This window comes from Chiloscyllium plagiosum, unplaced genomic scaffold (genome assembly GCF_037043375.1).
Source record: "Chiloscyllium plagiosum isolate Xiang-an unplaced genomic scaffold, Cpla_swu_hap1 HiC_scaffold_7, whole genome shotgun sequence".
Taxonomy (NCBI): Eukaryota; Metazoa; Chordata; class Chondrichthyes; order Orectolobiformes; family Hemiscylliidae; genus Chiloscyllium; species Chiloscyllium plagiosum.
This window is the reverse complement of record NW_028270145.1, coordinates 97,746,456-97,868,351: the sequence shown is the minus strand read 5'-3', so window position 1 is coordinate 97,868,351 and position 121,896 is coordinate 97,746,456. Positions and strand designations below refer to the sequence as shown.

At 44.8% G+C, this 121,896-nt stretch overlaps 1 protein-coding gene and 1 long non-coding RNA gene across 2 annotated transcripts; one reads left to right on the top strand and one right to left on the bottom strand.

The window, feature by feature from the left end:
• Nucleotides 1-5,828: 5,828 nt before the first annotated feature.
• On the bottom strand, nucleotides 5,829-22,770 carry LOC122551764 (uncharacterized). Its single transcript, XR_015757554.1, has 3 exons — nucleotides 22,674-22,770; nucleotides 17,472-17,741; nucleotides 5,829-6,511 (listed from the first exon to the last, which is right to left on the bottom strand). It is a non-coding gene; the product is annotated as an uncharacterized LOC122551764 (long non-coding RNA).
• Nucleotides 22,440-68,941, top strand: LOC122551763 (inhibin beta B chain-like). Its single transcript, XM_043694212.2, has 2 exons — nucleotides 22,440-22,839; nucleotides 66,230-68,941. Exons 1-2 carry the CDS (start codon nucleotides 22,440-22,442, stop codon nucleotides 67,006-67,008), a joined length of 1,179 nt encoding a protein of 392 aa, XP_043550147.1. The 3' UTR covers nucleotides 67,009-68,941.
• The last annotated feature ends 52,955 nt before the right edge of the window (nucleotides 68,942-121,896 follow it).

Sequence of the window (121,896 nt, the reverse complement as noted above, 5' to 3'; positions counted from 1 at the left end):
CCCTCCCCCCCATCCCTACCTTTTTAGTGTTTCATCTCTCGCCAATGTATCTTCAAACTAGGTGGCATGACATGTACAGAAATGAGCCTGCCCTGAGCTGTCAATGTACCACCCACATCATGGTTTCCCGGGTTGAGTTGCAGAGGCCAAGGAACATGCTACTACAGTTTACTCTAATAATTGGTAGCAGGATATGATAACAGGAAGGAGTAGTTGTCTAAAACCTCTTCAGTACCAGTTATCACTGGAAGCATTTCACTTCTTTCCCTTATTACATGACGAATGAGTATTTCACATCGCCATCAGATGATGTTGCCAATTTTATTTTTAATGCAAATTGCAGTTAAAACTTTTGATAACTAACTGAGGTGAGCATTTTCTACATTCCCCACTATGAAAATGCATGTACTAGCTTATTTTGGTATAACTTAATGCAGTGCATAACGATGTACCCCGAATATTAACTTCACTGTAATTCCGAGCAATGTTTGCCAGAAGGAAGTAGATGCTATGCAATTTGGTAACATGGTATGATATTTCCTACATTATAATGGTGGCTACATTTCAAATACTACTTCATTACTTCTATAACACCTCATCACATCCTGAGGTTGTAAAGAATGCTACCTAAATACATGGTCTTTCTTTTACCTTTAACAATTCTCTCTGTTGAGCATTTTAAGAGTAGAAAGGAGAGAAAGAATGATAAATAGATGTTTCAGCCCTTTATATGTTAAGCAGTCTGTAGGTAGCACAGAACTTGACTATTGCTGGGAAAGGAGCCATGTCACCCAAGCTTTTCATCACCCACTTCTCAGAACAATTGCAAGGATGCCAGTATTTTGGCAAGAGATGCCTTGAAAGCTTTGGCAAGTGTCTCAGCATTATTTCATATCTTATTGGCAGCAACAGCCAATTAAATCACCAAGGTGCAGCAGTGCTCCTTTGGCTCCATATCAATGCCACAGCCCATGATTATCTCGTATCTGAACCCCTCTGCCATCAGTTCCTTATCTCTGTTTCCCATTCCCAGCCTGACCTGCCAGCCAGGGCACCGTGGAATCCAGCTGATTTTTTGCCCTCTCACAATCGTGCTCACAGCATTCAGAGGACAACTGAACTAAAAAGTGACATGAACCACTCAGATCAACGTGGTTGGCACACCCACTGCACTGAGCATGCAGGGATTCTGAAGTAGAATTAGGTTTTATTGTAACATGTACTCAAGTATAGGAATACAGGACTATCGTGAAAACAAGTCTGAAATTCCCACATATTGCCTTGGTGTGCATTAGTCTGTCTTCAGGGTTTGATGGACAGTAAATTGATATATAAAACTCTGGATAGATCCTCTCAGAAGTATTACATTCATTTTCAGCCTCACACCTCGAGAGCAGATTAATTGTCTTTGGAGGATGTGTAATGAACAGTCTCTTGAATTAGGTCTAAAAGAGTGAACACTGGCACCTCAAATCAGAATTTATAGGAATAAGTTTGACATTATAGGTCTGTATCCCTTTTAATATTGAATACTTGAAAGTGATCTCATTGAAATGTTAAAGATGATTGAAATCTTAAAAAGGATGGGTTTCAGAACAAAGAGCATAGCATTTAAGCTAGAAAGAGGTCATTCAAAGATGTTGTTAGGAAGCAATATCTCACACAAGTGATCATGGAAATATGGCACTTTCACCCCCTAAAAAACTGGGGTAGGCTGGGGTAGTGCTTGTGGAAGGTCAGTTTAAAATTCTCAAAGTTGTGATTGATAGTTTGATTGGAGTAGTGAGGTTGATATTGGTTGTGCATGGCACTTCTCTGCCTGCCATTGAAATCCATTTTGTCGAAGTGGATATACCATAACACACTTGGTTTACTAGGCTCCAAGGAAATATCAGATCCCAAATTAGTCAGGATAGTGAGAACTTTGAAGTGGCAAAGCACTTAAGACCAATGCCCTTCACAGATGTGACATGTGTTTAATATAAGTAGGTATCTGTCATTTTCTGAGGGAATTCTAGTGGTCTTTGCTGGAGCCAAATGGACTTTCAGGCTAATGAACTCTGTATATAATGGCACCATTTTTTTATCAATCATTTATTCTTGATGCTTGTTATTATTACTTAGTAAAATCAAAGTCAATAAAAAGCAGAGGGAGCATAAAATGGGCTGCTTCCTTGGTAACCATATTACACTGCCACACACTTAAGACCTACTCTGGTCCAAAATCAAATTACTGAGGATGGTGGAAATCTGAAACAAAGAACAGAAAGTCCTGTAAAATGCTCAGTAGGTCAGGCAGCATCTGTGGAGTGAGAAACAATGTATATTTCATCCTTGTTAAAAAAGTTTTCTGAAATATGAATTCTGTTCCTCGCTTGACAGTAACTGTTAATCCTGCTGGCATATTTCCAGCATTTTCCTTTTTCATTTTATGATTTACCCTTGTCTAACAGCTCACTGCACTTAGTCTACTCAGTGCTTTTGATATTACAAGCCTTAATCAAATTATACACCATTAATGATTTACATGCCAAGATGAGACTCTGAGCAATATCCCAGGTATAATCTCTATTTATTACCTGACAGAGCTATGTTAGGCTAAATCTCCTCCCACTGCTGACTTCAGCATTTCTGTCACCCCGATAGGCAGTACAGAGAAACAAAACGTGTGTTTAACTGAACGTTTGAAATTATGAAGAAGCTTTTGGAAAAAAGTGAAATCCAAATTTGTTAAGATTAGCATGAAGAATGCCTGGGGCACAAGTTAATAGCGCATCACAGGTTACTCAATCAAGTCTTACTTCATTGTCACAAACTCTATGATGACTGTGAGAAAGGTATTGATTTGCATTTTTGTTTGCTCGTGGGGCATGAGCCGATGAGTCAGCATTCGTTACCCATTGCTTTACTTTCCCTCAGGGCTTGAAGAGTCAGCCACACATTATGGGACTGGAGTCACATATAGGGCAGACTGGATGGCGACAGAAGGCATTTTCCCTGAAGATCATTAGTTAATCTGTTTCCCAGCAGCTTTCATGTTCCCTCTCTGGTGCCAGCCTACAAATTAACAGATTTGTTGAGTTAAGTTCTACACCCAGAGAATGGTTAGAACGTGAAACCTGGTACCACAAGGAATGGTTGAGGTGAATTGCATAAATGTAGCCAAGGGGAAGGAAAATCTGCACATCAGAGAAAAATGGATGTTCAGGTTATGTAAGATTGGATGAGAACGAGTGGAAGGACACATATAGAGTCATAGTCATAGAGATGTACAGCACGGAAACAGATGGTTTGGTCCAACCCGTCCATGCCGACCAGATACCCCAACCTAATCTAGTCCCACCTGCCTGCAACCGGCCCATATCCCTCCAATCCCTTCATATTCATATACCTATCCAGATGCCTTTTAAATGTTGCAATTGTACCAGCCTCCACCACTTCCTCTGGCAGCTCATTCCATACACATACCACCCTCTGTGTGAAAATGTTGCCCTTTAGGTCTCTTTTACATCTTTTTCCTCACCCTAAACCAATGCCCTCTAGTTCTGGACTACCCCACCCCAGGGAGGAGACTTTGTCTATTTATCCTATCCATGTCCCTCGTGATTTTATAAATCCCTATAAGGTCACCCCTCAACCTCCAATGCTGTAGGGAAAAGAGCCCCAACCTATTCAACCTCTCCCTATAGTTCAAATCCTCCAACCCTAGCAACATCCTTGTAAACCTTTCCTGAAGCCTTTCAAGTTTCAGAACATCTTTTTGATAGGAAGACCAGAATTGCACGCAATATTCCAAAAATGGCCTAATCAATGTCCTGTATAGCCAAGAAAGGAAAGCATACCAAACGCCACCCTCACTATCCACTATACTTTATCTGTAATTCCACTTTCAAGGAGCTATGAACCTGCACTCCAATGTCTCTTTGTTCAGCAACACTCCCGAGGACCTTACCATTAAGTGTATAAGTCCTGCTCAGGTTTGCTTTCCCAAAATGCAGCACCTCACATTTATCCAAATTAAACTCCACCTGCCACTTCTTAGCCCATTGGCCCATCTGATCAAGATCCCATTGTAATCTGAGGTAACCTTCTATGCTGTCCACTACACCTCCAATTTTGGTGTCATCTGCAAACTTACTAACTGTACCTCTTACGCTCACATCCAAAGCATTTATGTAAATGATCAAAAGTAGTGGACCCAGCACCGATCCTTGTGGCACTCCACTGGTCACAGGCCTCCAGTCTGAAAAATAACCCTCCACCACCACCCTCTGTCTTCTAGTTCTCCCTGTATTCCGTGAGATCTAACCTTGCTGACCAGTCTCTCATGGACAACCTTGTCAAACACCTTACTGAAAATCATGTCTGCCACTCTGCCCTCATCAATCATCTTTGTTACTTCTTCAAAAAACTCAATCAAGTTTGTGAGACATGATTTCCCACGCATAAAGCCATGTTGACTATCCCTAATCAGTACTTGTCTTTCCAAATACATGTCCATCCTGTCCTTCAGGATTCCATCCAACAACTTGCCCACCACTGACATCAGGCTCACTGGTCTATAGTTCCCTGGCTTGTCCTTACCACCCTTCTTCAAGGAACATAATCTAATCGATTGAGTAGCCTCTTTCTGTGCTTCACATTCTTTGTAAATTTCTTAGCTTGGATCATTAGTTAAACTTTAGTGGGCAATGGTGACGTAGGGGTAATGTCATTAGACTAGTAATCCAGAGGTGCAGGCTCAATCCATTGTGGTTAAAATTGGACCATGGAAATTGGTGGAGTTTAAATTCAGTGTACAAGTCTGTAATCTAAAGTCTGTTGATGACTGACTTTGATTGTTGTAAAATCCCATCTGATTCACTTTTTATTCCCCCTCCTTTTCTGCCATCATTGACTGATCTGGTACAAATATGACTCCAGACCCCCAGAAAAGTGGTTGACTCTTAATCAAACGGCTGAGCAGCTGTTCAGTTCAATGAAAACTAGGATGGACAACAAATCCTGGCCTCACCATCAATATTTACATCCCATGAAAAGATAATAATTAAATAAATTCCCCTTTAAGGGAAAGCAATGGCCTAATGGTATTATCACTGGACTGTTAATCCAGAGGTACTGATTTGCATTTTTGCTTGTTCTTGGGTACATAAGCTAGGGACCTGGTTCAAATCCTAACATTGTAGATGGTGGAATTTGAATTCCATAAAATCTGAAATTAAGAAGCTAATAATGACCACAAAATCACTGTTGATTGTTGGAAAAAAACCCATCCACTGTCCTCGAGGAAAGGAAACTGTCATCCTTACATGTGATTCCAGAACAACAGCAATGTAATTGACTCCTAACTGCCCTCTGGGCAAATTAGGGATAGGCAATAAATGTGGATTAGCCAGTGATGCCCACATCCTGTGAATGAATTAAAAGAACATAACTACTTGATGTTTAAATGGAGGATATATATTAAGGGCAACATTTCTCTTGGATCAAAGAGGGTCATGAGAAAGAAATTATGTGATGAGGTGAGCTGGGTGGCTGGATAGTGTTTCCTCAAACTTACTCTTTTATGCTATCAAGTATTAAATGATTTAAATAATGCCACAAGTCCAGGCCTCTAGGGGTTTAGAAAATTTACGACTATAATGGTACTATGATAAGTGCTCACTTTCTTTGAAGAACACAGTAGTTGTAGTACTATGAGCTTTCATAAAGTGAACTAACACAGGATTTGAAATATGCTTTTCATGTATGCTACCTTTATAATACTTTGATCTTGAAACAGATTTCAAAATGCTTTAGACAAGATTCTAAAGTGCATGTCCAACCACAAGACGATCAGCTAACAACATATATTTTGACCACACTAATATTTCTTTTTCAAAGCTGCACTTTTAAATGGCGCATGAAGAGTGTAATTAAATGGGGCCACAGATTTTATTCAGTTTTGCTATATATTCCTATATAGGCTGGAATAAATGCATAAACTAAATTGTTATTTATCATTGTGGAACACACCTGAAATTTGCCAGTTATCATTTTAAATAAGCAAAAGTTGTGCTAGCATGCAAGAAAGAGCATAATTAAAGTTTGAAAAATCTTACGGCAGTTATAAATCAAATTATAAATGAATCCATTTCAACAGATGACACACGAGATAAAGATTAAGATGAAGAAGAAACGTATTTATGACTAATGTCAAGTAGATAATACAACTGAGAACCCAAGTGAACATGGAATATCTCAGTGGGTCCCGGCCTGGTCTCTTGGCTCGTAGTGGGTCCCAGCTTGGTCTCTCAGTGGCTCATGGTGGGGGGCCCTATAGCGTGTTCTCTGGGTGGCTCTCAGCCTGGTCTCTTGGCAGTATGTTGGCTGGTCTCTCGGTGGCTCACGGCGGTGTCTCCGATCAGTGTGCAAGTGGATCCTACTCGAGGCATGTTCCTGAGGCTCCAGAGAGTTCAGAGAAGCAGCAGTGCAGCAGCAGCAATGGTACTTGTTGTGGCAAAGTTGAGAACTGAAGGCAGAGCAAGATAAGCAGAGGACTCATCAAAGACTGTTGAACTTTAACTTATTCCTTTATTTTCCTAGTTTAAACTACAAAAGATTTTAATGTAAACTATTATCTATTTCTTTATTTTTCTAATATTCTTTGAAGGAATACTTAAATTCTTAATGATCGTTTCTCTTATACCTAAGCGTTTTGTACCTAAGCGTTTTTTAAAATCTAGATACCTTGGTTCCTAAGATGGCACCACCTCTGGTGAGATTATACACCTTTCACTGTACTTGAGTACATGTGACAATAAATAAAATCTAAAACCTTAGTGGGGTGGGGGGGGAGAAGTTAATAAAGGAAGCAAAGAGAGAATATGAAAAAAGACTTGCAACTAACATAAAAGGGAATCCAAAAGTCTCTGATGAGCATATAAATAGAGGATTGTAAAAGGATGAGTGAGGGCAAAGACTGACAAAAAAGGAGATTTATGCGTGGAGACAGAATACGGCTGAGGTTTTAAATGTATAATTTACATCTGTCTTTCCAAAAAAAGATGATGCTGCATGGGTCATGGTGAAACAGGAGATAATTCAAACGTGAAGAATTTTGAATTAATAAAAAGGAGATATACATTCTTAGTCCTTGAAATAACAAGGGATCAAGGTGAATTGGGATGCATTCAAGGGTACACAGGGAATGAGAACGGACATTGCAGAAGCATCAGCCATTATGTTTGCAGTTTTCCTTGGACTCAAAGATGGTGCCAACATATTAGAGAATTGAAATTGTTACACACTTCTTCAATAGTGGGTGCAAAGATAAACCCAACAAATACAGAACAGTCAGTTTAACTTCAATGATAGGGAAGTTTCTAGATCTGAACATTTGGGACCAATTATATTTACTTGTGCAAGTGTGGTTCATTAAGAAAAGCCATAATGGATTAGTTATAGGCAAATCATGTTTAACTAACTTGCTGGACATTTTGATAACAGAGAAGGATGATAAATGTAATGTTGTCGATGTAGTATGCATGGATTTCCAAAATGCATTTAACAAAGACTTATGAACAAAGTTACTGCTCATGGATTAAAAGGGACAGTAACAACATAAAAATAAAAGTGGCTGAGAGACAGGAGACAGAGAGGTGCCTACTGGATGTTTTTATTCTGACAGAAGGAACATTTATGTTGAAGGGATTGGTATTAAGATCCCCTCTCTTCCTGAAATAGATTCATAATTTAGACTTAATGTAAAGTCAGTTCTGCTATAGTGGTCGTTCCATCCTCGAGCAATCCTGTGTTATAAGAAAAATCATGTAATAGCAGCACTGTTTAAAGTAATGGGGCCGGAATCATGTTACAACCAATACACACTTTAAAAGTTTGCCCCTTTAGCAGCAATGTCCCCAATTCATCAATCATAACATAGCGAATTCGCACAAATGAAACACACGTTATAGCAGAATGACCTGTGCATGGCAACATTGCAAAAGTTTAGAAGTTGACTGTAGTATTGCCAAGTTTTCAGATAACACAAAAATAGGTGGGAAGAGAAATGTTGAGGTTACAAAACAGGAAAGGAGAGGTCACCCTTTTGGGAGTTTTCTACAGGTCTCCAAATAGTTCCAGAGATGTAGAGGATAGGATAGCAAAGATGGTCCTCAATAGGTGTGAGAGTGACAGGGTAATTGTTATGGGGGACTTTAACTTTCCAAATATTGACTGGGAATACTATAGTTCAAGAACTTTAGATGGGTCAGTTCTTGTCTAATATGTGCAGGAGGGTTTTCTGACACAGTATGTAGGCAGGCCAACAAGGGGCGAGGCCACATTAGATTTGGTACTGGGTAATGAATCCAGCCAGGTATTAGATTTGGAGATAGGTGAGCACGTTGGTGACAGTGACCACAATTCCGTTAGGGTTACTTTAGTAATGGAAAGGGATAGATATATACTGTAGTGCGAGAGTTATAGCTGGGGGGAAGGCAATTCTGATGCGATTAGGCAAGATTTAGAATGCATAGGATGTGGAAGGAAACTGCAGGAGATGGGCATAGTTAAAATGTGGAGCTTATTCAAGGAACAGTTACTGCGGGGGACATGAAAAGTAATTGGCAGATAGGATCAAGGAAAACCCTAAGGCTTTCTAAAGGTATGTCAGGAATAAAGGAATGACTAGAGTAAGAGTATGGCAAATCAAGGATAGTTGTGTGTGGAGTCAGAGGAGATGGGGAAGAACTAAATGAATAGGTTTCATCAATATTCACACAGGAAAAAGACAATGATGTCGAGAAGAATATTGAAATACAGGCTACTAGACTAGATGGGATTGAAGTTCACAAGGATGAGGTATTAGCAATTTTGGAAAGTGTAGAAATAGTTAAGTCCAATGGGCCGGATGGGATTTATCCTAGGATTCTCTGGGAAGCCAGGAAGGAGACTGCTGAGCCTTTGGCTTTGATCTTTATGTTGTCATTGTCTACAGGAATAGTGCCAGAAAACTGAAAGATAGCTAATGTTGTCTCCTTGTTCAGGAAGGGGAGTAGAGATAACCCTGGTAATTATAGACCAGTTAGCCTTACTTCGGTTGTGGGTAAAGTATTGGAAAGGGTTCTAAGAGATAGGATTTATAATCATCTAGAAAGGAATAAGTTGATTAGGGATAGTCAACACGGTTTTGTGAAGGGTAGGTCGTGCCTCACAAACCTTATTGAGTTCTTTGAGAAGGTGACCAAACAGATGGATGAGGGTAAAGCGGTTGATGTGGTGTATATGGATTTCCCCATGGTAGGCTATTGCACAAAATACAGAGGCATGGGATTGAGGGTGATTTAGTGGTTTGGATCAGAAATTAGCTAGCTAAAAGAATACAGAGGGTGGTGGTTGATGGGAAATATTCATCCTGGAGTTCAGTTCCTAGTGGTGTACCACAAGGATCTGCTTTGGGTCCACTGCTGTTTGTCTTTTTTATAAATGACCTAGATGAGGGCATAGAAGGATGGGTTAGTAAATTTTCAGATGATACTAAGGTTGGTAGAGTTATGGATAGTGACAAAGGATGTTGTAGGTTACAGAGGGACATAGATAAGCTGCAAAGCTTGGCTGAGAGGTAGCAAATGGAGTTTAATGCGGAAAAGTGTGAGGTGATTCACTTTGGAAGGAGTAACATGACTAAAGAGTACTGGGCTAATGGTAAGATTCTTGATAGTGTAGATGAGCAAAGAGATCTCGGTCTCCATGTACATAGATCCTTGAAAGTTGCCACCCAGGTTGATAGGGTTGTTAAGAAAGCATACAGTGTGTTAGCTATTATTGGTAGAGGGATTGAATTTCGGAACCATGAGGTCATGCTGCAACTGTACAAACCTCTGGTGCGGCCGCACTTGGAGTATTGCATACCTCATGGTTCTGAAATTCAAACCCTGTACCAATAAAAACTTAACACACTGTATGCCTTCTTAACAACCCCATCAGCCTGGGTGGCAACTTTCAAGGACCTATGTACATGGACACCGAGATCTCTCTGCTCATCTCCACTACCAAGAATCTTACCATTAGCCCAGTACTCTTTATTCATGTTACTCACTGCATTATAGGAATGATGTGGAAGCTTTGGAAAGGGGTCAGAGGAGATTTACCAGGATGTTTCCTGGTATGGAGGGAAGGTCTTATCAGGAAAGACTGAGGGACTTGAGGCTGTTTTCATTAGAGAGAAGAAGGTTGAGAGGTGACTTAATTGAGACATATAAGATAATCAGAGGGTTAAATATGGTGGACATTGGAAGCCTTTCTCCTTGGATGGTGATGGCTAGCAAGAGGGGACATAGCTTTAAATTAAGGGGTGATAGATATAGGACAGATGTCAGAGGTAGTTTCTTTACTCAGAGAGTAGTCCGGGCCTGCAACAGTAGTACACTCACCAACTTTAAGAGCATTTAAATGGTTATTGGATAGACATATGGATGAAAATGGAATAGTGTAGGCTAGATCGGCTTCAGATTGGTTGCATATGTCAGCGCAACATCGAGGGCCGAAGGGCCTTTACTCTGCTGTAATGTTCTATGTTCTATTTAGGGCAATATGATATTTAGAAACATTGTGAACTGTGAGGAGGACTGTGTAGAACTTCAAGAGTTCATACACAAGGTTATAGAATGGGTGGACAAATTGTAGATACAATTTAAAGCAGAGAATGGAGAATGAATTCATTTTGTAGGAGGACAATAGAAGACAGCATAAAATAAAGGGTATGATTCCAAAGGGGATGCAGGTCCAGAGGGACCTGTATGTACATGTGCATAAGTCATTAAAAGTGACAGGACATGTTGAGAGAATGGTTAATAAAGCATAATTATCCTAGACTTTATTAATAGCTACCTGTAGCCTCAGTTGATGCATTGCATCTAGTTCAGGACATTTTAGAAAGGATACAAAGGCATTAGAGAGTTTTTCCTCTTATGGCAGAGACTCGAGCTAGAGGTTTAGTTTAAGAATAAGGGGTCTCCCTTTTAAGCGTTTCTTTTGCTTTTAGTAGTTCATTATTATGTGGAATCTCTTCCACAGACAGCAGTGGAGGTGAGGTCACTGAATTTATTCATGGAAAAATTGATTTTTGATTGACTGGTGAGCCAAGCATTATGAGGGTAGACAGGAAAGTGGAGTCAGGGCCACAACCAGATTAAGGATGATCTTATTAATTGGTGAAGTAGGCTTGAAGGGCAAAATAGCCTACTTCTGCTTCTAAGTCCTGTGTTCCTAGAGTGCAGGAAAGCTTCATGAGAATGGTTCCAGGGATAAGGAACTTCAGTTGCATAGACAGACTGAAAACGTTGTGACTGTTTTCCTTGAGAAGTGGAGGTTAAGAGGAGAGCTGATAAAGGTGGTCAAATTCATAAGGCGTTGAGGCAAAATAGATAGATCTGTTCTGCAGAATAGATCTGTTCCCATTGGTGGATCTGTAGCTGGTGGAGTACTACAGGGATCAGTGCTGGGGCCACAATTATTTATAACATATATTAATGACTTGGACAAGAAATTGATTGTATTATAGCCAAGTTTACAGATAACACAAAAATAGGTGAGAAGAGAAATGTTGAGGATGACACAAAGAGTCTGCAGTGGGATATAGACAGGTTAAATGATGGGACAAACATTTGGCAGATGGAATACAATGTAGGAAAATGTGAGGTCATGTACTTTGGAAGAATAGAGGAACTAAGTATTATTTAAGAGAAAGCTGCAGGGCAGCGGGATTCAGGGGTCTTTATGCCAGAATCACATAAAGCTCATATCTAGTTTCAGTGGGTAATAAGGATGGCAAATGGAAAGTTGGCCTATATTTCAAAGGAAATTGTGTATGCAAGTAGGGAGGGTTTTGCAAAATTTGTAAGGCACTGGAATACTGTGAACAGGTTTCCCATTTTTCTAAGGGAAGATACACTGACATTTGAGGCAGTCCAGAGAAGGTTGTAAAGGGATCTTTGGACTTCCTTGTCCCAGAGGGTTGTGGTCTCTGAGGGAAGCAAACGACAGAGAGAATAGATGGGAAAGTGAAATTGTGATCAGCCAGAAGCATACTGAATGGTTGGAGAGACCCAATGTTCTATTTCTGAAATGTTTATGTCTCAGAGGTGATTGTGCCCACTGGGTCAGTGTTGACACTGACCATTAAATAAACTGAATAAGCCGAATAGTCTTTTTTCAATCTTAATTATTAATTTGGCTTTAATGAATATTTCAATGTGTTTTACACTGGTTTGGAGACAGTGGAATAGTTGAAATATTGTGCTGTGATTACTGGCTTGAAGTAACTCAGTAATCAGTGTTGTTGCTGACTCAATAGCTCGAAAGGAGGTAAGACATGACAGGAAGGAAAGGTGACTCGAATGGTTAAAAAAAAGTAATTTTCCACTGGGTGCAGGGCTATATTTTCCGTATCAATAGTGACTAAATATTATAATTTACATCTTTAAATGTACGTTTATACTGCAGCTACCAATCTGCATGAAGTTCTTCCAGTGTAAATATTTGAAGAGTGCAGCCACCATGGTAACACCTTTAAATAACGTCACGCAAGTTTGTCGGGTTTTAAACCCAGTTTGATCCGGCACTGGTTGAGAGATAACAAATTGATACAATGTCAGATTAGCCTTCTCCAAGGAGTCTCTGACTGAATCTTTCTAGAGTTTGAACTCTGGAACTATCCTACAGTTTCAGCATGATGGCAACATGACACAAAATGTTCAGTGTAAATACAGCTTAAGCTACCAAGGCAGGCAGAGCAAACTGCTTATCAATGCTTGTCAGAGCAAGACCACCTCAGGCACCTGTTGTGTCACAATTTTGCCTTTGTAGGATTTCTGTGGTTTTTTTCAGATAATCTTAAAGGTTGGAGCGCATTGACTATTATCAAGAATTCAATCAAAACTTTCTATAATGTGGCAGGTAACTCATAAATTTAATAAATGACTTATGAAAATACTTAAATCTGAAATATCATTCCCTCAAAATATATTTTTGTATTCTTCTGTGAAAAGGTTAAAAATTAGATGGCATAGTGGCACAGTGGTTAGGACTGCTGCCTCAAAGCACCAGGGACCTGGGTTTGATTCCTGCCTTGGGCAACTGTCCATGTGGAGTTTGCACATTATCTGCATGGGTTTCCTCCCACAGTCCAAAGATATGCAGGTTAGGTGGCTTAGCCATGGTTTTTAACAAAAACATAACCATGAGGGGTTATGGGGGTGGGTTTGGGTGGGATGCTCTTTGGAAGTTGGTGCAGACTCAGTTGGCCAAATGACCTCTTTCTGCACTGTAGGGATTCTATGAAATTATGGAAACACTTCCATTCATGAGTGTGTCACGAGCTTGAATTAAATACTATGAAGGGAAAGTCTATTGAGTTGAACTGTAGTGCTTTGTATTTATTTACATGTTAAAGCACAACAATACACTTCACAACAATAAGCATACTCTGGATATTATTTGGCAGTGGTGTGCTATTCAACACAAATGAAATGGAGAACAGACTGTAGGGAAGTGAAATATGCAGTAAGCTCCATAAATCAAGAAGACAGTTCACGGTATTTATCTGGCTTATGTAATGTTACCAACTCTGGTTGGATGTATTCCATGAAGTTTCATCACATAATTGCTCATAATCAGCCTCCATGCCATTGGTTGCTTAGCACATTGAAACTCACATTGTATCTGTGGCACTTAAATAGAAAACAAATCATTAACGAATTGGATAATTCCGAACTATTAGTCAAACAGCCATTATACCCATCATCAGTATTTTCATAATTAATAAACAATAAAAAACAAACAAAAAAGTTTTAAAACACTGTTCATTTTGATGCCAATGTGCATTTTCTGTTGGAGTATTTATTGTAATGATTTGGAGAGTCATATTTAATTCCTGGAGTCTGCTCAGAAATGTCAATGTCCTTAGTTTTATGCATTACCTTTAGCTTAGTAGCAGAAGGGAGTCACTTTATGAAGAATATAGCAGCAGAACTTTTTAAAAAAATTTGTTCAAGAGAATATGAACTTTTCTGGCGAGGCTAGCATTTATTTTCCATCTTGAAATGCCCCAGAGAAGGTGGTGGTAAGCTGTCTTCTTAAACTGCAGTAGTATTTATTAGATTAGATTAGATTACATTCCAGTGTGGAAACAGGCCCTTCGGCCCAACAAGTCCACACCGACCCGCCGAAGCGCAACCCACCCATACCCCTACATTTACCCCTTACCTAACACTACGGGCAATTTAGTATGGCCAATTCACCTGACCCGCACATCTTTGGACTGTGGGAGGAAACCGGAGCACCCGGAGGAAACCCACGCAGACACGGGGAGAACATGCAAACTCCACACAGTCAGTCGCCTGAGGCGGGAATTGAACCCGGGTCTCTGGTGCTGTGAGGCAGCAGTGCTAACCACTGGGCCACACTACTTATGGTGTAGGTATATCCAAGGTGCTGTTAGGAAGCGAGTTCCAGAGTTTTTGTTTTACTCAGCAACAATGAAAGGATTGTAGTATAGCTCCAAGTCAGGATGGTGTGTGACTTGGGAACATGTAGATGGTGTACTGTCATGAATCTGCTGCTATTGTTCAGTTAGGTGATAGAAGTCATCAGTACAGAAGAAATTATAAATGGAGCTATGATGATTTGCTGCAGTGCATTATGTAGATAGTACATCATGCTACCACTGTGCATTAGTGATGGAAGGAGTGAATGTTGAATGTAGCAGATAGGTTGCCAGTCAAGTGAGCTGATTTGTCTTGTCTGGTGCCAAGATTCTTGAGTGTTGTTGAAGCTGCACCTATCCAGCCAAGTGGCGAGTACTCCACTGCACTCCTGACTTGTGTCTAATAGATAGTGGACACACTTCGGGGTGGTTGAAGATGAGATATTTATGATTATTTAAATGGCTAGTCCAATTCAGTTTCTGGTCAACAGTTAACTCCTAGGAAGATGATAGGGCAGGATTTAGTGATGGTATTTTTTAAAAAATCATTCATATGATGTCAGTATTGCTGGCCAGGCCAACATTTATTGCCCATCCCTAATTGCCCAGAGTACATTTGAGTCATAGTCATAGAGATGTACAGCATGGAAACAGACCCTTCGGTCCAATCTGTCCATGCCGACTAGATATCCCAACCTAATCTCGTCCCACCTGCCAGCACCCGGCCCATATCCCTCCAAACCCTTCCTATTCATATACCCATCTAAATGCCTCTTAAATGTTGCAATTGTACCAGCCTCCACCACATCCTCTGGCAGCTCATTCCATACACGTAACACCCGCTGTGTGAAAAAGTTGCCCCTTTGATCTCTTTTATATCTTTCCCCTCTCACCCTAAACCTATGCCCTCTAGTTCTGAACTCCCCAAAGCCAGGGAAAAGACTTTGTCTATTTATCCTATCCATGCCCCTCATAATTTTGTAAACCTCCATAAGGTCACCCCTCAGCCTCCGACGCTCCAGGGAAAACAGCCCCAGCCTGTTCTGCCTCTCCCTGTAGCTCAGATCCTCCAAACCTGGCAACATCCTTCTTAATCTTTTCTGAACCCTTTCAAGTTTCACAACATCTTTCTGATAGGAAGGAGACCAGAATTGCACGCAATATTCCAACAGTGGCCTAACCAATGTCCTGTACAGCCGCAACATGACCTCCCAACTCCTGTACTCAATACTCTGACCAATAAAGGAAAGCATACCAAATGCCTTCTTCACTATCCTATCTACCTGCGACTCCACTTTCAAGGAGCTATGAACCTGCACTCCAAGGTCTCTTTGTTCAGCAACACTCCATAGGACCTTACCATTAAGTGTATAAGTCTGCTAAGATTTGCTTTCCCAAAATGCAGCACCTCGCATTTATCGCAATTAAACTCTATCTGCCACTTCTCAGCCCATTGGCCCATCTGGTCCAGATCCTGTTGTAATCTCGGGTAACCCTCTTCGCTGTCCACTACACCTCCAATTTTGGTGTCATCTGCAAACTTACTAACTGTACCTCTTATGCTTGCATCCAAATCATTTATGTAAATGACAAAAAGTAGAGGGCCCAGCACCGATCCTTGTGGCATTCCACTGGTCACAGGCCTCCACCACCACCCTGTCTTCTACCTTTGAGCCAGTTGTGTATCCAAATGACTAGTTCTCCCTGTATTCCATGAGATCTAACCCCGCTAATCAGTCTCCCATGGAGAACCTTGTTGAATGCCTTACTGAAGTCCATATAGATCACATCTACTGCTCTGCCCTCATCAATCTTCTTTGTTACTTCTTCAAAAAACTCAATCAAGTTTGTGAGACATGACTTTCCACGCACAAAGCCATGTTGACTATCCCGAATCAGTCCTTGCCTTTCCGAATACATATACATCCTGTCCCTCAGGATTCCCTCCAACAACTTGCCCACCACTGAGGTCAGGCTCACCAGTCTATAGTTCCCTGGCTTGTCTTGTCTTTACCGCCCTTCTTAACAACATTGCTGTGAGTCTGAAGTTGAGAGTGTGGTGCTGGAAAAGCATAGCTGGTCAGGCAGTATCCAAGGAGCAGGGGAATCAACATTTCGGGCATAAGCCCTTCAGCAGGAATGAGGCTTGTGGGCTGGGGGAGCTGAGAGATAAATGGGAGGGTGGGGTGGGTTGCGGGGAAGGTAGCTGAGAATACGATAGGTAGATGAAGCTGAGGGAAAAGGTGATAGTTCAGAGAGGAGGGTGGAGCGGATAGATGGGATGGACAGGTCAGGAGGGTGGTGCCACTTTGGGGGCGTGGGTCTGGAATAATGTAGGGGAAGGGAAAATGAGGAAACTGGTGAGTCTGGAGTCACATATAGACCAGACCAGGTAAAGACAGTTTCCTTCCCTAAATTGCATCAGCAACCCAGAAGTCTTTTCTTTTTCTGTGACAATTGATTATCCAAGAGGGATGGTTGGGTTCTCCTTTGTTGGGAATGGTTATTGCCTGGCACTTTCTGGTTACTTGCTACATGTCAATCTTGGATGTTGTACAGGTCTAATGACTATCTGAAGGGTACCTGAAGGGTCATGAATGGTGCTGAACAAAGTGCAGTCATCAATGAATATCCCCACCTCTGACCTTACAATACTAAGAAGATAATTGATTAAATGGTGGAAGATGGCTGGGTCAAGGATACTACCCCAAGGAACTCTTGCAGTGATTAGCCAAGTTGAATATAATGGGGCATATCCATCATGATTCAGAATACTTGGAAGAGGATTACCTCAATCAATAAGATGTTGAATCTGCAACAATGTACACTGCTTTGGCTTATATATATGAATTCACTGTGTACAAGAGCAAATGTAAATTAATATCTTGCCACCTTTGAATTGCACAGAAAAAAAAGTGAATTTCTCCTACTATTTAAATATTGTACCATATTGTGGTACAGATGGGCACTTGTAGATTCTCCATAGTACCCAAGCTTTGCTTACCTTTAGGCACCAATGCCAAGTGGACGATCCATCTCAGCCTCCTCCAATGATTTCCAGCGTCACACAAACAAGCCAATTCAATTCACTTCACATGATATCAAGAAATGGATGGAGGCACTGGATACTGTGATGACTAGGGGCCATAAGAACATTCCAAAATAGTACTGAAGGTTTGTGCTCCAAAACTTGCTGCTTCCCTAGCCAAGCTCTTCCAGTCCAGTTACAATGCTGGCATCTATCCAGCAGTGTTGAGAATTGCTCAGGTATGTCCTGTACACAAAAAGGAAAAATCCAACTCAGCTAAATACCACGCCATCATCTCTAAAGCAATGAAATGTGTCATCAGCATTGTTAACAAGCAGTGCTTGCTCAGCAATAACCTGTTCACTAATGCCTGGCTTAGATTCCACCAGGGCCACTCAGCTCCTGACCTCATTACAGCCTTGGTTCAAACATGGACACAGTCAAAAAGTGTGGCACTGTAAATACACAGCAGCTCAGGCAGCATCCAAGGAGCAGCATGCCCAAAGTGTCGACTTTCTTGCTCCTTGGATGCTGCCTTGAGCTGCTGTGCTTTTCCAGTGCCACACGTCTCGACTCTGACTTTCCAGCATCTACAGTCCTCACTTTCTCCTGGACAAAAGAGCTGAATTCCACTGGTGAAGTGAGAGTGACAGCCTTTGACATCAAGGCTGCATTTGGCCAAGTGTGGCTTCAAGGAGTCCTAGAAAAACTGGAATCAATGGCTATCAGAGGCAAAACTTTCACTGGTTATACTCATATCTGACACATAGGAAGATGGTCATGGTTGTTGGAGGTCAAACATCTCAGTTTTAGGACATCTCAGCAGGAGTTCTTCAAGGTAGTGTCCTAGACCCAACCACCATCAACTGTTTCATCAATGACCTTTCCTCCAACATAAAATCTGAAATAGGGATGTTCAACAATGATTGCACAATGTTCAGCACCATTCACAACTCCTCAGATACTGAAGCAGTTCATGTTCAAAAGCAATAAGATCTGGACAATATCCAGGCTTGGACTGACAAGTGGCAAGGCAGAAGTGGGCACTGCAGATGCTGGAGTTTAAAGTCTAGATTAGAGCGGTGCTGGAAAAGCATAGCAGGTCAGGCAGCATCCGAGGAGCAGGAAAATCGACGTTTTGGGCAAAAGGCCTTCATCAGAAATCATTCCTGATGAAGGCCCTTTGCCCAAAACGTCGATTTTCCTGCTCCTCGGATGCTGCCTGACCTGCTGTGTTTTTCCAGCATCACTCTAATCCTGACAAGTGGCAAGTAACATTCACACTGCACAAATGCCAGGCAATAACCATCACCAATAATAGACAATTTAACCACTGTCCCTTGACATTCAATGGTGATACCATCACTGAATCCCCTGCTATCAACATCCTGGGGATTACCATTGACCAGAAATTTAACTGGACTTGCCATAAACGCAGTGCCTACAAAAGCAGGTCAGAGGCAAGGAATACTGCAGTGAGTAACTCACCTCCTGACTCACCATCCACAAGGCACAAGTCAGGAGTGTGATGGAATACTCCCCACTTGCCTGGATGTACAGCTCCAACAACTCTCAGGAAGTTTGAATCCAACCAGGATGAAGCTGTCCACTTAATTGGCACCACATTCACAAGCATCCACACCCTCCACCACTGATGCCCAGTCGCAGCAGTGTGTACCATCTCCAAGATGCCCTACAGAAATTTACCAAAAACAGCAACTTCCAAACCATGATTACAAGGGTAGCAGACACATGGGATCACCATGACCTGTAAGTTCCCCTCGAAGTCAATCACCATCCTAACTTGGAAATGTATTGCTATTCCCACAGTGTCCCTGGATCAGAATCCCAGAATTCCCTGCCTAAGGCCGTTGTGGGTCAACCAGGGATTGCAGCGGTTCCGGAAGGCAGCTCACCATCTCCTCAAAGGCAACGCCGGACAGGCAATAAATGCTGGCCAGCCAGCAACACCCAAGTCCCACGAGTGAATAAAAACGTCTTGATTTTAAAAGCTTTGTTGTTCCCTCATTAACGGACAAAACCCAGCAAGTACAGCATTCGCCTTCATTAACCCGCACTGACCGGGTGACTATTCATTCTGCAGGCGACAATTTAAGGAGGCTGAAATCAAATTATCTCCACAGATGCTCTCGCAATTTCTGTTTTAATTTGAGGAAGCTGTTTTAAGAGTAAGAGGATTCACACATTTATCCCACCTCCCACTTGTCGTTGACCGAACCTGTATTACATGGCCGCAACAAGAACACGCAATCCAATAAAACCAACCAGTAACCCCTCTCCCGGATTTATTCAGCAAGTGGCGACCCTGGCTTCCAGAGTAACACGTTACATTGACCGGCGTCAGTGCGCGGCGAGGACAGGACCTTTGCTGCTCACACGCTTGTGAAGGTGGGTGGCGCTCTATTTACTTGATAAGGTTTTGAGCAGAATTCCTTTTTCCACCGTGCAGTTATCAGCACCGACCCCCAAAGCCAGAAACCAGTCTCCATATTTCGCAATGTCCCCTCATCCTGTTTGACTCCACGTCACCCCCCCCCCCCCCCGTACTTCGAGGAAATTGGAAAGATTTTCTTGTAAGCGAAAGATCAAGGAAAGCGAATTGCTACAGAAATGATAGACAGCCAATTCCCGCGATGAAAGAGAGAGAGAGCTAAAAACGCGAGCCAATGCCATCAGGACCTAAGTACACCATGGTCACTATCGATGGCAATCAGTCCATTATTGACACTCATTGAGCAGGCGAAAGTGGGTACTGCAGATGCTGGGACTCATTGAGCGGGGACGAGAGGTGTTGTTCAGCTTGAAACATCATTCAGTTTGTCAGTCTTCATGAACCGAGGCAGGAGGAGCTAAAACCCCTTGACATTTACGTTCAGAGCTGCCCAAGGCGATCACCACCAGGTCACCTGTGTGGGGAAATAGTATCGATCGCATCCTGCTTGTAAAAATCTCAATGTTGGCCCACGTGTGCATTGTCTTTTCCCGAAAAATGCCTGGATTAAGTAGCTCTGATTTGATTTCCCTTTGCTGTCGCCTCTCTAGACCGCTGCAGGGCATGTTGGAGGCTCGTTTGCATTTTGCATACTTGACCAGGATTGACTTTATGGGAGATCGTGGCTGGAATCAAAGGGCATGTCATCCCATGCAATAGTGCGTGGTGATTCTAAACTGCACTGCACTCAGCGTTACACAAATACAAACCACGACCAAAACGTTATCGATTTTCAATCAGAAACTGTTTATTCGATATCGACCGAGACATTAGCTCTATTTCTGAGCAAAATACGACAATCTAAAACATCTGACTAGGCAAGGTCCCAGGGACTGCAGAGGTTCCGGAGTATATTTTGCACACACAACCCCACAAGCAAGTTTCAACTGAAGCTTCTAAGTTTTGCAAGACACATTCTGGAATAGAAACAGTTAGGAAAGCTGGCGTCGTCCTCCAACAATGCTACCTTAGGTAACCCAAATCCTTTATTTTATTTTGGAGCGTGAGCATTTGAATAACATCCCCAAACGTCGAAAGGAGACAAACACCACACAAAATAAAACCAATTTCTCGTGAAATCTCGCATACCATCCGCTCCCCTCGTCCGTCAAGGTTGGAGCTAACCTAAACAGAAATTGCTAGAGAAATTCAGCAAAAAAGGCATCTGGATGGGTACGGAAAGGATTTAGAGGGATATGGGCCAAATGCTGGGAAATTGGACTAGATTTATATTGGATATCTGGTCGGCACGGACGAGATTAGACCGAAGGGTCTGTTTCCATGCTATATATCCCAATGACTCTAAGCCTGTGGAGAGAGGGACAGAATTAACTTTTTGGGTTAATTTGAAAGATTTGGACATGCTGAATTTCTCCAGCGAATTTTCTTTTAGATTTCCAGCCTCTGCAGTTCTTTGTTTTATTTCAGATTGCTGTTTTTTTTTTAAATCCCTGTGAGTTGTTGGGGCTATTTTTGTTTAATTGATGTTTTGGAAGACCGAATTCCCTTTCTTTGGGTTTGGTTTCGGGCGTTATGGGGGCGGAGGGGAACCCGATTGGAAATACTCTTCCAGGGAGTAACTGTGCCCAGGAGTGTTCGGTTGATCCCTCGCTTGTCGCTGGAGCGAGTCAGTTCATAGGTGGAACTGCCCACGTGGTGCTGCCGTTTGTATAAAAGTTTGCTGCTAGTGACTCGAATGTCGTTATCGCTGGCAGCGCCGCCTGGGAGTGGGGAGTGTTCCTGCTGCTGAATTTAGGGAAATACAGTCAGCGCCACGGTCACTTGAACTGCCTTAACGCCGGTGGAGGCCCAGGATCATAACGCAAAGTGACCCATGCTGGAGCACTACTTTAAAGACAAGGGGAACTCCTGTCCTGGCGAACCATAGCTATTTTTTTTACAAACAAAATCCTCTCTTCCCCACTCTTTTTGTCCACCCCCTTGCTCTTCCAACTGGATACTTGGCATCTCTCTTATAAATGTCTATATACTGGGCCGCTAGAATGGCTTAAAGTTTGGACTGGCAGAGGTGGAATGTTAAACCGTGCAGATTAACTTCAAGCAAGCCTGAAACGGCGTTCAAAAGTGCAATAAAAGAGTTAGAGCTTTTCAGTGTGGATGCTAATTTTTTTTTTGGTATCCCAGTGGCCCTTCAGTTTTGTTTCTGGGGTGGGGTGGGGTGGGGGTAGAAAGCGAAACGTTATTTATCGCAAGGAGCCTGATGCTATCTAGACACCTTCCCAGTCGAAAACAGGTTCCTGTCTGCTGATATAATGCTCACCGAGGCGCTACCGCAACACAGTGGCGACCCCAGAACGAATATTCAGCCACTTCTAAGTCACATTTGATAGGGGACTTTTTTTCCCTCTCTGTTGGAGGGGGCCGGGTGGGTGGGGGGAGGGAGGGGGAGAGATCTCGTTGGCCCTGAAAAGATGAGCGTCTTTTGCCTGAGCGGAGCGTGGCTGCTGGCGATCGTGGTGTGTGGCGGCTGCACGCCAGCCCCAGCCGCCGAGGGCTCCCTCCCGATCACCGGCGCCAGCTCCTGCGCGACCTGCGGGCTGGCCCAGCCGGACGAGCCCGGCCAGACCGACGCCCTGCTCCTGGAAGCCGTCAAGAAGCACATCCTGAGCCGCCTGCAGATGCGGGAGAGGCCCAACATCACTCACCCGGTGCCCAAAGCGGCGATGGTGACCGCCCTGAGGAAGTTGCACTCCGGCAAGATGAGAGAAGACGGCAGACTGGAGATCCCACAGCTGGATGGCCATGCGACCAGCTACACCAGGAAGGAACTGCAGGAGCAGACCTCGGAGATCATCAGTTTCGCTGAGAGAGGTCGGTAAACTTTCACGGATACCAAAGTCCCAACAATGAGAGTAAAATCATTGGAATAAATTGGAAAGGACCCCCCCCCCTTTTTTTTAGTAATACTGTCAGTGACTTTACTCCAGTCCACTAGGTACCTAATGCCTGGGTTTAAAAGGCTTCCCCAAATTTCGCGTTTGACTGAAGAATGGGAACAGCTCCCGGTCAGAGCGTTCGATAATACACGAGTTAGAATCTCCCTTTCGCCAGTATACAAAGTTAACTGTAACGCAGCTCAGACACCACTAGAGCTGAAACCTAGTCCCAAAGCATATGACAGTCTGGGAAGGGGTGTTTAGATTGCATTCCGTGAATCTCACCTCCGATGTGAGAGCAGTTTACCAGGCACTACAGCCGCCGCTGAAGGTGAACACTGTAGCTGTTGTATGACTGTGTAACATGTGCAGAATCAAACCCAAAAACAGAATTGCGGGGGGAAAAGAGCGTGGAAAGGGTTACGGTCAAAAGGGACGTGGGAGAGAATTATATTGGGCTCAGTTATGTGGCGACCAACGTTATTCAGCAGTGTGTGTGTCTGAGAGAGAGCAGTTCCAGTTTATAACCATAACCCGAGAAAAGTAGTTTGATGTCACGTTTGATCACAAAAAGTAGCTGGCAAAAGCCCTCGCTGCTTTCTCGCAGCGGTTTCATGGTGTGTAGATGCCAACCCGTACACACACCAGCAATAAACAAAGCGTGAACTGATTGGACAGCTCAACTGAGGTGTTCAAAGTGTGATCTAACAGAAAACCAAACCAGGGAACTTCTGGATAAAGAAGGATTCCTGATTTTGGTTATGCGATTGGTTAAGAGAGATGTGTAACAAATCGATAAAGGAATAGCAGTTATTCAAGATAGTTGTACCGTAGTGTGAGGGAAATCTGAGTATGGTGGCTCAATGGTTAGCACCGGGGACCCGGGTTCGATCCCAACTTCGGGCGACTGTGTAGTGTTTGCTCATTCTCCCCGTGTGTCTGCGTGGGCTTCCCTTCGGTGATCTGGTTTCCTCCCACAGTCCGAAGACGCGCAGGTTAGATGCTAGAGCCATGGGAAATGTAGGGTCACAGGGATTGGTTGGGATGCTCTTCAGAAGGTCGGTGTGGACTCGATGGGGCGAATGGCCTGCTTCCACACTGTAGGGATTCAATGAAATCGTTAGATCTATTCGGAGGAGATACTTGATACAGTATTAAAGTTAAATTGCCCTCTCCATAACCATAATAAACGCACGATTCCTGATACGTGTATGGGGGGGGGGGGGGGGGCGGTCTGATTTCAAAGGAAGCAAGCTCTCGGGATTAAACCTAAAATGGTGTTTTCCTGCCGGGTTCCAGCGTGGCTATAACTTTCCTTTTCGAATAAGACCCATTGGTTTGGCAGCGTCATGAGGAAAGTAAGCATCAGAGAGTGTTCCAGCGTTTCATAGTTTGTATCGTGCGCACACTTTGCTGATTACTTTCCTTGCAAGTTAGGTGAAGAACCTCCCTCCCAGAGAGCTCCCGGCAGCCGGTAGGTCTTTGAAAAGAGGATGCTGGATCCCAGTCTGCAGTCACCTCCACAGTAGCGGCGCGGACATGGTTTCCGGGGCCTTGGAATAACGCGCTGCCACTTTTCACAGAAGCCTTTATGCGGCTGCTGTGTGGCAAAGTCCCAGTTGCTTCTCCTGTCGTGACAACACCAAGTATTTGAAACCTGTCGGCCTAAACCATACCACCTTTACATCAGCGGACTGTCTTTTCTGCTCGGAAACGTATCGGTAACCAAAAAAAAAATGCTTCAGCCACCCGAGGCAAGAATCTTCTCAACAAGTTAGAATCCAAACATTCAATTCTAACTTCAACCGAGTCTGTGCACAAAGTGCATTTGGGGATTGATGATCTGGGCAGGGTCAGCTTGTAAAAATGAAAGGTTTTGATCACCAGCAATCTGTTGCATACAGTTGGATTCACTTGCACATGCACATGGCTTTTGCCAGTGTGTAAGCGTGCCTGTATTATAGGGGGTAAACTGTAAAGCCGTGCTTGAATGAGCCAGTTACATTGAAGTGTACTGAACCCTGCAGTATTTCTGGCATGTCGTGGTAATGATGCGCGAGAATGCATATCAAAGTGTGCCCCGAAGTCCCAGCGTAGAAGAGGGAAGTTCTTTTTTTATTCTCATGTTCAGTCCAAATGCGCGTAAAACAAATATCCCGCCAGGAGTTTGCCATTGACCTGACCATTGACCCTGTACCGGAGGGAAAGTCGCGAATTTCCCTGGATTAACCTGAACAAGCCCTCTCTGGCCACCGCGATTCCCAGAAATAGAGAGGCAGAGAGTGGTCTTTTCAAGTGAGGACCACAGATGCTGGCGATCAGAGTCGAAAAGTGTGGCGCTGGAAAAAACACAGCAGGTTAGACATTATCCGAGGGGCAGGAGAATCGACGTTTAGGGCACAGGCCCTTCAGTTAGGAATGTGTGGAGGATGGGGTGGGGGGCTGAGAGATAAATAGGAGCTTGGCGGTGAGGTAGCTGGGAAGGTGATGGGGGGGTGATGGTGATAGGTCAGAGGGGAGGGAGGGGAAGAAAATGGACAGGTAGGACAGTTCAAGAGGGCGGTGCTGAGTTGGAGAGTTGGATCTGGGATAAAGTGGGGAAGGGGAGATGAGGAAACTGGTGACGTCTATGTTGATGCCCTGTGTTTGGAGGGTCCCAAGGTGGAAGATGAGGCATTCTTCCTACAGGCCTCAGATGGCTTGGATTTGGTGGAAGAGGAGGCCCAGGACTTGCATGTCCTTGGCGGAGTGGGAGAGGGAGTGATCAGCCACAGGGTGATGGAGTTGTTAGGTGTGCGTGTCCCAGAGATGTTCTCTGACATGCTTGAGTTGGTGTCCTGTCTTCCCAATGCAGAGGAGGCCACTTTGAGAGCAATGGATGCACAACCTCAACTCCCCCACCCACTCTGCCAAGGACATGCAAATCCTGGGCCTCCTCCACTGTCAAATCCAAGCCACCTGACGCCTGGGAGTAGAATGTCTCATCTTCCACCTTGGGACCCTCCAAACATACAGCATCAACATCAACTTTCCTAGTTTCCTCATCTCCCCTCCCCCCACCCCATCACAGATCCAACACTCCAACTCGGCGCAGCCCTCTTGACCATCCTGTCCATCCTCCTTCCCACTTATCCACTCCACCGTCCCCTCAGACCGACCACCATCACCCCACACCTGCATCTACCTATTCCCTTCCCAGCTACCTCACCCCCACCCCCACACTCCTATTTATCTCTCAGATCCACCCCCACCCCCCAACATTCCTGATGAAGGATTTATGCCCAAAACATCGATTTTCCTGTTCCTCAGATGCTGCCTGACCTGTTGTGCTTCCAGCACCACACTTTTTGACACTTTTCAATATCAGCCTGATTAGGTAGCCCATCCCTGATGGCATGTTGTGGATGTCTCTGAATGTGACACAGTGTGATTTCCAGCCTGCAGCACCAATGTGTGAAGCTGATGAGGAGGCTTTTGAGCCATTTCTTTCATCTGTTTATTTGGAAGAGGTGTTTTCTGTTTTAATGGGAGGTGCTTGTTAACAAAGTTCCCAAGGCTTAGTGGTGTGAAGTTACAGAGAGACATGTTCCGAAAGCCCCCACACCCGTTAATCCTGAGTTAGTGTGTCCCCCAGTGTTAATCCCGAATTAGTGTGCACCTCCCCCGTGTTAAACCTGAGTTAGTATGCCCCCTGGTGTTAATCCTGAATTAGTATGCCACTCCATGTTAAATTTAGTGACCCCCGTGTTAATTCTCAGTTAGTGTGCACTCCGTGTTACACCTGAGTTAGTGTGCACCCCATCTGTGTTAATCCTGCGTTAGTGTGCCTCCCACTCTGTGTTAATCGTGATTGAGTTATTGTGTCCCTCCTTGTTAATCCTGAGTTAGTGTGCCCCTCTCGGTGTTAAACCTGAGTTAGTGTGGCCCCCTGTCCGTGTTACGCCTGAGTTAGTGTGACCCTTTCTGCGTTAAACCTGAGTTAGATTACTTACTTACAGTGTGGAAACAGGTCCTTCGGCCCAACAAGTCCACAACAACCCGCCGAAGCGCAACCCACCCAGTCCCATTACCTATCATTTACTTCTTCACCTATCACTACGGGCAATTTAGCATGGCCAATTCATCTAACCTGCACATTTTTTTTGGATTGTGGGAGGGAACCGGAGTACCCGGAGGAAACCCACGCAGACACGGGGAGAATGTGCAAACTCCACACAGAGAATCCGGGTCTCTGGCGCTGTGAGGCAGCAGTGCTATCCACTGTGCCACTGTGCCACCCTAAAGTTAGTGTGCCCCTTCTCTGTATTAAACCTGAGTTAGTGTGCCTCCTCTCTGTGTTAAATCTGAGTTAATGTACCCCCTCTCTGTGTTAAATCTGAGTTAGTGTACACCCCTCTCTTTGTTAGACCTGAGTTAGTGTGCCCCCCTCTCTGTGTTAAACCTGAGTTAGTGTACCTCCCTTTCTGTGTTGGACCTGAGTTAGTGTATCCCCCTCTCTGTGTTAATCTTGAGTTAGTGTGGTCCCTTCTCTGTGTTAAACCTGAATTAGTGGGCCCCTTCTCTGTGTTAAGCCTGAGCTAGTGTGCCCCCCTCTCCGTGTTCGACCTGTGTTAGTGTGCCCCCCTCTCCGTGTTAAACCTGAGTTAGTGTATCCCAGTGTCCTTGTTAATCCTAAATTAGTGTGCACCCTCCCATGTTAGACCTGAGTTAGTGTGTGCCCCCATGTCAGACCTGTGTTAGTGTACCCCCCGTGTTAAACCTGTGTTAGTGTGACCCCTCCTCCGTGTTAAACCTGTTAGTGTGTCCCCCTCTCTGTGTTAAACCTGAGTTAGTATGTCCCTACTCCCTGTAAAACCTGAGTTAGTGTGCCCCCTCACTATGTTAAACCTGAGTCAGTGTGCCACCTCCCCTGTGTTAAACCTGAGTTAGTGCATCCCCTCTGGAATAACTCCACAGAGGTTGGTAAACCCCATCACCAAATCACCCTTTATTTCCACATGCATAGTAGTTGACACAGGTCCGACTTCCTCACAGCCAGCTCTCAGAGTGAATAGGATGTCCAACACTCCTGTTTATATCTGTCAGCCAGCACTCCCTGTTTGGATCAGTTTAACTTCCCCAATCAGAAAACTCATATTCTATAAAGTCCACCTGGTTGACCTCATTACAATCACTACACTTCTCCCACTGTAAGCGCTGCTGCTTCTCCTGGGGCATTTTTGTACCAGGTTCGGCTCTTTTGACTCGGCCTTGGATACGGGCAGTGTTTGCCAGATTGTAGCCTCCCTCTTGTGCCTGGAGCATCTCGCAAAAAATTCATCCTCTTCTTCAGGTGGAAAAAGTATTGAGGTTCTAACATCCGATCTGTTTACCTCAGTCTCCAAGCTTTCTTTGACACAAGACAGGGGGGAAGCAGCCATGGATTTTGACAGCCTTCTGGCTGTTCTGTGGGACTGAGTAAGATTTGCTCGTGACCTGGTTGAGAATTTGCAGCTTTCATGTAGTCCTCGTGCTTGTTCAGTCTCGCCTTACCTACCTGAATTTTGTACATCATAGGACCTGACCACAAGTCAACCATGCCTCTTAGTTATGCAGGGTCATTTCTGTGGTTTTGGCACTAAATTTCTGTCTCCTGAGATAAACTGTCTCTCTTGTGTAGAGGAGTCTTGTGTCCAGCATTCCTGATGCCATTTCAATGCCCTTCACCTGCCCAGGTCTGGGGAGGTCAGATTTAACCTGGAGTCTTCTCCCCATTAGCAGCTCTGCTGGAGCGATCCCTGGAGCTGCATGAGGGGTGGTCCAAAAATTAAATCGGAACCGGAACAGTTGTTGTCTAGTGTAGCTGCAGGCTGTTTCTTTAAGCTTGCCTTCAAAGTTTGGACTGCGCTCTCCACCAGACCATTGTACGATTGATGGTTGGAGCTGTCCTTATTCTGAATGCTAATTCAACTTTAAGAAATATTTGAATTCCCTGCTGGTAAACGATGGCCCCTTGTCTGCAGGCTGCTGCATTTTGGTAAGGCAAATCAGGGAAGGATTTATACACTTAATGGTAAGGTCGTGGGGTGTGTTGCTTAAAAAGAGACCTTGGGATGCAGGTTCATAGTTCCTTGAAAGTGGAATCACAGGTGGACAGGGTAGTGAAGACAATATTTGGTAGCCATGTCTTTGTTAGTCAGTGCATTGAGTGTAGGAATTGGGAGGTCATGTTGCAGCTGTACAGGGCATTTTCAGTGGTTAGGCCACATTTGGAATACTGCATTCATTTCGGGTCTTCCTGTTATAGGAATGATGTTGTGAAATTTGAAATGCTTAGAAAAGATTTCCAAGGATAATGCCAGGGTTGGAGGGTTTGAGCTATGGGGTGGGTGGCTGAATAGGCTGAGGCTGTTTTCTCTGGAGTGTCAGACACTGAGCAGTGACTTATATGAGGTTTATAAATTCATGAGGGTCATGGATAGGATAAATAGTGAATAGCCAACGTCTTTTCCCCACGGTAGGGGAGTCCAAAACTAGAGGGCATAGATTTAAGACAAGAGGAGAAGGATTTAAAAGGGACCTAAGTGGCAACATTTTCACACAGAGTGTGGTGCTTGAATGGAATGAGCTTCCAGAGGAAGTGGAGGTGCTGGAGGCTGGTACAATTACAACAGTTGAAAAAGCATTGGAATGGGTACATGGATAGAAAGGGTTTAGAGGGATATGGGCCAAATGCTAGCAAATTGGGGTAGATTAATTTAGAATATCTGGTGAGCATGGATGAGATGGACTGTTCCCGTGCTGTACATCTCCATGACTCTATAATATTTCTGGGAGCCCATGTATCGCAAAAGATGCTTGCAGCTTTTCTATTGTCATCCCCTATTTAATGAATGAACTCAATGCATGCCCAACCATTTTGACTGGGTACCCACAATGACGAAGAATGTTGAGTGCATAAAAGGGCTGGCATAGTTGATGTGTAACCAAGTCCAGGATGTACCCAATCATTTCCACGAATGAGGGGGAAGCTGGTGGTGGTAATTTTTGTCATTGTTGGCACTCTGCACACTGCCCCACAAACATGGCTATGTCCAATCCTGGTCACTAGAGATAACTTATTACCATCTTCATTTTGGAAACCCATGGATGATTCTAGATGGAGTTAAGTAGGCAAAAGTGTGGACTGTAGATGCTGGAGATCAGAGTCTAGATTAGAGTGGTGCTGGAAAAGCACAGCAGGTCTGGCAGTATCTGAGGAGCAGGAAAATCGACGTTTCGGGCAGGAGCCTCCTGATGATGGGCTTTTGCCCGAAACGTCGATTTTCCTGCTCCTTGGATGCTGCCTAATCTGCTGTGCTTTTCCAGCACCACTCTAACACTCTAAGAGTCTAGTGGAGTTAAGTCAGCATTTGATGGCAATCTTTGCTTGGGACAATCACTCTTCTCCCTGTAATAAAACATTGTCCTCCATGGTGATCTGGTCTCTCCAGGTCCAAAAATGTTTCAGTTCTGGTTGTGATGGACCTTTTGTTTCCCCCATCATCACCAGCTGTTTTAGTTTTGCCAGGACCAGATCTTTTTGTGTCCACAGTTTCATATTGTCAGCAGTGACAGGAAGGGTGTTCAGAAAGTTTAAAAGCAGAATGGACTCTCCCAGTGTCGGCATCACTGGTGGTGTATCTGCCAGCAGGAGGCAACTCAAGGCATCCTCATTTGCTACTTAGCCTCCTGGACAATGTTCCAACTTGCAATTGTAAGCACTTAGAATGAGTGCCCACTGTTGAACTTGACCTGAAACTATGGGTTGCATGATCTTGTCCTCTCTGAGCAGCCCTAGCAGGGGTTTGTGGTCTGTTACTATTACAAATTTACATCTATATAGGTATTGGTGGAACTTTTCCACACCAAAGATTACCGCCAAACCTTCCTTCTCTACCTGGGCGTATTTGCGCTGTGCATCAGCCAAAGACCAGGAAGCATAAGCTATTGGTCATTCCTGCCCATTGGGCCATCTGTGAGCCAACACTATCCCGATACCTTACAGGGAGACATCGCATGTCAGCACCAGATCTTGCACGGGATCATGGTGTTTCAACACCTTAGATGATGAAAGATGTTTCATTGCTGCCCTAAAGGCTATGCCTTGACTTTGAGACAATTTCCAAGGCTGAGCCTTTTTCAATAGCAGATGGAAGGGTTCCAGGATAAAGGCCAGGTTACTTATGAACTTTCTGCAATAATTCACCAATCCAAAGAAAATCCTAAGCTCCAGTTCAGACATGAGAGCCATAGCACTTTGATCACCCTCACTTTATCTTCCAATAAGTGTAAACTGGTCTTGTCGAATCTGTAGCCCAAGTAGGTCACTGGGGATGCCTGGAACACACACTTTTCCCTTCTAAGGCATAGATCTGCCTTCAGGAAATATCTAAGGACAATGTCCAAGTTCTCTAAGTGCTCTTTATTGGTCTTCCCTGTTATTTGCACACCAACCAGGTAAATGATGACCTGGGGTTGATCTTATAAAATGTTCTCCATTGTTTGCTGAAAAATCACAGGCTCATGATGTCCCAAAAGGCAGTCTCATATATTGTTACAAATCCTTATGGGTATTAATTGAAGCATACTCCTGGGAATTCTCATCAAGTGCATGTCCAGCTTCATAAAGGACAGCTCCCCATCCCCCCACCCTCACCAGCTTTGTGTATAAGTTTTCTATGCAAGGGATTGGGTATTTTTCCAGCTGCAAGAAGTGGTTTACTGTTCATTTGAAATCCCCACAAATGCGAACTGATCCGTCAGACTTCACAATTGGTACAGCAGGTGCTGCCCATTCCTCAAACTGGGCTGGTTTGATGATTCATTCGCTTTCCAGCCTCCTGATTTCTGCCTTTGCTTTTGTACAATAGGCAAATGGTACTGAGCAGCCTTGCAGAATCATGGAATGGCTTCCTGGTCAACAGGTAAAGTGGCCTTGGCTCCTTTGAAAGTTCCCAGAGCTTCTTGAAAAACCTCCTGATATTTAATTAGTACTTTACTCAGGCACCCAGTTTCTAATCAAAGGATGTTGAGCCAATTAAGGTGAATCTTTCTCAACCAATTTCACCCCATCAGGCTTGAGCTCGAGCCTTTTATTACAATCAGTGGTAAATGAATCAGTGCTGCTTCTCATGAAGCAGGAGCCGAAGTTGTACCCTTAATCAGTAGAGCTTTCCTGGTATAGGTTCTCAGTTTAGCTGAGGTCTTACACAAACCTAAGGGTTGGGAGTCCAAAGCTAATTTGTTGAAGATTGATTCTGCAATGACTGATTTAGCTTGTTGGTATCAACCTACATTAAAATCAAGCAACTGTTTAACCAGACGTTTATTTTGATTGGTTCTGATTTGGGTGTTGCTGAGCAATTTAACTGACCCAAATCAAATGTAGGTGGGCTCTCCTGGTTATTGGCTTATGAGTTTGCTTGCTCAACTCAGGCTGAGTGGGATTCTTTTCCTACTTGGAGTCTGCATACCAGCAGCAAGTACAATGGCTTGCTGGCTGGACACTGAAAATGTTAACTGTTCGGCCAAGGCTTGGCTTCATTTTGGAGTTTTGTGGTGGGCTGATCTAGAGTCTGTCTGTTTAGGATATGTCATGTGAGACTATGCACTTGCTTTAGCCTAAGTAGTAATCTCCAAGCTTAGTTGGCTTGGTGAGGGTGTCCACTTCCATTGTTATACCCTCTAACTCATATTTTCTCTTTGCTAAACTTCTAATGATAAGGCCTTTTGTAGTGCGTGTTTGAAGTCCAGTTGATTCAGGTAGTAGGCATTCTGCATGGTCATGTCATTAAATCCACATACCAAATGGTCTCAGCACCTCAAGGTTTAAACCAAAGTCACATGCCTCCGCCAGTCATCTTGACATTGTCAAAAATCCCAACACAAACTCCCCTGGTTCTCAAACTGCCAAGTAAACCGTGGGGTCAGCTACACATTTACTACGCTGGTTGCTCCATAGATTCAAGATTTTAGTCATTGTGGATGCCCATTCAAAGTGGCTAGACATGCATTGACTTCATTTGTCAAACAGGAGGACGATGATAGAAATGCTGCGAACAACGTTTGCAACACACATACTCCCAGAAGTGTCAGTCACAGATCACGGGCCATCATTTACCAGCAGGGAATTCAAAAGTCAAATGGCATTCAACATTTTGGGGTAATTCCATATTATCCATGGTCTGGTGGCAAGCAGTCCAAACTTTGATGTCAGGCTTAAACAGCTTGCAGCTCACGTGATACCAAATTGTCCTGATTCTTATTTGATTTTCAGACCACCTCTCATGTAACTACAGGGATAGCTCCAGTTGCTAATAGAGAGAAGAACCCACACCAGCTTAAATCTGATCTTCCAGGGTGTGTGTGTGTGTGTGTGTGGATGGAGGGTGGGTACTGCATCAGGAACTCCAAAGCAGACACAAGATCCTCAAAATGAGAGAGGCAGTTTACTTCAGGGTGTATTTTTTTCCTCTCATCACCACTGAAATAACTCCACAGATGCCAGTATACTGTCACCAAGTCACCTTTTATTTTCACGTGAAAAGTAGTTCACACTGATCTAGCTTCCTGAGCTAACTGTCAGAGTGAACAGGACTTCTGACCCTCCTGTTTATTATCCAGCGTTGACTCAGTCCCCTGAAGTGAGGAGATTCTGAATCCTGTTTTTTTCTGTCTTGGTATCTTGTTGCTACACAGTAGTGTTGCTTACTTTTCCCCACAGCTCCCATGTTATGTACGCTAATTGCAGGGACTCCATGAAGACAGCATCATGCAAATAATTTTATTCAATATTTCCACCACCAGGAAAAACAGTTGTCTCCAGGGAACCAGCAATGCTTACTTGAAAAACGTGAAGGGTAGGGTAGTGATTAAATCAAAATAGAATTGGGACGGTGGGGGGGGGGCAAAATGAAGCACACCACCCTCCCGTGGTTCGCATCTCTCCTTAAAGGGTGTCAAAAGCATTGGTGGATGCCACATGCTCTCTCTCACCCACATTTATATATCTGTCAGCTAGGGTTCCCAGATGGACCAGATTAACAGCCCCAATTAGGGAATTAATATTAAATGAGAACCAAAAAACAGAAGTTGCTGGAAAAGCTCAGTAGGTCTGGCATCATCTGTGAAGAGAAATCAAAGTTAACGTTTCAGGTCTGGTAATCCTCAGAGGCCTGTAAGGTCCACCTGGCTGACCCTGTGACATTCACTACATCCCTGCATGAGTGAAACCTGAGATAGTGCGCCCACCTCTGCATTAGACCTGAGTTAGTATGCCTCCCTCAGTGTTTGACCTGAGTTAGTGTGCTCCCCCCATGTTAAACCTGAGTGCTTTTCTCTCCATGTTAAAGCTGAGTTAGTGTGCCTTACTCTGTGTTAAACCTAAGTTAGCATTCGCCAGTGTTAAACCTGAGTTAGTGTGCCCCTTCTCTGTTCAGCCCGAGTAGGTGTGTGCCCCCACTGCGTTAGACCCGAGTTAGTGAGAACCCCATCCATGTTAAAGCTGACCCGAGTTAGTCTGCCCCCTTCTGTGGGTTAGATCTGAGTAAGCGTGCACCCCCTCTGCATTAAATCTGAGTTAGGGGGCACCCCTCTCTGTTCAACCCAAGTTAGTATGCACCCCCTCTGCATTAAACCCAAGTTAGTCTGCTCCCCTTCTCCGTGTTAAACCTGAGTTAATGTGCACACCGTCTCCATTACACCAGTTAGTGTCCACCCCCTCTCTGCTAAACCAGAGTTAGTGTGGCCCCCTCTCGGTGTTAAACCTGAGTTAGTGTGGCTCCGTCGCAGTGTTAAACCTGAGTTAGTATGGCCCCCTCTCGATGTTAAACCTGAGTTAGTGTGGCCCCCTCTCTGTGTTAAACTTGAGTTAGTGTGGCTCCCTCTCGGTGTTAAACCTGAGTTAGTGTGGCCCCCTCTCGATGTTAAACCAGAGTTAATGTGGCCCCCTCTCGGTGTAGTGTGGCTCCATCTCGGTGTTAAACCTGAGTTAGTGTGGCCCCCTCGATGTTAAACCTGAGTTAGTGTGGCCCCCTCTCGGTGTTAAACCTGAGTTAGTGTGGCTCCTTCTCGGTGTTAAACCTGAGTTAGTGTGGCCCCCCCCTCGGTGTTAAACCTGAGTTAGTGTGGCCCCCTCCATGTTAAACCGGAGTTAGTGTGGCTCTCCCTCGGTGTTAAACCTGAGTTAGTGTGGCCCCCTCCATGTTAAACCTGAGTTAGTGTGGCCCCCTCTCGGTGTTAAACCTGAGTTCATGTGGCCCCCTATCGGTGTTAAACCAGAGTTAGTGTGGCCCCCTCTCGGTGTTAAACCTGAGTTAGTGTGGCTCCGTCTCAGTGTTAAACCTGAGTTAGTATGGCCCCCTCTCGATGTTAAACCTGAGTTAGTGTGGCCCCCTCTCTGTGTTAAACTTGAGTTAGTGTGGCTCCCTCTCGGTGTTAAACCTGAGTTAGTGTGGCCCCCTCTCGATGTTAAACCAGAGTTAATGTGGCCCCCTCTCGGTGTAGTGTGGCTCCATCTCGGTGTTAAACCTGAGTTAGTGTGGCCCCCTCGATGTTAAACCTGAGTTAGTGTGGCCCCCTCTCTGTGTTAAACTTGAGTTAGTGTGGCTCCCTCTCGGTGTTAAACCTGAGTTAGTGTGGCCCCCTCTCGATGTTAAACCAGAGTTAATGTGGCCCCCTCTCGGTGTAGTGTGGCTCCATCTCGGTGTTAAACCTGAGTTAGTGTGGCCCCCTCTCTGTGTTAAACTTGAGTTAGTGTGGCTCCCTCTCGGTGTTAAACCTGAGTTAGTGTGGCCCCCTCTCGATGTTAAACCAGAGTTAATGTGGCCCCCTCTCGGTGTAGTGTGGCTCCATCTCGGTGTTAAACCTGAGTTAGTGTGGCCCCCTCAATGTTAAACCTGAGTTAGTGTGGCCCCCTCTCGGTGTTAAACATGAGTTAGTGTGGCTCCTTCTCGGTGTTAAACCTGAGTTAGTGTGGCCCCCCCCTCGGTGTTAAACCTGAGTTAGTGTGGCCCCCTCCATGTTAAACCGGAGTTAGTGTGGCTCTCCCTCGGTGTTAAACCTGAGTTAGTGTGGCCCCCTCTCCGTGTTAAACCTGAGTTAGTGTGGCCCCCTCCATGTTAAACCTGAGTTAGTGTGGCCCCCTCTCGGTGTTAAACCTGAGTTCATGTGGCCCCATCTCGGTGTTAAACCTGAGTTAGTGTGGCCCCCTCTCGGTGTTAAACCAGAGTTAGTGTGGCCCCCTCTAGATGTTAAACCTGAGTTAGTGTGGCCCCCTCTCGGTGTTAAACCTGAGTTAGTGTGGCCCCCTCTCTGTGTTAAACCTGAGTTAGTGTGGCCCCCTCTCGGTGTTAAACCAGAGTTAGTGTGGCCCCCTCTCGGTGTTAAACCAGAGTTAGTGTGGCCCCCTCTAGATGTTAAACCTGAGTTAGTGTGGCCCCCTCTCGGTGTTAAACCTGAGTTAGTGTGGCCCCCTCTCGGTGTTAAACCTGAGTTAGTGTGGCCCCCTCTCCGTGTTAAACCAGAGTTAATGTGGCCCCCTCTCGGTGTAGTGTGGCTCCATCTCGGTGTTAAACCTGAGTTAGTGTGGCCCCCTCTCGGTGTTAAACCAGAGTTAGTGCGGCCCCATCTCGGTGTTAAACCTGAGTTAGTGCGGCCCCATCTCGGTGTTAAACCTGAGTTAGTGTGGCCCCCTCTCGGTGTTAAACCAGAGTTAGTGTGGCCCCCTCTAGATGTTAAACCTGAGTTAGTGTGGCCCCCTCTCGGTGTTAAACCTGAGTTAGTGTGGCCCCCTCTCTGTGTTAAACCTGAGTTAGTGTGGCCCCCTCTCGGTGTTAAACCAGAGTTAGTGTGGCCCCATCTCGGTGTTAAACCTGAGTTAGTGTGGCCCCCTCTCGGTGTTAAACCAGAGTTAGTGTGGCCCCCTCTAGATGTTAAATCTGAGTTAGTGTGGCCCCCTCTCGGTGTTAAACCTGAGTTAGTGTGGCCCCCTCTCGGTGTTAAACCTGAGTTAGTGTGGCCCCCTCTCCGTGTTAAACCAGAGTTAGTGTGGCTCCCTCTCTGTGTTAAACCAGAGTTAGTGTGGCTCCCTCTCCGTGTTAATCCTGAGTTAGTGTGGCTCCCTCTCGGTGTTAATCCTGAGTTAGTGTGGCCCGCTCGATGTTAAACCTGAGTTAGTGTGGCCCCCTCTCGGTGTTAAACCTGAGTTAGTGTGGCCCCCTCTCCGTGTTAATCCTGAGTTAGTGTGGCTCCCTCTCGGTGTTAAACCTGAGTTAGTGTGGCCCGCTCGATGTTAAACCTGAGTTAGTGTGGCCCCCTCTCGGTGTTAAACCTGAGTTAGTGTGGCTCCCTCTTGGTGTTAAACCTGAGTTAGTGCGGCCCCCCCCTCGGTGTTAAACCTGAGTTAGCGTGGCCCCCTCTTGGTGTTAAACCAGAGTTAGTGTGGCCCCCTCTCGGTGTTAAACCAGAGTTAGTGTGGCCCCCTCTCGGTGTTAAACCTGAGTTAGTGCGGCCCCATCTCGGTGTTAAACCTGAGTTAGTGCGGCCCCATCTCGGTGTTAAACCTGAGTTAGTGTGGCCCCCTCTCGGTGTTAAACCAGAGTTAGTGTGGCCCCCTCTAGATGTTAAACCTGAGTTAGTGTGGCCCCCTCTCGGTGTTAAACCTGAGTTAGTGTGGCCCCCTCTCTGTGTTAAACCTGAGTTAGTGTGGCCCCCTCTCGGTGTTAAACCAGAGTTAGTGTGGCCCCATCTCGGTGTTAAACCTGAGTTAGTGTGGCCCCCTCTCGGTGTTAAACCAGAGTTAGTGTGGCCCCCTCTAGATGTTAAATCTGAGTTAGTGTGGCCCCCTCTCGGTGTTAAACCTGAGTTAGTGTGGCCCCCTCTCGGTGTTAAACCTGAGTTAGTGTGGCCCCCTCTCCGTGTTAAACCAGAGTTAGTGTGGCTCCCTCTCTGTGTTAAACCAGAGTTAGTGTGGCTCCCTCTCCGTGTTAATCCTGAGTTAGTGTGGCTCCCTCTCGGTGTTAATCCTGAGTTAGTGTGGCCCGCTCGATGTTAAACCTGAGTTAGTGTGGCCCCCTCTCGGTGTTAAACCTGAGTTAGTGTGGCCCCCTCTCCGTGTTAATCCTGAGTTAGTGTGGCTCCCTCTCGGTGTTAAACCTGAGTTAGTGTGGCCCGCTCGATGTTAAACCTGAGTTAGTGTGGCCCCCTCTCGGTGTTAAACCTGAGTTAGTGTGGCTCCCTCTTGGTGTTAAACCTGAGTTAGTGCGGCCCCCCCCTCGGTGTTAAACCTGAGTTAGCGTGGCCCCCTCTTGGTGTTAAACCAGAGTTAGTGTGGCCCCCTCTCGGTGTTAAACCAGAGTTAGTGTGGCCCCCTCTCGGTGTTAAACCTGAGTTAGTGCGGCCCCATCTCGGTGTTAAACCTGAGTTAGTGTGGCCCCCTCTCGGTGTTAAACCAGAGTTAGTGTGGCCCCCTCGATGTTAAACCTGAGTTAGTGTGGCCCCATCTCGATGTTAAACCTGAGTTAGTGTGGCTCCCTCGATGTTAAACCTGAGTTAGTGTGGCTCCCTCTCCGTGTTAAACCAGAGTTAGTGTGGCCCCCTCTCGGTGTTAAACCAGAGTTAGTGTGGCCCCCTCTCGGTGTTAAACCAGAGCTGGTGTGGCTCCCTCTCGGTGTTAAACCTGAGTTAATGTGGCCCCCTCTCGGTGTTAAACCAGAGTTAGTGTGGGCCCCTCTCGATGTTAAACCTGAGTTAGTGTGGCTCCCTCTCGGTGTTAAACCAGAGGAAGTGTGGCCCCCTCTCGGTGTTAAACCTGAGTTAGTGTGGCCCCCTCGATGTTAAACCTGAGTTAGTGTGGCCCCCTCTCGGTGTTAAACCTTAGTTAGTGTGGCCCCCCCTCGGTGTTAAACCTGAGTTAGTGTGGCCCCCCCCTCGGTGTTAAACCTGAGTTAGTGTGGCCCCCCTCTCGGTGTTAAACCTGAGTTAGTGTGGCCCCCTCTCGATGTTAAACCTGAGTTAGTGTGGACCCCTCTCGATGTTAAACCTGAGTTAGTGTGGCCCCCTCTCGATGTTAAACCTGAGTTAGTGTGGCCCCCTCTCCGAGTTAAACCTGAGTTAGTGTGGCTCCCTCTCGGTTTTCAACCTGAGTTAGTGTGGCCCCTCGATGTTAAACCTGAGTTATTGTGGCCCCCTCTCGGTGTTAAACCGAGGTTAGTGTGGCCCCCACCTCGGTGTTAAATATGAGTTAGTGTGGCCCCCTCTCGATGTTAAACCTGAGTTAGTGTGGCCCCCTCTCGGTGTTAATCCTGAGTTAGTGTAGCCCCCTCGATGTTAAACCTGAGTTAGTGTGGCTCCCTCGATGTTAAACCTGAGTTAGTGTGGCCCCCCCCTCGGTGTTAAACCTAAGTTAGTGTGGCCCCCTCTCTGTGTTAAACCTGAGTTAGTGTGGCTGCCTCTCCGTGTTAAACCAGAGTTAGTGTGGCTCCCTCTCTGTGTTAAACCTGAGTTAGAGTGGCTCCCTCTCGGTGTTAAACCAGAGTTAGTGTGGCTCCCTCTCTGTGTTAAACCTGAGTTAGTGTGGCTCCCTCTCGGTGTTAAACCTGAGTTAGTGTGGCTCCCTCTCGGTGTTAAACCTGAGTTCAAGTGGCTCCCTCTCTGTGTTAAACCTGAGTTAGTGTGGCTCCCTCTCGGTGTTAAACCTGAGTTAGTGTGGCTCCCTCTCCGTGTTAAACCAGAGTTAGTGTGGCCCCCTCGATGTTAAACCTGAGTTAGTGTGGCCCCCTCAGTGTTAAACCTGAGTTAGTGTGGCTCCTTCTCGGTGTTAAACCTGAGTTAGTGTGGCCCCCCCGTCGGTGTTAAACCTGAGTTGGTGTGGCCCCCTCCATGTTAAACCTGAGTTAGTTTGGCTCTCTCTCTCGGTGTTAAACCTGAGTTAGTGTGGCCCCCTCTCCGTGTTAAACCTGAGTTAGTGTGGCCCCCTCTCGGTGTTAAACCAGAGTTAGTGTGCCCCCCTCGATGTTAAACCTGAATTAGTGTGGCCCCCTCTCGGTTTTAAACCTAAGTTAGTGTGGCCCCCTCTCGGTGTTAAACCTGAGTTAGTGTGGCCCCCCCCTCGGTGTTAAACCTGAGTTAGTGTGGCTCCCTCCCGGTGTTAAACCAGAGTTAGTGTGGCCTCCTCTCGGTGTTAAATCTGAGTTAGTGTGGCCCCTTCGATGTTAAACCTGAGTTAGTGTGGCCCCCTCTCGGTGTTAAACCTGAGTTAGTGTAGCTCCCTCTCCGTGTTAAACCTGAGTTAGTGTGGCCCCCTCTCGGTGTTAAACCTGAGTTAGTGTGGCCCCCTCTCGGTGTTAAACCAGAGCTGGTGTGGCCCCCTCTCGGTGTTAAACCTGAGTTAGTGTGGCCCCCTCTCGGTGTTAAACCTGAGTTAGTGCGGCTCCCTCTCGGTGTTAAACCTGAGTTAGTGTGGCCCCCTCTCGGTGTTAAACCAGAGTTAGTGTGGCGCCCTCGATGTTAAACCTTAGTTAGTGTGGCCCCCTCTCCGTGTTAAACCTGAGTTAGTGTGGCCCCCTCGATGTTAAACTTGAGTTAGTGTGGCCCCCTCTCGGTGTTAAACCTGAGTTAGTGTGCCCCCCCCCCCGGTGTTAAACCTGAGTTAGTGCAGCCCCCTCTCGGTGTTAAACCTGAGTTAGTCTGGCCCCCTCTCGGTGTTAAACCAGAGTTAGTGTGGCCGCCTCAATGTTAAACGTGGGTTAGTGTGGCTCTCTCTCGGTGTTAAACCTGAGTTATTGTGGCCCCCTCTCCGTGTTAAACCTAAGTTAGTGTGGCTCCCTCTCGGTGTTAGACCAGAGTTAGTGTGCCCCCTCTCCGTGTTAAACCTGACGTAGTGTGGCCCCCTCAATGTTAAACCTGAGTTAGTGTGGCCCACTCTCGATGTTAAACCCTAGTTCGTGTGGCCCCCTCTCCGTGTTAAATCTGAGTTAGTGTGCCTCCCTCTCGGTGTTAAACCTGAGTTAGTGTGGCCCCCTCTCGATGTTAAACCTGAGTTAGTGTGGCCTCCTCGATGTTAAACCTGGGTTAGATTGGCCCCCTCTCGGTGTTAAACCTGAGTTAATGTGGCCCCCCCGTCGGTGTTAAACCTGAGTTGGTGTGGACCTCTCCATGTTAAACCTGAGTTAGTTTGGCTCTCTCTCTCGGTGTTAAACCTGAGTTAGTGTGGCCCCCTCTCCGTGTTAAACCTGAGTTAGTGTGGCCCCCCCGTCGGTGTTAAACCTGAGTTAGTGTGGCCCCCTCTCCGTGTTAAACCTGAGTTAGTGAGGCCCCCTCCATGTTAAACCTGAGTTAGTGTGGCCCCCTCTTGGTGTTAAACCTGAGTTCATGTGGCCCCCTCTCGGTGTTAAACCAGAGTTAGTGTGGCCCCCTCTCGGTGTTAAACCAGAGTTAGTGTGGCCCCCTCTCGGTGTTAAACCTGAGTTAGTGCGGCCCCATCTCGATGTTAAACCTGAGTTAGTGTGGCCCCCTCTCGGTGTTAAACCAGAGTTAGTGTGGCCCCCTCTCGATGTTAAACCTGAGTTAGTGTGGTCCCCTCTCCGTGTTAAACCTGAGTTAGCGTGGCTCCCTCTCGGTGTTAAACCTGAGTTAGTGTGGCTCCCCTTCGGTCTTAAACCTGAGTTAGTGTGGCCCCCTCTCGGTGTTAAACCAGAGTTAGTGTGGCCCCCTCGATGTTAAACCTGAGTTAGTGTGGCGCCCTCTCGGTGTTAAACCAGAGGAAGTGTGGCCCCCTCTCGGTGTTAAACCTGAGTTAGTGTGGCCCCCTCGATGTTAAACCTGAGTTAGTGTGGCCCCCTCTCGGTGTTAAACCTTAGTTAGTGTGGCCCCCCCTCGGTGTTAAACCTGAGTTAGTGTGGCCCCCCCCTCGGTGTTAAACCTGAGTTAGTGTGGCCCCCCTCTCGGTGTTAAACCTGAGTTAGTGTGGCCCCCTCTCGATGTTAAACCTGAGTTAGTGTGGACCCCTCTCGATGTTAAACCTGAGTTAGTGTGGCCCCCTCTCGATGTTAAACCTGAGTTAGTGTGGCCCCCTCTCCGAGTTAAACCTGAGTTAGTGTGGCTCCCTCTCGGTTTTCAACCTGAGTTAGTGTGGCCCCTCGATGTTAAACCTGAGTTATTGTGGCCCCCTCTCGGTGTTAAACCGAGGTTAGTGTGGCCCCCACCTCGGTGTTAAATATGAGTTAGTGTGGCCCCCTCTCGATGTTAAACCTGAGTTAGTGTGGCCCCCTCTCGGTGTTAATCCTGAGTTAGTGTAGCCCCCTCGATGTTAAACCTGAGTTAGTGTGGCTCCCTCGATGTTAAACCTGAGTTAGTGTGGCCCCCCCCTCGGTGTTAAACCTAAGTTAGTGTGGCCCCCTCTCTGTGTTAAACCTGAGTTAGTGTGGCTGCCTCTCCGTGTTAAACCAGAGTTAGTGTGGCTCCCTCTCTGTGTTAAACCTGAGTTAGAGTGGCTCCCTCTCGGTGTTAAACCAGAGTTAGTGTGGCTCCCTCTCTGTGTTAAACCTGAGTTAGTGTGGCTCCCTCTCTGTGTTAAACCTGAGTTAGTGTGGCTCCCTCTCGGTGTTAAACCTGAGTTAGTGTGGCTCCCTCTCGGTGTTAAACCTGAGTTCAAGTGGCTCCCTCTCTGTGTTAAACCTGAGTTAGTGTGGCTCCCTCTCGGTGTTAAACCTGAGTTAGTGTGGCTCCCTCTCCGTGTTAAACCAGAGTTAGTGTGGCCCCCTCGATGTTAAACCTGAGTTAGTGTGGCCCCCTCAGTGTTAAACCTGAGTTAGTGTGGCTCCTTCTCGGTGTTAAACCTGAGTTAGTGTGGCCCCCCCGTCGGTGTTAAACCTGAGTTGGTGTGGCCCCCTCCATGTTAAACCTGAGTTAGTTTGGCTCTCTCTCTCGGTGTTAAACCTGAGTTAGTGTGGCCCCCTCTCCGTGTTAAACCTGAGTTAGTGTGGCCCCCTCTCGGTGTTAAACCAGAGTTAGTGTGCCCCCCTCGATGTTAAACCTGAATTAGTGTGGCCCCCTCTCGGTTTTAAACCTAAGTTAGTGTGGCCCCCTCTCGGTGTTAAACCTGAGTTAGTGTGGCCCCCCCCTCGGTGTTAAACCTGAGTTAGTGTGGCTCCCTCCCGGTGTTAAACCAGAGTTAGTGTGGCCTCCTCTCGGTGTTAAATCTGAGTTAGTGTGGCCCCTTCGATGTTAAACCTGAGTTAGTGTGGCCCCCTCTCGGTGTTAAACCTGAGTTAGTGTAGCTCCCTCTCCGTGTTAAACCTGAGTTAGTGTGGCCCCCTCTCGGTGTTAAACCTGAGTTAGTGTGGCCCCCTCTCGGTGTTAAACCAGAGCTGGTGTGGCCCCCTCTCGGTGTTAAACCTGAGTTAGTGTGGCCCCCTCTCGGTGTTAAACCTGAGTTAGTGCGGCTCCCTCTCGGTGTTAAACCTGAGTTAGTGTGGCCCCCTCTCGGTGTTAAACCAGAGTTAGTGTGGCGCCCTCGATGTTAAACCTTAGTTAGTGTGGCCCTCTCTTGGTGTTAAACCTGAGTTAGTGTGGCCCCCTCGATGTTAAACTTGAGTTAGTGTGGCCCCCTCTCGGTGTTAAACCTGAGTTAGTGTGCCCCCCCCCCGGTGTTAAACCTGAGTTAGTGTGGCCCCCTCTTGGTATTAAACCTGAGTTAGTGCAGCCCCCTCTCGGTGTTAAACCTGAGTTAGTCTGGCCCCCTCTCGGTGTTAAACCAGAGTTAGTGTGGCCGCCTCAATGTTAAACGTGGGTTAGTGTGGCTCTCTCTCGGTGTTAAACCTGAGTTATTGTGGCCCCCTCTCCGTGTTAAACCTAAGTTAGTGTGGCTCCCTCTCGGTGTTAGACCAGAGTTAGTGTGCCCCCTCTCCGTGTTAAACCTGACGTAGTGTGGCCCCCTCAATGTTAAACCTGAGTTAGTGTGGCCCACTCTCGATGTTAAACCCTAGTTCGTGTGGCCCCCTCTCCGTGTTAAATCTGAGTTAGTGTGCCTCCCTCTCGGTGTTAAACCTGAGTTAGTGTGGCCCCCTCTCGATGTTAAACCTGAGTTAGTGTGGCCTCCTCGATGTTAAACCTGGGTTAGATTGGCCCCCTCTCGGTGTTAAACCTGAGTTAATGTGGCCCCCCCGTCGGTGTTAAACCTGAGTTGGTGTGGACCTCTCCATGTTAAACCTGAGTTAGTTTGGCTCTCTCTCTCGGTGTTAAACCTGAGTTAGTGTGGCCCCCTCTCCGTGTTAAACCTGAGTTAGTGTGGCCCCCCCGTCGGTGTTAAACCTGAGTTAGTGTGGCCCCCTCTCCGTGTTAAACCTGAGTTAGTGAGGCCCCCTCCATGTTAAACCTGAGTTAGTGTGGCCCCCTCTTGGTGTTAAACCTGAGTTCATGTGGCCCCCTCTCGGTGTTAAACCAGAGTTAGTGTGGCCCCCTCTCGGTGTTAAACCAGAGTTAGTGTGGCCCCCTCTCGGTGTTAAACCTGAGTTAGTGCGGCCCCATCTCGATGTTAAACCTGAGTTAGTGTGGCCCCCTCTCGGTGTTAAACCAGAGTTAGTGTGGCCCCCTCTCGATGTTAAACCTGAGTTAGTGTGGTCCCCTCTCCGTGTTAAACCTGAGTTAGCGTGGCTCCCTCTCGGTGTTAAACCTGAGTTAGTGTGGCTCCCCTTCGGTCTTAAACCTGAGTTAGTGTGGCCCCCTCTCGGTGTTAAACCAGAGTTAGTGTGGCCCCCTCGATGTTAAACCTGAGTTAGTGTGGCCCCCTCTCGGTGTTAAACCTGAGTTAGTGTGGCCCCCTCTCCGTGTTAAACCTGAGTTAGTGTGGCTCCCTCTCCGTGTTAAACCTGAGTTAGTGTGGCCCCCTCTCGGTGTTAAACCTGAGTTAGTGTGGCCCCCTCTCGGTGTTAAACCAGAGCTGGTGTGGCCCCCTCTCGGTGTTAAACCTGAGTTAGTGTGGCCCCCTCTCGGTGTTAAACCTGAGTTAGTGCGGCCCCCTCTCGGTGTTAAACCTGAGTTAGTGTGGCCCCCTCTCGGTATTAAACCAGAGTTAGTGTGGCGCCCTCGATGTTAAACCTGAGTTAGTGTGGCCCTCTCTTGGTGTTAAACCTGAGTTAGTGTGACCCCCTCTCGGTGTTAATCCTGAGTTAGTGTGGCTGCCTCTTGGTGTTAAACCTGAGTTAGTGTGGCCCCCTCGATGTTAAACTTGAGTTAGTGTGGCCCCCTCTCGGTGTTAAACCTGAGTTAGTGTGCCCCCCCCCCTCGGTGTTAAACCTGAGTTAGTGTGGCCCCCTCTTGGTATTAAACCTGAGTTAGTGCAGCCCCCTCTCGGTGTTAAACCTGAGTTAGTGTGGCCCCCTCTCGGTGTTAAACCTGAGTTAGTGTGGCCCCCTCTCCGTGTTAAACCAGAGTTAGTGTGGCTCCCTCTCTGTGTTAAACCTGAGTTAGTGTGGCTCCCTCTCGGTGTTAAACCAGAGGTAGTGTGGCCCCCTCTCGGTGTTAAACCTGAGTTAGTGTGGCCCCCTCGATGTTAAACCTGAGTTAGTGTGGCCCCCTCTCGGTGTTAAACCTTAGTTAGTGTGGCCCCCCCTCGGTGTTAAACCTGAGTTATTGTGGCCCCCCCCTCGGTGTTAAACCTGAGTTAGTGTGGCCCCCCTCTCGGTGTTAAACCTGAGTTAGTGTGGCCCCCTCTCGATGTTAAACCTGAGTTAGTGTGGACCCCTCTCGATGTTAAACCTGAGTTAGTGTGGCCCCCTCTCGATGTTAAACCTGAGTAAGTGTGGCCCCCTCTCCGAGTTAAACCTGAGTTAGTGTGGCTCCCTCTCGGTTTTCAACCTGAGTTAGTGAGGCCCCTCGATGTTAAACCTGAGTTATTGTGGCCCCCTCTCGGTGTTAAACCGAGGTTAGTGTGGCCCCCACCTCGGTGTTAAATATGAGTTAGTGTGGCCCCCTCTCGATGTTAAACCTGAGTTAGTGTGGCCCCCTCTCGGTGTTAATCCTGAGTTAGTGTAGCCCCCTCGATGTTAAACCTGAGTTAGTGTGGCTCCCTCGATGTTAAACCTGAGTTAGTGTGGCCCCCCCCTCGGTGTTAAACCTGAGTTAGTGTGGCCCCCTCTCTGTGTTAAACCTGAGTTAGTGTGGCTGCCTCTCCGTGTTAAACCTGAGTTAGAGTGGCTCCCTCTCGGTGTTAAACCTGAGTTAGTGTGGCTCCTTCTCGGTGTTAAACCTGAGTTAGTGTGGCCCCCCCGTCGGTGTTAAACCTGAGTTGGTGTGGCCCCCTCTCCGTGTTAAACCTGAGTTAGTGTGGCCCCCCCGTCGGTGTTAAACCTGAGTTAGTGTGGCCCCCTCTCCGTGTTAAACCTGAGTTAGTGAGGCCCCCTCCATGTTAAACCTGAGTTAGTGTGGCCCCCTCTTGGTGTTAAACCTGAGTTCATGTGGCCCCCTCTCGGTGTTAAACCAGAGTTAGTGTGGCCCCCTCTCGGTGTTAAACCAGAGTTAGTGTGGCCCCCTCTCGGTGTTAAACCTGAGTTAGTGTGGTCCCCTCTCCGTGTTAAACCTGAGTTAGCGTGGCTCCCTCTCGGTGTTAAACCTGAGTTAGTGTGGCTCCCCTTCGGTCTTAAACCTGAGTTAGTGTGGCCCCCTCTCGGTGTTAAACCAGAGTTAGTGTGGCCCCCTCGATGTTAAACCTGCGTTAGAGTGGCCCCCTCTCCGTGTTAAACCTGAGTTAGTGTGGCCCCCTCTCCGTGTTAAACCTGAGCTAGTGTGGCCCCCTCTCGGTGTTAAACCTGAGTTAGTGTGGCTCCCTCTCGGTGTTTAACCAGAGCTGGTGTGGCCCCCTCTCGGTTTTAAACCTGAGTTAGTGTGGCCCCCTTTCGGTGTTAAACCTGAGTTAGTGTGGCCCCCTCGATGTTAAACCTGAGTTAGTGTGGCCCCCCCTCCGTGTTAAACTTGAGTTAGTGTGGCTCCCTCTCCGTGTTAAACCTGAGTTAGTGTGGCCCACTCTCGATGTTAAACCTGAGTTAGTGTGGCCCCCTCTCCGTATTAAACCTGAGTTAGTGTGGCTCCCTCTCGGTGTTAAACCTGAGTTAGTGTGGCCCGCTCTCGGTGTTAAACCAGAGTTAGTGTGCCCCCTTCGATGTTAAACCTGAATTAGTGTGGCCCCCTCTCGGTTTTAAACCTTAGTTAGTGTGGCCCCCTCTCGGTGTTAAACCTGAGTTAGTGTGGGCCCCCCCTCGGTGTTAAACCTGAGTTAGTGTGGCTCCCTCCCGGTGTTAAACCAGAGTTAGTGTGGCCTCCTCTCGGTGTTAAATCTGAGTTAGTGTGGCCCCCTCGGTGTTAAACCTGAGTTAGTGTGGCCCCCTCTCGGTGTTAAACCTGAGTTAGTGTGGCCTCCTCTCCGTGTTACACCTGAGTTAGTGTGGCCCCCTCTCGGTGTTAAACCTGAGTTAGTGTGGCCTCCTCTCGTTGTTAAACCAGAGTTAGTGTGGCTCCCTCGATGTTAAACCTGAGTTAGTGTGGCTCCCTCTCCGTGTTAAACCAGAGTTCGTGTGGCCCCCTCTCGGTGTTAAACCAGATTTAGTGTGGCCCCCTCTCGGTGTTAAACCTGAGTTAGTGTGGCTCCCTCTCGGTGTTAATCCTGAGTTTGTGGCCCCCTCTCGGTGTTAAACCAGAGTTAGTGTGGCCCCCTCGATGTTAAACCTGAGTTAGTGTGGCCCCCTCCCGGTGTTAAACCAGAGTTAGTGTGGCCTCCTCTCGGTGTTAAATCTGAGTTAGTGTGGCCCCCTCGGTGTTAAACCTGAGTTAGTGTGGCCCCCTCTCGGTGTTAAACCTGAGTTAGTGTGGCCCCCTCTTGGTATTAAACCTGAGTTAGTGTGGCCCCCTCTCGGTGTTAAACCTGAGTTAGTGTGGCCCCCTCTCGGTGTTAAACCAGAGCTGGTGTGGCCCCCTCTCGGTGTTAAACCTGAGTTAGTGTGGCCCCCTCTCGGTGTTAAACCTGAGTTAGTGCGGCCCCCTCTCGGTGTTAAACCTGAGTTAGTGTGGCCCCCTCTTGGTGTTAAACCAGAGTTAGTGTCGCCCCCTCGATGTTAAACCTGAGTTAGTGTGGCCCTCTCTTGGTGTTAAACCTGAGTTAGTGTGGCCCCCTCTCGGTGTTAATCCTGAGTTAGTGTGGCTGCCTCTTGGTGTTAAACCTGAGTTAGTGTGGCCCCCTCGATGTTAAACTTGAGTTAGTGTGGCCCCCTCTCGGTGTTAAACCTGAGTTAGTGTGCCCCCCCCCTCGGTGTTAAACCTGAGTTAGTGTGGCCCCCTCTTGGTATTAAACCTGAGTTAGTGCAGCCCCCTCTCGGTGTTAAACCTGAGTTAGTGTGGCCCTCTCTCGGTGTTAAACCTGAGTTAGTGTGGCCCCCACGATGTTAAACCTGAGTTAGTGTGGCTCCCTCTCGGTGTTAAACCTGAGTTAGTGTGGCCCCCTCTCGGTGTTAAACCAGAGTTAGTGTGGCCGCCTCAATGTTAAACGTGGGTTAGTGTGGCTCTCTCTCGGTGTTAAACCTGAGTTATTGTGGCCCCCTCTCCGTGTTAAACCTAAGTTCGTGTGGCTCCCTCTCGGTGTTAGACCAGAGTTAGTGTGCCCCCTCTCCGTGTTAAACCTGACGTAGTGTGGCCCCCTCAATGTTAAACCTGAGTTAGTGTGGCCCACTCTCGATGTTAAACCCTAGTTCGTGTGGCTCGCTCTCCGTGTTAAACCTGAGTTAGTGTGGCTCCCTCTCGGTGTTAAACCTGAGTTAGTGTGGCCCCCTCTCGATGTTAAACCTGAGTTAGTGTGGCCCCCTCGATGTTAAACCTGGGTTAGATTGGCCCCCTCTCGGTGTTCAACCTGAGTTAGTGTGGCTCCCTTTCGGTGTTAAACCAGAGTTAGTGTGCCCCCTCTCCGTGTTAAACCTGACGTAGTGTGGCCCCCTCGATGTTAAACCTGAGTTAGTGTGGCCCCCTCTCGGTGTTAAACCTGAGTTATTGTGGCTCCCCCCTCGGTGTTAAATCTGAGTTAATGTGGCCCCCTCTCTGTGTTAAACCTGAGTTCGTGTGGCCCCCTCTTGATGTTAAACCTGAGTTAGAGTGGCTCCCTCTTGATGTTAAACCTGAGTTAGTGTGGCTCCCTCTCGATGTTAAACCTGAGTTAATGTGGCCCCCACTCCATGTTAAACCTGAGTTAGTGTGGCCCCGTCGGTGTTAAATCAGAGTTAGTGTGGCTCCCTCTCGGTGTTAAACCTGAGTTAGTGCGGCCCCCTCTCGGTGTTAAACCTGAGTTAGTGTGGCCCCCTCCATGTTAAACCTGAGTTAGTGTGGCCCACTCTCGGTGTTAAACCTGAGTTAATATGTCTCCCTCTCGGGGTTAAACCAGAGTTAGTGTGGCCCCCTCTCGATGTTCAACATGAGTTAGTGTGGCCCCCTCTCGGTGTTAAACCTGAGTTAGTGTGGCCCCCTCTCGGTGTTAAACCAGATTTAGTGTGGCCCCCTCCTCGGTGTTAAACCTGAGTTAGTGTGGCCCCCTCTCGGTGTTAATCCTGAGTTAGTGTGGCCCCCTCTCGGTGTTAATCCTGAGTTAGTGTGGCTCCCTCTCGGTGTTAATCCTGAGTTAGTGTGGCTCCCTCTCGGTGTTAAACCTGAGTTAGTGTGGCCCCCTCGATGTTAAACCTGAGTTAGTGTGACCCTTCTCGGTGTTAAACCTGAGTTAGTGTGCCCCCCCCCCTCGGTGTTAAACCTGAGTTCGTGTGGCCCCCTCTTGGTGTTAAACCTGAGTTAGTGCAGCCCCCACTCGGTGTTAAACCTGAGTTAGTGTGGCCTCCTCTCGGTGTTAAACCAGAGTTAGTGTGGCCCCCTCGATGTTAAACCTGAGTTAGTGTGGCCCTCTCTCGGTGTTAAACCTGAGTTAGTGTGGCTCCCTCGATGTTAAACCTGAGTTAGTGTGGCTCCCTCTCCGTGTTAAACCAGAGTTCGTGTGGCCCCCTCTCGGTGTTAAACCAGATTTAGTGTGGCCCCCTCTCGGTGTTAGACCTGAGTTAGTGTGGCTCCCTCTCGGTGTTAATCCTGAGTTTGTGGCCCCCTCTCGGTGTTAAACCAGAGTTCGTGTGGCCCCCTCGATGTTAAACCTGAGTTAGTGTGGCCCCCTCTCCGTGTTAAACCTGAGTTAGTGTGGCCCCCTCTCCGTGTTAAACCTGAGTTAGTGTGGCCCCCTCTCCGTGTTAAACCTGAGTTAGTGTGGCTCCCTCTCGGTGTTAAACCTGAGTTAGTGTGGCCCCCTCTCGGTGTTAAACCAGAGATGGTGTGCCCCCCTCGATGTTAAACCTGAATTAGTGTGGCCCCCTCTCGGTTTTAAACCTTAGTTAGTGTGGCCCCCTCTCGGTGTTAAACCTGAGTTAGTGTGGCCCCCCCCTCGGTGTTAAACCTGAGTTAGTGTGGCTCCCTCCCGGTGTTAAACCAGAGTTAGTGAGGCCTCCTCTCGGTGTTAAATCTGAGTTAGTGTGGCCCCCTCGATGTTAAACCTGAGTTAGTGTGGCCCCCTCTCGGTGTTAAACCTGAGTTAGTGTGGCCCCCTCTCCGTGTTAAACCTGAGTTAGTGTGGCTCCCTCTCCGTGTTAAACCTGAGTTAGTGTGGCCCCCTCTCGGTGTTAAACCAGAGCTGGTGTGGCCCCCTCTCGGTGTTAAACCTGAGTTAGTGTGGCCCCCTCTCGGTGTTAAACCTGAGTTAGTGCGGCCCCCTCTCGGTGTTAAACCTGAGTTAGTGTGGCCCCCTCTCGGTGTTAAACCAGAGTTAGTGTGGCGCCCTCGATGTTAAACCTGAGTTAGTGTGGCCCTCTCTTGGTGTTAAACCTGAGTTAGTGTGGCCCCCTCTCGGTGTTAATCCTGAGTTAGTGTGGCTGCCTCTTGGTGTTAAACCTGAGTTAGTGTGGCCCCCTCGATGTTAAACTTGAGTTAGTGTGGCCCCCTCTCGGTGTTAAACCTGAGTTAGTGTGCCCCCCCCCTCGGTGTTAAACCTGAGTTCGTGTGGCCCCCTCTTGGTAATAAACCTGAATTAGTGCAGCCCCCTCTCGGTGTTAAACCTGAGTTAGTGTGGCCCCCTCTCGGTGTTAAACCTGAGTTAGTGTGGCCCTCTCTCGGTGTTAAACCTGAGTTAGTGTGGCCCCCACGATGTTAAACCTGAGTTAGTGTGGCTCCTCTCGGTGTTAAACCTGAGTTAGTGTGGCCCCCTCTCGGTGTTCAACCAGAGTTAATGTGGCCGCCTCAATGTTAAACGTGGGTTAGTGTGGCTCTCTCTCGGTGTTAAACCTGAGTTATTGTGGCCCCCTCTCCGTGTTAAACCTAAGTTAGTGTGGCTCCCTCTCGGTGTTAGACCAGAGTTAGTGTGCCCCCTCTCCGTGTTAAACCTGACGTGGTGTGGCCCCCTCAATGTTAAACCTGTGTGGCCCCCTCTCGATGTTAAACCCTAGTTCGTGTGGCCCCCTCTCCGTGTTAAACCTGAGTTAGTGTGGCTCCCTCTTGGTGTTAAACCTGAGTTAGTGTGGCCCCCTCTCGGTGTTAAACCTGAGTTAGTGTGGCCCCCTCTCGGTGTTAAACCAGAGTTAGTGCAGCCCCCACTCGGTGTTAAACCTGAGTTAGTGTGGCCTCCTCTCGGTGTTAAACCAGAGTTAGTGTGGCCCCCTCGATGTTAAACCTGAGTTAGTGTGGCCCTCTCTCGGTGTTAAACCTGAGTTAGTGTGGCTCCCTCGATGTTAAACCTGAGTTAGTGTGGCTCCCTCTCCGTGTTAAACCAGAGTTCGTGTGGCCCCCTCTCGGTGTTAAACCAGATTTAGTGTGGCCCCCTCTCGGTGTTAGACCTGAGTTAGTGTGGCTCCCTCTCGGTGTTAATCCTGAGTTTGTGGCCCCCTCTCGGTGTTAAACCAGAGTTCGTGTGGCCCCCTCGATGTTAAACCTGAGTTAGTGTGGCCCCCTCTCCGTGTTAAACCTGAGTTAGTGTGGCCCCCTCTCCGTGTTAAACCTGAGTTAGTGTGGCCCCCTCTCCGTGTTAAACCTGAGTTAGTGTGGCTCCCTCTCGGTGTTAAACCTGAGTTAGTGTGGCCCCCTCTCGGTGTTAAACCAGAGATGGTGTGCCCCCCTCGATGTTAAACCTGAATTAGTGTGGCCCCCTCTCGGTTTTAAACCTTAGTTAGTGTGGCCCCCTCTCGGTGTTAAACCTGAGTTAGTGTGGCCCCCCCCTCGGTGTTAAACCTGAGTTAGTGTGGCTCCCTCCCGGTGTTAAACCAGAGTTAGTGAGGCCTCCTCTCGGTGTTAAATCTGAGTTAGTGTGGCCCCCTCGATGTTAAACCTGAGTTAGTGTGGCCCCCTCTCGGTGTTAAACCTGAGTTAGTGTGGCCCCCTCTCCGTGTTAAACCTGAGTTAGTGTGGCCCCCTCTCCGTGTTAAACCTGAGTTAGTGTGGCCCCCTCTCGGTGTTAAACCAGAGCTGGTGTGGCCCCCTCTCGGTGTTAAACCTGAGTTAGTGTGGCCCCCTCTCGATGTTAAACCTGAGTTAGTGCGGCCCCCTCTCGGTGTTAAACCTGAGTTAGTGTAGCCCCCTCTCGGTGTTAAACCAGAGTTAGTGTGGCGCCCTCGATGTTAAACCTGAGTTAGTGTGGCCCTCTCTTGGTGTTAAACCTGAGTTAGTGTGGCCCCCTCTCGGTGTTAATCCTGAGTTAGTGTGGCTGCCTCTTGGTGTTAAACCTGAGTTAGTGTGGCCCCCTCGATGTTAAACTTGAGTTAGTGTGGCCCCCTCTCGGTGTTAAACCTGAGTTAGTGTGCCCCCCCCCTCGGTGTTAAACCTGAGTTCGTGTGGCCCCCTCTTGGTAATAAACCTGAATTAGTGCAGCCCCCTCTCGGTGTTAAACCTGAGTAGGTGTGGCCCCCTCTCGGTGTTAAACCTGAGTTAGTGTGGCCCTCTCTCGGTGTTAAACCTGAGTTAGTGTGGCCCCCACGATGTTAAACCTGAGTTAGTGTGGCTCCTCTCGGTGTTAAACCTGAGTTAGTGTGGCCCCCTCTCGGTGTTCAACCAGAGTTAATGTGGCCGCCTCAATGTTAAACGTGGGTTAGTGTGGCTCTCTCTCGGTGTTAAACCTGAGTTATTGTGGCCCCCTCTCCGTGTTAAACCTAAGTTAGTGTGGCTCCCTCTCGGTGTTAGACCAGAGTTAGTGTGCCCCCTCTCCGTGTTAAACCTGACGTGGTGTGGCCCCCTCAATGTTAAACCTGTGTGGCCCCCTCTCGATGTTAAACCCTAGTTCGTGTGGCCCCCTCTCCGTGTTAAACCTGAGTTAGTGTGGCTCCCTCTTGGTGTTAAACCTGAGTTAGTGTGGCCCCCTCTCGGTGTTAAACCTGAGTTAGTGTGGCCCCCTCTCGGTGTTAAACCAGAGTTAGTGTGGCCCCCTCGATGTTAAACCTGAGTTAGTGTGGCCCTCTCTTGGTGTTAAACCTGAGTTAGTGTGGCCCCCTCTCGGTGTTAAACCTGAGTTAGTGTGGCTCCCTCTCGGTGTTAAACCTGAGTTAGTGTGGCCCCCTCTCGGTGTTAAACCAGAGTTAATGTGGCCGCCTCAATGTTAAACGTGGGTTAGTGTGGCTCTCTCTCGGTGTTAAACCTGAGTTATTGTGGCCCCCTCTCCGTGTTAAACCTAAGTTAGTGTGGCTCCCTCTCGGTGTTAGACCAGAGTTAGTGTGCCCCCTCTTCGTGTTAAACCTGACGTAGTGTGGCCCCCTCAATGTTAAACCTGAGTTAGTGTGGCCCCCTCTCGATGTTAAACCCTAGTACGTGTGGCCCCCTTTCCGTGTTAAACCTGAGTTAGTGTGGCTCCCTCTCGGTGTTAAACCTGAGTTAGTGTGGCCCCCTCTCGATGTTAAACCTGAGTTAGTGTGGCCCCCTCGATGTTAAACCTGGGTTAGATTGGCCCCCTCTCGGTGTTAAACCTGAGTTAGTGTGGCTCCCTTTCGGTGTTAAACCAGAGTTAGTGTGCCCCCTCTCCGTGTTAAACCTGACGTAGTGTGGCCCCCTCGATGTTAAACCTGAGTTAGTGTGGCCCCCTCTCGTTGTTAAACCTGAGTTATTGTGGCTCCCCCCTTGGTGTTAAATCTGAGTTAATGTGGCCCCCTCTCTGTGTTAAACCTGAGTTCGTGTGGCCCCCTCTTGATGTTAAACCTGAGTTAGAGTGGCTCCCTCTTGATGTTAAACCTGAGTTGGTGTGGCTCCCTCTCGATGTTAAACCTGAGTTAATGTGGCCCCCACTCCATGTTAAACCTGAGTTAGTGTGGCCCCGTCGGTGTTAAATCAGAGTTAGTGTGGCTCCCTCTCGGTGTTAAACCTGAGTTAGTGCGGCCCCCTCTCGGTGTTAAACCTGAGTTAGTGTGGCCCCCTCCATGTTAAACCTGAGTTAGTGTGGCCCACTCTCGGTGTTAAACCTGAGTTAATATGTCTCCCTCTCGGGGTTAAACCAGAGTTAGTGTGGCCCCCTCTCGATGTTCAACATGAGTTAGTGTGGCCCCCTCTCGGTGTTAAACCTGAGTTAGTGTGGCCCCCTCTCGGTGTTAAACCTGAGTGAGTGTGGCCCCCACCTCGGTGTTAAACCTGAGTTAGTGTGGCCCCCTCTCGGTGTTCATCCTGAGTTAGTGTGGCTCCCTCTCGGTGTTAATCCTGAGTTAGTGTGGCTCCCTCTCGGTGTTAAACCTGAGTTAGTGTGGCCCCCTCGATGTTAAACCTGAGTTAGTGTGACCCCTCTCGGTGTTAAACCTGAGTTAGTGTGCCCCCCCCCCCCCCTCGATGTTAAACCTGAGTTCGTTTGGCCCCCTCTTGGTGTTAAACCTGAGTTAGTGCAGCCCCCACTCGGTGTTAAACCTGAGTTAGTGTGGCCTCCTCTCGGTGTTAAACCAGAGTTAGTGTGGCCCCCTCGATGTTAAACCTGAGTTAGTGTGGCCCTCTCTCGGTGTTAAACCTGAGTTAGTGTGGCTCCCTCGATGTTAAACCTGAGTTAGTGTGGCTCCCTCTCCGTGTTAAACCAGAGTTAATGTGGCCCCCTCTCGGTGTTAAACCAGAGTTAGTGTGGCCCCCTCTCGGTGTTAAACCTGAGTTAGTGTGGCTCCCTCTCGGTGTTAATCCTGAGTTTGTGGCCCCCTCTCGGTGTTAAACCAGAGTTAGTGTGGCCCCCTCGATGTTAAACCTGAGTTAGTGTGGCCCCGTCTCCGTGTTAAACCAGAGTTAGTGTGGCCCCCTCTCCGTGTTAAACCTGAGTTAGTGTGGCCCTCTCTCCGAGTTAAACCTGAGTAAGTGTGGCTCCCTCGGTGTTAAACCTGAGTTAGTGTGACCCCCTCTCGGTGTTAAACCTGAGTTAGTGTGGCCCCCTTGATGTTAAACCTGAGTTAGTGTGGCCCCCTCTCTGTTTTAAACCTGAGTTAGTGTGGCTCCCTCTCGGTGTTAAACCTGAGTTAGTGTGGCCCCCTCTCGATGTTAAACCTGAGTTAGTGCGGCCTCCTCTCGGTGTTAAACCTGAGTTAGTATGGCTCCCTATCGGTGTTAAACCAGAGTTAGTGTGGCCCCCTCTCGGTGTAGTGTGGCTCCCTCTCGGTGTTAAACCTGAGTTAGTGTGGCCCCCTCGATGTTAAACCTGAGTTAGTGTGGCCCCCTCTCGGTGTTAAACCTGAGTTACTGTGGCTCCTTCTCGGTGTTAAACCTGGTTAGTGTGGCCCCCTCCATGTTAAACCTGAGTTAGTGTGGCTCTCCCTCGGTGTTAAACCTGAGTTAGTGTGGCCCCCTCTCCGTGTTAAACCTGAGTTAGTGTGGCCCCCTCCATGTTAAACCTGAGATAGTGTGGCCCCCTCTCGGTGTTAAACCTGAGTTCATGTGGCCCCCTCTCGGTGTTAAACCAGAGTTAGTGTGGCCCCCTCTCGGTGTTAAACCTGAGTTAGTGTGGCCCCATCTCGGTGTTAAACCTGTGTTAGTGTGGCCCCCTCTCGGTATTAAACCAGAGTTAGTGTGGCCCCCCCTCCGTGTTAAACCTGAGTTAGTGTGGCTCCTTCTCCGTGTTAAACCTGAGTTAGTGTGGCCCCCTCTCGGTGTTAAACCTGAGTTAGTGTGGCCTCCTCTCGGTGTTAAACCAGAGTTAGTGTGGCCCCCTCCCGATGTTAAACCTGAGTTCGTGTGGCCCCCTCTTGATGTTATACCTGAGTTAGTGTGGCTCCCTCTCGGTGTTAAACCTGAGTTAGTGAGGCTCCCCTTCGGTCTTAAACCTGAATTAGTGTGGCCCCCTCTCCGTGTTAAACCAGAGTTAGTGTGGCCCCCTCTCCGTGTTAAACCTGAGTTAGTGTGGCCCCCTCGATGTTAAACCTGAGTTAGTGTGGCCCCCTCTCCGTGTTAAACCAGAGTTAGTGTGGCCCCCTCTCCGTGTTAAACCTGAGTTAGTGTGGCCCCCTCGGTGTTAAACCTGAGTTAGTGTGGCCCCCTCGATGTTAAACCTGAGTTCGTGTGGCCCCCTCTCCGTGTTAAACCAGAGTTAGTGTGGCCCCCTCTCCGTGTTAAACCTGAGTTAGTGTGGCCCCCTCGATGTTAAACCTGAGTTAGTGTGGCCCCCTCGATGTTAAACCTGAGTTAGTGTGGCACTCTCGATGTTAAACTTGAGTTAGTGTGGCCCCCTCTCGGTGTTAAACCTGAGTTAGTGTGCCCCACCCCCCTCGGTGTTAAACCTGAGTTAGTGTGGCCCCCTCTTGGTATTAAACCTGAGTTAGTGCAGCCCCCTCTCAGTGTTAAACCTGAGTTAGTGTGGCCCCCTCTCGGTTTTAAACCAGAGTTAGTGTGGCCCCCTCGATGTTAAACCTGAGTTAGTGTGGCCCTCTCTCGGTGTTAAACCTGAGTTAGTGTGGCCCCCTCTCGGTGTTAAACCAGAGTTAGTGTGGCCGCCTCAATGTTAAACGTGGTTTAGTGTGGCTCTCTCTCGGTGTTATACCTGAGTTAGTGTGGCCACCTCTCCGTGTTAAACCTGAGTTAGTGTGGCTCCCTCTCGGTGTTAGACCAGAGTTAGTGTGCCCCCTCTCCGTGTTAAACCTGACGTAGTGTGGCCCCCTCAATGTTAAACCTGAGTTAGTGTGGCCCCCTCTCGATGTTAAACCCTAGTTCGTTTGGCCCCCTCTCCGTGTTAAACCTGAGTTAGTGTGGCCCCCTCTCCGTGTTAAACCTAAGTTAGTGTGGCCTCCTCGATGTTAAACCAGAGTTAGTGTGGCCCCCCACTCGGTGTTAAACCTGAGTTAGTGTGGCCCCCTCGATGTTAAACCTGAGTAGGTGTGGCCCTCTCTCGGTGTTAAACCTGAGTTAGTGTGGCTCCCTCTTGATGTTAAACCTGAGTTAGTGTGGCTCCCTCTCGGTGTTAAACCTGAGTTAGTGTGGCCCTCTCTCGATGTTAAACCTGTGTTAGTGTGGCCCCCACTCCATGTTAAACCTGAGTTAGTGTGGCCCCGTCGGTGTTAAATCAGAGTTAGTGTGGCTCCCTCTTGGTGTTAAACCTGAGTTAGTGCGGCCCCCAATCGGTGTTAAACCTGAGTTAGTGTGGCCCCCTCTCGATGTTAAACCTGAGTAGGTGTGGCCCTCTCTCGGTGTTAAACCTGAGTTAGTGTGGCTCCCTCTTGGTGTTAAACCTGAGTTAGTGTGGCTCCCTCTCGGTGTTAAACCTGAGTTAGTGTGGCCCTCTCTCGATGTTAAACCTGAGTTAGTGTGGCCCCCACTCCATGTTAAACCTGAGTTAGTGTGGCCCCGTCGGTGTTAAATCAGAGTTAGTGTGGCTCCCTCTCGGTGTTAAACCTGAGTTAATATTGCTCCCTCTCGGGGTTAAACCAGAGTTAGTGTGGGCCCCTCTCGATGTTAAACCTGAGTTAGTGTGGCCCCCTCTCGGTGTTAAACCTGAGTTAGCGTGGCCCCCTCGATGTTAAACCTGAGTAGGTGTGGCCCTCTCTCGGTGTTAAACCTGAGTTCGTGTGGCCCCCTCCATGTTACACCTGCGTTAGTGTGGCTCCCTCTCGGTGTTAAACCTGAGTTAGTTTGGCCCCCTCGATGTTAAACCTGAGTTAGTGTGGCCCCCTCTCCGTGTTAAACCTGAGTTAGTGTGGCCCCCTCTCGATGTTAAACCTGAGTTAGAGTGGCTCCCTCTCGTTGTTAAACCTGAGTTAGTGCGGCCGCCTCTCGGTGTTATGCCTGAGTTAGTGTGGCCCCCTCTCGGTGTTAAACCTGAGTTAGTGTGGCCCCCTTGATGTTAAACCTGAGTTAGTGTGGCCCCCTCTCTGTTTTAAACCTGAGTTAGTGTGGCTCCCTCTCGGTGTTAAACCTGAGTTAGTGTGGCCCCCTCTCGATGTTAAACCTGAGTTAGTGCGGCCTCCTCTCGGTGTTAAACCTGAGTTAGTATGGCTCCCTATCGGTGTTAAACCAGAGTTAGTGTGGCCCCCTCTCGGTGTAGTGTGGCTCCCTCTCGGTGTTAAACCTGAGTTAGTGTGGCCCCCTCGATGTTAAACCTGAGTTAGTGTGGCCCCCTCTCGGTGTTAAACCTGAGTTACTGTGGCTCCTTCTCGGTGTTAAACCTGAGTTAGTGTGGCCCCCTCCATGTTAAACCTGAGTTAGTGTGGCTCTCCCTCGGTGTTAAACCTGAGTTAGTGTGGCCCCCTCTCCGTGTTAAACCTGAGTTAGTGTGGCCCCCTCCATGTTAAACCTGAGATAGTGTGGCCCCCTCTCGGTGTTAAACCTGAGTTCATGTGGCCCCCTCTCGGTGTTAAACCAGAGTTAGTGTGGCCCCCTCTCGGTGTTAAACCTGAGTTAGTGTGGCCCCATCTCGGTGTTAAACCTGTGTTAGTGTGGCCCCCTCTCGGTATTAAACCAGAGTTAGTGTGGCCCCCCCTCCGTGTTAAACCTGAGTTAGTGTGGCTCCCTCTCCGTGTTAAACCTGAGTTAGTGTGGCCCCCTCTCGGTGTTAAACCTGAGTTAGTGTGGCCTCCTCTCGGTGTTAAACCAGAGTTAGTGTGGCCCCCTCCCGATGTTAAACCTGAGTTCGTGTGGCCCCCTCTTGATGTTATACCTGAGTTAGTGTGGCTCCCTCTCGGTGTTAAACCTGAGTTAGTGAGGCTCCCCTTCGGTCTTAAACCTGAATTAGTGTGGCCCCCTCTCCGTGTTAAACCAGTGTTAGTGTGGCCCCCTCTCCGTGTTAAACCTGAGTTAGTGTGGCCCCCTCGATGTTAAACCTGAGTTAGTGTGGCCCCCTCTCCGTGTTAAACCAGAGTTAATGTGGCCCCCTCTCCGTGTTAAACCTGAGTTAGTGTGGCCCCCTCGGTGTTAAACCTGAGTTAGTGTGGCCCCCTCGATGTTAAACCTGAGTTCGTGTGGCCCCCTCTCCGTGTTAAACCAGAGTTAGTGTGGCCCCCTCTCCGTGTTAAACCTGAGTTAGTGTGGCCCCCTCGATGTTAAACCTGAGTTAGTGTGGCCCCCTCGATGTTAAACCTGAGTTAGTTAGGCCCCCTCGATGTTAAACCTGAGTTAGTGTGGCCCCCTCGATGTTAAACCTGAGTTAGTGTGGCTCCCTCTCGGTGTTAAACCTGAGTTAGTGTGGCTCCCCTTCGGTCTTAAACCTGAATTAGTGTGGCCCCCTCTCCGTGTTAAACCAGAGTTAGTGTGGCCCCCTTCTCCGTGTTAAACCTGAGTTAGTGTGGCCCCCTCGATGTTAAACCTGAGTTAGTGTGGCCCCCTCGATGTTAAACCTGAGTTAGTGTGGCACTCTCGATGTTAAACTTGAGTTAGTGTGGCCCCCTCTCGGTGTTAAACCTGAGTTAGTGTGCCCCACCCCCCTCGGTGTTAAACCTGAGTTAGTGTGGCCCCCTCTTGGTATTAAACCTGAGTTAGTGCAGCCCCCTCTCAGTGTTAAACCTGAGTTAGTGTGGCCCCCTCTCGGTGTTAAACCTGAGTTAGTGTGGCCTCCTCTCGGTGTTAAACCAGAGTTAGTGTGGCTCCCCTTCGGTCTTAAACCTGAATTAGTGTGGCCCCCTCTCCGTGTTAAACCAGAGTTAGTGTGGCCCCCTCTCCGTGTTAAACCTGAGTTAGTGTGGCCCCCTCGATGTTAAACCTGAGTTAGTGTGGCCCCCTCTCCGTGTTAAACCAGAGTTAGTGTGGCCCCCTCTCCGTGTTAAACCTGAGTTAGTGTGGCCCCCTCGGTGTTAAACCTGAGTTAGTGTGGCCCCCTCGATGTTAAACCTGAGTTCGTGTGGCCCCCTCTCCGTGTTAAACCAGAGTTAGTGTGGCCCCCTCTCCGTGTTAAACCTGAGTTAGTGTGGCCCCCTCGATGTTAAACCTGAGTTAGTGTGGCCCCCTCGATGTTAAACCTGAGTTAGTGTGGCACTCTCGATGTTAAACTTGAGTTAGTGTGGCCCCCTCTCGGTGTTAAACCTGAGTTAGTGTGCCCCACCCCCCTCGGTGTTAAACCTGAGTTAGTGTGGCCCCCTCTTGGTATTAAACCTGAGTTAGTGCAGCCCCCTCTCAGTGTTAAACCTGAGTTAGTGTGGCCCCCTCTCGGTTTTAAACCAGAGTTAGTGTGGCCCCCTCGATGTTAAACCTGAGTTAGTGTGGCCCTCTCTCGGTGTTAAACCTGAGTTAGTGTGGCCCCCTCTCGGTGTTAAACCAGAGTTAGTGTGGCCGCCTCAATGTTAAACGTGGTTTAGTGTGGCTCTCTCTCGGTGTTATACCTGAGTTAGTGTGGCCACCTCTCCGTGTTAAACCTGAGTTAGTGTGGCTCCCTCTCGGTGTTAGACCAGAGTTAGTGTGCCCCCTCTCCGTGTTAAACCTGACGTAGTGTGGCCCCCTCAATGTTAAACCTGAGTTAGTGTGGCCCCCTCTCGATGTTAAACCCTAGTTCGTTTGGCCCCCTCTCCGTGTTAAACCTGAGTTAGTGTGGCCCCCTCTCCGTGTTAAACCTAAGTTAGTGTGGCCTCCTCGATGTTAAACCAGAGTTAGTGTGGCCCCCCACTCGGTGTTAAACCTGAGTTAGTGTGGCCCCCTCGATGTTAAACCTGAGTAGGTGTGGCCCTCTCTCGGTGTTAAACCTGAGTTAGTGTGGCTCCCTCTTGATGTTAAACCTGAGTTAGTGTGGCTCCCTCTCGGTGTTAAACCTGAGTTAGTGTGGCCCTCTCTCGATGTTAAACCTGTGTTAGTGTGGCCCCCACTCCATGTTAAACCTGAGTTAGTGTGGCCCCGTCGGTGTTAAATCAGAGTTAGTGTGGCTCCCTCTTGGTGTTAAACCTGAGTTAGTGCGGCCCCCAATCGGTGTTAAACCTGAGTTAGTGTGGCCCCCTCTCGATGTTAAACCTGAGTAGGTGTGGCCCTCTCTCGGTGTTAAACCTGAGTTAGTGTGGCTCCCTCTTGGTGTTAAACCTGAGTTAGTGTGGCTCCCTCTCGGTGTTAAACCTGAGTTAGTGTGGCCCTCTCTCGATGTTAAACCTGAGTTAGTGTGGCCCCCACTCCATGTTAAACCTGAGTTAGTGTGGCCCCGTCGGTGTTAAATCAGAGTTAGTGTGGCTCCCTCTCGGTGTTAAACCTGAGTTAATATTGCTCCCTCTCGGGGTTAAACCAGAGTTAGTGTGGGCCCCTCTCGATGTTAAACCTGAGTTAGTGTGGCCCCCTCTCGGTGTTAAACCTGAGTTAGCGTGGCCCCCTCGATGTTAAACCTGAGTAGGTGTGGCCCTCTCTCGGTGTTAAACCTGAGTTCGTGTGGCCCCCTCCATGTTACACCTGCGTTAGTGTGGCTCCCTCTCGGTGTTAAACCTGAGTTAGTTTGGCCCCCTCGATGTTAAACCTGAGTTAGTGTGGCCCCCTCTCCGTGTTAAACCTGAGTTAGTGTGGCCCCCTCTCGATGTTAAACCTGAGTTAGAGTGGCTCCCTCTCGTTGTTAAACCTGAGTTAGTGCGGCCGCCTCTCGGTGTTATGCCTGAGTTAGTGTGGCCCCCTCTCGGTGTTAAACCTGAGTTAGTGTGGCCCCCTTGATGTTAAACCTGAGTTAGTGTGGCCCCCTCTCTGTTTTAAACCTGAGTTAGTGTGGCTCCCTCTCGGTGTTAAACCTGAGTTAGTGTGGCCCCCTCTCGATGTTAAACCTGAGTTAGTGCGGCCTCCTCTCGGTGTTAAACCTGAGTTAGTATGGCTCCCTATCGGTGTTAAACCAGAGTTAGTGTGGCCCCCTCTCGGTGTAGTGTGGCTCCCTCTCGGTGTTAAACCTGAGTTAGTGTGGCCCCCTCGATGTTAAACCTGAGTTAGTGTGGCCCCCTCTCGGTGTTAAACCTGAGTTACTGTGGCTCCTTCTCGGTGTTAAACCTGAGTTAGTGTGGCCCCCTCCATGTTAAACCTGAGTTAGTGTGGCTCTCCCTCGGTGTTAAACCTGAGTTAGTGTGGCCCCCTCTCCGTGTTAAACCTGAGTTAGTGTGGCCCCCTCCATGTTAAACCTGAGATAGTGTGGCCCCCTCTCGGTGTTAAACCTGAGTTCATGTGGCCCCCTCTCGGTGTTAAACCAGAGTTAGTGTGGCCCCCTCTCGGTGTTAAACCTGAGTTAGTGTGGCCCCATCTCGGTGTTAAACCTGTGTTAGTGTGGCCCCCTCTCGGTATTAAACCAGAGTTAGTGTGGCCCCCCCTCCGTGTTAAACCTGAGTTAGTGTGGCTCCCTCTCCGTGTTAAACCTGAGTTAGTGTGGCCCCCTCTCGGTGTTAAACCTGAGTTAGTGTGGCCTCCTCTCGGTGTTAAACCAGAGTTAGTGTGGCCCCCTCCCGATGTTAAACCTGAGTTCGTGTGGCCCCCTCTTGATGTTATACCTGAGTTAGTGTGGCTCCCTCTCGGTGTTAAACCTGAGTTAGTGAGGCTCCCCTTCGGTCTTAAACCTGAATTAGTGTGGCCCCCTCTCCGTGTTAAACCAGTGTTAGTGTGGCCCCCTCTCCGTGTTAAACCTGAGTTAGTGTGGCCCCCTCGATGTTAAACCTGAGTTAGTGTGGCCCCCTCTCCGTGTTAAACCAGAGTTAGTGTGGCCCCCTCTCCGTGTTAAACCTGAGTTAGTGTGGCCCCCTCGGTGTTAAACCTGAGTTAGTGTGGCCCCCTCGATGTTAAACCTGAGTTCGTGTGGCCCCCTCTCCGTGTTAAACCAGAGTTAGTGTGGCCCCCTCTCCGTGTTAAACCTGAGTTAGTGTGGCCCCCTCGATGTTAAACCTGAGTTAGTGTGGCCCCCTCGATGTTAAACCTGAGTTAGTTAGGCCCCCTCGATGTTAAACCTGAGTTAGTGTGGCCCCCTCGATGTTAAACCTGAGTTAGTGTGGCTCCCTCTCGGTGTTAAACCTGAGTTAGTGTGGCTCCCCTTCGGTCTTAAACCTGAATTAGTGTGGCCCCCTCTCCGTGTTAAACCAGAGTTAGTGTGGCCCCCTTCTCCGTGTTAAACCTGAGTTAGTGTGGCCCCCTCGATGTTAAACCTGAGTTAGTGTGGCCCCCTCGATGTTAAACCTGAGTTAGTGTGGCACTCTCGATGTTAAACTTGAGTTAGTGTGGCCCCCTCTCGGTGTTAAACCTGAGTTAGTGTGCCCCACCCCCCTCGGTGTTAAACCTGAGTTAGTGTGGCCCCCTCTTGGTATTAAACCTGAGTTAGTGCAGCCCCCTCTCAGTGTTAAACCTGAGTTAGTGTGGCCCCCTCTCGGTGTTAAACCAGAGTTAGTGTGGCCCCCTCGATGTTAAACCTGAGTTAGTGTGGCCCTCTCTCGGTGTTAAACCTGAGTTAGTGTGGCCCCCTCGATGTTAAACCTGAGTTAGTGTGGCTCCCTCTCGGTGTTAAACCTGAGTTAGTGTGGCCCCCTCTCGGTGTTAAACCAGAGTTAGTGTGGCCGCCTCAATGTTAAACGTGGTTTAGTGTGGCTCTCTCTCGGTGTTATACCTGAGTTAGTGTGGCCACCTCTCCGTGTTAAACCTGAGTTAGTGTGGCTCCCTCTCGGTGTTAGACCAGAGTTAGTGTGCCCCCTCTCTGTGTTAAACCTGACGTAGTGTGGCCCCCTCAATGTTAAACCTGAGTTAGTGTGGCCCCCTCTCGATGTTAAACCCTAGTTCGTTTGGCCCCCTCTCCGTGTTAAACCTGAGTTAGTGTGGCCCCCTCTCCGTGTTAAACCTAAGTTAGTGTGGCCTCCTCGATGTTAAACCAGAGTTAGTGTGGCCCCCCACTCGGTGTTAAACCTGAGTTAGTGTGGCCCCCTCGATGTTAAACCTGAGTAGGTGTGGCCCTCTCTCGGTGTTAAACCTGAGTTAGTGTGGCTCCCTCTTGATGTTAAACCTGAGTTAGTGTGGCTCCCTCTCGGTGTTAAACCTGAGTTAGTGTGGCCCTCTCTCGATGTTAAACCTGTGTTAGTGTGGCCCTCTCTCGATGTTAAACCTGAGTAGGTGTGGCCCTCTCTCCGTGTTAAACCTGAGTTAGTGTGGCTCCCTCTTGGTGTTAAACCTGAGTTAGTGTGGCTCCCTCTCGGTGTTAAACCTGAGTTAGTGTGGCCCTCTCTCGATGTTAAACCTGAGTTAGTGTGGCCCCCACTCCATGTTAAACCTGAGTTAGTGTGGCCCCGTCGGTGTTAAATCAGAGTTAGTGTGGCTCCCTCTCGGTGTTAAACCTGAGTTAATATTGCTCCCTCTCGGGGTTAAACCAGAGTTAGTGTGGGCCCCTCTCGATGTTAAACCTGAGTTAGTGTGGCCCCCTCTCGGTGTTAAACCTGAGTTAGCGTGGCCCCCTCGATGTTAAACCTGAGTAGGTGTGGCCCTCTCTCGGTGTTAAACCTGAGTTCGTGTGGCCCCCTCCATGTTACACCTGCGTTAGTGTGGCTCCCTCTCGGTGTTAAACCTGAGTTAGTTTGGCCCCCTCGATGTTAAACCTGAGTTAGTGTGGCCCCCTCTCCGTGTTAAACCTGAGTTAGTGTGGCCCCCTCTCGATGTTAAACCTGAGTTAGAGTGGCTCCCTCTCGTTGTTAAACCTGAGTTAGTGCGGCCGCCTCTCGGTGTTATGCCTGAGTTAGTGTGGCCCCCTCTCGGTGTTAAACCAGAGTTAGTGTGGCCCCCTCGATGTTAAACCTGAGTTAGTGTTGCCCTCTCTCGGTGTTAAACCTGAGTTAGTGAGGCTCCCTCTCGGTGTTAAACCTGAGTTAGTGTGGCCCCCCCCCCCTCGGTGTTGGACCTGAGTTAGTGTGGCTCCCTCTCGGTGTTAAACCTGAGTTAGTGTGGCACCCTCGATGATAAACCTGAGTTAGTGTGGCTCCCTGTCGGTGTTAAACCTGAGTTAGTGTGGCTCCCTCTCGGTGTTAAACCTGAGTTAGTGTGGCTCCCTCTCGGTGTTAATCCAGAGTTAGTGTGTGGCTCCCTCTCGATGTTAAATCTTAGTTAGTGTGGCCCCCTCTCCGTGTTAAACCTGAGTTAGTGTGGCTCCCTCTCGGTGTTAAACCAGAGTTAGTGTGGCCCCCTCTCGGTGTTAAACCAGAGTTCGTGTGGCCCCCCCCGATTTGTGTTAAACCTGAGTTAGTGTGGCCCCCTCTCGGTGTTAAACCTGAGTTAGTGCGGCCCTCTCTCGGTGTTAAACCTGATTTAGTGTGGCCCCCCCTCCGTGTTAAATCTGTGTTCATGTGGCCCCCTCTCTGTGTTAAACCTGAGTTCGTGTGGCCCCCTCTTGATGTTAAACCTGAGTTAGTGTAGCACCCTCTCGGTGTTAAACGTGAGTTAGTGTGTCTCCCTCTCGTTGTTTAACCTGAGTAAGTGTGGCCCCCTCTCAGTGTTAAACCTGAGTTAGCGTGGCCCCCTCTCAATGTTCAACCTGAGTTAGTGTGGCCCCCTCTCGATGTTAAACCTGAGTTAGTGTGGCCCCCACTCCATGTTAAACCTGAGTTAGTGTGGCCCCGTCGGTGTTAAATCAGAGTTAGTGTGGCTCCCTCTTGGTGTTAAACCTGAGTTAGTGCGGCCCCCAATCGGTGTTAAACCTGAGTTAGTGTGGCCCCCTCTCGATGTTAAACCTGAGTAGGTGTGGCCCTCTCTCGGTGTTAAACCTGAGTTAGTGTGGCTCCCTCTTGGTGTTAAACCAGAGTTAGTGTGGCCCCCTCTCGATGTTAAACCTGAGTTAGTGTCAGTGTAAACGTAAGACACAGAGGATGATGGTGAATGTATTTCTGACTCCAGGCCTAATAACTGTGTACTTATTCTCTCTGTCCATGTCCATGCAGACGAACCGGAATCCTCCAAAGCGCGTCTGTACTTTCTGCTTTCCAACGAGGGTAACCAAAACCTGCTGGTGCAGCAGGCCAGCTTGTGGCTATATCTGAAGCTGCTGCCGGCCTCCTCCAAGGGAGGCCGGCGCCAAGTGACGGTGAAGGTGTCCCTGCAGGGCTCGGGCGCCGGGGCATCGACCCGTTGGTCATCGGTGGAGAAGCGGCTGGAGCTGAAGCGGAGCAGTTGGCACACCTTCCCGGTGACCGAGGCGGTGAGGGCGCAGTGGGAGCGGGGCCTGAGGCGCCACGAGCTGGAGGTCGAGTGCTCAGCCTGCGGGGCGGCGGCCGCGTCGCCGGTGCTGGTGGAGCGCACGGACGAGGCGCACCGGCCGTTCCTGGTGGTGCGGGCGCGCGCTCCGGACGCCAAGCACCGGATCCGGAAGCGGGGCCTGGAATGCGACGGCCGCACGAGCCTGTGCTGCCGCCAGCAGTTCTACATCGACTTCCGGCTGATTGGCTGGAGTGACTGGATCATCGCGCCCGCTGGTTACTATGGCAACTACTGCGAGGGGAGCTGCCCAGCCTACATGGCGGGCGCTCCGGGCTCGGCGTCGTCATTCCACACCGCCGTGGTCAACCAGTACCGCATGAGGGGCATGAGCCCCGGCTCCATGAACTCCTGCTGCATCCCCACCAAACTCAGCACCATGTCCATGCTCTACTTTGACGATGAGTACAACATCGTGAAGAGGGACGTGGCCAACATGATCGTGGAGGAGTGCGGTTGTGCATGAGGGCGTTTCAGCAGTCAACCCCCTCCAACCCATTTTATTTTGTTTTTTTCGGTCAACAAACACTTTTCTCCCCCCTTGAGTGGTTATCCTCCACGCTTGTATTTCTCCAACCCTTCCCTTCTCTCCTTCCTCCTATTGTTGACTTTTCGAGGGTCAAATTTGGTCCATTTGGAGCAGGCTCAGCGACAGCCAGCGTCTGACTTGGAACCATCTCGGGAGCAAAGGTTGGACACAGTTCAACACGCAGTGATGTCGCTTCTCTCCTAGTGCATTAAAGACAAAACCCGGTGGAAGCACTCAAATCCCTTTGAAGCACTGTAAAACTTTTTTTTAAAAAAAGCACATCAGCAATGTATTTAAATGGTACCAGAGTCACCTTTTTTTAAAAAGGTTTTTTTTTTAGTGTGTGGGGGAAAGGATTGTTACTTTGCAACTTCGAGCAGAAGTTGAAACACAATTATTTATGCCAAGACTTTTGTTTTATGCTGTAGTGAGCTGGTGTGGAAATGGTCGGACCTGAAGGAGCCAGCCTTGTGTTTTTGTTTTGCTTTCTCTCCCACTGTAGAGTTTACACATGCACTTCTGTTTGAACCGTGGACGCACAGAAGTGGAAAATAAAAGAGAAAAGCATGTCGATCTAACCGCTGAGAAACTTTTGAGAAACTGACCGTTACTCGCCAGTGAACAAACTACCCCTCTTGGCCGCCCCACGGAAAGTAACTTCTGGTCAACAATCCAGGCAGCTCAGAACACTGGGGTCTCTGTTTTCTGTTCAGTCAACCTGACTGTGTCTCGGACATGGATAGGGGCGGTTTGAATGACGACTTGGCGAAGATTTCAACCAACTTCCAAATAACGAATCGACTCATTTTAACACAATTATCCATCATCTGTGGAATGCAACACGTTTAGCCCCCTTTCCCCCGCCCTTCCTGAGTCTGTTTTTTCTCTTTTCCTACAATGTGTTTTAATCGTTCCTTCCATCCCCTTCTAGCCTTCTTTCTTTTACCAACTGTTTTCAGATGACAAATGAATTCACAGTGGGCCAAATGGGCGATTGTATTTAAAAGAGGTCCTTCAGCGATAGCACGGTCCAAGATCACTACACAATGAATGGATGCAATGTGCATTATTGATCATATCTTGCGTTAAGATGCTGGAGCTGCATAGCACTTACAAAGTACCGAACGCACATTAAGCACTTGTTCTGAACGCCTTGATGATAAAAAAAAATGGTACTTAAAACAGTGCACTTGTCATGAATTACCCAACTCCGTTCGTTTCTTAATAAGTGCCGGTTGGGAGCTATGCAATGGAAGCGATTGGCAGTAAACAGGTGAATTTGTCGGATTTAAAATCTTTCCAATTACTTGAAGCTAAATCTTTCGCTTCCGGTATACGGCGAATGATTGTTTTATAATAGTTCTGTTCGCGTTTTCTATTTGCACTGAGAAGTTGCGTTGATTAGTTTTTAAAAAAAAAAACTGCCATTTTTAAAAAAAAAGTGAAAATATTATTTTTATAGAAAGAAGAAGAATTCTGGGGGGAGGGGTAATCGAAATGTATTATAATATCAATGGATTAAATAACGGAACCAAAGAGGTCAAGTATTTAGTATTCTGTAAATGTCATTGGGCGGCAAGGCCGTTGAGAAGTTTAATGTTAAGTGTGGCTGATTAGCAAGGAAGATGAATATTTTGTCAGCTTCATGTTATTTCAATGTTTCAATAACCCGTGTAATTTAATCACAAGCTAGCACATTTTTTATATCCATAGTACCAACCTGTCCCATTCTGGCTGCATCATACCTTTATTGTTAAATGTGTGGTCATTTCAAACTGGTTCAGATTCATCTCCATTTACAGGCTAACAGCTGGACTATTTGACATTTCTGTACAGTTTGGCTACAATAAAAAAAAAAGAAGCAAGGCTACATGGATGGATCTGTGTCAGTAGTTATTTCTTCCAGGCCCAGGGTGGAGTTGATCTCTGACACACCCTCTGACCCTGTGTTTTCTCCAAATTATCAGTTCTTTTGCCAGCGGGTTCTTGGCAATATCGGATATCCCTCAGACCCCTGCAAGTCCCTAATCTGTCCTGTCCAGCAGTTGATTTTTTTTCAGAAAAAGTAAGCAATCTAGATACATTATAACACACCTCCAGGGCAAGCAAGACTTCAACCTGGGGCTTCTGGCCCAGAGGTAGAGACATTATCACTCAACCACAAAACACAATTACTCATTGGCACCCTGTTTCAATTACTCCCACAAATTGGGGTTGTATTGGGGAGTGCAGACCCCAATAAATATCACAACGCAATGTATATTTCTGGTACATATTACAATAAACAGATTGCAATTGTAACAGACTAATTTAACTTTCCGAGCTCAATTAGTCTGTTTAAACAGTCAACTGTATTCACAGAATGGCACCAAAAAAGACCATTAGACTCAATACGGCAGCACCAGCTCTTCAAACCAGCATCATTATCTAATGCAGTCTCCTGCTTTTTCTCCATATCCTTAGTGTTTTGAAATTGTTTTAGCTCAGTTGACTGGACAGTTAGTTTGCAACACAGAGTGATGCCATTAAGATGGGTTCAGTTCCTCTGTTAGCTGAGGTTATGATGAAGGGTTTTCCTTCCCAACCTCTCCCCTTGCCTGAGGCATGGGAACCCTCAATGACCTTAAACCACCACCTGACATTCCTCTCTAATAGAGAGCAACCCAATAGTCTGATCAGACATTGGTAACCTTAAACAATCTTTCTACCTGAGTAGTCATTGAAGACTTAAAGTGGACCTACCTCCACCACATTTCTAGGCAACGGAATAGACTTTTTAAAATTTCAACAATATGCTTTATTCGTTAAAGAGAATTATATACATAGGAAGTAACTGAAGCAGTTTGGTTCTGCACAGTAGCATATGAAGGAACAAACAAACATCAAAGTTTGACTCTGTCCAACAAACAAACCAAAGGCATCTCTTATTTGTACAGAACTATACTTACATGCATTTGAGGCATTGGGAAGGTCCAATGAACAGACTCTCATTTAACTTTGGTGGAATACACATATCCTGATGAAGGGCTTTTGCCTGAAACGTCGACTGTCCTGCTCCGCGGATGCTGTCTGACCTGCTGTGCTTTTCCAGCACTACACTCTCGACTTAATCTCCAGCATCTGCAGTACTCACGTTTGCCTAGATCCTAACTGATTGCTCAGTGACAAGTTTATTTCTCATATCGCCCTTGCTTCTTTTGCACATTAAATATACACTGTTTTCTTGTTACTTTTATGAGGGGGAGCAGCTCTTCCCTATTCTATCCAACCTGCAAATGATTTTTGAAACCTCTATCAAATCTTGGAGTTGTTTTCCTTTAAGCAGAGGACAGACACGTGACAGATCTAAAAGATTATGAGGCACCTAGTTGAAGTAGACTGGAAGATAATTTTTCCATTGATGTAAGGGTCAATGACTAGGGAGCATAGATTTAAGGTATGGAGCAGAAGACCAAGGGAGATGTTAGGAAAACAATCATCCAGAAGATGGTGGAAATCTGGAATTCACTGCCCAAAAGTACGGTAGAGGCAGAAATCCTCAGAGAAGAAGTATTTAGAGTTACACTTGTGATGCCAGAGCTTACAAGACTATGGGGCATGTGCTGGAAAATGGAATTGAATAGTTAGGTGGTGGTTTTTGACCAACACAGACTTGACCTTTTTCTGTTTTGTAGATTTTTATGATTCTTTTCTCAGCCTCTTCTCTCCAAGAACAATCCCAACTTCTTCAATCTATCCTTATAACTGATGTTTTTCATTCCTAGAACCATTTTTGTAAATCATTTCTGCACTCTCTTCAATCATTCACATCTTTCCTATAATTTAGCATCCACAACTGTATACTATAACTGAGGTCTAACAGGTGTCTTGTATAAGTTTAACATCATCTCCTTGCTCTTATTCTCTATGCCCTTATTAATATAGCCGAGAACACTACATGCTTTATTAATTATTCTGTCCACCTAACCTACCACCTTCAATGATCCGTGCACATCTATACCGTCTCCTCATGCACATCTTTTAGAATTGTACCCCTATTTTATTTTTTCAATGTTCTTCCTACCAAAGTGTATCATCCCACACTTCTCTGCGTTGAACCTCATCTGCCACCTATCCATCCACTCCACTAACTTGTTAATTTTCCGTTGGAATTTCACACTGTCCTCCTCCCGGTTCATGATTCTTCCAAGTTTAGTGTCGTCTGCAAACTTTGAAATTGTCCCCTGCACACCACGATCATTATTGTATGCCATTAACATATATCAGGGAAAGCAAGGGTCCCAATACCAACCTCTGGAGAATATCATTACAAACCTTCCTCCAGCTTGAAGAATATCCAATTACTCTATTTTCTAACACCCAAACAATTTTGTATTCACATTGTTACTGTCCCTTTTATACCATGACCTACAATTTTCCTCTCAAGTCTGTTGTGAGGTACTGTAGCAAATACTTCCTGGAAATCGATGTACACTACATCAACAGCATTACACTCATCGAGCCTTTCAGTGCTAGTCCCTCACATCCCTTCATAGCTGCATTATCATCAATAATTGACCATGCTGGAAATCTAAAATAAGAACAGAAAGTGCTGAAGAGATTCAGCAGGTCTGGCAGCATCTGTGGAGAGAGGCATGTGTCATTTCCAAAGAAGTGTCACGTTGGACTGGCATTTTAAATCTTGCCACTGATAGGCTTATTTTCTTCAGCACTTGCTGGTTTTGTTTCAGAATTGCAACCCTAAACAATTAGAACACGATTTGCAGGATTTATGTTTTCTTATACATGTCAACAAATGTGTGTCAACCATTCCAATGTACATGGGAATGGGAATGTCTGTCAACTCATTGAAAAAACATTCTACCCAGTGTTAGGCAAATCCTGTTATTAAGATCCATCTTTTCTTGCGCCTACAATGCAAGAGTCCCAGCTCCCTGGACCAGTGCAACTGGCTCTCTAAGGTATGATTTGGAGACACCGGTGTTGGACTGGGGTGTACAAAGTTAAAAAATCACACAACAGCTAGTGCTTCCAAATAAACCTTTTGGACTATAACCCGGTGTTGTGTGATTTTTAACTCTCTAAGGCAGGTGCTGAATTTTCCAAATTTACCAAGTCCCGCAGTGTCAGTTCATGCTTTCACACTATCATGAAACAAAATTGCTAAGTTTCTCTCTCCCCTTAGTTTTCTGCTAAGTGTTGATGCTGTTGCAGATCCCTTTCAGTTTAATGAAGCTCCACGCTCATTGATCCCCACTGCCCAGACACTCGCAGACTGATGTTACAATATTACAACTTCAATGGGGACCAGCAAAGGAAAGGTGGGTCAGCAAAGAAGGGGACTTGCTGTGATAAAACCACTTGTCCATAATTCCCCAGTGATAAATAGGTGAGTGTTGTCGGGAATGAAATATAAACGAGAGTTTCCTTAATATTAACATGCACGGAGTTTGGCAAAGCATAGTCCAGCCGGTTGAGCGGTCTGGAAGTATTGGATAGGAAGCTCACAAGTCCAGTTAAGACTTATCTGCACAAGGAGCATTAGTTATGGCTATTGTTAAAGGTGTTTGTTGCAAAAAAGCTGTTTTTATCTACTTTAAGGTTTAAAAAGCACTTTGGAGAATAAGGCTAATGTTGCTGCACTGATGTTTGTATCATAGCTTTAGCCTCATTTGGTCCTTAGTCTATCCTATACTGAAACTCTTTGTATGGACTGGACTGAACTATTCTACTCTTTACTTGCAAGTCTGCCTCCCAGCTACCACCTTCCTTAAAATTTCACCCCAAACTCTGCTGTCTCTACCTTAATTGGTACCTGATCCAATTTACCCATCACCCATGTCCTTGTAGATTTTCATTGGCACTGAGGAAAGAAAATCTTCAAAATTCAACAAGTTTTATCCTTGTTTTCAAAACCTTATTCACCCTCCCCTTTCCCAACTTTGTAAACTGCTCTACATCCTTATGCGTTCTCTGTACTCCTCCACATCTGGCCATCTCTGCATCCTGTCACTCTGCCCTCCTCCCCAACCCCAATTCACTGGCTGGTCACTGGAGGCCATACCTTCTGCAATATGGACTTTACATTGTAGAATACAGGACTGAGTTGAGGAGGAACGTCTTCACCCAAAGGGTTGTGAATCTGTGGAATTCCATGCCGAGTGAAGCAGTTGAGGCTACCTTGTTGAATGTTTTTAAGGTAAAGATAGATAGATAGATTTTGAGCAGTAAATGAATTAAGGGTGATGATGAGCAGGCAGGTAGATGGAGTTGAGTCCATGAAAAGATCACAAAAAAATGATCTTATAGAATGGCAGAGCAGGCTTGATGGAGTAGATGGCCTACTCCTGCTCCAATTTCTTATGTTCTTATATTGTTATGAATACCACCTCTTAACGTTTCTGTCTCTCCATCTCTCTTTCTCCTTTAAGATACTTTTGACCAAATTTTGATCACCAACATTTCCTATTTGGTGTGAAATATTATTTGATAACTCACTTGCAAAACACTTTACGATGTTAAAGCACAGCTCAGTCTTGAGCTGGTGTTAGGATGGAACATATGCAGTGCTGCATCAGCATTAGTACTGAACTAATTAGATGGAAAAATTTGTGATTAAAAAAAAATTGTTCACAGAACGTGGGCATCACTGGCTAGGCCAATACTTATTGCTCATTCCCAACTGCTCAGAGGACAGTTAAAAGTATGTCTAAAACAATTCTGTGGATCTGGAGTCACATGTAGGTCAGACCAAGTAAGGATAGCAGAATTTTTTCCTGAATAGGGCATTGGGAATTAGATGGGATTTTTTTAATGTCAGGATTAGAGTGGTGCTGGAAAAGCAAAGCAGGTCAGGCAGCATCCGAGGAGCAGGAAAATCAACGTTCTGGACAAAAGCCCTTCATCAGCAATGAGGCCTCATTTTCCTGCGCCTCGGATGCCACCTGACGTGCTGTGCTTTTCCAGCACCACTCTAATCTAGACTCTGATCTCCAGCATCTGCAGACCTCACTTTCACCCTGGGATTTTTTAAAATGACAATTGTAATTAGACTAGCTTTTTATTGAATTCAAATGTCACTATTTGCCATTTGGGATTTGAACCCTTTTCTCCAGACCATTAGGCTGAGGTTTTAGGATTATTAGTCTCCTGACATTACCACTACTTTATTACTCCACTATTTCCTCTTGGTGATGCAGTCAAAAGTTGACAAGGAATGGAAAAACTCTATGAGGTGCAAAATCACATTTAGTAAGAGATTATGGCTTTTATTGGAACTACTGGGTATTTTATAAATGCACTGAGTATGCAGTCTTGCTCCAATTTTAATATTTAACAGATGGTAGCTGAGCTCCACATAAGCAAGTAAAGAACACAGGCATAGCTCTTTGTGGACCTATCAGTCTGTATTACAACTGGGTAGCAGAAGCAATGTCCTGTTGGCTGTAATGTTTATTGTTGTTATTCGTTTTGAGGATGCATTTACACAGGTGTGAGAACATTAGCTGCAGTTTGGGTTCCAACTAGGTAGTATCTTCTTTGTAAAATCAGAAATGCTTGAACCACTCCACAAGTAGGGCAGCATCTATGGAGAAATAAAACAAAAAGTTCAATTAATCCTGCAGTTCCATACAAGTGCAATAAATGTCGAACATTTTGTGAAGTACTGTACTGTGTTTACCATGAATGAGGTGTCAAACCAACATAGACTAAAATACAAATATCAATAAAAACAAAGTGCTGTGGACGTGTAAATCTGAAATGAGCACAGAAACTCAGGAGGTCTGGCAGTATTTGGGGAGAGAGTTAACGTTTTGGGTCTGATGTGACTTCTTCAGAACTCAGAGTAAAACTCTTCCTTCAGGGTCCCTGAAGTCAAGAATCAAATCTGGATTCACACTAATTTGTTCAAAGCAGAAATCACATGCAATGTAAATGCATCCCTGTTCATCAATGGGTGCTGAATTGCACCCCACAAAAGGTTTTGTACTAACATTGAGAGTAAAATGTCACAAAGAAAATCTGACCCAGTGTTAATTAATTATTGATGCAACAAGACAGAAATTGGTAAATAAAATGAAAGTCAAATGTTTGCATTGGTTAAGTAGTTTATCGAATGCCTTATCACCTGAAATATTGAGTTATACAACATGTTGCATAGAATAGTCACAATTTTGGGGGTAGGTATGGCATATAAACTTGTTAAAGCTGCACAAAAATAAGTTATTATAACTGGTATATTGATACTAAATGGATGTCAAAAATTAACACTAGGTAACTAAAATTTAATGGTTCTCACTCGGTAAAGATTCCTGAGATAACAGGCTTATCTAATTAAAATTACTGACTAGCCACTGAGTGGATCAAGCATATTGCTGATGGTGTAGAACAAGATGGCATTGTCAGTGAAAAGGGACATGCAGAGAGGCTCCATGATCATTTAGACCAGTGGACTGGATGGACAAATTCATGGCTGACGCTGTGTAGTATGGTTAAATGAGAGTTTATCCACTTTGATAGGCAAAGCAGAATGACAAGCATTATTTAAACAGCGATGACCAAGAAGACCACTATCATCCCGCTGTCAAACAAAAATCAGGCAATATGCCCTTATGACTACTGTCCAGTCACTCTGTCAGCTATTGTTATGAAGTGCTTCAAGAGGTTAGTATTGGCATGGATCAACTCCAGCCTCTCAGATTTCCATGATCCACTAAAATTCACTGATTGTTGTAATAGGTCCAAGCAGAAGCCATTTCCCTGGCCCTACATCAGACTCCTATTTATTGATTTTTACCTCCACCTTCAACACCATAATTCCAAACAAACTCATCTCTAGACTCTGAGACCTCGGACTCTGCTCACCCTTCTGCAACTGGATCCTTGACTTCCTGACGTGCAGGCTGCAATTAGTAAGAATAATCCTCAGCCCCTTACTATACTCCTTATACACTCACGACCATGAGGTCAAATTCAGCTCTAACTCAATTTTTAAATTTGCTGATAAGGCAGAGTATGGGAAAGAGATAAACAGCTTAGTGGCACGGAGTAATGACAATAATCTCTCCCTCAATGTCAATAAAATGAAGGAGTTGGTCATTGACTTCAGGAAGCGGAGTGTCAGTATTAATGGTGCTGAAGTGGCTGTGGTCAAGAACTTCAAGTTCCCAGGAGTAAATATCACCAACAATCTTTCCTGGTCTATCCACATTGATACAACAGTTAAGAAAGCACACCAACACTACCACTTCCTCAGAAGGTTAAAATTTGACTTATCCACAATGACTCTTGCCAATTATCATAGATACACCATAGAAAATATCCTATCTGGAAGCATCACAGCTTGATATGGTAACTGCGCTATCCAAGACTGCAAGAAATTACAGAATTGTGAACGCAGCCCAGTCCATCACAAAAACCAGCCTCCCTTCCATTGACTCTGCCTACCTGGGAAAGCAACCCCACTGTTATTACAATTATGAACGGACCTTTAGTATTTTAGAGTTGATCTTTCTCTACACCTTCTCTGCAGCTGTAGCACTACATTCTGCACTCTTCTATTACCCCGATGTACTTATGTAAATAATGATTTGCCTGGACAGCATGCAAAACAATACTTTTCACTGTATCTCAGTAGATTTGACAATAATAAATAAAATAAAATCAAAATAACATTCCTTCTAATATGTTTTCACCCTGCGCAGACGTCTGTGGTGCATACATGGCAGCGGCCTCTAGAAACAGAAGTCATTCTGAAGCATAATGATCAACATGTGCTAGACTTCCCAATGGAAGGAATGTATCATTAATTTCTTTTGTTAGCCACAAATTGGCCAATTTTCTTGACGTGCTTTTGTAGCAGAAAGCAATGTATTACAATGTGTTACAATGCATTTGTTCCATAAATATTAGCTATTATTATTAACTGTTTTTAAATGAAGTTACCCAATCTATTGTAACCAACCCCTAATACCATTGTAGTTTCCTTGATTAGATTCAGCGACTACATTTTTGACTGAACTGCTTCACTTTCCAGCTCAATGAAGAATTCTACCATGTTATGATCACTATTCCCTAAAGGACACCACATTGCACAATATCAAATCTAGGATAGCCTGTTCCCTAATTGGCTGCTCAATGTATTGGTCTCAGAAGCCAGTTTGCACACATCCTAAGAATTTATCCACCACATTATTATTGCTAATATGGTTTGCTCAGTCCATATGTAGATTAAAGGTGCATGATTAATGTGACCAGCCTTTTCTATGCTTAGATTTTCTGAGCCAATAATCCTTTCTCAAAATTGCTCTGAATTCATCTGAACAAAACAACCAAAGAATTGTGGATTCTGAAAATCAGAAACAAACACAGAAATTGCAGGTCTGCCATCATCTGTGGAGAGAAAGCACAGGTCCAGGTTACAGGTCCAGTGCCCATTCTGAAGAGGGGTTTATAAGTATGTAAGTTAGCTTGCTGAGCTTGAAGGTTTGTTTTCAGATGTTTTGTCACCATATGAGGTAACATCATCAGTGAGAGTGTCCAGTGTAGCACTGGTGGTATGTCCCGGCTCTCTAATTATAGGTCATGGCTTCTTAAGGTGGGTCATGTAATTTCTGTTTTTATTTCAAGGGAAGTAGAATGATCTAAGTCGATGTGTTATTGATGGAGTTCTGGTTAGAATGCCATGCCTCTGGTGTTTCCCTAGTGCCAGGATCAAGGATGTCTCAGAGAGGGTGCAGAATGTTCTCACGGGGTAGAGGGGCCAGCAAGAGGTCATTGTCCACATTGGAACCAATGATATAGGAAGGGAAAAGGTTGAGATTCTGAAGGGAGATTACATAGAGTTAGGCAGAAATTTAAAAAGGAGGTCCTCAAGGGTAGTAATATCTGGATTACTCCCAATGCTACGAGATAGTGAGGGCAGGAATAGCAGGATAGAGCAGATGAATGCATGGCTGAGGAGCTGGTGTATGGGAGAAGTATTCACATTTTTGGATCATTGAAATCTCTTTTGGGCTAGAAGTGACCTGTACAAGAAGGACGGATTGCACCTAAATTGGAAGGGGACTAATATACTGGCAGGGAGATTTGCTAGAACTGCTTAGGAGGATTTAAACTAGTAAGGTGGGGGTGGGAAGGGGGGGAGGTGGGGTGGGACCCAGGGAGATAGTGAGGAAACCGATCTGAGACAGGTACAGCTGAGAACAGAAGTGAGTCAAACAGTCAGGGCAGGCAGGGACAAGGTAGGACTAATAAATTGAACTGCATTTATTTCAATGCAAGGGGCTTAACAGGGAAGGCAGATGAACTCAGGGCATGGTTAGGAACATGGGACTGGGATATCATAGCAATTACGGAAACATGGCTCAGGGATGGGCAGGACTGGCAGCTTAATGTTCCAGGATACAAATGCTACAGGAAGGATAGAAAAGGAGGCAAGAGAGGAGGGGGAGTGGCATTTTTGATAAGGGATACCATCACAGCTGTGCTGAGGGAGGATATTCCTGGAAATACATCCAGGGACGTTATTTGGGTGGAACTGAGAAATAAGAAAGGGATGATAACCTTATTGGGATTGTATTATAGACCCCCCAATAGTCAGAGGGAAATTGAGAAACAAACTAGTAAGGAAATCTCAGCTATCTGTAAGAATAATAGGGTAGTTATGTTTGGGGATTTTAACTTTCCAAACATTGACTGGGACTGCCATAGTGTTAAAGGTTGAGATAGAGAGGAATTTCTTAAGTGTGTACAAGACAACTTTCTGATTCAGTATGTGGGTGTACCTACTAGAGAAGGTGCAAAACTTGACCTACTCTTGGGAAATAAGGCAGGGCAGATGACTGAGGTGTCAGTGGGGGAGCACTTTGGGGCCAGCGACTATAATTCTATCAGATTTAAAATAATGATGGAAAAGGATAGGCCAGATCTAAAAGTTGAAGTCCTAAATTGGAGAAAGGCCAATTTTGATGGTATTAGGCAAGAACTTTTGAAAGCTGATTGGGGGCAGATGTTCGCAGGTAAAGGGACGACTGGAAAATGGGAACCCTTCAGAAATGAGATAACAAGAATCCAGAGAAAGTATATTCCTGTCAGGGTGAAAGGGGAGGCTGGTAGGTATAGGGAATGCTGGATGACTAAAGAAATTGAGGGTTTGGTTAAGAAAAAGAAGGAAGCATATGTCAGATATAGACAAGATAGATCGAGTGAATCCTTAGAAGAGTATAAAGAAAGTAAGAGTATACTTAAGAGGGAAATCAGGAGGGCAAAACGGGGACATGAGGTAGCTGTAATGCTATCCTTTATCCCAGGGAAGCAACACACCATTCTGCTTTTTCGCTGCTGAACACAGAAACATCTGTCTGTACCTCGGACTAGAGAATCCCCTAACACAAATGATCTCTTAGAACCCGATGTACCCCCTCATTGCATTAGAGCAAGTCTCAATACCAGAAACTTGGCTGTTCGTGCTACATTCCCCAGAGAATCCATCACCCCCTGCAAAATAGCATACCTGTTTGAAATGGATATATCCACATAAGACTCCTGCACTAGCTGCCTATCTCTCTTACCTTTCCTGGAGTTAACCCATCTATGTGACTGTATATGAGACTTTCCCCCTTCCTATAACTGCCATCTATCACATACTGTTGTTGTTGCAAATTCCTTATTGCTTTTAACTGTCTCTCCAACCGATCCATTTGTTCTGATAAGATTCACAGCCCACAGCATTTATGGCAGATATAATCCATTGTAACCCTTAAATGCTCTTTAAACTCCCACATCTGACAAGAAGTACATATCACTCTATTAAAGGCCATTTTTGCTCCTTCACAATCGACAGACCCAGAAATTAACACCGTCTTATTCCTCTACAAACACTGCCACAGGTTAAAATTAATAGTTATGGCTTATATTTTAAGTTTAATCAAGAGACATATCTCCAAAACATAGAATCAAGAAAGAACCCACTCTACTCACTACTGCAGATTCTCTGTAGGCCACACTTAAAACAACGATTAACTTATCTGATTCTGTGCTGTGAACTTCGCCCAAAAGTTCCTCCAAGATCAGTTGTGAATTTCACTGTGTGTTAATTTTCCCAGATGCACTCCGATGTCCAACAATACATGAATTCATCAGCAAAGGTAGTAACTGTGCAGGTTCTTTCTCTTCCTCTCTCTCTCCTGCACTGTCCTCACCATGTGCTTCCTTTGTCTGTTCTTCTCCCTTTTAAAACTGCTGTTGTTTTGACTTCTTTTTTCCAAAGTTCCAAAACAATGCAACAGCATATAAAACAGTAATTGCTGCTCCAGGAATTCAAGGAAATCACCTTTAGCACCTAAAGTACCTCAAAAAAGGAGCAGCTGTTACAGCCAGAAATTTTTCCCATCCTCTGACTTCCAGACTACTCAGACCCCTTGGCATAATGGTAGCCCACAAACCTACCAACACACTTAAACAGTGACTAATGAACCTAAAGGATCCATTTGATACCACCAGCAAAACTGGTGTCCTTTACAAGATGCCGTATAAGAACTGTAAAAAATACTGCCTTGGACAAACTAGCAGGAAATGTACCACCAGGATACATGAACACCAACTGGCCACCCATGATCACTAGTTTCTATACATTCAGACAAAGAAGGACACCACTTTGACTGGGACAACACACACACACACACCCTAGGATAGGCAAAACAAAGACACACACGAGAATTCTTAGAGGCATGGCATTCTAACCAGAACTCCATCAATAAACACATTGATTTAGATCCTATCTACCTTCTCTTGAAAAAAAGAACCAGAAATGACATCACCCACCTTAAGAAACCAAGGCCTTTAAATAGAGAGGCAGGACATACCATCAGCGCTTCACTGGAAACTCTCACTGATGATGTTACCTAGTACGGCAACGAAACATCTGAAAACAAACCTTCATTGCACAGCGAGCTAACTTACGTACTTATCATCAACCTGAGCTACAAATCTTCTCAAAAATCACTAACACAGAAGGGTTTATCTCTGAATCCCCCACACGATCAACATCCTGGGTGTGATCATTGACCAGAAGCTGATCTAGACTAGCTAAATAAATATAGTGGCTACAATAACAGGTCATAATCTAAGAAACACACCTCTTGAGTTCCCAAAGATTGGATTAGATTCCCTTTGGCCCAAAAAGTCCACACTGACCCTCGAAAGAGTAACCCACCCTGACGCATTTCTTTACTGACTAATGCACCTAACAGTATGGGCAATTTAGCGTGGCCAATTCATCTGACCTGCACATCTTTGGAGTGTGGGAGGAAACCCACGCAGACACGAGGAGAATGTGCAAACTCTACACAGTCAGCCAAGGGGGGAAATCGAACCCAGGTCCCTGGTGCTGTGAAGCAGCAATGCTAACCACTGAGTCACTGTGCCACCCAAAGTCTGTCCTTCATCACAAGGAAGATATGATGTAATTATGAATAGGGACAAAGATGGACCAGAAATAAAGGTTCTGGATTTGAATATATTAAGACAGGATTTGGCCAAAGTCAACTGGGAGCAGCTACCTGCAGGAAAGTACACATCAGAATAGTGAAAAACATTGATGTCAGGTATGGAGGGACTGTCCTATGAAGAGAAGTTGAGTTAATTAGGCCAGTACCCGTTGGAGTTTAGAAGAATGAGAGGCAGCCCTATTAAAATATATAAGATTCTTAGGGGACTTGACAGGTTAGGTGCAGAAAGGCTGTTTCTCTTGTGGAAGAATCTAAAACCAGGGAACATAATCTCAGAATAAGGGGTCACAAATCTGTGCCAGAGATGAGGAATATAATTTCACAGAGAGTAGTAAATCTATTGAGTTCTTTTCCACAGAGAATCATTGAGGCTGGGTCATTAAGGCTGAAGTAGACAGATTTTTAATCAGTAAGGGAATCAAGGGAAAGTGGAGTTGAGGATGATCAGATCAGCCATGATCTCAATGAATGGCAGAGCAAACTCGATGGGCTGAATGGCTACTTCTGTCTTATGGTCTTAAATGGTAGGGTTTTGGGTTTAAGATGAAAGGGGTCAACTTGTGCTCGCCCTGCATGGGGATTTTCAGATGGTTTGGAGTGAATACTGCTGGGCATAATAATTTGCTGCAAATGCCACTTTTATTGTCCCTCCAAGGGATAAGAAAGTTAAACCCCCCCATGGTGGTGGAGGTGGTAATTTCTGCTCCTGAGAGCCTTATATACTCAGTTATATTGTAGATAGTCCAGCAGTTTCCTTATGTTGTTTCCCACTGTGTTTCCAGTGCTAACCATTTAATAAATATATTCCCCCAAAAAGTCAAGAAAAATATAGAGAAGATCTCAAAGAATAAACAAACCTTTTTGGTTTATTATGGACCAGACAAACCTCCTCAAAATATATTAAGGAGATAGCCTAGATCCTAACTTTTCTCATTTCAAAGACAAGTGCCAGGTGTTGCATTCTGGATGTAATTTGATTGGCCAAACTACCAGATTTGAAGCAAAACATACTTTATTCATGCACTATAGTTAAAATACAATAAAAGAAAGAAGAATTTGGAATAATTACCTCTACTGGAAAATTTAACCGAATAGTAGGCAGTTAACTACTAATCAGTAACTGTTCTGAAGTAGTAACATTCCATGAGCACAACCTTACAAAAAGCAAAATTTAGTAAAATAGATTATTTTACAGACAATTCTCCTGTCTTTTTTTTCATTTATTCAGAGGATGAGGACATCACTGGCTAGGCCAGCATTTATTGCCCATCCTTAATTGAGCAGAGGACAGTTAAGAGTCAATCATGTTGCTGTGGGTCTGGAGTCACATGTAGACCAGAGCAGGTAAGAATGGTAGTTTCCCTCCCTAAGGGATATTAATGAACTAGTTAGGTTTTCCGACAAGCGACAATGGATTCATGGTCAACATTACACTTTTAATTCCAGATGTTTATTGAATTTAAATTCCACCATCTACCATTGCAGGATTTAAACCCGGATAAAAGCTACCAAAATTAAACAAGTGCAAGGAATGAGGGGAGTTTTCTGAGTTTAATTGTTAAAACAGAATCAGTCCTCACTCTCAAATACACTCTTGGGTTAACTCCACCTTGCACTTGTATCTTCCTCCAATACTGGTTTAGTTTGGTATCTCCACTTTTCTGAACCTGGGCCTCTACCTTACTGGCGTAGGCTTTTAGCAATCTCACCATGCTATCTCAGAGATTTATTCCTGTCTGAAGCACTATCGTAAATCCACCTTCAAAATTTTCCGTAAAACCTACCCCTCTGTCTGAAGCACTATCGTAAATCCACCTTCAAAATTTTCCGTAAAACCTACCCCTTTAATCACGCTTTCTGTCACCTCCCTTAGCTCTTAACTCTGCACAGTGTCTGGTGTCCTCTCCACTTACTCTTTTGCAAAGCACGTGATTTATTTTAAAATATTAAAATGAATCTAAGTGTAATTTGGTGTTAGATCCGAAGCACATTGTTAGGGTAGAGTAAGGGGGGATTTTGTTTTACATTTCAACATGCCATACATGATTCCTGAGTGCTTGATCAGGTGGGTAACAAGTAAGACATCTTATTTCCCAACATGAATAGAAAATTTGCAAAAGAAAATCTGACCTGAGGCAACATTATTGATAATATGCATCACAAATATGAATGAAAAATGGGAAAGGTAACCTGCAAATCTCATTTAACCATAAGGACAATGGCAGGAGCTTGTTGAGACTTTAATATTGAGACAATAGCTCCTTGGCTTTGGCATTGGTTGATTCCTTTCAACTCTTTTTATTACTCATGTTAGTTGCATACTCTTTGATAAATTATTTTTTAAAAAACCTATACTTTATGCAAAACTGTAAGTGGCAGTATAATGAAGGTATGAACACTTTTCCATCACAAAGAAAAACTTCATCTAAAGTGAATTGTGTACTCGGATGACAGTAGAAATTCTAGCCTTATAATAAGGAACAATATTGAGTTGTGTTATTATAGTACCTTCACTATTAATACATATGTGCACATTATAGACAATAAAAAAATAAAAGTTTGGTCAAGAATCTTTTTGATTAGTGTGCTGTATTTTTACACACTGAAGAAGATGATTTTAAATAGACAGTACAAAGTAATCTTCTGTAATTAAATATTTTAAAGAAAAATTAAAAATCATTAAGGAGAAATACAGGAAATTTTCTGAGAAGCATCATTGTTAAACATAACTGTTTAATGTCCTGTTTATGAAAATTGTTTAAATGTGTGTTCACTTTCAAACTTCAATGTTAAAGTTGAGTAAGCAAAATGATATTAATTCAAATGAGTAGAGTTGGAAGTTAAACTTTCAACAGTTGGAGTTTTGAGACTCAGAGTAATTGTAGGCTGCATAGTAAGTATGCAATCTTGTGTAGTTCAAGTTCCAAAGCCTATAGAATAAATGGCAAGGGAGGAAACAATTAACATTTAGTGCTTAACCTTTTCTGAATTGATTGCCACTCATTCAGAAATTAATATGATTTTTTTGAAACGATTATCTAATTTTTTTCTATTTAAATTCGGTTTTGAATGTGGGTACTTATTGCCCATCCATTATTACTCTGGAAAAACTGGTGGTGAGCTACCTTCTTGTATCACTGATGTCCTTGGAATGTGGGAACCAGTGCTGCTGGGAAGGGAGCTGTAGAACTTTGACTGAGTCACATTGAAGGAACAGCAATATTTTTCGAGGTCAGAATGATGGGTTGCTTGGAGGGGAACTTGCAAGTGGTGTTGTTCCTATGTATCTGTTCACCTTGACCTTCACTGGTTTGATTTAGTTGTTGGAAGAGCCTTGGTGAGTTACTGCAGTGCACCTTGTAAATGTGCTGCCATTATTGTCAGTGGTGAAAAGAATGAATGTTAAAGGTGGCGGATGTGGTGTCAATCAAGAAGACTGCTTTGTTCTGGATGTGTCAAATGACTGGAATGTTGTTGGGCTGCATTCATCCAGGTTTATAGGGAGAATTGCATTACATTTTTCACTTGTCTTTTGTAGATGGTGGACATGGACTGGGGAGACAGGAGGTGAGCTACTCACCTCAGAATCCCTAACCTCTAAACTGCTTTTGTAGCCACACTTATATGACGGGCCCAATTTAGTCAATGGTCAATGGTAACTTGCAGTATCCTTTGGAGCCATTATCGTTAATTTGAATTTTGTCCTTGTTTAAGAAATTGATTATTTTAGATTTTAGATTACATTACAGTGTGGAAACAGGCCCTTCGGCCCAACAAGTCCACACCGACCCGCCGAAGCGAAACCCACCCATATCCCTACATTTACCCCTTACCTAACACTACGGGCAATTTAGCATGGCCAATTCACCTGACCCTGCACATCTTTGGGCTGTGGGAGGAAACCGGAGCACCCGGAGGAAACCCACGCAGACACGGGGAGAACGTGCAAACTCCACACAGTCAGTCGCCTGAGGCGGGAATTGAACCCGGGTCTCTGGCGCTGTGAGGCAGCAATGCTAACCACTATGCCACCGTGCCGCCCACATTATGTTTGGGGAAGGGAAGCAACTGCCATAGCAACTGTTACATGAGGTCTCCTTCTATACAGGAAATACTTGAAAAATTCAATTTTAAAGGGATCACATTTTCCAACAACTCCTGCAACAATTTACAGTTATACCACTTTATTTCATACTGTCCCTCCATGTTCTTTCCACCAAAATGTATCACCTCACATTTGTGTGCACTGAATTTCATCTGCCACCTGCCTGCTTACTCCATCAACTGGCCAGTTCCCTTTTGAAGTTCTATACTGTCCTCTTTATGGTTGTCATCCTCATGGCTTCTGAGTTTTGAATCATAAGGACATGAGAACTAGGAGTAGGAGCAGGCAATTCAGCCCTTCAAGCCTGCTCAATTACCTAATATGATCATGGCTGTTCTCATCTCAGCCTTAACTCCACTTTCCTGCCTGCTCTCCATAACTCTTCAACCCAATATGAATCAATAATCTATCTGTCTCCTCCTTAGATTACTCAGTATCCCAGCATTCACCTCACTCTGGGGATGTGAATTCCACAGATTTATGACACCCTGAGAGAAGTAATTTCTCCTCAGCTCTGTTTTAAATCTGCCACCCCCTATTCTAAAACTAAGATTGTTCTGGATTGCCCCACATGAGGAAACATCCTTTCTATGTCTACATTTTCAATCCCCTTTTGCATCTTATATACTTCAATTAGATCACCTCTTATTCTTCAAAACGTCAAAGTGTATAGGCTTGTTGAATTTTCCTTCATAAGAGAAACCCCTCATCTCTGGAATCGAACTAGTGAACCTCATCTGAGCTGCCTACAATACAACTACACCTTTACTTAAGTAAAGGGACCAAAACTGTACACAATATTCCAAGTGTAGTCTCACTAATGTTGAAAAATTCATTCCTGAAGAAGGGCTTATGCCCGAATATTCGATTCTCCTGCTCCTCGGATGCTGCCTGGCCTGCTGTGTTTTTCCAGCACCACATTTTTCAACTCTGGTCTCCAGCATCTGCAGTCCTCACTTTCTCCTAGTAGTCTCACTAATGCCTTGTACAGTTGCAGCAACACTTCTCTACTTCTATACTCTGTTTCTTTAACAATGAATGCCATCTGCAGATTTTGAAATTGTACCCTGAACACCAAGGTATAGCTCAATAACAGGAATATCAAAGTTTCGAATGGACTCCTGGGAAATTCAACTGCCAATCTTTCAACAGAACAAAGGCCATTCATTAACCATTATTTTCTGTTTCTTGTCACTCAGGTTCCGATGGGATTATTAAATCAGGCCTCTAGATTAATATTTCAGTGACATAACCACTGGACCACTGCACTCTTGCCTTATTACATATTTATGCATTAGCAGACTACCTGCATTTATGTAGCATCTTTTAACAATGTAAAATGTCCCAAGGTGTGTCAAAGGAGTGTCATCAAATGGAACACAACACAGTTCCCTATAGGAAGATAGATATTATGATAGATAACCAAAATTCTGGTCACCAGTAGGTTTTAAACTTGGTTAAGGAAGAGAAAGAAAGAGAGGCAGGTAGGTTTAGGAAAGGAATTCTGGAGCTTATGCGCTAGGCAGCTGAAAGTCAAGTGATCACTAATGGACCAATGAAAATTGAGGATGTGCAAGAACCCAGAGGTGAAGAGCAGAGATCTTGAACAATTGTAGGGCTGGAAAAGATTTCAGAAATAATGAGAAACTATTTTTATTTTGTGATGGGATGCGAGCATCACTTGTAAGGTCAGCATTTATTGCCCATCTTTTATGGCACTTGAAAGACAGTAGTGGCTTGCCTTCTTGAACTTCTACAGTCTGTGTGGTGCAGGTGCCTACACACTGTTAGGGGGGTAATTCCATGAGTTTCACCCAGCAAAGGGAAATGAACAGGGATATAGTTCCAAATCAGATATTGTGTATGACTTGGAGGGGAACATATACACATTTAGTATCAATTGTTGCTTACCTTTCAACCTGTGGAAGTTGATTTCTACCCAGTTTACTTGCTGGAGTATGATTGTCTTGTTAAATTATAAAAGCTAAACAAAAGTTAATAAATGTTGGAAACTCTCTCTTGAAGTTTCAAAGTAATAAAATTAGTTGCAGGTATTCCTTTGTCCTATACAAATTTACTCCATATTGAGGGGCAAAACACAAGAAAAACTTGTTCTTGTGAGACAAAGGGTTAAGAGTTTTGACTCATTGCCAGCATCCAGATCATCAAAAGAAACACTATCTTTTTAAAACTCTTTATTATCTGGTAGAATAGAAACTGAAGGTTATTTCCTTTGAGGGGAATATTTTCAACAAAGAGTTGCATTTGAGAAGAAATGCAGAGAATTGTTTGAAAAAGAAAGAATTTATTCCTTTGTGATTAGCAGAGGGTGGAGATCCTTTGAACTATTAATGTGGTTAGTTAAATGTATGGCTGAGTATTCAGTCCTCCATGTCCTACCTATTTCTGCTAACATTAAATAATTTTCAACAAAGTGGGCAATGTTCAGACAAAGGAGGCAAACAGGAATGAGTTTACAAAGATGACCGTACCAAAAGGGGCAGATTTAGCAAATGGGCTGTTGTGTAGTTTTAAGTGTTCATCGGATTTAAGCAATTGTGATAGCCATATAAAGCAACTATTTCATTATTCTCTCTAACAGAGAAAAGAGAACGTTAATGGCTATGTAATCTTTAAACAAAAAACTTGTAGGCTATAAGTCCCAATGCTACTTCTCCTAATATATTCCTTTGTTATTTACAAACTAATTCATATTTTGATAGGTCACATATGAGCATTGTGTGTAACTGTGTGCAGGAAAGCATGATGTAAGACATTGCATTATTTTCATCAAAGTGCTTGAAAAGTTAATTTTGGAATTTGATACCGTTGGCAAGGTCGACATGTGTTTGCTCCTGAGGAAATGGAGGTGAAATTTCTTTTGCATCATTGTAGCCTATGTAAAAATATTGCTTTCACCAGTTACATTGACAGTTCCAGAAGTTTGACATAGCGGCAATGGATAAGATAGCAAAAATTATTCATGGTGGGAAGCTTGGGGTTGATGGTGTTCCCCACATACTTACTCCCTATGTCCTTCTTAATGATGGAGGCCGTGGGTTGGTGGGGTAGGTCCTAAACCCACAGCCACAGTTATAGAGAAGTCATAGAGTTATACAGCATGGAAACAGGCCCTTAGGACCAAATTGGCCCCTCTGTCTAGGCATCCCAATCTGATATAGTCCCATTTGCCAGGATTTGGACCATATCCATCTAAGCCCTTCCTATTCATATACCCATCCAGATGCCTTTTAAATGTTATAATTGTACCAGCGTCCAGCACTTCCTCTGGCAGCTTGTTCCATACACGCACCTCTGCATAAAAACGTTATCCCTCAGGTCCCTTTCAAATCTTTCTCCTCTCACTTAAACCGATGTCCTCTAGTTTTGGACTTCCCTACCCTCGGAAAAAGACCTTGCCTCTCATAATTTTATAAATCTCTATAAGGTCCCTCTCAGCGTCCAACACTGCAGGGAGAAAAGCTCAGCCTATTCAGCCTTTACTTATAACTCAAACCCTCCAGTCTCGCCAACATCCTTATAAATCTTTTCTATTCCTCTCATGTTCAACAACGTATTTGCAATGGAAGGGCAATCAGAATTGTAGGCAGTATTCTAAAAGTGGCCTCACCAATGTCCTGTACAGCGGCTGTACAAAATGGCATCCCAGCTCTTATACACAGTGTGCTGACCAATGAAGGCAAAGGTGCTAAAAGCTTTCTTCACTATCCTGTCTACCTAGGACTCCACTTTCAAGGAACAATTCACCTGCATGCCTAGGGTTTTTCAGGCAATGGAAGATATTACTGGATTATTCGGTATCAGTGACTAAAGTTAAACTGAGAGAGTTACCAGATAAATTGAAGGTATAAATGAAAGCAGGATCTCAAGACTATGAAATGCTTCAAGTGATTGTCTAACACTTAGAATTGAAAGAAAGGAAATCTGAAATTTGACATCACAGCTGGAATTAGCTAAGATATAATTAGAAATGGAAAGACTTGAAATAGAGGAGAGACAAAAACAGAGAAATGGAAGATAAGATGGAATGAAAAAACTCACAAATTTGATCAAGTTTTTTGAAGAGGTGACCAAGAAGATAGACGAAGGCAGAGTGGTAGACAATACCCAAGTTGACATCAGCAAGGCTGTTGACATAGTTCTGCATAGTGGACTGGCTAGTAAAGTTAGATCACATGGGATCCAGGGACAGCTAGCAAATTGGAGAAAAAACTGGCTTGATAATAGGAGGCAGAGGGTGGTAGTAGAGTGTTGTTGTTCAGACTGGAGGCCTATGACCAGTGGTGTGCCGTAGGGATCAGTGCTGGGTCCACTGCTGTTCTGCTTTTATATAAACAATTTGGATAAAACTGTAGGAAGCATGGTTTGTAAGTTTGCGAATGACATGAAAATTGGTGGTATAGTGGACAGTGAAGAGGATTATCTAAGAGTACAATGGCATCTTGATCAACTGGGCCAGTGGCCAAGGAATGACAGGTAGTTTAATTCGGATAAATGTGAGATAAGTCAAATCAGGGCAGGCCTTACACAGTTAATGGTAGGGTCCTGGAGAGTGTTGTTGAACAGAGAGACTTAGCGCTGCAGGTACATATTTTCTTGAAAGTGGTATCACAGGTAGACAAGATGGTGAAGAAGGCATTTGGCACACTTGCTTTATTGGTCAGAGCATTGAGTGCAGGAGTTGGGGTGTCATGTTACAGCTGTACAAGACATTGGTTAGGCTACATTTAGAGTACTGAGTCAATTCTGGTTGCCCCGATAGAGGAAGGATGTTATTAAACTAGAAAGGAAGCAAAAAAAAGATTTACATGGATGTTACAAAGAGTGAAAGGTTTGAGTTATAAGGAGAGGTTGGAAAGGCTGGGATTTCTTTATCTGGAATGTCGGAAGCTGACAGGTGACCTTATAGGAATTTATAAAATCATGAGGAGCAGAGATAAGGTGAATAGCCATGGTCTTTCCCCCAGAGTAGGGGAGTTCAAAACTCGAAGGCATTGGTTTAAGATGAGAGGGGAAAGATTTAAAAGGGACCTGAGGTGCACCATTTTCACATAGAGGGTGGTATGTATGAGGAACTAGATACCAGAGGAAATGGTAGAGGTGGGTACAATTACAACATTTAAGAAACATTTGAATAGGTACATGGACAGGAAATATTAGAGGGATATGGGCCAAATGTAGGCAAAAGGGTTTTGGTTTTCACATTTCAGTTAGCAAACCTGCTTGGCATGGATATGTTGGGCCAAAGGGCGTGTTTCCCTGCTATAACTCTGTTACTCTATCTTGAACTCCAAAAGATAAGGAAATTAGACAACATGAACTGGCAAGAGAAAAGCTTATCGAGAAAAAGGAAAGGAGATAAACTCTTGGAGGATAATTCTGATTCCCATGAGGGATTTGATTTAACTATGAATCTGAGCTTAGTGCCTAAATTCATTGAGATTGGAGTAAAAAGGTATTTTATCTCACTTGAGGTAACTGGATAGATGTGGCCAAAAGATGTTTGGACCTTAATGTTACAGAGTGGTTTGACAGGTAGAACTGTGTGCACCACTATGTTGAATAACAATCTGCAGAGTACAAAGCTGTCAAAAAGGCAATAATTAATGCTTATGAGCTTAAGTCTGAGGCTTATCAATTAATGTTTAGGACTACAAAAACCCTTAAGTAAACCTGTTACTTTAATTCCAGCGCAGTTTTTGAAGTACACTTTAACAGGATCTTCATAGTTGGAATAGGACTTTACCTAAAAAAGAGCTGGTATCTTTTAAAGCTTATGGATTTTTCCTGAAGGATTCCTGAAAATGTACTGCAAATACTCATGGGAAAAAGTAGTTCAATTTTGTTAGAAGATATGATTTACCCAAAGAAATACAATCAGGTTAAGGTTCAATTTTCTGTCTCCAATATTCAATGAAATAATGGGTAGTTTGGGAATAAAATATTTTTCATCTCTGCTTGTACCCGCAATCTCAATGTAATAATTAGGAGACCATGACTAAATCTTATTGTCAAAAATGTCCTAATGAATGAGATAAAAGAATTCCCTTGTTATTATTTGCCATTTAGTATGGTCCTCATTAATCCACATTATTTAGTCCTTTTGAACTTTTTATGGACATAAGAGGAAAGGACCATTTAAATTCATAAAGGAAAATTAATAAACCAATGTTCAGAGCCTATGTTTCGCGCCTATGTTTCACATTTCAGAGAAAAACTGACTACAGCATATGAGCAAACTAAAAAGAATTTGGTGTATTTAACAAACCATGTAAACTAAAACAAGTAAAAATGCCAAATTTTTAAATTTTGTTGCTACAGACAAAGTATTGGTGTGTTCCCTGCCTCCAGGTACCTCTAAAAAGAAAGGCTCATCAGACCTTAATCAATTGAAAAAGAAACACAATGATGTAATTTATGTAATGAGAACCCCAGCAAATAAAATCAGCAATTTTGTCACGATAATATGTTAAAGAGGTATTATGAAAAATATGCTAGTCAAGGTAAACAAATGTACTTATGGTTGTGAAAGAAATGGGGAGTGAAATAGAAATATCAGAACAATTGGAAAATGAATCAGAAATTGAGAATTCAGAAATTAGGCCTCCAGCACTCAGATTGGATAATGTAGAGGTCCTTAAAGATTTAGACGAAGTCATGATTTAGTTTTGGGAAGACTACTCAAGTGACTGAGTCATAGAGTCATAGGAATGTATAACATAGGAAGAGACCCTTCGGTCTAACTCTTCCATGCCAACCAGATAACCTAATCTAATCTAGTCCCGTTTGCCAGCTCTTGGCCCATTTCCCTCTAAACCCTTCCTATTCATATACCCATCTAGATGCCTTTTAAATGTTGTAATTGTACCTCTGGCTATGCATTCCATACACGCACCACCCTCTGTCATGGTTGCCCCTTAGGGTCTGCTGTAAAGTTGCCCCTTAGGTCTGTTTTAATTTTTCCCCTCTCAAACTAAACCTATGCCATCTAGTTCTGGACTCCCCCCCCCCCCCCCCCCCCCCAGGAAAAAGAGACCTTTTCTATTTATCCTATCCATGTCCCTCGTGATTTTATAAACCTCTATAAGGTCACCCCTCAGCCTCTGACGCTCCAGGGAAAACAGCCCCAGCCTATTCAGCCTCTCCCTCTAGCTCAAACTCTCCAACCCTGGCAACATCCTTGTAAATCTTTTCCGAACTCTTTCAAGCTTCACAACATCCTTCCAATAGGAGGGAGACCAGAATTACAGACAATATTCCAAAAGTGGCCTCACCAATCTCCTGTACAGTCACAGCATGACCTCCCAATTCCTATACTCAATGCTCTAACCAATAAAGGAAAGCATACCAAATGCCTTCTCCACTATCCTATCCATCTGTGACTCCACTTTCAAGGAACTATGAACCTGCACTCTAGGTCTCTTTGTTCAACAACACTCCCCAGGACCTTCCCAGTAAATGTATAAGTCCTTCTCTGATTTGCCTTTCTAAAATGCAGCTCCTCACATTTATCTAAATTAAAGTCCATCTGCCACCCTTCAGCCCATTGGCCCATCTGATCAAGGTCCCGTTGTACTCTGAGGTAACCTTCTTCGCTGACCACTACATCTCCAATTTTCTTGTCATTTGCAAACTTACTGACTATACCTGCTATGTTCACATCCAAATCATTTGTATAAATGACAAAAAGCTGTGGACCCAGTACAAATCCTTGTGGCACATCACTGGTCACAGGCCTCCAGTCAGAAAGATAATCCTCCATCACCACCCTCTGTTGTCTACCTTTGAGCTAGTTCTGTATCCAAATAGCTAGTTCTCCCAGTATTCTATGAGATCTAACCTTGCTAACCAAGGTTATGAAATCCATTACAGAATCATAAATCAATTTGTGGAAATAGGCCAGGATAAACTGTGAGGTAAAAACAATAACTGCAGATGCTGGAAATCAGATTCAAAGGGCTTTTGCCCGAAACGTCGATTTCGCTGCTCGTTGAATGCTGCCTGAATTGCTGTGCTCTCTCAGCACCACTGATCCAGGATAAACTGTGCTTAATTGATACTTCTTAAAATTCATTTACAGGATGAGGGTGTCACTGGCTAAGCCAGCAATATTGCCCTTCCCTAATTGCCCAGAGGACAATTGCTGTGGATCTGGAGTCACATCTAGGCTCCACTCATCCAGACAAGTGGGGAGTATTCCATCACACTCCTGACTTGTGCCTTGCTTTGGAAAGATAGTTGGTGAGTTACACACCACAGGATTCCTAGCTTTTGACCTGCTTTTGTCACCGTTGTATTTATATGGGTAATCCAGTTCAGTTTCTGGTCAATGGTGTCACACAGATACACAGCTGATAGTGGAGGATTCTTCAATGGTTACACCATTAAAAGTCAATGGGTGATGGTTAGATTCTCTCTTTTGTATATAGACATTACCTGACACTTGTGTGGCAAGGGTGTTACTTGACTCTTGTCACCCCAAAGACATTGTTGAGGTTTTGTAGAATTTAGACACGGATCACTTCATCATCTGGGAAATTTCCACTTGATAGCACTGATGGTGATCCTTTCCAGTACTTTTCTGATGATTGAGAGTTGACTAATGGGGCTGCAATTGGCCGGTTATATTTATCCTGTTTTTTGTGAACAGAACATACATGGGTTACATCTCACATTTATCATTGATAAAAATGGATGCACACAATTTGTCACAAAAATTGATTTGCTAGAAATGCTGTTGGGGTTGGATCAGATGAGATTGCCAGGGGGAGTGTGAGTATGAAGATTAACCTAAACTGGAAGGAGTTAAATTGGTAACAGGAAGTAGAAAAGCTGGGAGAGAGACTAGACAGGAGATACATTACTGAGTAGCAAATATGCCAAGAATGTGGAATGTTGTCACAAAGATGCATGCAGCATTCACAACAAGATAGGTGATCTGCAGGAACAAATAGAGGGAAATAATTATGATGTAATTGACATTCCAGAAACTTGGATGCATGGTCACCAGAACTGGAAAGTAAATAAGCAAGGATATTCAATGTTTAGGGAGAACATATGAGAAAGAAAAGGAAGTGGACTTGTGGTGATAATATGAGACTAAACAGTTCATTGAGGTGTCAATCCTCTTGCTGGTCCTCAAAGCCAGAGTAATCAGGACTTTTCTTGGCCCCCTCTTTGAGACTGTTGCTTCCCCTCCCATATCCCAACAGGCTCCACCCTACCATCTACAACTGTCCCCTCTGACTGTGACCATTCCCTCAGCCACTGAATACAGCCAGGCTAATTCACAGGTCTAAGCCTCGACAATATAATGGATTGACTCAAAAGCCCCCCACATTGTGTTACTAGCCATGCCCTGAATGACTATAGCCCAAACTCTGCACAGACTTTGATAGATAGCCATGACTAACTAAGGCTCACCTTGACATCCTCAGCTGAGTGACCAGTAAGGCCTAGACTTATTTTTCTTGGCCATTACAACTGACCATGGCCTCATTACTGGACTGCCATGGTATGGATCTCTGGACTTGAGCATGACTCACAACTTGAGTGATTATGGCCAAACCCCAAACTAAAAGTTCCGGGCCCACTGTTGTCGAACTGACTGTCTGGAGTCCATCCTTGCCCTAGTAGGAATACCTTCCCTTTCCTTTTTACATATTGCCATGTTCTTCAAGCACATGCAGTGTGTCTGCAATATATGCTGCTGCAAGCACTATATCTGGCAATGACACAGCAGCATGCAGAGCACTGATGTGTATTACATCCTTTAGACTGACCCTTTACTGTTTCCTATGGCCACATAATCCTACCTTTCCTTCAGTGCCACCTGAGAGGCAGAAAATGGTGTGTTCACATAGGCAGTTTGGTGGGGTTTAGTTCAGGGACATATCAACATGTCAATGTACAAGTGTGTACTGTAATTATTCCAGTGGAAGTGAAGGGAAGGAACATTTTGAAGATGTTGGTCAAGGCTGTGAAAGTGGTCTACACATCCAGACTGGAGACAGTTAATCAAAGTTGCCAGGCCCACCTTTGGTTTATGCAACTGGGCTTCTGAAGAGTTGAGTATTGGGAAGAAGTCCATTGGAAAGAGAAAGTCATTTCTGATGTGTAGGATATTTAATAAGATGCAAAAGCATACAGAGAGGCTCTTGCCAATTGCTGGAGAGAAAGTGGTCTCACCATCGAAGATGGGAGGACACAGTTGTCCACTTTATCTCAAAGGGCGAAAATCTGACGTTTGGGCTCATACAGTTCAAGGACTAAACCATTTTGCTGACCTAAAGAACCTTACCTAAACAAAGAACTTTTACCATTGTCACAAAATCTTTCCTCACAATTAGTGGTTTAGGTGTACCTTTAGACAGTCTAATAGGTAGCACAGGAGTGAGGGCTGTGTCAGTTTGCTGATCGGAACGGAAGGAAGGTGCACTGAATATACGAAGCGTCCACAGTTGCAGTTATATAAAACAAAGAACTACGGATTCTGGAGATGTGTATGAAACAGAAAGTGCTGGAGAAGCTCAACAAGTCTGCCAGCATTGTGGAGAGAAAGCAGAGTTCATGTTTTGAGTCCAGTGACCCTTCTTCAGAACTAGGCTGTGATATATTAGTCTTAATGTACCTGAGTTTTATTGGGCTTGATACTAATAAAAACTTTTATTTTGGGAATCATTATCAGCATTATGCCAAAGTCAGAAAGCGTAGATACTGTTCATACTATTCCCCTGGAATAGTATGAACAAAAAGTAAAATAATCCACGGCTCAGAATGCCAATGTATGAAATCAGAATCACACAATTGTTAAGGTGCAGAAAGAGACCATTTCCCCCCTCATGTCTCCACCAGCTCTCCAAATAAGCATGGCAAACTTTTTTTTATACAACTAATATATTCGGTTTTCTAAGTTCAAGGAAACCTCAGTCAGAATGATTGCATTCATTTGATATTACAACACCCTGATTTTTGTACGGTTATTTGTCTGTAATGTCATAGAAACTTCTTATTTATATCTGCTCATTCACTGTCTTTTGAATTTTTATTTCTTCAGAGTTAAGTTAGATTGAATTAAATAGTCTATGAGATATCACTGGATCCACTGTATATTATTCAGATCCACTCAGATGTTTTTGGAAAATTTAATAAAGGTTATAATGCGCACTTTTTAAAAAGCCTCATGCACAGTTTATCTGAAAGTTTTTGCATTAAAGAGAAAAAAAACAGTAGCATACTGAATAATGGGATGGGCAGAGGGCCCACTGAATTTTGGGGAAATGGGGAAATTTCCTAAGAGTCCACATGAATTGTTGTATTGCATGTGTCGGTGCCCTTCCTCCTTGACAATCCTGAAGAATCCTGTCTCCTTTTGGGGGAGTCAATCCAATCCTGACTACAGCCACGTGGTATTCCTTATTAACTCAAGGGGGTATGGTTGAAGCCAATGGATACTGCAAGCACTATGGGCCCCAGATACCTACTGGCAACAGCACTGAAGATGTGTGCTCCAGAACTAGCCTCATCACAAACCAAACTGTTCCATTGCAGCTACAACACTGGCATTTGATAAATGTGGGATGTAACCCATATGTTCTGTTTCACAAAAAACAGGATAAATATAACCAGCCAATTGCAGCCCCATTAGTCAACTCTCAATCATCAGAAAAGTACTGGAAAGGATCACCATCAGTGCTATCAAGTGGAAATTTCCCAGATGATGAAGCGATCCGTGTCTAAATTCTACAAAACCTCAACAATGTCTTTGGGGTGACAAGAGTCAAGTAACACCCTTGCCACACAAGTGTCAGGTAATGTCCATATACAAAAGAGAGAATCTAACCATCACCCATTGACTTTTAATGGTGTAACCATTGAAGAATCCCCCACTATCAGCTGTATATCTGTGTGACACCATTGACCAGAAACTGAACTGGATTACCCATATAAATACAATGGTGACAAAAGCAGGTCAAAAGCTAGGAATCCTGTGGTGTGTAACTCACCAACTACCTTTCCAAAGCAAGGCACAAGTCAGGAGTGTGATAGAATACTCCCCACTTGTCTGGATGAGTGGAGCTCCAACAACACTCAAGAAGCTTGACAGCATCCAGGATGAAGCAGCCTACTTGATTGGCACCACATCTACAAGCATTCACTCCCTCCACCACCAACACTCAGTAGCAGCAGTGTCCATTATCTACAAGACGTGCTGCAGGAATTCACCAAAGATACTCAGGCAGCACCTTCCAAACCCACAACCACTTCAATCTAAAAGTGTAAGGGCAGCAGATATATAGGAATTACCACTACTTTTAAGTTCCCCTCCAAGCCACTCACCACCCTGACTTGGAAATGCATTGCTATTCCTTCACTGTCACTGCGTCAAAATTCTGGAATTCCCTCCCTAATAGCAGTTTGGTCAACTCACAGCAGGTGGACTACAGTGGTTCAAGACGGCAACTTGTCACCACCTTCTCAAGGGTAACTACAGACAGTCAATAAATGCTGGCCAGCCAGGGAAGCCCATACCCCATAAAAAAGTTAAAAAAAGTAACTTGATACAATCCAGGACAAATCAGTCCATATATTTGACACCCAGCCACCATTATAAACGGGTTCTTTGAATCACACCTTCAAATCAGCAACCTGTCCCACCTGGAAGAACAAGGACAGCAGATGCAAAGAGCACAAGTTCCCCTCCAAGCTACACCATCCTGACTTGAAACTATAACACCATTCCTTCATTGTCATTAAGTCAAAATCCAGGAACTCCCTTCCTATTAGCAGTGTGGGTATCTCTACACCCCACTGATGACAGTGATTCATAAGGTCTGCTCGCCACTGCATTCTCCAATACAGTTAGGGATGTGTAATAAATGATTGTGATGCCTACATGCAATAAACTAATACAGAAGGTAGGAAATGTAGAAATGTAGAAATAAATTAGAATGGCTAGAAATAGCTAGTAAAATTATTTGCAATGCACATGTGACTTTTCTTTGAGTTTTACATGTATGTATTTGTATTTTAGGATTGCATACTTATTCTAAACTTCAATTATGTCAAAGCACTGTGCAATCTTTAATGTTTCAGAGGATGTGTTAGACCAGATAGATAATTCTGAACTATATTCAGGGAAATTGGAGCATTTATCTAAAACTTTCTTTCTGGATTTATCACATATTGAATAGAAATCTTATAGGAGTTTGTGCTTGGAGCTTGCTGAATGGTCTTTTGACATTCCATTTTTTTCATATTTTTTATAAAGAAACAAAGTAAGTATGTTTGACATAGGACACCATGACGTAAATCTCTCAAAGCATAATTTGTAATAAAAGAAAAGAATTATTAGCTTGGATTTTGTTATATTTAATAGATTAAGGTTTGATAATATCTGACAGGTAAGAAGCAAGATTTGTGAACAACTGATCATGTTACAAGCACTGTCAGGAGGCTACTTATCTTAGGATTGCACGCATATGTTTTTAAAAATGCTTTTATGAACAGCTTGGGGGGTGGTGGGTGAACTGGCTCCTTTTTTTCAACATGTTTCGTTGATCACAACAAAGGTTAAGTTCTTTTTATCATGAGGCTATACATCTCCAATTAAAATATGGCTAATTTTCACTGTAAACAGTATGGAGCTAATCACAATGTTTTGTTGCATTGAAGAAAGAACAAGTTTATTATCTGTACGCTGAGAAAAATAATAAAGGCATAGTATTAAGCATATGACCTTTATGGGGTACCTTCACACACATATACTGTATATACCAACACTTATAAGGGATAGTGTTCAGTGCACAAGACAATGATAGGATGTTCAGCTTCGTTATCCTAGAGATGTAGGTTTTTAACCTGCGATCACAGTTGATTAGTTGGTTCTTAGGTCAACTGCAATAGTGAATATTGTCATTATCTTTTAAGTTTTCAGTTCTCTGTTGCTCCATTCTAGGCAGTGAAGTTGAACCAAGCATAAAACCTTCTGAGAGAGAAAGAGAGCCTTGCGAGGCTGTGATCATTTCTGCATTCTAAAATTCACCTTCCCAACTGTGCTAAAACAGCCCCTTGAAATAGAATTCTGAGGAAGGGTCACTCAACACAAAATGTTAACTCTGATTTCTCTCCACAGATGCTGCCAGACCTGCTGAGTTTTTCTAGCAATTTCTGTTTTTGTTGGCCTTGAAATAGATTATGTTTTCAGGCTTGGTTGTTGTGGAGGGATTTAGTCTTCAACATTAGAAGATGTTCATAATGGCCTAATTCAAATAGGAGATGTTTTTTACTCTTCTGGATGGAGGTGCTGACTGATATATTTCTTTGCTCCTGGATAAAATATTGCTTTCAGTACAATCTGATTTGAGCTGTACCAAGTTTATTTTATAAAGTTTGGCCAACTTGTTTGGATCAGGTTATCTGTGAGTCCACTTTAAATTAGTGGTTCCTTTTTAACACTATTTCAGCAATGAAAGCACAGCACAAGCTATTAGATTGACTAATGAAATTCAAAGATCAGTAACTTCTATTTTATGTCATGTGCCAGTTGATTGTGACATTCGTTTGAGAAAACAACATTTACTGGGCTCATTGCAAGGGGGAGGAGAGAACTGGCAGTGGGTGGTATTGTGTACAGGGAATCAGAAGTGTGGAGAAAATTGGTTACCTCTTTCAAAAAACATGATGGGTTGTAATCTGTGCTGTTTGATACACTGTGACACCAAAAATCACCAAAAATAAGATTTTTAATTAGTTCTGAATGGATATATTCTACATGTTGCTTACTAACTTTTGAAAAATCATACATTTTTAGTAAACTCTGCAAGAGACTTTCCTTCCATGTTATTTAATTTAACAAAAATATACCAAGTTCAATGGAAGGTCAAAATAAAATTAATTAATAAACCACAAATTCACTTATGGCTGGAGCTGCCTCATGGTTCCCCCTGAAAAAGTGTTCATTTGAGTCAATGAATATGCCTCTATTTCAGTAATTGAGGATTTCTGTTAACGTAAGTAGGTAAGAAAGTGCATTTGCTGTTTTAAAGTGTCAAGTACTGCACGCAGCACCTTATTTCCACTTTAATGTTTCTGCTACAGCTTTGCCTAGGGATATTACAATTATGATGCCAATCAATCAAGTACAAACACAAGTATATACAATGACAATGTCAAGTACATGGTTTTTAAAAGTCTCATCTCACAGACTGTACAATCCTTCTCCCCTACGGTCAACTGAGAATGGAGGTTCTGGGAAGGTGAGCTCATGTATGACATAACTAAAGACTGCGTTTGCAACAGTAATCTTTTAAATAGTTATGTCCAGGTGACTTATGAAGCAGATGGATTATGTAGCAGTATCATTTGTCTATTAGTGAGTGGCTGATTTAATATTATGAGACAGTAGAAGTTCAGCTAAATGACTTCATTTCTTGTACTCTAACACTCATGTTAAATGGGACTTCCACTGTAATTGTTCTGTGACCCATGTTACTCCCATGTGTAACTGTTCTGAAGCAACCCATTTGGCAGTGAAGATGTGGTCAGTTTGGTTCAAAATTCATACCAAGTGCTTTATTTTCATTAATGTAACCAACAAAGATTTAAAAGGGTAATATAGCTCTTCCAGCAATCAAAACTAATGTCCCTATAACTTAGCATGAAATAAAACTTAGCATCATTGAAGTTTGTCCATTAGGTCATAACTTAATTTAGAATTGCATAATGCTGAAACTGCTTGTCTATTTGATGCAGTTTAGCAATTCGGATTTGATTGTGTTAATCTCTCTAACTGACTTATCTCTAGCTACTTGTACAAATAGAAACTGATTAAACTTTTGTATCTTATCAAAAATAACACTTGGCAGCTGTCTGTTCCAACACAGAACTATGATTTGGGGTTTAGATAACATTAATCGCCTGCTTTGGTTTTCCTTTATTGGTTTATGAAACAATACAATCTCCTTGATGTTCCAGATTGTCAGGCACATAAATTGGGAGTTGGGGAACCGGTTGGCAAAGTGCCTTTTGCACATCTACCATTGGGATCTGGGTTCAAATCCATTTCAGACTGCTAGGATGAATGCCATTCTGTGTGCTTACCATGGGGGTCCTAAGTGAAATGTATTTTGGCCGCCTCGATCTAGTCCCTAGCAAGTGTGGACATGGGCCTAAAGTTTTGTTCTTTATTTGATACAAACTATGCATCTCACTGGTGTGGAAATTGGAAAATATGTCACACTGATGCAGTGGGTCTTGGCCTGATAATTTTGAATCTGAGGTATGTTGCTGGGACAATGCAGAGAGTACTTTGCTCTGCATTATGTCAAATCAATTGCTTGATACTTTAAATTGGAAGAAATCCACTTACAAATGGTAACATCCCTCACCTGAATGAGAACCAACATATGAATAAAAATATAAGCATATGTTGAAAAGAAAATCAAAATTTAAACACATGGCAATCCCTGTTATTTTGTTTGAATCTGCACATCTAGTGCTAGATGGAAAAACACTGTTAGCTGGTTTAGAGCAAATTCTATTTTAAAACACATCAAGATTTTTTCAAAAAGAAAAACTGAAGTTCCTGGAAAAATTCAGCAGGTCTGGCAGCATCAGAGAAATCAGATTTAATGTATCGGACCTGGTGACCCTTCCTGGTTTCAAACTGGTTTGGAACCAAATCAGAGGAATGACCTATAAATCATGGATTCAAATTCAATTTGATTATAATCAGTTACATTGTTAAATTACACTATTAAATTGAATTTTTTTTATTGGTTTGGATCTCTTCCTTGCAATTTTTAGGATTTCATAGATCCTCAGTCTATAAGAATAATGTGGTCAATACAATGTATTATTTTAGAAAATATGATTATCAGTTGAAGTACGTCAAAGTTTTCAAGTCTAAACTGGTTAAGTCTAAAAATTATCTCAGTAGAACTATCTATTCAAAATCACATTCCTCATTTCTTTTCATTCATTGGATATCCCGTGGTTATACATGGTTTATACATGGTCAACATTTATCAAGTATCACTGAATGTTCATATGTACACAATTGAGGCATTTGCTAAGTCATATCACTGGATAGTTAAGAGGCCCGAGTCGCATATAGGCCATATGGAGTCAAGAATGGCGATTACCCTCTTTAAAAGGCATTAGCAAGCTAGATTTATTTTTACAATTCAGCACTTTCAAGTAATCACTGCTACTGATACTTAAGTATCCAGAAGTGCTCTTACTCACAGCTGGAAGTTTGCTGTTGATTACCAAATCACCCATGGTATTTTTTCATCTAGTAACCAGTAAATTACCTATGTTTTCCAATTGATTAATTTACATGCAAAGCAGACCACTAAAGGTGAGGGAGGAGTAGGGAGAGAGGGTACAGGAAAATTCAAAATGGACTTGGAAGGGAACAGTTTACTGATACTGGTTTTCCAGTTCAGATTTATATAATTTAAACTTTACATGGTAGGTATTTGAACGCATACTTCAAAGATCTTTAAGTGAACTCTGAATTACATACCGATCCAGTAAAATGACAACTATACCACCATTCCTCACTTTACAGTGGTGTATGGCTGATTCTAATCACCGGTTTCCCTACTCCTCTAATATAATGCTTTCTTAGCTTCTGCTTCCTTTTCTCTCTGCCCGCCCTAAAATTGGGCAAATGCGCAAATGTGTGCAAAGATCACGTGGAGAGATTCTTAAGTACTGTGTGATCCCAGAAATGGACTATTAATCTTATGTCTTTTGAAGAAATAAATATTTCTGCCACTGTGAGAACAACAAATGTTGGAGATTATTGCGCATCAGACAGCATCCATGGAGAGAGAGCAAGCTAACGGTTCGAGTTTAGATGACTCTTTATCAGAGTTGAAGTGAAGTTTGGAGGGGACAGTATTTATGCAATAGTTGGGGTGGGGGTGGTGAGGTGTAGAGTGCTCAGGGAGCAAAGATGTTGACAGTTCAGATAAAGTGATGGGAATGTTAGAATGGCAGAACTATGGTGTGTCTAACTGTCAGACTTGAAAGATCAAACAGTCCCACTGGGGTGGGGGGAAGAGAGAGAGGAAATGCCAATGCAGTTGCACAGAAAAAAAAACCTGCAAGCACTGACAGTTCAGGGACAATTTGCATCATATTTGCTAGGTACAAAACTCACAGCTGACTTTACAGCCTGACAAATGGGGACACTTTTAATCTTTCATGCCAATCAAAAAATGAGATGCAATGTTTGCTTTACATCCCTTGAAGTCGATAAGCAATATTAATTTAAAATTAACATTCTATGTGCCTGATCCAGTGGATTCTGTTAAAATTGCATACAAAGCCTGCTAGTTACTAGAACAGAAAGTTCGAATGCACAATTTGAATAATGCATTGACTTAATTTACTTTTGGTGTAGGACAAAAGCGTATGCCCCTCTTGTGGGGATTAGTTAGCTCAGTCAGCTGGGTGGCTGATTTGCATTGCAGAATGATGCCAAAGATGTGGGATCCATTCCTGCTCCAGTTGAGGCTACATTGAAAATCCTGAATGTACTGAATTTCTGTTTCCGCTTAAGCATGTTTTTCCGAGCTCACCTGTTAAAGATGTTAGTTTATTGTCCTGATTCTCCTACGTCTACATCATGTCCAACTTATGTAGTACACCCATATGTATCTCAACAGATTATCTCATACTTTCTCAGAAGTCTGACAAAATCCTCCCATTGACTTTTCTTTAAATATGAGAACAGTGTCTAATGGCCCCGGTATTTCTATGTTAGCTAGTGGAATTGTAGGAGGTTCACTTTGAGAACTGTCTACCACACCTTCTATTTCATTCTCATTATCTCCATCATTTTCTTCTTGAAACACTTGTTCCACCTTATCCTCTTCTCTGTGACAATACCTTTCTTGGCATATTAATGAGACATAATAATACTTCTTCCTACAATCAGGAGTATTTATCAGTCAATTTACTAAGCCTTCTAAATGATTTTGCTTTCAAAGATACACCATTTGAAATCCAAACAGTATATTCTTGGTAAGAAGGGTTGGCTTAGGATTCCAGTGTGCAATTCAGGACCTTGTGTGCACTAGATATTCAGTAAAATGCCACAGGGAAGAGGAGCAGCAATCAAGATCTGTGGTGGTCTGTTGCATGCTGCAAAATCATTGTGAGGGCACAGCCCTTGATACTACCTATTTAAGCAAGTGGCTGTAGAGGAGCAGGAAGAAGCTGTAGAGGAGAGAGAGGAGGGGAGGAGGTGAGCTATAAAGTTCTTTGCTTGCCCAGACTATCTGTGAAGAACTTAGCTGAATATGATACCAATAACCACAACCCCAAAATCCCATTTACTAAATGTCCTACACATTTCCATCTATTTGTACTGATCATACAGAGTCCCCTTAAGAATCCTATGTATTTCAGTTTGAGTACCTCTCATTCTTCTAAGTTCCAAAGAGTAGAGCCCTAACCTTTTTTACCATTGCTCAATAGACAATCCCTCCATACCAGGACCATCCTAGTGAACGTTCTCTGAACTGTCTCCATTGAAACAATATCTTTTCTTGCATAGGGGGATGTAAACTGCTCACAGTACTCCAGTTGTAGTCTCACAAGCATCTTGTGCATTTGTACTAAGAATTCCCTGCTGTAATACTCTAACCATCTTGAAATAAGGGCTGATATTCCATTAGCCTTCCTGATTACCGACTGCACGGTGGCTCAGTGGTTAGCACTGCTGCCTCACAGCACCAGGGTCCTATGTTCAATTCCATCCTCGGGTGATTGCCTGTGTGGAGTTTGCACATTCTCCCCTTGTCTGCGTGGGTTTCCTCTGGGTGCTCTGGTTTCCTCCCACAGTCCAAAGATGTGCAGGCCAGGTGAATTGGTCATGTTAAATTGCCCATAGTGTTAGGTGCATTAGTCAGAGGGAAGGTGGGTTGCTCTTCGGAGGGTCGGTATGGACTTGTTGGGCCAAAGGGCCTGTCTCCACACTGTAGGGAATCTAATCACCTGTGTGCTAGCTTTCTATGAAACCCCCATGTGTCTTTGTTTTGTAGATTTTCTGCGTTTAAATAATACTCTGTTCGTTTGTTCATCACATTTTATTTGCCAATTTTTCCCTGTTTGTCTACAATAGTTCAGGTCTGAGTACTGATCACTGTGGAACTTTTCTGGCCATGGGTCACCAACCTGAAAAAGAATCACTTATCCCCTGCTCCTGCTCATTAGCCAGTTTTCCATTTACACCAATGTATGACCTCCAACACCCTGGGCTCTTATCTAATGACTCAACATTTTGTGAGGTATCTTGTATGTCTTCTGGAAATTCAAATGCAACACAACTACTGTTCCCCTCTATCCACTCTGGTTGAGACTTCCTCGAAAAACTCTAATAAATTAGTCAGACACGATTTCCCTTTCATGAAACCATGCTGACTCTGCTTGATTGGATTACAATTTTCCAAATATTCTGCTACTACTTCTGTCATAATTGATTCCTAGACCTTTCCAACAGTAAATTTTAGGCATATCAGCCTATAGATGGCTGCTTCTTGGCTCCCTCCCTTCATGAATAGGGGTGTCACATTGGCAGTTTTTCAATCCTCCAGTACTACTCCAGAGTCCAAAGACTTTTGGAAAATTACAGCCAGTACATCAGCTATCTCTTTAGCTACCTTTTTAAGGGTTCGAGGATGCAAGCCATCAGGACCAGGGACTTATTGCCTTGAGCCCCATTAGTTTGTTTAATACTGCTTCTCTGATGATGGTGATAGTAATTAATTCCTCCCTTGTATTCTATAGTATTAATGGAATTTTTGAAGCATCTTCCATCAAAATGACTAATGCAAAATATCTGTTTAACTCCTATGCATTTAATGATAATGACCTCTTTAAGTTGCTGCTGCTGATTGCTTGTTTTTAAGTCAGCAATTGTGTCAAAGTTCAAATGCCAGTGCAGGCATACATTGACTGATATTATGACCTGACTATTCTGCATGTTTCCAGCTCCCTGCATTAATGCTTTCACCAGAATGATGTTTGCATGGGTCAGGCTGGAATTGAGGGCAAGAGACATGGAGAAAACTATTGACCATATATGGAGGTGAAATTTGTGTCCTATGATCTTTTGCTGTGGCAAGTTGCTCTATGAAGGCATCGATGTAGTTTTTTAAAAAACCTTGAAAGTGCACTGACATCACTGGTCCATGGTCCTGCGCCAACTCTCTGACAGAGACTCACTTGGCTGACTGTTGCTTCTGCTCTATCAATTTAGGACATTGCATGTGTCAAAAGCCCTTTGGACATATAAGAGAATGATCTGCTAATCTCCCTCTTCCGGCTTTTGGCGATAATCTTAGTCATGGCCTCCAGATAGGATCACATCGACTGAACACAAATTGCCTCAAAACTTTCCAAAATTTTGTACGCCTCGCACCACTAGTAAATCTATTCTTAGTCTTCACTATTTAGATCAAAGGGTTACTGGATCTTCAACATCACAACTGAAGCTTGGCAAAACTTGGCATTGCCTCGTGAACTTCATCTACATTCCATTTCTGGCCCTCACCCTGTTCTTAAAAGTGGAATGTCCAGAATTGTGCATGACCTTCTGACTGTGACAGAACCAATGATTTGTTTTGTTTAAGCATTAATTCTTTTACTTAGTGTAATATTTTCTACAAATAGAGCTTCAGATCTTGCATTTTTTAAAAGGTTTGTGAACTCATTCTTCCAATTCCAAAGAAAGATTTAGAAGTCTTAACCCTGAAATCACCTTTTTCCACTCTTTCTAATCTTTTACCATTTAATGTATATTTTCTCTCTTCAATAATATCTACCATGTCCAAGCCTAGATCAACTACATTTATCGAACAGGCTGATAGCCCAGATGCTAACCCTTGGATGCACATTCATTAATCCTCTGCTGTTGAAGAATATCCATGTACATTATTCTCTACCTTCAATCCTTTTGTAACAGTCAATAATTAGCAGAAACCAACTTTGTCAATTCTCTGTAAAATCTTGAAAATTGAACAGCATGAGATCATACTTGCTTTTGATTTCTTAATCAAGTATATTCCTTAAAGATACAATAAGGGAATACATTCCTTTTAATTTGGCTCTTTAAATTTCTATATAAAACAAGTATTTTTACAAAAACTCTTCACTGCAGTCATGTGCTCTTCCAGCTTCATTTAACTGTAACTGGCACAAAGTGATTTTCTATACTTTCAAATGAAATCACAAATAGCCCACAAAACCACCCAAGACGTTTTGCTGTTAGTTAAGACCTGTCATTTGAAATTTGATCACTATCAACATGTTGGAAAAAGTTGAAAATCACACAATATTAGGTTATAGACCAACAGGTTCATTTGGAAGTACTAGCTTTAGGAGTGCTGCTCCTTCATCAGGTAGCTGAAGGAGCAGTTCAATTAAACCAGTTGGACTATAACTGCTGTTGTGTGATTTTTAACTTCGTCCACCCCAGTCCAACACCGGCACCTCCACATCATAACATCCTAGAGGTCGCCATTGACCAGAAACTTCATTGGATGAGCTACAGAAATATTTGTGCTTCAAGAAAAAGTCAGAGGCTGGAGATTGCGTGGCGAGTAACTCGCCTTCTGTCTTCCCAGAGCCTGTCCACCATCTATTCGGCATACACCAGGAGTGTGATGAAATACAACTCACTTGTCTGGATGAGCACAGTTCCAACAATACCCAGAAAGCTCAATACCACTCAAGAGAAAAAACTGCCTGCTTGATTGGCACCCCATCCACCATCTTAAATCGCCACCACTTGTGCAGAGTGGCAGCAGTGTGGGATTAAGATGCAAGATATATAACTCCATCATTCAAACCTTTTGCTACATATCAATGAGGCATGATCCCAGGCCTTCCCTGCTCTCTCAGGTGAACACAACAGACTCCATGACTGTATTCTGAAAAACTGTAGGGGTCAATAATTATCATTCAACCAGCATCACTGACAGAAATGTATTATCTAAATTTTATTTTCATATTGCTTTTTGTGGGACCTTGCAGTGGAAAAATTGGTTATCTCTCACTTCCAACATTATAAGATTATACCTCAAAGGTAATTGATTGGCTGTAAATCACTTGGCAACATCCTAAGGTCACAATAGGTGCTATATAAATGCGGGTTTTTGTTAGTATGTTCACTTATTTATTTATTTATTTACACACCTGTCCAGACACGAATACAAAATAGCAGTGGAAACAAAATAATAATATTCCACCCAAGACCTCCTTTTTCTTTACATGCTGGGCAATTTTAAGAACAGTCTCAGTTGTGAAATGTTCAATGTATACTCATAATTTGGTTACTAAAAATAACACAAAAGTATGAGAACCAAATATGCCTGTTTTCCACACAGGATGTTTATCACACAATATTCCTGGAGGAAAATATTTGTGGCCAGATGTAACTATGACTGGTAAATAGTCACAAATAATTATTTTGGGTCGACTGATAGGATAGTGAAGAAGGCGTTTGGTATGCTTTCCTTTATTGGTCAGAATATGGAGTACAGGAGTTGGAAGATCATGTTGCAACTGTACAGGACATTGGTTGTTGCAATATTGTGTGTAATTCTGGTCACCTTCCTATCGGAAAGATGTTGTGAAACTTGAAAGGGTTCAGAAAAGATTTACAAGGATGTTGCCAGGGTTGGAGGATTTGAGCTATAGGGAGAGGTTGAATAGGCTATGGATGTTTTCCCTGGAGCGTTGGAGGCTGAGAGGTGACCTTATAGAGGTTCATAAAATCATGAGGATAAATAGACAAAGTCTTTTACCTGGGTGGGGGAGTCCAGAACTAGAGGGCATAGGTTTAGGGTGAGAGGGGAAAGACATAAAAGAGACCTAAGGGGCAACATTTTCATTCAGAGAGTGGTACGTATATGGAATGAGCTGCCAGAGGAAGTGGTGGAGGCTGGTACAATTGCAACATTTAAAAGGCATTTGGATGGGTATATGAATAGGAAGGGTTTGGAGGGATATGGGCTGGGTGCTGGCAGGTTGGACTAGATTGGGTTGGGATATCTGATTGGCATGGACGAGTTGGACCAAAGAGTCTGTCTCGGAATCATAACTTTATGACTCTATGACTGTTTTAGCCACAATATAGAGACCTGTGCATGACAGTGCTTTCGCTGTGCACGAGATCCACTTCAAAACAAAATGTTTTGAATCAAGATTGTTGGCTGGAAATTTTCGAATGAGTTCATCGATCCATCATCCCAGCATGACGTCATTCTGTAAGAAGGTGTAGCTCAGTGACAGAGCTAAAACACCTCAGGCACTGATTATCTCACATTCACTTTTGAATACAATTCCTCTCAGAAGCTTGGGTTCAGTGCACATGCCCTCCAAACTTCATAGTTTAGAAGTGACGATTAATTACATTATCGTACAACACTTACTGTAGCTATATCAAATTCCATTGTCTGCTACTTCATTGAAGCATTAACAGGCTGATCCCACCATTAAAATAATGACAAGAAATTTGATAGGGCTGCCGTAGGCATTCGTACTGTAATATCACAGTGTGATGCATGGAGCTGACTGCGTGATGTTAATTTTGCAGTCTGGATCATGTTGCAAAACAAGTAATTCCTTGATACGATCATGGCTATGTCACCTTCTCAGTCAGATGGATGTGGGCTAAAGTATCTCTCTAGGATTTGAGCACATCATTTACAAGATGTTACTGTAGTATAGAAGGAGTGATGCATTGTTGGAGGAGCCAGGTGTGATTCTGGTTAATGTGAAATGAATGATAATGAATTCGCACTGTGCTGAACATCTCCCCTGATGTTTTGCATTTACATTTGACTTGAATGTAGATTAAAAAATTAGAAAAAGAGATTGCTGATTCAGTATCCTTTTATACAGCCATGCAAAATCAAGGTAATCATTTTTGGATAAATTGTTGAATCGGCATTTCATAATTCTCAATGAGACTGCCGAAAAAAGCAGGAGGTTCTCCTGATTTCCTTATGTTCACCTCTCAGCTGAAATCCTCTCAAACTGTTCAAGGACTGAATAATCTCCTTTGCTGTCTGTGGGACTTTGCTGTGCATAAATGAACAGCTACATTTCGGGTATAAGAAATATATAGTGATTACTGTAAGGGTCTTTACTTGGCTAAGTCCACACTTTATCATCATAATGTTCCTCCCTCCTTGTGAAATTTCAGTCAAAATGCAAGAAAGATATCGGAGAGTTCTGATTGTTAAATGTCTAAAAGCATTATAAAATAGTATTGATAGTTTAGAGATGTAAAAATATCATTTTATACTGGCATAATGCCAAGTTGTATCTTACATTGTTTTTTCTAGCTAATTGTCAATTTCATTATGTCTCAAAGATGGTTTCTTTCTGCGAGGCTTGGCCGGATTTCTTGTCACCCCTTAACAAACTTGCCTCATTAACTACCTTCCATTCTCCTATGGTGCCACCTTTGCCCGATTCTAGCGCCATTCTACCACCTGCTATTCTTAGAAGAATTAACTATTCACTGGATATCCCCTGAAAGACTAGCATCCCTGGCAACAGCACTGTCTTTAAAAAGATGTTGTGCTGGCATACCAAAGTCACCCTGCAAAGTGTTCTGCAGTTTTCCTTCAAGTTGTTGGACTAGGTAAAAACAGTATAGCCATTCTCTGATGGGGACCTGGAGGTGCTGGTGGAAGTGAGATTCTAGAGGAGGGCTGCCCTTTTTCTGGAGGACAGGCAGGGAAGGGTACATTAGCAAACCCTCTGACAACATGCTTTAGATTTTGATTTGATTTATTGCTGTTACATGTAACGAGGTACAGTGAGAAGTGTTGTTTTGTGTGCTGTACAGGCAGATCGTATCATATAAAATGCATCAAGTAGCAGAATAGAGTGCAGACTACAGTGTTACAGCCACTGAGAAGGTTCAGAGAGAGAGAGAGATCAACATTAACATTTGAGAGATCCATGCAAATGTCTGCTAATAGCGGCAAAGAAGCTGTTCTTGAATCCGCTTGTACGTCTATTAAAACCTTTACATCTGCTGCCTGATGGAAGAGGGTGGAAGAGAGTATAACTGGGCTGGGAGGAGTCTTTGATTATGCTAGTTGCTCTCCTGAGGCAGCAGGAAGTATAGATGGAGTCAATGAATGGAAGGCTGGTTTGTGTGATGGGCTGGGTTCTGATCATGACTCTCTGTAGTTAGTTGCAGTCCTGGAAAAAGCAGTTACTGCACCGTGCTCTGATGTATCCAGATAGGATGCTTTCAATGGTGCATCTATAAAAATGGTAAAAGTCCTTGTGGACATGCTGAACCTCCTTAGCCTGCTGAGGAAGTAGAGGCGTTGTTGTGCTTTCTTGGCCCTTGTGTTGATTTGGGTGGATCAGGACAGATTGTTGGTAATCACCACTCCTAGATATATGACCTTTTCAACCATCTCCACTTCAGCACCATTAATGCAGACAGGAGTCCCCCACTCTGCTTTCTGAAGTCAATGACCAGCTCCTTCATTTTGCTGACATTGATGGAGAGATTGTTGTCTTTATAACTTGCCGCTAAGCACTTCATCTCTTTCTGAGGCCGCCTTTGGGTCCATGATGTCTTTGTGGTCTGGTGGAATGGCCACCATTGTCGGAGGAAAGTCATCTCTACTCCCCCTGGATAAGTGTCATTTCCTTCTCTCTGCCACCTCTCACTCATTCTGTCTCTGGTACTCACTCACCTCCTACTCAGGCTCATGCTCTGTCACTCCGACTATTGCATACATTCCTTTCTATCTCTCATTTATCCCCAATCTCCCACCCTCTGAACCCTGAATGGCCTCTGCATTGCCTACTGACTCACCCCCTTTCATCCACCTGCATGAGCATTAACAGCTCTGACAGCCACTTTCACCTTACTCAATCCTTCCATTTCTCTCATTATAGGAAGAAAGAGCCATAGCAGGGTAGGAAGAGCCAGAGTAGGTGATGGGGTACCCAATAGTAGGCTTCTTACTCCCTACAAGGAGAGAAGACCAGGGCCATTTCTGTGGGAATGCTGGAACATCCGAGTCCCCTTGAGTAAGTGCCACCGTTCATTCCACTGTGACTCTCACACTAACCCTGCTGTCAGTCTCATTGATTGCACACCACTTCGAACCACTAGCTATGAAACTTCCCTTCTCTCTTACTCACTCACATAAACACACACACATATACTCACAGACACGCATGCACGCACACACACACATACAGAAACACAGACACACACACATATGTATACACACAGATATAGACACACACACAGACATACATATATACACACAGTTACACACATACAGATACACAGACATATACACAGACAGACAGACAGACACAGACACACATATGTACACACAGATACACATACACCCAAAACAGACACACACACACTTATGTATTCACATAGATATAGACAGACAGACACACACACATATATATACACACAGACATATATACACACAGACAGACAGACACACACAGACATGTATACACACAGACACATATATACACACACAGATACACACACACACATACACTTACACATATACACACACATACATATTCACCCACAACAACGTACATGTGTCTTGTAGGTGCCAGTGGGATGCCCACAGCCTTGGCAAAGAAATGGGCTGCTCTACCAGATGAGACATTCTCAACTTCTGAGGAAGAGAGTTCTGAAGTGTAAGAGAAAGCATCGGCAAAACTGCTTTCTACACTCCCCACCCTCTCGGATACTGGCACCTTGTTGGGAACATCAGGAGTTGAAGGTTTGGGCGCCCCTCCTGGTGAGCACCTCACCATGACAGCTCTGCAGCTAGCAGAGGAAGAAATGCCCCAGGCTGCTGGCACTCAGTGGAGTAGTGTCGAAGACCAGGTATCTGCTCCGCCCCAGGCAGAAGAGCTCCCTGTGGAGTTGGCAATCAAAGACTTTGTCAAAAGGAGGCACAGAAGCAGTGTGCAGGTATGTGGGAGGTAATAGCCTTCATAAACCCAGAGGCTGCAGGAGCACAGCTATACAATGAGGACCCGGCTGCCTCAAGACCATGACTGTTTGGCTGCTTCCAGGACAGGTTGGTAGCCATTATGGAGAGTCACATCCAGCACTCTCAGGGTCTGCGCAGACCTGCATCCCACCATCTTACCAATTGTTTTTCATGACTGGGTTAGAAAGGGACAGGGAACCTTCAGCACACTATAACTACCCTTTCTTCACAAGGAGACCAAAGCAGAGGCACTCACAGAGGCCCCTCAGAAGACTCCTCTCAAGCCAGTCCAATGGCTAGGCCTTCTACCTCCACTCTGCCCGACTCCCTCCAACCTGATGAGGCCAACGAGGGTACAATTGTGTCTGGCAAAGACCTTCTCAGCATGTCTCATCTGACCAATTCCCCACAGTCAACAGGCTCCACTGTCAGGAAAGCTCCATCAACTCAGCTTGTGGAACCCGTACCGAAGTGGGAGGCAAAGGAAGGAAAAACCTGTTGAGGGCACTTTGGTTTCATTGGTAACATTGCTCGATATGTCAATGGTTTTGCTGCAGCTTAGGGAAGTAAGAAGAACATGGTGTATACAGGACAATGGCTTCTGCTGGCACCATTACCCCTCTTGGTCAAATCTTGCTATTCTCTACTTGCTGTGTGTGCTGAAGTGAATTAAGTGGTCAGTGTTGTTCTTGACAGGGAGCTAATGAATTGGGGTTGTGAGAGATTAGGATCTCACAGATCTGTGTCCTCTGCACTGGGCCTGCATGCAATGTTATTGCCCTATGAAGGGCCTCACGATGGATGTTGCAGTTCCCTCCTTCACAAATTGAAACACTTACCTCACCCAGATGTGATCATGACCATTGTGTAGTTTCAAATTCCAGCAAGATGGAAGGCAACAGTGAGTAGCACTTCAGACAATGCTTTCCAGCCTTTAGCTCCATGTGTCTGTGAGCCCCTAGCTCCTAGGAGAACTATCTAGATCTTCTTCCTGATAGTTCTTCCTGTGAAACCTCTAGGCTTTGCACTTCCTCAGATCTATACCTAACCTGTCAACATGACCTTGCACCTGCTCATCTTTCCCCCCAACCCTGGCATATGGGTGATCATGTGAGGTGTGGTCATACGGTGCTCCCCCCTTGAAGACAGAGTGCTCCTGACCATGGGTGAACCCTCTTCCCACAAGGACACCTTCCCATCCAAGCTTTACTGTAGCTTGGCCTTTACATATACAGCTGCCTCTTCACAGTTGTCCTTCCCCTTCCCTGCATTGGAAGGAGTGGCGTTGATGGGGTATCTGCAAGGATGAACAATAATGGGCTATATCACTTTTCCTTTGACTCTTATCAAATTGATCTTTAGTGGAGTAGTTAATTTAAAAATAACATTGCTTTCACTTCTGAGCTCATTTGATAATAATTACTTTTATTATCCATTGCCTTTGCTCACATTTGCTTACTACCTGAGTGGGTTTATCAGTATCTGGGGGCTTGGATATGCATCACTACCATCAGAAGATTATTTCCTCAAGATGATCTCCTGCTAAAGTGGAACCTAAATTCACACTGGTTTCTTTCAAGAGGCAATGTTGCAAACTATGTTAACACTGACTGCATCTGGAGGACCAACAACTCAGTGAAAGGCACCCTTTGGTCTGCTGAAACTTGTTAGTCTTCCAGAACAAGGAGTTAATCCCGACCGAATGTTGCAAACTGGCACATTCCAAGGTCCAGGACTACGTGCTGAGGGATGCACTAAAGCTTGGGGTAACTGTCACCAAGGCTCAGTGGGGAATGACCACTGTCTGACCACTTGCTGCTGAAGTTAAATGAGTGTTCGTTCAGTTGTCGGACCATCCCGATACCTCAAATGTATGTAAATGTAGTCTTGTACAAGTAAGAGACGTCTTTGGTTTGTTCAGACAGAGTCAAAATCTAATGTATGTTTCTGTCCTTGATATGCCACAGTACAGACCTGAACTGCATTTGCGACAATGTTCATATATTAAGATTTTTTTATGAATAAAGTATATTTTGAAATTTAAAAAAAGTTGTAAACCAGATCTTGTTACTTCTGTTTCACCTGGCCTTTGCTAAAAAGTTAGTTTAAAGACTTGATTTTCAGGCTATCTTTCCCAATAGGTTTTTAACCAAGGACCCCATTTATAGGCATGAGTAAAGTTTATTTCTAAGTCAGACGAGGATATCTGAAAGATACTGGGGAAGTAGTTGGGATTGAAGTGGCAATGGGGTGATAAAATTATGATTTTAACCATGCAAAAATCCTTTCCTTCAGGGTAGGGAGTGTTAAATTTCTCTCACTCCCTCCCCCGCCTCTGCTGTGATCTAAAGCCTAATAATAAACCTAACTTCACAGTACAATTCGCTCAATAGAAGAGGTTCCAGATGGAACATATTATCCCAAAGTCTGAGCAACAAAATGCTCTTGCAACCAAGCATTTCGGACAGTCTGTTTTAACTGGAAGCTAAGAGTGGAATGTAAATGAAAACATATGGAAAGATGCTACTGCCTGGATTAGGAAGCAATGTCAACTCGGAGGATTGAAATTGCAGTTGGTGGAAATTGAATAAATGCATAACATGTTCATGTGCCTTTCTTCCATCTACTACACAACAGAAGTGTTAACCCACTTAATGCCTTTGCTAATTCCTCTGTAACTGTCCCCAGGAATTTCCAAAATACTTTAAAATCTTCATAATGTTGTAAACAGGGCACACATCATCGTACAAATTGTGAGCAAAATCAGGCCATTCAGCCCCTTAAGTCTCTTCTGCCATTCAACAAGGTAATTGATTATTACCTTGTTGCGGCTACTTGCGGAGCGTTTCAGAGAACACCTCTGGGACACCCGGACCAACCAACCCAACCACCCTGTAGCTCAACATTTCAATTCCCCCTCCCACTCCACCAAGGATATGCAGGTCTTTGGACTCCTCCATCGTCAGACCACAACAAAACGACGGTTGGAGGAAGAACGCCTCATCTTCCGGCTAGGAACCCTCCAACCACAAGGGATGAACTCGGATTTCACCAGTTTCCTCATTTCCCCTCCCCCCACCCTGTCTCAGTCAAATCCATCAAATTCAGCACCGCCTTCCTAACCTGAGATCTTCTTCCCGACCTCTCCGCCCCCACCCTAGTCTGACCTATCACCCTCACCTTGACCTCTTTCCACCTATCACATTTTCGACGCCCCTCCCCCAAGTCCCTCCTCCCTACCTTTTATCTTAGCCTGCTGGACAAACCTTCCCCATTCCTGAAGAAGGGCTTATGCCCGAAACGTCGATTCTCCTGTTCCCTGGATGCTGCCTGACCTGCTGCGCTTTTCCAGCAACACATTTCCAGCTCTGATCTCCAGCATCTGCAGACCTCACTTTCTCCTCCTAATTGATTATGCCTGCCTCTAGTAATCTTTTGCCCCTTACCAAGAATCTACCTGCCTCTGCCTTAAAAATAGTCACTCTGGGCTGAATTTTATGTTTTTTTTGATGAAATGTGAGTTGTGTCGAGTTTTTTGGAGGGTTTTTCGCTGCAATGCCTGATGAATTTTTTTTACCTCATCTTATCAAACCCACTCCATTAACAACCTGCTCCACTTATCCCAATGTTATCTCTCTTGAAACATTCTGGTCTCATCTTATCAAGCGCTATTCCAGGAAAAACTCAAGATGTGCTGGAATTCACTGGCATCCCTGGCACCAGTGCCATCTTCGAAATCCTGTTGAGCACCTGGAGAAACACTGCTTGTCTGGAGTTGTCGTGCGTGGTTCCAGATGTGGCAGACAAGTGGAAATCAGTGCCCCACTTAATGGGTAGGGATCTGGCACTGCTGCTGAATGGGGTGGTGCACAGGCAGGATTTCCTCATACCCCAGGAGCTGCAGAGGAAGATAGGACATTAGACCATGCCAGCCTGGTCTGTCATCTGGAGGAATGCCCAACATTGTCGGAAGAAAATCAGTGTGATTCTCCATTCCGTCAGGGTAAGTGCTAAAACCTTCTCACCGATACCTTACTCTATCGCTGATGGTTTACCCACCTCCCATCAAGGCTTGTGCTCTGCCAATCTCACTATTACCTGCAATGTCTTCCCTCACCTTGACCCTTGACACCACTAACACTGCATACCTTGTATGCTGCCTACTCACATGCATGGGACTTCTCTCTGCATCCAACAGTGGCAACAGTTTTGCCAAACACGTCTATTTGCCTTAGCATCTGACTCTCTCTCATTCCAGAGGAAACCAGCCCACAATAGGGCAGAAAGAGTTAAGGTGAGCCTGACATTCACCTCCTCACCCCTGTGCAGAAACCTTCCTCACTCTGACCATTCCGAGGGCAGACTGACCATGTCCGAGCCCCTGGACTGTATTGCAGGCTGCACTTAATGTGCTGGGACACTTCTTCTGAGCAAGTCTATCTCCCTTGACATGATTGAGGCCACCATGACAACTTTCCTAATTTTGTGAAACCTTCCTAGTTTTGCACAGCAGGATAGTTGTAGTGTAAGCCTGGGTATCTCTGTGGGCAAAGCACAAAAATGGCATGGTCGCACAATATTGGGATGCCCTGAACAGCTGGCTAGGCTCCAAGTGAATGAGTGCTGACATCAAGTAATGAGATAGGAGATGCAGCCTGGTCCATTCCATGAGCTGAGTGTGGCCCTGAGAACACAGCGCTCTTTCTGTAGCATTACAAGGACAAATATTGGTGGAGCATGTAAGTGTAGAAGCATCCTGTAAATGGGTCAGAAATCTACCATGGCTAGTACACATTGGATGCCAATGACTCTGGATGCAGGATACATGTGGTGCCCATGGAGTGTGTCCAGAGATGTTTGTGCCTGGTTTCCAAGATGGCGAAGCCCCTTGGAGCATGTGTTGAGCTAAGGCATGCTCTGACATTCATGTTGAGAATTCTTGATGTCCTGCTTTTCAGTGCGTTTGATGAAATAGCACGTAAAATATTGATGAGGTGAACTGTGGCATGAATAAGACATTCTGGGTAAAGATGGAGGACGGGAAAAATTCTGGCTGCAGGAGATGCTCCTTTTTTTTGAGGTATTTTAGGTGTTGGAGGTGATTTTCTCGAATTCCAGGAGCAGCAATTACTGTTTTATATGCTGTCGCATTGTTTTGGAACTTTGGAAAAAAAAAGTCAAAACAACAGCAGTTTAAAAGGGAGAAGAGCAGACAAAGGAAGCACATGATGAGGACAGTGCAGGAGAGAGAGAGAGAAAGAGAGAACCTACACAGTTACCGCCTTTGCTGTTTGAATTCGTGTATCGCTGGACATCGGAGTGCATCTGGGAAAAATAACAAACAGTGAAATTCACAACTAATCTTGGAGGAACTGTTGGGCGAAGTTCACAGCACAGAATCAGATAAGTTAATTGTTGTTTTAAGTCTGTCCAAGAGAAAGGCTGCAGTAGTGAGTATAGTGGATTCTTTCTTGATTATATGTTTTTGGAGATAAGTCTCTTGATTAAACTTAAAATATAAGCCATAGCTATTAATTTAACCTGGGGCAGTGTTTGTAGAGGAATAAGATGGTGTTATTTTCTGGGTCTGTAGATTGTGAAGGAGAAAAAATGGCCTTTGCAGTGATATGTACTTCTTGTCAGATGTGGGAGTTTAAATAGAGTTTAAGGGTTACTGCAGATTATATCTGCCATAAATACTGTTGGATGCGAATCTTATCAGATCGAGTGGATTGGTTGGAGAGACAGATAGAAGCGATGAGGAATTTGCAACAGCAACAGTATGTGATGGATGGCAGTTATAGGAAGGCGGGCAAGTCTCAGATACAGTCACATAGATGGGTTAACTCCAGGAAGGGTAAGAGAGATAGGCAGCTAGTGCAGGAGTCTTTTGTGGATATACCCATTTCAAACAGGTATGCTGTTTTGGAAAATATAGGGGGTGATGGATTCTCAGGGGAACGTAGTACGAACAGCCAAGTTTCTGATGTTGAGACTGGCTCTACTGCAACGAGGGTATGTCGGCTTCCCAGAGATCAATTGTGTTAGGAGATTCTGTAGTTAGAGGTACAGACAGACGTTTCTGTGGCCAGCAAAGAAAAAGCAGAATGGTGTGTTGTTTCCCTGGTGCCAGGATCAAGGATGTCTCGGAGAGGGTGCAGAATGTTCTCACGGGGGAGAGGGGCCAGCAGGAGGTCATTGTCCACACTGGAACCAATGACATTGGAAGGGAAAAGGTTGAGACTCTGAAGGGAGATTACAGAGAGTTAGGCAGAAATTGAAAAAGGAGGTCCTCAAGGGTAGTAATATCTGGATTACTCCCAGTGCTACGAGCTAGTGAGGCAGGAATAGGAGGATAGAGCTGATGAATGCATGGCTGAGGAGCTGGTGTATGGGAGAAGGATTCATATTTTTGGATCATTGGAATCTCTTTTGGGGTAGAAGTGAGCTGTACAAGAAAGACGGATTGCACCTAAATTGGAAGGGGACTAATATACTGGCAGGGAAATTTGCTAGAACTGCTTGGGAGGATTTAAACTAGTAAGGTAGGGGGGCCCAGGGAGATGGTGAGGAACGAGATCGAACTGAGACGGGTACAGCTGAGAACAGAAGTGAGTCAAACAGTCAGGGCAGGCAGGGACAAGGTAGGACTAATAAATTGAACTGCATTTATTTCAATGCAAGGGGCCTAACAGGGAAGGCAGATGAACTCAGGGCATGGTTAGGAACATGGGACTGGGATATCATAGCAATCACGGAATCATGGCTCAGGGATGGGCAGGACTGGCAGCTTAATGTTCCAGGATACAAATGCTACAGGAAGGATAGAAAGGGAGGCAAGAGAGGAGGGGGAGTGGCATTTTTGATAAGGATAGCATTACAGCTGTGCTGAGGGAGGATATTCCTGGAAGTACATCCAGGGAAGTTATTTGGGTGGAACTGAGAAATAAGAAAGGGATGATAACCTTATTGGGATTGTATTATAGACCTCTCAATAGTCAGAGGGAAATTGAGAAACAAACTTGAAAGGAGATCTCAGCTATCTGTTAGAATAATAGGGTAGTTATGGTAGGGGATTTTAACTTTCCAAACATTGACTGGGACTGCCTTAGTGTTAAAGGTTGAGATAGAGAGGAATTTCTTAAATGTGTACAAGACAATTTTCTGATTCAGTATGTGGATGTACCTACTAGAGAAGGTGCAAAACTTAACCTACTCTTGGGAAATAAGGCAGGGCAGGTGACTAAGGTGTAAGTGGGGGAGCACTTTGGGGCCATCGACCATAATTCTATTCGTTTTAAAATATTGATGGAAAAGGATAGACCAGATCTAAAAGTTGAAGTTCTAAATCGGAGAAAAGCCAATTTTGACGGTATTAGGCAAGAACTTTTGAAAGCTGATTGGATGCAGATGTTCGCAGGTAACGGGATGGCTGGAAAACGGGAAGCCTTCAGAAATGAGATAACAAGAATCTAGAGAAAGTATATTCCTGTCAGGGTGAAAGGGAAGGCTGGTAGGTATAGGGAATGCTGGATGATTAAAAAAATTGAGGGTTTGGTTAAGAAAAAGAAGGAAGCATATGTCAGGTATAGACAGGATAGATCGAGTGAAACCTTAGAAGAGTATAAAGAAAGTAGGAGTATACTTAAGAGGGAAATCAGGAGGGCAAAACAGCGACATGAGATAGCTTTGGCAAATAGAATTAAGGAGAATCCAAAGGGTTTTTACAAATATATTAAGGACAAAAGCGTAACTAGGGAGAGAATAGGGCCCCTCAAAGATCAGCAAGGCGGCCTTTGTGCGGAGCCTCGTAAAATGGGGGAGATACTAAATGAATATTTTGCATCAGTATTTACTGTGGAAAAGGATATGGAAGATATAGACTGTAGGGAAATAGATGGTGACATCTTGCAAAATGTCCATATTACAGAGGAGGAAGTGCTGGATGTCTTGAAACGGTTAAAAGTGGATAAATCCCCAGGACCTGATCAGGTGTACCCGAGAACTCTGTGGGAAACTAGAGAAGTGATTGCTGGGCCTCTTGCTGAGATATTTGTATCATCGATAGTCACAGGTGAGGTGCCGGAAGACTGGAGCTTGGCTAACGTGGTGCCACTGTTTAAGAAGGGTGGTAAGGCCAAGCCAGGGAACT

Coding starts and splice junctions, on each gene's coding strand:
- LOC122551763 (XM_043694212.2), top strand. CDS start 22,440: ATGAGCGTCTTTTGCCTGAGCGGAGCGTGGCTGCTGGCGATCGTGGTG. Junction 22,840..66,229: donor CATCAGTTTCGCTGAGAGAG/GTCGGTAAACTT, acceptor ATGTCCATGCAG/ACGAACCGGAATCCTCCAAA.